Below are 121,896 nucleotides of genomic sequence, written 5' to 3'. Positions count from 1 at the left end.
TATTGCGGGGCCAGCCCTCCAGCTCACGGGGAAGGGGAAGGAGCTCCAGCCGGACCCTGCTCGCCATGGTACGTCTGTGCAGCACGTGCTGCAGGGCTCTTGATTTATGAAGCCCACAGATTCAGACTCTTCCAAAGCCAAGGAGGTTTCCGTAGGAGGATGAGGTCCCACCTCTGCATTTGAGGCACAGTGGTTGTCTTCTCCGTTGGCCTGCCAGTTAAGCGCGAATGCTGGTTCTGCTCCGGCGCCCCGTCACGCTCGCGCGGAGCTTCAGAAGCGGCGCTCGGGCGGGACTCCTCCTCGCCACACGCTGCCTCTGCCGGGGCCCAATTTGGCCATGATCAGCGAGAGGATTTTCCTCTTCATGTGCGGGAATACATCTGTACAATGAAAAGCGTCTCCTGCTGAGAGGCCTGAGTCAGAACCGCTTTTCAAGTCCTTCCTGCGGCTGAGGGCTTTCATGTGCTCCAGCTCCAGTCAGCGCTGAACCGAGCGGGCTGCGCTCATGTGTTTCCAATAGTGCGCGCGGCCAGGGAGACCACACGCAAGAGCAGGGCTGCCGAGTCGGACCCTCAGCATGGACCCACGGACAGCTTAAAAGCAGCACAGCTTTCCTCTCCGTGCTGCCTGGGGAAGGTTATTTCATTGAAGAGAAATAGTAATGATGGGAATGGAAAACGGAGCTCTGCCCATGTCCCAGCTGATGCTGTTCAATGTAGCTGCCGGCTGTGTCAGTGGATGCGCTGTCGTGTGATACGTACATTTCTGAACCTGAAATCTGTTTCATCCTTTTGTAAGGCAAAGTTTGAAAAAAAAAGTATTGGTTTCTCTCATCAGAGCTGTGGCAGGAGGAGGGGGAAACTTTTTTTTTGTGGCAGGGAAACTTTTTTTTAAACTTTATTGTTCCCAATTCCTGTCCTCCAATAAAAGAAATTCTGCTGCGCTTGTGTCCCCGGCGCTGCACAAGTCCCCCAGCTTTGCTGCTCGCTCTGCTGTGGGCCGTGCAGCTCTGGTGCTTTGGCTGGCTGAAGCGGTGGTTTCCCAGGTCATGGAGGCGCAGGGCCGGCAGCGCCGCTGGGCCCGCAAGGAGGTCCGCAAGGTGCAACCCACGCGGGTCAGAGCCCCTGGACCCACCGCTCCGCCCAGGGGCCCTCTGGAAAAGCGGGAGCACCGAGAGGGGATTTTTTCCATAGACTAAAGATCTATCTGCTTTTCCGGGGGGTTTCTGAGGCAGTGGAATTGAGCTGCCAGGCTCCCCCAGGGAAGGATATTGTGTATTGTTAGAAGAAATGGAAACCAAACAACAACCCAACCCAGTTCCCTGAACATAACGGCAAAGGCCTTTTTTTTGCTGTGAATGGTTTGTATCCGTGGTGGGTTGGCTGGGCCCGTTGTCTTTCTCCAGCCTAGCGGAAATGCGAGCTCACCCGCGCTCCAGTGCCGGCCGATGCTTCCTCTGGAACGCCCTGGTGTTCCCTGACCGTTCCGGGGCTCCGAGTCAGCACCGTGCAGCATCGCAACTGGAGGTTCGGCGCCAGGCCACGAAGCATCCCCATTGTCACTGATCTGCATGACTTAGGCCATGAACATGGCATTTAATAGCTCTTCTAAAAATGACAGCATCCATTCTTATTTTTCTTTCTGCTTTTTTTATCTAAATAATTTCGAGATTTGCCAAGATTTTGTCTTCTCTGGTGTTCTTTGACAATACTTTCCCCAGTCTGATTGCACAGTAAGCAGATGGAAAACCCATATTAAATGCCTGTTGGAATTTGCCACTATTTCTTTTTAATTATGATTATTTTTTGCTAATGTCATGAGCTTCCATTCCGTCCATCTGTTGTCTCTGCAATGTTTATTCTGTATATTTTTATCTTCTTCATTTGCTACTGGGGACAAAATCCCCGTGTTTTTTTCAGCTCTTGCGGTTTCTCTGCCCTTCCCTAGCTCCCTGTCCTGCACCACGCATTGAGGACGCAGCCCATGAGCACGTGCGTCGCCGCGGGCTCGTGTCCCTCAGTGGGCACTGGTGTCCGTTTAGAGCCGGCTCTGCGGCTCGAGCGGAATGGATGCTGCATGGAGTCCTCACGCATTTCTGTGCTTTTTGAGGCTGGAATGGAACTCTTTGCATGTTCTGGTTGCACACAGCCATTCCCGTACTGCGGTGCTGGATGTGAATGTTCCTTATGAGGAGATACCTGAGGGATTGCACAGCAGGTTCTGCAGCACTGCACGCTGAAAGGTGAAGGGCAGATCCTCCCGACTTGGGTGCTCTTGGACTTGCTTGCTGAAATAACTGCAGGGAATCTGGTTTTCGCTTGAGCCCCAGCTATTTGGCGTTAAATTGTGGAGGTATTTTAAAGCGGAGCTGCAAAGTTATGTAACTGTGCAGGGAGTGGTTTCTAGAGCCGACTCCAGATCTAAATTCTCTTGCTGTGTTTCTCCAATTTAGCAATTTGTTTGTTCTATATCCATGACTACGTGGCTGTGAGGAGCACGCTTTCTTCATCCCGTCTGGCTCCTGTGAGGCACTTGCAGCCTTCCCAGGAATTCCAAGTCTGTTGTGATGCAGGACTGTCCGTGCGGGTCTTCCAGGCTCTCCCGTCGGAGGAGCCCTCTGTGCGGGGCTGCGGTCGCGGCGGTCGGTGCTGCCCCGCGCTGCCCCGTGCCCGGCCGCGCTGCCGCAGAGCCCGGCCTGGGGCTCGGGAGGTGCCGAACGCCGGATCATCAAACCCATTTCCTACCACCGGTTACCCTTCCGGCAACATGCTAGATCTTCAAACAGTTTCCTACCGCCAGAGTCACCCTTTCGGGCAACATGCTAGATCTTCAAACCCGTTTCCTACCACCAGTTACCCTTTCGGAGCAATGACCTCAATTTCCTGTTGACGCAGCTTGTTGGTGGGTTCATATCTATGATTCTGTGTGGGACAGGGATCACCCCACAACGTTATATCTATGCGTTTCTGTAGCTTTTGCTTTGCGCCTCGGTAGCCATAAAGCCTCTAGTGAAGCCTTTGGGCTTTGCAGGACTGGTGAGGTGCCGATGAAGAGGCCACATCCCTCTGTGATCGCCAAGTCTTTCCTTCCCAAACGCTGATACGGAAGGATCGACCTTGCAGCTCGTGCATTATTCATCCTCCCGTTAGGCCAGTTGTCACTGTTCTGTTGTCACTGCTGCCTGTCTGTGATCCTAGTAGAGCTCATTAATATCTCTAAGGCACTTTGGGATTTTTGGATGGCAGAAGTGCAGATGGTGGCAGAGATCTGTGTTTTAACAGCAAATGCTGAACCAGTTAACGGTGAGAATATTTCTTGTAATGATTGTAAGGTGATAAGCCAGTGAAAAATCACTGTCAGCAGCGGCAGGTAGCGATGCCTCCGAGAGCTGTGCGGGCTGCCCCGCTCCGTGCGGGGGACGCCCCTTCCCGCTCGGACGGGGCCGCGCTCCGAGTCCCGCGCTCGCCCGAGGACGTCCCTGCCGCGCGGCCCCGCAGCGCGACGTCCAGCCTGCCTGTACCTGAAAACAGGAACACATCAGAGAGTGGAAACAACTCCCACCAGCCATTGAACTGAACAAACAGTAAGCATTTCTTAACTTGATGTGCAGAGAGATGTTGCCAAGGGAAAAAGATCCCCTTCTGGTGGAAGTTAGTTGGTGGCGCGGGGATGTGAGCTGGTTTATGGTTACCCCCTCAACAGCTTTTAGGAAGCTGGATTTTCAGCGGTCAGGAGTCGTGCTGGCCTTGCAGCCTCCCTTGCTCGGGGATGCCGCCCCGCGCTCGCTCCGTGGCGCTGCCGCTATTTCTGTTGGCCTGGTTCTTTTTAATCAGGACACCTGTGAACTGGAGCGGTTTTGGGTGGGAAGTGGCAGCTGGGGAATGAGGATCTGCCACTATTCCTCACCCAGGGCCCTCAGCCCGAGCTGAGCCCAGCAGTCACTGCGGGATCAGTGGGGCCTCATCTGGCCCAGGCTGCTGGCGCAGAGGTGCCGCCGTGCTGCCGAGGGCTCTGCAAACTGGTGTTCCGGGAAGCAGTGCGCGAAGCCGGGATCCTGCACCGCGGTGTTCCCGGGAGCGGTGCGCGAAGCCGGGATCCTGCACCGCGGTGTTCCCGGGAGCGGTGCGCGAAGCCGGGATCCTGCAGCGCGGTGTTCCCAGGAGCGGTGCGCGAAGCCGGGATCCTGCAGCGCGGTGTTCCCAGGAGCGGTACGCGAAGCCGGGATCCTGCACTGCGGTGTTCCCAGGAGCAGTGCGCGTAGCCGGGATCCTGCACCGCGGTGTTCCCAGGAGCGGTGCGCGAAGCCGGGATCCTGCAGCGCGGTGTTCCCGTGTGCGGCGCTCCCTGCGGTGCCGGCTCCGCACTGTGTCCTGCCCGGCCCGCGTTGCGGAGCCTCGAGGCGGCTCCGCTGCCCTCTGCTCTGCCGGGGCGGGATGCCAGCGCTGGCAGCGGAGCAGCAGCAAGAAGGACCTGGAGCGGGAGCGGAAGGGGACATGGGAAGGGCGCCAGGGCCCAAGGAAACGGGTAGAGCAGCTGTGACAGGGACTGTGTCTCCCGGCACTGTTTTCCTTAGCCTGGCAGAAAGGAGAGGAGCTGCTAAAGCCAGATACAGCTCTGTCCTTTTCTGGAACGCAGGACTGAAAAACACAGGCACTAAAACTCCCCAGTGATTGGGAGAGTTTTCTAGTATTTTTTTTACCTGGTAGCTTTTCTCCTACCGTGTTCAGCTTACTGCTTTGCAACGAAATACCTTTTGTCCCCTTTCTCTTTTCCTGCCTGAGTGTTGCTGCGGCTTCTAGCAATGTGCGACGGTGGAGCACGGAGCACCAGGGCCAGCGGCGCGGCCGCCCTTCCCCGGCCTCTCCCGCTCCTGCCGGGAGGTGCCGGCCATGAGAGGGCCACAGCCACCAAGAGGGGCTCGAGGGGCCCCTGCAGCCCGGTACGTTGTTGTCCCACGGCCGCAGGCGGCAGCGGGTCTGCAGTGCCCCAGGGCCGCAGCGGGGAGCGGCGCTGGGTCCGCACGGAAGCGCGGCCGACGCGGGCAGGGGCTGCCGCGGCCCTCGCTGCAGCGCCCGTCAGGACGCCCGGCAGCCTGTCAGCTGAACAGGGAGCGTCGCGTAGGCCGGGGGTGCGTCCTGTTGTACCAACAACAACAAAAATAGAAGAGGAAGAAGAAGCACGACATGTTAGAGCGTTTCTTTGAGCGCAGTCGGACTCCCGGTTTGAAGGTTTGCTCTATGGAATGAGCCTGGGAATGCTGTCTGCTTTCCCATGTCCTCTCTTCCTGAGCCGCTCTGCTGTCTGCATCAGCTGCAGAGAAAGCGGTAGGAAAAACTGCTTTTTATTTATAGGATGCATAGTCACCAGCAGTGCTAATCTGCAAGGTGTAGAGCCAGCCGTGATGTAAATGGATCAGGAAATAGCTGCATCTTTCATGTGATAAATATGGGCTGCCTTGTACAAAAGAAAATTGCTATCATATAACCTGCAGATGGGAGCTGCAAACATACAGCTCTTTGTATGATAGGCTTAATATCTGCGGGATCTGGCCTCGTATCTGCAGCCATTGATAGTGCTGGATCTGATTGATTGTTCATAAACAGTAACTCAGGGAGGATAAAAAGACGTTGTTAAAAGAGCAGCGAGCTCCTCCTCTAGTGCAAGTTCTTTTTTTGGTCTGTTGCTACAGCAACTCGGCGCTAAGAACAAAGATGACAGCCAGATATTAAATTCTGCACAACTCAATTGACTCTTGATTTGCCTCCTTTTTCCCTTCAGTAGCTGAATCCTGCTCCACTAATTGCATTAGATTTTAGATAGCAATAATGCCTTTCTGTGGCAGGAATTCCTGTGCTGCTTTTCCCCCTTCACCTTAGAACTGAATTAAATCATAATAACGTACTTAAATTCAGAGGGTGATTAAAAACATTGGATTTCTTGATTTCTTTCTTTTAAATGCTGACATTGTATATATTAACCCACAACTGGTTCTGCAGCAAAACCCCCAAAGCCTTAGTATTCTTTAGAAAAGAAACAAACAGTTTTTGGCAAGTTTATTTTCGGCAAAGTTCAGCTCATGCCAATGGCATAAATCAACATGTATAATCAGAAGTGCTGTCGCAGAGGTCGTCTGAACCTCTGAATGTCAACAGTGTTTCTTAAAGGAGTGCTGCCTTCTGGTGCTGTTCTCCCCGCAGTCCTGAATTCCCGCAGAGCGGGCACCGGCTTGGAGCGGAACGGCGCTTGGGGACGTCCCCGCGGCCTGGCCGGGGCTGCCCGGGGCTGCCCGGGGCCGGGGTGACGCTGCAGCCGCGCGGCCGCCGTGCCCGGCGCCCAGAGCCCCCCGTGGCCGCGAGCGGCTCGCGAGGCTCCCGGGCGCCCGCTCGTCCCTGCGGCGGGCGCTGCGCGGGGCCGGGGCCGCGGGAAGGCCCGGGCGCTCCGGGGGAGGCCGGGGCGGCGCGGGCGCTGCCGGGCGCGTGGAGCGGAGCGAGCGGCGCCGCGCGGGCCGGCACCACGCGCTGCCGCGGGAAGGCGGCGGGACGGCCCAGGAACGGCCCCTCTCGCTGCCCGAGGCCCTGGCAGCGGGCAGGGAAGCGGCGCGGGGAGGACTCCGGCCGGCCCTGTGGATAGCGGCCGGGTACCGCTGTATTCCAGGTGCGCGCCTGGCAGCTCGCTGTGCAGACAGCAGCGCTATGCAGAGGCGCATCCTTCCCGAGGGGCCTGGAAAAGAGACCCTTTCCATTTTTAAGGGCAGCTCTGAATATTCCGCGCAGCGAGGGGCGGTGCTGCGGGTCCCCATGCGGAGGAACGTTGGCTCCTGTCACCCCGCGCCTCCGTGCTCGGTGCAGTCCACATGGCGCTGCTGCCTGCGTTCCTCTGAAGGACAAACTACGAGGCGCAAAGCGAAGCTGCAGATCACAGCGCAAACCAAAGTCTACCTTTGATCGCAGGGCCTTGTAATCTCCTTAAGGAAATAAGATGTAACAGATCTTTAACAGGAAGCTGTTAGCAAGAGACATTTCACAAGGGCTTAAGCAACACGCGGTGCAACATTGGCCTTGCATAGTAAGGCGAAATTTGAATAGATTGTGACCCACATACCTTTTACAGGAGACTTAGAGCTGCTGGAAAGAATTGCAATTACCACTTTGTTTACCAAGTGCCTCATGTTTTTAGTATAAAATAAAAATTATTCCTTACTTGTAGGGACTTGATTTATTGGCCAATGTGATGCTAAATTCCACCCATTACTCTACAAAGGCCTGCAAATGATCTCAGTGAAAAGTACTCAGGTGAACTCGCATTTTTATACGTGTGCTTTTCTTCCCTGAATGTTAATGTTTTCAAAGATGCTACTCGTATTTTTGAAGATATTATTCTCCTTTCGGTTGGGCTGTTGGAAACACAAAGAAGGAAGACCACATTTGGGCTGCTTCACGCCAAGAACCCCTTGCCGGCTCCCACCCTACGTCCTCCGAAGCGAGCTGCGAGGCGAGGGAGCCTTCCCAAGGAGCTGCCAGCAAGAAGAGGCCTTTTGCCGGCTGACATTAGTGAAGGCAGAACACGAGGAACTGGAGAAGAGATGGTGGGAGCTTTCATGGCGCGCTGGTTATTGCCGGAGTGCCGCTTTGCGCAGGACTCCCGGAGCGCTGCGGTGCCGGCTCCAGGCCGCCCCTGCAGGGCTGCGGAGCGCCGGGAGGCTGCGGCCCTGCCGGCTCCCTGCGCTGCCCGGCCCGAGCGCTGCTCCCAGCTCCGCGTGACGGCGACGACTGCTCGGGCTGCCCCTTGCTGCCATAGCCCTCCTGCGCAGGGCTCGGAGCGCGGCCGGGAGCCACGTGGGAGCCGCGCGGGGCCGCTCCGACCCTGCAGGGGCGGCAGGCAGGGCTCGGGGCCGGACCTCGGCAGCCGCGCAGGCCCCGGAGCAGCCGCGGGGCTCGCGCTGCCCGCTCTGCTGCCCGGCACCGGGGCCACGCGGAGCGCTCGGAGCCAGCGTCCCTCCCGCGCCCGAGAGCCGAGCGCCTCGCGGCCCAGAGCTTTCACAGGGAGTTTAAGGCACAAAGGAATGGAGAACGTGTCGGAATGGAAGCACTTAGGGGCGAAGCTGCAGACAAAGAGCGCGAGGCAGCTTCTGCCTCAAGGATTTTCCTGGATGGAGGAATTGCTCCGAGCAAACATTACCACTGCCTGCCGAGCACACACAGCGCCGCTGCCCTGGAAATAATCTGCATTAGCCCTCCGGAGTGACCACGTTGCCATGGCTACTGCCGGCTTCTCCGCGGCGGCTCCGGCTCGGAGCGCTGCTGTGCCAGGTGCCAGCGCCCGCCGCGCTGCAGCCCTGTGCGCCGAGCGCGGCACGCGGGGCACAACCCCGGCAACCGCCGCTTCGCGGAGAAATTCCGCCCGCGCTCTCAGGCTCCGACAGTTAGCAAAGATCATTCATTTGTCATGGGATTATTCCCCTTCAGGCATTGCTGCTTCTTTATTTTCAGTGATATCTGAGTAGCAGAAGATCTTGATATCATTATACCGTTAATTTCTTGTTTCCTTTTTCCCTCTCTCGCCATTGCAGCATAGACTGTTTTGATCACAGACATTTTACACCTTCAGGCACTGAACTCTGTCCTCAGAGGGACCTGTGGGTGTTTGAGCTGATCCAGCAAGAAAATCCAGGCCTGTCTGGTGGCACAGGCTGTTATCAGAGGATTTGGTACTTTCCCTCCTAATGCCCTTGAGTGCTGAAAGGAAAAGTGCCCGGCCCTGGGACACGGCTCCTCTCTCAGTTACGCTGCACACGCGCCCAGAGGACGCCCAAAGGAGCCTGCGCTGCGCCGTGATCTTTCACTTCCCAAGGGCGCCAGCAGATCCCTGCGGGGGAATTGGTCGACCCCCCCAGGCTCCCTTGGCTCCAGTGCTGACTGTACCGTGGCCGCCCGCAGCCCCGTGCGGGACCTGAGCCGACCGCAGCCGGGCGGCTCCTGCAGCGCTCCCCGCGCTGCCCGCGCTCCGTGTCCTCCAGAGCCGCGAGCCCAGCCCGTCGCCGCTGCTGCTGCCCGCTGCTCCAGGTGCACCGAGTCCAGACGGGCACCCTCGCTGTGAGAACGCCTGGAGGCGGCACAGCGTCAGGATAGCAGCGAGCGGTCACGTCGCAGCGCGGGGAGGCTGCTGCTCGCGCTGCTGGGCCAGACGATGGACCGGACAGCCGGGGGGCACGGACAGACCCTGCTGCTGCCCCATCCGCCCGTAGCAGCAGCTTGTCCCGTCTCCCGCACATCAGCCCTTCCTCCAGGCCGTCTCTGCTGTCCCCAGTCTTGCCCTTGCCAGCACGGGCAGCGGGCGCTGCCACCGCGATGCCGCCGCGCCTGAGCCCACGGAGCCGCTCAGGCCTGCCCGAACCCGCGCCCGGACCGCAGCCACGAGCGGTGCCAGCTGCCCCTGCGCCGCTGCCCGTGAGCCGGGACAGCAGAGCCCGGCACGAGGAGCGGGCCTCGAGTGGGGCGCACCGGGGGCGGCAGCGCTGCCCGGGAAGGGCGGCCCGCGCGGCTGGCGGCGCCGTGCCCCGCCGTTTGCAATCGGCGTTTCCGCGGAGCAGAACCGTTCGGCACGCGGGCAGCGGAGCGGAGCGGAGCGGCCGGGAGCGGCCGGGGGAGCCCCGCGATGGCGGCGCCGCCATCCCCCGCAACGGCGCCACCGGGGAGGGGCCCCGCCCCTGCAAGCCCCGCCCACTCACACAAGCCCCGCCCATAACCTGAAGGCCACGCCCCTGGTGGCGCGGCAGCCCCGCAGCCAGTCAGGCAGGGGCGGCAGCGGGAGGGGCGGGGCGATGCGAGCCGTGGCCCCGCCCCGCCAGCCCCGCCCCGCCCCTGGCCCCGCCCCGCCTGTCGGCTGAGGCGGGCGCGGCGGCCGCGCGCTCCGCTCCGCTCCGCTCCGTTCCGTTCCGTGCCGTTCCGTTCCGCTCCGCTCCGCCCCGCCCGGCGCCGCTGCCGGCCGCCCCGCTCGCCTCGTCCGCGCCGCCCGCCGCGGAGGCGGCGCAGGGGCCAGGGCGCGGCCGGCGGGCCTGGCCCACGCGCGGCGCCGCCGAAGATGTCCTCGCAGGCGCGCTTCAAGAAGGACAAGGAGATCATCGCCGAGTACGAGACGCAGGTGAAGGGTGAGTGCAGCGCCGCGCCCAGCCGAGCCGAGCCGCGCCAGACCGAGCCGCCCCTTTGTGCGCCCCGCCGGCCGGGCGGCCGAGCCCCGCGCCGCGGAGCCCCCCGAGCGCCCCGCGGGGCTGCGCGGGGCCGGGCCCGGCGCGGGCCGCGCCGCGGGCGGAGCCGCCGGTGCGCGCAGGGGCTGGGCGGCCCCGGCAGGCGCCGTTAGAGCCGCCCCGTTTAGCGGCTCCCGCGCCCCCAGCCCCCCGGCCCTGCCCGCCGCTCCCGGCCCTGCCGCGGCGCCGCCGCCCGCTCGCCCCTCCGCGCCCGCCGCGCTGCCCTGCGAACAAACCCGGCGGCTGCCCCGGCCGAGCGCGGGAGGAGCCGCTGCCGCCGTGTCGGCTCCGCGCGCGGAGGCTCCGCGGGAAGGACGGGGCGGCCCGGGGCGCCCTGGGGCGGGTGTCGCCGCTCCGGTGCCGCTGCGGGCGTCCCCGCTCCGCTCTCCCTTAGAGAAACGGTGCAGCAGTCGCAGCGCGCGGCGCTCGGTGCCCGTGACCCCCTTCCCGGGTGTAATGGGGGCAGATGGATGCTATTGCACCCAGCGGGTGGGTGGGCAGCGGAGAGGCTGCCCGAGCGGTAGCGCTGCGCTGCGGGGGAAGGTTTTGCTGCAGGCGTCTCCCGTGTCTGTCGTTGCTGTTTGTGCCTGTTTGGAGGTGCCAGCCCCAGCAGCGCGCGGGGCGCAGGCGGCTCCGTGCCCAGCAGGGGCGGTGGCACCGTGCGCTGCAGGGGGCTCCTCGCAGGGATGAGCTCCCATCGGGATGTCCCGTCAGGGCGTCGCTCCCGTCGGGATGCGGCTCCGGGGCAGCGGGGGAGCTGGGCAGGGGTGCTCGGCGGTGCCTTTGGCCGGTTCCTGTAGCCCAGGAGGGGCCGTGGGATGCGGGACGAGCTGTGCTCCTGCCTCGGTGGTCACTCGCGCACAGGCCCCGCGTGGTGGCCTTGGCATGAGCGGCACATGGGGACGACGCGCGGGGACGACGCACGGGGACAACGCATGGCCCCACGAGGCGGCAGCGGCCATGCAGGGCCCCGCTCCGCTCGTGCTCTCCTTGTGCAGCACCTGGTTTCTCCCGTCTCGAGCCGGGCGCCTCGCGCAGCCCCTGCCTCGAGCCGTGCCCTCCTTGGGAGCTGCGCTCTGCTTCTGCTCTGATCTGAACCTGTGCCGCGCCAGGGAGGAGTTTGGATCCCCTGATCTCTGAGAGTGGCTAAAATGGGAAAGAAACAGAGAGAGAGGACGGGGGAGCCAAGCAAAGGAGCCTAATGGAGAGGAGCGGATGGAGATGGTGAAAGACGAAAATGCAAAGGAAAATGCAAAGGAAAATGCAAAGGAGTAACGTGGGTGTGGAGCAGCGTCCACGGGCTCGAGGGAGCGTCGCTGCATTGTGACCAGCATCGGAAACAAAACCCACTTATTTCCACAACAAAGCGTGTGATTTTGGATAGATCCCCTTGAATGGAGGCATCTTCCAAAGAAGTCTCTGTTTCACTGTTTTTTTTTTTTAAAAAAAAAAAAACAAAAGCAGCAATTAGCTGGGAAAGGATAAAGGAGTCAGTGTGAAAATCCTGAAAGTACCTTGGTGGGTTGGATATGGTATTGCTCCAATATGAGCGCTAGGAGAAGTAACGTGAGAATATTTCCTGTGCAAAGGAAGCCCGCGCTAGCTGAAGAGGAGCGGCAGGAGGAGGAAAGCGAAATGGAGCCGGGGCCTCCGAGCGTCACCCCGAGCTGCTCGCTTGTGTTGCGAGTTCCTGGGGGTTTCCTGCGGGATCCTGCCCGGGCTGCCGTGCGCGGGAAGCTGCAGAAGGGCTCGGAACACGCGTGCGCAAGGGAGGCTGTGGCGACGATGGGCTGGAGCGGGGCAGGGAGGCGCAGGAGCGGCCGTGCCGGAGGGGCCCTGCAGCGAGCGCCCGCGCGCCCTTGGCCGGGGCAGCGCTGCTGGTGCAGGCGGCGTCGAGCAGGGTGACCCCGTCGCGGGGAGGCTCCTCGGCCCGGGCCTCCTGGCCTCCGCGCCGCTGCCGCCTCGTGTGCAGGGGCAGAAGCGCCTCCTCGTTGCCGCCCGCGGTGGCTGCTGGCCCTCCTCGCCGCCCGCGGCGCCTCGCTGCCCTCCCGCTGCTCCCGCGCAGCCCCCGGCCGCAGCCCCGGGCGCCAGGACCGCGGTACCCGGCGCGGTGCCGGGCAGCAGCGACGCCGCGAAGGGCAAAGTCGCGCCCGGGCGGCTGCTGCCCTGCGGCTACCGGCAGCGCGCGGGGTCCCTGCACGCCCAGGTTAGAGCCGTGCTCTGCAGGCACCCAGTCTTAATTGGGGTTTGGCCAGGTTGGCAGATAAATCTTCTCTTCCTCATTACTGCCCCGCGCATGATTTGTTGTTTTCAACGCAGCAAAACCAGCCAGTTCCAATTATGCAGATGCAGCCATTTGTGAGCGTTATAAATCTCAGAGAAAATTGGCCGTCCCGCTGCGTGGCTGCCGGCTCTGCTGGAGCTGCGGGGGCCGCTGCAGCCGCGCTGGGCTCGGTCCCGCGCGCGGCGGGTGAGAGGCCCCGGTGCCGCGGTGCCGAGGAGCCGCCGGGAAGGCTGCGGCCCTGCAGGCTGCAGAGCCGCTTCCCGATTTCCGTGGGGATCAGGTTGACTCCGTGGCGGTTGTCCTGCCGCGCTCCCTGCAGGGTTTGCTCTCCTCTCCGGCTGCTCCTTCTCCGTGTGCGTTTGCTCGCTGAGGCCTCGGAGCCCGGCCCTGCGGGCGGTCGCGCTGCGCAGGGACAGCCGCACGCGGGGCCGCGGCACGCGCCAAGGAGGGCCGCACGGGGAGGGCATGGGGACATGAACCGGTGCTCCCTGATGGGGACGGACCGAGCCCACGGAGACGCTTCCTGCAGCGGCACCGCGTGCCCGCCGCTGCCGGTGGGTCCTCACCGCGTGCCTCGCTGCTGGGATGGGGATCCTGAGGGAATGGGGCCTCCCGGGATCTGCCTCTGCACCCGCCTCCTTCGCCGCCTTCTCCTGGAGCCCTGGGCCTGGGCACAAACCTGCGCATGGCTTCAGGCTCCTGGAGGTGCTGCGGGCCGGCCGGGAGCGGCAGCGCTGGGTGGGTGCCGAAGGCCGCAGTCTGTCTGAGTGCACGGCCGGGCTCCAAGAACCGCGCGGCGAGCGGGGCCGCGTGCCGCCCCCCGGCAGAACGGCCGGCGCTCTGGGGACGGAGGCAGCCGGCCCCGTTCCGGCGTCTCTTCCTCGCCGCGCACGTCTCGGTGCTGGCTGTGTGAAGGTCACCGATACCACAGCGCGGAGGTGTCGCTCGTGGTGCGAAACATGAGTTACTTCCGTTTTAGCGAGGGAGAAATGGCCAAAAGAGGGTGGCTGAGTGACGGTGAACCCTGTGCAGCGCCTGTTCCCGTGGGGCCTGCGCGCTCGGCCCCGCTTCCTCTGCCGGCGCTTGCGGCTGCGTCGCGGCACTTCATCCGCGCCGGGGCCCTGCAGGTCACAGAGTCACAGAATAACCGGTTAAGGGTCGTGTCCTCGCCGTGCGGGGACGGGGGAACCGAAACGTCGACCATGGGGTCGTTCGTGCTGCGGGGCTGGTCGGTGGGACGGTCGGCGGCCGCGTGTGCAGCTCTGCTGCGCTGCAAGCCTCGGCGTGGGGCAGGGAAGGGCCGTTCTGACCTTCGCGGGGCGGCTGCGCTCGGGTTAGCGGCTCTCGCGCCCCGGGGCCCTGGGCCCTGCTCCTCAGTCCAGCCGCCTTGCCGAGGCCTCCGGCCCGGCTTATCCGTGGGCTGCAGCTGGTCGCGGTTCGCGCTGTGAGAGCAGGGCCGGCCACGCTGCTGGCGTTGGGCTGCCGCGTCGGCCTCCCCGCGCGCTGCCCACGTGGGCTCCCCGCGCGCTGCTCGTGTCGGGCTCCCCGCGCGCTGCCCGCCTCGGGCTCCCCGCGCGCTGCTCGCGTCGGGCTCCCCGGCCTCCGTGAGCAGGATCCAGCCTCCCGCAGCGCCACGCGCCCCAGTCCCCGGCGCGGCCCGTGAGCTGCGGTGGGCGACGCGTGTCCTGCTCAGGACCGCGCACCGCGGCCCTGCTCGGCCTCGTGTCCCTCCTGGCCTGGTCCTTGCCCATGGGCATAAAGAAACTTCCCCTTTCTTGCAGCCTGCGGGGTTATTTAATCCCGAGCTTCGGTGTAATCCCCGAAGGCTCATGGTGAGCTGCCTGCGCATCTTCTGGTGTAAAAGAAAGAGTGTTTCTGACTAGTAAGTGCTGTGTCGTTGGCCCCACCTCTGTGTGTTTCCTTGGGATGTGGCAGAGCAGCGAGGAGGGCTGTGAGGCCGTGGCCAGCGCGTGGGGCTGCGCGGGAGCAGCGGCAGCAGCGGCCCTGCCGCGGGCAGCCCTGGGGCCGGCGCTCGCCGGGGGTCCGGGCTCTGCAGGGCCGGGCAGGTCCGCTCCTTCCCGTGTCACGAAACACACCGAACCTCCGAGGTTTGCGGCAATTCCCTTCAGCCAGCGGGATCTCCCCGCTGCCCTTGGCACGTGGAGCTTTGTGCCATTGAGATCTAGTGCCGCACAGCCTGGCGCGCACGGAGCGCTGCGCAGCCTCCGTCGTGGTTGGACGGCGGTTGCACTGAGGCCTCGATGCTGCTTTTTGTGCTGCGACGTCTCCTCGGGTGAGCAGTGGGGCCGTGGGGCCGCAGCAGACCCGGCGAAGGGCCCTTGCTTTGCTCCTCGGAGGTGCCACTGTCCCTGGTGCCGCTGGCGCCGCCGTCCCTGACGGCGCTGGGCGAGCAGCCGGTGCCGCTGCCCGCGGGGGAGCTGCGCTGCTCGCAGGGTGACGCTGCCCCCCGCGCGGCTCGCGGGCCCCGCCGCGTTCTCCCGGTCGCGTTGCCAGCGGCTGCTGCCCGCGGAGGCGGACGTGGCTCTCAGAAGCGCTGAGCGCTCTTGGAGCGGGTCCCCGTGCAGACAAATGCGCCGAGGTCAGCAGAATCGCATACCGTGCTTCAGGATGCAGCGCGATTGCCAGGGAGGGCAGAGAGACTTTCTGCCTCACGTGGAGGTTACAGAACCGGCCGCAGGCGCTGCGGCTTCCCCTGCAGCCCCAGGGCAGTGCCCTGAGCGGGGACCCTGCGTCGGACACGCGCGTTTCTGCCATCGCCCACGTAAGGGCTCCCAAGGCTTAAGGGGTCAGTGCCTTTCCCTGCGCTCGCGGGCGGGAGCGTCCCCGCCGTGCCGCTCGGGGACGGGCGCTGGGCAGGAGCTCGAGCGGGTGCCGCGCTGCAGCCGCGTGGGGAAGCGGCTGGTGCCGCGCTCGGCCCCGCTGCGTGTTCGGGGAGGCGCCGCCGCGGGTCGGCCGCACTCGGGGCCGGGCGATGTTAGCCTGGATTTTCCTCTGGCCGCTCTCTATGTCATTCTCTGCCAAGCACTGCCGGCCTTTTGCAGGGACTCGCACGCTCTCCTCTTCCTTCCATTAAAGTGAATGGAGCTTCTGCTCTTGTACTGAACGCAACTGGAATCAAAATTCCCACTCTAATTTTATTATGGGGCTGGTTTAGGAAAACCAGAGGAGGTTTGGCAAAAACTGCACAAAGGGCAAAGAGCAGGCACGAAGCAATTGGAACTTGCAGTGTTATGGTGCAGCATTTCCCCGGGGGCTGTCGGCAGCAGCCTTTTACAAAGCATTTTTTGTTTCTTTTGGAACTTCTTATTTGATGGCACTGAGTGATTCCTGTCTCCCAGAGCTGTTTTTTTTGCACAGTGCTTCTGTGTTCTTGACCTACTCTTGCTAAAATCCCCAAAGAAACAATAAGCAAACAGACTGTAAGTGAAAATGTCATATTATAAACTCCTGAAAGCGAAACCATAACAAAAAGAGCACTTAAGTAGCCATCGCTCTTGTGGGATGGCAGTTTGGGATACGCTGTTGGAATAACAACCATCTGTCTCGCTGAGAGGCCGCTTGCGACGCAGGGGCTGGGGGGAAGGAGCAGGCGGGGGTAGCGCTGCGGGTCGCGGAACCGGGGGTAGCTGCGGTAGCGCTGAAGCCTTTTCTTTGGTAGCGCCGGGCACCTCTTAGCCGTTACCCCGCTCCGTTGCGTACACAGGGCCTGGTCTGCAGTTTATCCAGGCTTGACCGTGCGCCCGGTTGCGTCCGGAGACGCAGTCCAGGCACTCGAGCAGGGCTGTGACAAACCCGGCGCTCTGAACCTGGCCGTTCCCAGGCTGCCGGGCTCCCGGACGGGCCGGGAGGCGCGCGGAGCGGGCGGGCAGGACGTGCCCCGGGCACTGGAGAGCGCCGTGGCGCCCGTGCCCGCCCCGACGCGCGTGCTGGCCCCGCAGTGCCCGGCGCCTGCCGGGTCCCGTGGCCCTGGGGCGGTGCTGGCCACCGCTCGCGGTGCCGGTCTGGGCGCTGCGCCCGCAGAGCGTCGCGCTCGCAGCGTGCCGTTGAGAGGAGCGCGTCTGCGGGGAGCTCTTCAGGGCCTTTGGGGGCTCATCGTCCTCAGCGTGTGCAGAGCTCCTGCAAAGCGCGGCTCCCAGGGGCGTCTGCGCGTGAGCCTCGCGGATCTCCGCGTAGCCTCGTTATTCCGTGCCGCTCGGCATGCAAGCGCGGTGTGGTGCGGCGCAGTGCAGCGGAGCGGCGCGGTGCAGTGGTGCAGTGCAGTGGTGCGGCGCGGTGCAGTGGTGCGGTGCGGTGCAGCATGGTGCAGTGGTGCAGCACCATGCAGTGGTGCAATGGTGCAGCACAGTGCAGTGGCGCAGCACGGTGCAGTGGTGCGGTGCAGTGGTGCAGTGCGATGCAGTGGTGCGATGCAGTGGCGCAGCGTGGTGCGGTGGCGCAGCTCGGTGCTAGTGGTGCAGCGCGGTGCAGTGGTGCGACGTGGTGCAGTGGCGCAGCACGATGCAGTGGTGCAGTGCAGTGGCGCCGCGCGGTGCAGTGGCGCAGCGCGGTGCAGTGACGCAGTGGCGCGACGTGGCGCAGCGCGGTGCAGTGACGCAGTGGCGCGACGTGGTGCAGCTCGGTGCAGTGGTGCAGCGCGGTGCAGTGGTGCAGCGGTGCAGTGGTGCAGCACTGTGCAGTGGTGCAGTGCGGTGGTGCAGTGCGGTGCAGTGGTGCAGTGCGGTGCAGTGGTGCAGCTCGGTGCAGTGGTGCAGTGGCGCAGCGCGGTGCAGTGGTGCAGCTCGGTGCAGTGGCGCAGCACAGTGGTACAGCACAGTGGTGCAGCTCGGTGCAGTGGTGCAGTGGTGCAGTGGTGCAGCTCGGTGCAGTGGTGCAGCGCGGTGCAGTGGTGCAGCACGGTGCAGTGGCGCAGCGCACCTGGCTGTGCCCGCAGCACCCGCAGCGCAGGACGTTCCCTCAGCTCCTGCCGGGCGCAGCGGGCGCCGGCAGCGGCGGAGCTGCCGTGTCTTGGGGTCGCTCCTGCGCTGCTCCTGGGTGTTCTGTTTTTCCCCCTTCAGCTCGATGGGTCTTCGGGTCCATCTCAAAACGAAACCGCCTGTGTGTCCCTGGCAGCACTTCCACTGCTCCCTTCTGCTTTCGGCCTTTGGCCTCCTCCAGAGCTGCTCGTTGGGGAAGCTCTGTTCCCTTTTAATTGTTGTTTGCCACCGTGGGAATTGCTTGTTCTAAAACCAATTATAACCTGACAAAACTGATCTGCCTTATTTACAAATAGATCCATCTGGTGGTGGACGGCCTGGTGTCCCTGCCAGAACAGCGTTGGGCCGTTGTTCCTGCGCCGAGCCGCTGCGGCGCCTGCGCGGGCGCCGTGCGGAGCAACGCGGGCTGCCCGGGTGCCCCGCGTGGGGAGGAGGCTGCCGACTGCCCTGACTCGTTTTCAAGTAACGAGGTCGATGTCGAACCAAAAGGAGAGCGGGGGGTTTGCTTTGATTACTGAGTTCTGAGGAGCGTTTTAGGTAGCTGGGAGGGGGTCGACTCCTGCGTGGAAGCCGCAGTCTCCTGGCAAGTTTAATGCAGAAAATAGGCGAGAGTAGGAGGCAAATGTGTGAGGAGCAAAGCTCCTATTTCTGTGTGTGCTCCTGGGAATTGGGTTTGTAAAGACTCAAGAAAGGAGGGAGGAGGAAAAATGGATGAGCAGTGTCAGGACACTGGGACTTAAAAACCGTCACAATCGGTTGCTAAAACTGTTTCAGACTGAAATAGTCTCGAGTTCCCGTGTGGGTGTTGAGCTGCAGTCGAGCACGGTCTGGGGCGCTGTGGATGCGGTGGGCTTCGCCCTCGGGGCCGCGGGTCCGGGTGCGAGCGTGGGCAGCAGCCGAGCGATGACCAGGGCGACCGCGGTGCCCCGGGGAGACGCAGCACGTGGAGCGCAACCCGGCTTGCCGCGGGGCTCGCTGCCCGAGCCCCCGCTTCGCTGTGGCCACTGGCCCCACGTGGACCTGGCCCCATGCGTGCCCCTCTCAGCGCCGCCCGCCTCCAAGCAGGACAGAAACGCAGTCAAAATATTATATCCAAATGAGCCCCAACTGTATATTGGTTTTGGCATCGGAGATTGAGTTGGTTCACTAGTTTTGAGTCTGCATGGGAAATGCTCCTTGCCTGGTGCTGATCCTCCAAGGAAAGATAATCCCGTCTGTGATCCGGCCGCCGCGCCGCAGCCAGCGAACCCGGGCTGGAGGCAGCACGGCATCCGGGCCGTGCGAGGAGGGGAGGGTAGTGAGGAAATGTCCATTAGCACCTGCAGTGAGGCTGCGGGGGGAAAAACCCTGCGCTTAAAAAGCTTCCCGTATAACTGCTAGTAAAATCTGTGGTTAAATTTACTTTTACGATTGCGTATCACCTTGGACAACAAAGAAGGACCAAGTGATTCCCCACCCTGGTTTCTGATTGAATCGCAGGATTCGATTCGAAGGCTGCTGCAGGTGCAGGGAGATGTTTTCATGGAATTGAGGCATTTGGAGCGGGCACCGAGTCAGATGCAGTTGCGTAGCATTTCGATTTCCGTTATTTCCAGGAAGTGTGAATATCTAACCTTTCGCTGGAATAATGACAATGTTCTTATTCATGATCTCCTTTTTGCAGAGCTTTCCCGCGAGGCGCGCGCCGCTGTTGATGCCGTCCCCGCGGACGGGGCCGTTCGCAGCCTCCCGGGGTTTCCTCCCCGCTGCTGCCGGGGCCGGTGGCTCCCGCAGGCCCCTCTGTCCCTGCGGCCAGGGCTGCGGCCAGCGCGGGAGGACAAAGGGGAGGCCCCGCTGCAGCTCCGCATTAGCATGTGAAAGGGAGGCCGCTGCGGCCTCCTTCCCGGGGCCTCCCCAGCGGCCCTGCGCCTTTCCCACCAGGATCTGCCGCTTCAGAGCGCGGCCCCGGGAGGGCTCCGGCAGCCGGGCCAGGTAGCCCCGTGACCAGATGCTTTTATTTTATTACTTTCTTTTTAATCCCCCTCTAGACTGGCGTTTTAGCAGTTGCCTTAATAAACTGTGTGTTATTTCCCCCGCGAACCGTCTCTGCCCTCCGTGCTCCGGCCTTGCTGACAGCTTAGCCGTCCCTGGCAGATGTTCCCCTAATCCGTCACGGGAAGCTGCGGCGCTGCCGCGCGGCCGCGCTCGGCGCGTTCCCTGCTCCCGGTGGGGCTGCTCTCCTCGGCGCTGCCGCTGCCCCTGCCCCTGGCCCTGTCCCGCTCGCGCTCCGGAGCGGGCGGCCGAGCCCGTGTTCACAGGCCCAGGCCAGCGGCAAACGGGAATTTCGCTCTGCTCTGCTGCTGGCCGCCCTGCCTCGCCGAGCCTCCATCTACAGCGTGCCTAGGCAAGCGGATGTGCATAGAAAGCACAAATCGAGAATGGGGTTGGGTTTGGTTTGTTTTTAAAAACATGAAAGAAAGGCAGGGGAGCGATAGTCTTTTGGTTCATTGCATGTTGAACGTTTTAAAAGTGCAGTAATAAAATAAGGACGGGCTGGACTCCAGCTGAACCAAAAGGCTTCCTGCAATTCGCTAATGCCTCTGCTGTCCTGGTGCCAGGATCAGAGCGCCGGCCGCGGCTTTGGGGCGGGAGCAGATGCAGCTTGCAGAGGGTTTTCTCAGTCTCTTTCTGTGTTTAGCGCACAGACCTGGCGGCTGCTCTGAGTGGGATCCCGCCGTTGCCAGCGGAGCCCCTGGACGTTTCTGGCTGTGCCCGGCCGCGTGCAGAGACGCGGGCAGCTCCTTCCTTCCCTCCTGCTTCCCTTAGCAGCACCTCCTCCCTCCTTTTATGCAGGTTTTCTTCCTCCTCTCCGTGGTATCCTCTTCCCCTGGGCAGGGCCACGTGTTTGGAACGTGTCTGTTTGTCAGGAGGCCCTCGTGGTGCCCGCCGGCCGCCCCGCGCGTCGCCCACCTGCGCGCGGCCCCTGTCCTCGTCCCTCGCGGAGCCGCCGCTGTCCTCGGGGCTCCGCTGCACCGGGGCGGCCGTCGCGCACAGGGCCTAGCATGGCAGTGAAACCTAGCACTGTGTCCCATTTGCATTTATTAGCATGCGGTAATTATTCCTAGAGATAATTACCCTTTACCAATTCGCATTAATTTAGATTTCTTTGAAAAGCAATCAAGAGGAGCAGGGAGCGATAATACATCAAAGTGAATAACGATATGTCACCAGAGGAATAGGATGCGTTTCCGTGTAACAAACCATGTCAGGCAGCAGCCGGCCCCTTCCTTCACCCTCCAATTACGTGAACGCAGTTTGATTGCTGGTGCTAACGGCCATCAGTCACACGTGTCCCCCGTCCAGGTCCAATTCACACTCTTCGCTTCAGGTGCAGCAAGGGAAAAAGTCTCTTGCGAGGTGACAATAGGAGAAGGCACGAAACCCAGTAGATAACAGTGTAGTAACGGTCATTCTGCCGTTGAAAGGCTCCTGCCAGCCCCTGAACAGGTAGGTTTAATTGCTTTTATTTTCAGGGAGCATCTGAAACTCATGAAAGATGAGAGGGTCTCGGAAAGCACAAAAGTATTGGGTGAGTGATCCCTAGGAGAGGGAAGGCTGTTCCAAGGGGCGCAGGGAGCGCGGGGAGCAGTGAGCTCCGGGGGCCACGCGCGCGTTGGAGCAGAACCAACCCGGGGACGTGGCTCCGTGCGAGGCTGCGGCTGCGAGCCCCGCTCTGCAGGCCAGCGAGGACAAGCCCCTGGTTTCCAGGGAGGATCCAAGCTCCGTGCAGGGTCCCTGGGAGCAGCTGCGCAGACTGTGTGACACCCCTCAATATGCTGGAGCCCCTGTGTGACACCCCTCAATATCCGCTGCTCCTGGAGCAAGGACCTCCGACTGCACCTGGCACGAGGAAGGGTTCTTGCTCCAACGGCAGCGTATCCCGCTGCAGCACTTGCAGTTCCTGGATTTTTCGCTGACAAACTCTGTCCCCGCTCTCCCTTCTCTGTCCCCGCGCTCCAGCTCTGTCCCCGCGCTCCGGCTCTGTCCCCACGCTGTGGCTCTGTCCCCGCGCTCCAGCTCTGTCCCCGCGCTCCCGCTGCGCGCGGCAGCTCCCTGCAGCTGCCCAGCGCCCCAGGAGAGCCGCTGCTCATCTGCCACCGTGGCCTCGGCTAAAAGGAAATCGATGGTTATTGAGTGGTTATGGACTGCCGTTTAGTGCGAGCCCTGAGCGCAGGATAGAGCTGTAGAAACATCCGCTTACGTGAGCAACAGTCAGTGCATCTCGTTGCCAGTGTATAAAATCTTACGTTTAAAACGATGTGCGTTAGGCATAAGGCAATGAGAAATTCAGGTATCTACCAAAGGCGCTTCCAATTTGAACTTGGTTTTGAAACGATTTGGTTAAGGGGGAACGTGAACATTCGGCCAGCGCAGGTGGCTGCGGAGAGCCCGGCGCGCAGAGCCCCGGGACGGTGGCCCGGGCGCCTCGGAGCCGCCGGAGCCGCGGCCGGCCCCGCTCCCGAGCCCGGCACGGGGCTCCGCAGCGAGGAAGGGACGGCCGGCGGAGCCGGTCCCGCTCGGACCTGCTGCCCGCGGTGCTGCCCGCGGCGCCGCCCGCGCGACGCGGACCCCACGGAACCGGGCGCGCAGGAGCTGCGCCACGACGATCCTCGGGAGAAGGCAAACAGCGGTTTTCTCGCTAAGCTCCAGCTGGCGGAACCGTGACGGTCACTCTGCTGCTTGTTTGGACAACCGTGAGGTACTTGTTTAACAGCTTTGTACTTCATAAAAAAAATTACTGTAGAAGAAAACGCTGCGCCAGATCTGTGCCAAGCGCTCAGTGGGGTTTTGCACATGCAGGAGCATTGGATAAACACTCCCAATGTCATTTTTCACTCGCGCTGGCAAATGTGGAGAAGCTGCTCCCTCCTGCCACGCCGCCCAGCCAGAGAGGTTAATTCTCCTGGGGACTCCAAACGTGCTCTGCTGTTAAACGGAGCGAGAGCCTCCACTGGAGTCAGTGCTGTGAGTGGATGGGCAGATGTTTTAGTTTAGTTTCTGTTATTATTTCTATGATTTTCTGTTATTTTTGGTATTTGTCGATGGGGTGGCTGGTCTACGTGCGGAAAGTCCCGTCCTACCTGTCTTCACACCGCGTTTCCGGTGATGATTCCTCCCTGATCCTCTCTGACCCGCTGGCACTGGCAGTGTTAGCGTGACTGGCTAAGCGCCCAGGAGAGCAGGCAGGTCCGCGCGGAGAGGGCTGGCAAGGAGCTAAAGCCCCAGCAGCAGCTCAGCTCGGCGGGGAGGGTTTGCGTCCGTGCCGACAGCCCCGGCTCAGCCCCGCGGCTGCTCCCTGCCCCAGCGGTGCCCGAACCCCCGGGGCAGCGCGGGAGAGCGGGAGCTTGTGGCTCTTCTGTATCAGCTGTGGAAGGATGGAGTGTTAGAACTGCCGGTTTGGTATTTGCAAAAGCAAATGCAGTTGAACAGTTTCTAAACAGGCAAGGGGTGGCAGTGACTCAGCAGAGTGGGAGGATGCAAGTCTGGAGCTGGTGTGCACGGGAGATCCTGGGATGCGCTGGGCGGTCTGCAGGATATTTTGAAAAGTTGCCACTAAAAAAGCCCTGGAAATCACAAGGTGCTCTCAAGGTGCGTGTTGCTGCGTGCAGAAAGGCTGGTCCTGGAGCAGGGAGCGGGCAGGGAGGGCTGGCGGCAGCGCGGCAGCGGAGCGCGGGTCCTCCGGGCTCGGGTGTGCGTTGGCACCAGGAGGAGCACGAGGAGGGAACGGGTCTCCCGAAAGGTAGAGAGGGAAACGGGAAGTGTCTGGAGCCTGCGATGGAGGAGGAAAGGGAGGAATCGGCAGAGCTCGGACGCGAGCGTGGCCCGAGCGGAGCGGCCGGGAGAGGCCGTGGAGCAGAGGGTCACGGGGGAGCTGACGCCGTCACCACCACAGCCGGCGGCTTGGAAGGACGCTGGAAAACCACGAGGTTGGCCTTGGGAGACTGCCTGGATCCCTGGAACCTGGTGCCCGAGGTGTGTGTCTGCAGGGGGATGACTGAGCCCAGGGCGCCCCGCGCTGCCGGGGTGACGGCTGCCGCAGGGGCCGGCCCGGCACGGGGAGCCGCGCTGCACGGGGCCGGCCGGGCATCCGACTGCTCCCGCTGCCGGCCCGCACGGGCGCGCGGAGCAGGCGACGCGTCCTGGCCCTGGGCGGGATCCTGGCCCCTGTGCGCGATCCCGGTCCCGTGCGGGATCCCGGCCCGGTGCGGAGCGGCTCCCTGCACTCCATGGCCCCGTGATCCCCACGGGGGTTCTATCTGAGCCGAGGCGGGTGCCCTCCCTGGGCGCCAGGGCTGCTCGTGCTCTTGTCTTCCCTGCGTTTCGTTGGTGCCCGAGTTTCGACGGGGGCAGCTGATCGGTCCTTCTGCAGCGTCGGTGCGGGCTGCGCTCGCAGCTGGTTTTAGGAGAGCGGAATCGAGGTGCAATTGGCAATGCAGGGGCCGTTCCGCGCCGTGCGGCACGCGGGGCGGCCCCGGAGCCTGCGGGCGGCCCCGTGCGGACACCGGCTCCCGCGCTGCCGGGCCGGGAGCGGTCGTGGCAGCCGGTACCGAGCGCCAGGCCCTGCCGGGGCCGTCGCGTCCCAGCTGTGAGGTGCAGGTACGCGGGGCTGGGCAGCAGAAACCAGCCGTGCCCAGGGATCCGGGTGCTCAGGGGGAGTTCAGCACCCCCTTCCCAGGGGGGATGCTCGGGTAGAGGTGTCCCTTTTAATAACTCATCGGATACCCCCGAGCAATCGCGTCCTTGTAAGGAAAGGAAGCGCAGCCCCATCTGTCTTTCCCCTCTTTTTTCATGCTATTTTCACTTTCTTGTTTTTCTCTGTCACATATGGGAGCTGTGATGGCTGCTGCACGCAGAAGTGAAAGAGTCTGTTGGGAAAAGAAAATGTCAGTGAGCACTGAAGTACAGCAGAAGCCGCGCTGCTCCCTATGAGAGGAAACAGCGCTGCCCCGGCCTCCACGCGCCACCCTGGCACAGAAACAGCCGCCGGTGCTGCAGCCCGGCGCGCCGCGGCCCTCCCGCGTGCCGTGGCCGCGCTTTGCGCGGGGAAGCAGCCCTGTGCGCAGGCCACGCTGCAGCGCGCCGGGCCCGGAGCGCCGGAGCATCGTGCCCAGCCGCAGCGGGAGCAGCGCGGTCCTGCCGCGCAGCCGAGGGCGCACGCGGGGGCTGCGCGGCCCCGTGGCCCTGCCCGACGCCCTCCCCCGGGAGCTCCCACCTTGCTCCGATTTTAGGAACACAAATCAGCAGCTCTCGGGAATTGGGATCTGCTGCTGCTGGCGGCGGCAGCTTCTGTGAGCTCCTGCGTGTGCGTCTGCTGCTTCGCCGGGTGCTGCAGCTGGCAGCGGCGCTGCCCTCCCCGCTGCCAGGACGGGCGCTCCCCGGGCACAGGGCACACACAGCACGGGCAGGGGCGAGCGGAGCCTTGGCGCAGCGCGGGCGCTTCCGTGGCCTTGTGCGGATCCTGCCCGTTCCCAGGGCTCTGCGGGGTTACGCCGCTGCCGTCCGGAGGGTGCCTGAGGATGCAGGATGAGAGGCTCTTTGAAGAATTACTGTGTGTGTGTGTGTGTGTGTAATGTCAGATGCACCCAGTGGTCAATGCATGTAAAGCACCAGCCCGGACGGAGCTGTTGTGTGTTCATAGACACACGTATTTCCAAAGGCAGAAGGCGCTACTGGAGGATCTGACTTCAGGCCGTGGTATTTTACCCTGTTTGTCTTTTCTACAGAAGTCCCATAGCTCGTATTTATGTGGTAGTAACCTGAGTCTAAAGCTCCGCTCTTTTTAATGGTGTGTAAAGTCTTTCCACGTCCAGATTAAGGAACGCAAGGTGCTTGAATGAACCATTTAATGATGTGCTTCTTTATTCCGTTCTGGTGACTCGGTGCGATTCACATTCTTGTACAGGGCTCTCTCTTTCTCCAAGTTTCAATAAACTCTGTTTTGCATTTTAATAGCCCAAAGCACAAAGCTCCGTGACGTCACCCAGGAGCATTCAGAGCGTGAAAGGCTCCCGCAGCCCCGGGACACAAAGCCGGGCTGGATGCGCGGGCGCCCCGGGCCGCCCGTCTCGGGGCCGCGCCATCTGTGTCCGTGCGCCTCCCCCTCGTTGTGCTGAGTCCCAACGAGCGCAGCCGCCAAGCTGCGGCCTCTATGTGCGTAACCCAGCACCGGGATCTCCTGCTGCTTTGTATTCCCGACCAGGGAACGCGGAGGGCAGTGGAAGCGGAACAAAGGCAGCTTTTCCATCCTCTCCTTTCCCCATGGGGCCTGGGCTTTCCTTGCGCGAGGAAAGCCCTTGATTTGGGAGTGTGGCATTTTCTGTGCACCAAACTAAGGAACAGCCCTCTAGAAATCAGAGGGTCTCTGGATTATGTTTTTCCTTCCATCAGTTCCCGCGAGTATTGCACGCGGCTGCCATGCCGGGCGGAGGGCTGGGCGCTCTGTGCAGGCGCTTCTCCCCTCCTGCCCCGGCGCCGGTCGCTCTGCGCCGCTTTAACTCGCCCCTGTCCCGGCCCTGAGCGGGTGGTCAGAGAAGCTCTTCCCTTGGCTCCTGTGGCCCGGTCTGAACCGATGCCGGAAACATTCCAGCGTTCCTGTGGCCACCTCCTGCGCTCTCTTTACTAGGTGTTTCCACACACCTTTTTTTTTTTTGTGCACATTTCATTCCGCTTGTGCTGATCTGTGCTGTGCTTGTGCTGGTGCTGTTCCTACGTCAGCACATATGAAACACAGGGGCACACCAGGAGAGGAGTTCCTGGAAGCTTGCACTGCCTGCAGCGGCTCCCCCGGAATGGATCTCGCTATGGAAAATGTAGGGTTCATTAATCCCGGTGGAATTCCTATCCTCGGTGTGCAAGGTGCTGGTGTGGGCTGGAATGCCCCCAAACAAATGGCCAATACGAGACTTTCCAGGAAATGAAGTAAAAGCAGGAGGTGCAGGAGCCCCGAGCGGGGCTGGCGGCGCCTGGCTGTGAGCGCCGAGCTGCTCCCGCCGCGGAGCTCCCGGCTGCTCCCGCCGCGCTCGGCTCCGGCACCGCTGCCTCCGCCTGCTCTCCGGGGGCTCCGCTGTGAAATGGAGGGCAGCGGGATAAGGGAGCGTGTTCAGCGCTGTGCGAGGCCGGTCTGGGAAGAGAGAGCGGGGGAGACGCCCTGAGCAGCACCCGGGCGTTCTCGGAGTCCAGCCTTTGAGGAGGGAGGGCCTCAGCGTGCCCAGAACGCACCCCTTGTAACTTACCCCCAGAAAAATAACCTCCTGCCCTTAGTTTGCCTGCTCGCTTTGCTGCTCTGGCGAAGCTGGAAGAGAAGGCCCCAGGTTGCAGCACAGCAGAGCTTGAGGCACTTCAGTTTTCCAAACGCCAGTTTGAGCCTGGGGAAATGTCTGCGCTGGAATGCAGGGGTGGAAGCCTGGATCTGCCACGACACCGACCTGGGGACGCAGTGCAGCCACGCAGGGGAATGTGCCGGGTGGTAAAACTGCGTACAGGAGAACACAGTGCTTTACATCTGCCCTGTGGACCAGATCCTGCAATTCTGCAAGCACTCAAAAGAAATTTCTTGCCTTGGAAAAGCAGGCAGCGAGGGTTTTGGCTCTCGGTCTGGTGACAGCTTTTTACACCGACAGGAGTGCCCAGCGGGGAAGTCAATAGCAAATAAAACGTGATCGCGCTTGCTTTGGGCGCGCGGTGCTGCGCTTGTTTGGGGCGCTCTGCTTGGTGCTGTGTTTGCTCGAGGCGCTCGGTGCTGTGCTTGTTTGGGGCGCTCGGCGCTGCGTTTGCGTGGGGCGCTCTGCTCAGTGCTGCGCCTGCTTGGGGCGCTCTGCCCATCGCTGCGCTTGCTCGGGGTGCTCGGCGCTGCGCTTGCTCAGGGCACTCAGCGCGGCGCTTGCCGCGGTGCCGCTGCTCTCCCGCATGCTCCGTCTCCTGCAGCCCGTGCTGGGAGCCGCCGGCAGCCGCTCCCCTCGTGCCGTCCCTCGGTGCCGCGGCGCAGGGGCACCCGGTTGCGCTGCGGCCGCGCGGCAGGCGGGGACGGGCCCGGCGGGCACCGCGCGGCCCCTCCAGCACCGCAGCCCTCCCTGGTTTAGCTCGCGGCCTTCCAGGGCCTGGGAGCCGCCAGAGACCTGCGAGAGGGTGGGAACATCCCTGGCCGGGTGCTGCTCGCTCGGGATGGTGGCCGCTCCAATGCGCTTCCCCTTGCGCTCGCCTCCCGCTCTCCTAGGAGCGCTTACCCTGCGCTTACCCTGCTTCTGCCTTGCCCTGTTTCTGGCCGTTTCCCCTGCAAAACGCAGGGGAAGTCAGGAAAATATGTCTTTCTGCTGCCTAAATTTAGCCCCCACAAGCTTGTCTGGTGCCAGCAGCATCTCCTGTGGTAAACCACAGTTTGCAACTAAGGGCCAGCCACATCTTCCAAATGTCTCCGAGAGACGTGAGTAAATCCCCACTGAAGGGACTCTGGTTGAGCTTCTTCCTCCCTGTCAAAAAGCCGAGGTTAATTTGTTGTGTTTTTGTGGGCACGGGCCGCAGGGAGCAGGCGCTGCAGCGAGCGCGAGGCCGAGGCCGAGCTTTCCTCGGGGCTGCCCGTGAGCAAACCGAAGCCGAGGCCACCAGCGAGCAGCACGGAGAGCTCAGGGCTCTGCCGAACACTGAAACGGGTTGTGTTTGTCGGCCGGTTTGGGCTCTGCGGACGCGGATCCGCTCTGAACTCGGAGCAGGGCTGGCCCCGGCGCTGCTGGAGCTGCCCAGGGTTCCGCTCTCCAGAGAGCCCAAATCCTCCCGAGATTCCCTGTGTTTTCTGAGCTTTTGCATGTCAGCCTGGACTCGACTGTTCGTCTGTTTTCCTTGTGTCCATCTCCATGGAACACTCGCGCGGTGCTGAGGGGCGCCCCGTGCTCCTCCTCCGGCCCTGGAGAGCGCGGGGTGCCTCGGTGCTCGCAGGTTACATGTTGAAACGGCGCCTTTCCCCGAGAGGAGGCCTGGGGCGAGCGCGAGCAGCGTGCGCGGAGCGGGCTGCGGCGGTGGGCTCGAGGGAACGGTGCGGGTCAAGGGTTCTGTGCTGGGGTCAAGGGTTCTGTGTTGGGGTCAAGGGTTCTGTGTTGGGGTCAAGGGTTCTGTGCTGGGATCAAGGGTTCTGTGTTGGGGTCAAGGGTTCTGTGCTGGGATCAAGGGTTCTGTGTTGGGGTCAAGGGTTCTGTGCTGGGATCAAGGGTGCTGTGTTGGGGTCAAGGGTTCTGTGTTGGGGTCAAGGGTTCTGTGTTGGGGTCAAGGGTTCTGTGCTGGGATCAAGGGTGCTGTGTTGGGGTCAAGGGTTCTGTGTTGGGGTCAAGGGTTCTGTGCTGGGATCAAGGGTTCTGTGTTGGGGTCAAGGGTTCTGTGCTGGGATCAAGGGTGCTGTGTTGGGGTCAAGGGTTCTGTGTTGGGGTCAAGGGTTCTGTGTTGGGGTCAAGGGTTCTGTGCTGGGATCAAGGGTGCTGTGTTGGGGTCAAGGGTTCTGTGTTGGGATCAAGGGTTCTGTGTTGGGATCAAGGGTTCTGTGTTGGGATCAAGGGTGCTGTGCTTGGGTGAAGGGTACTGTGTTGGGGTTAAGGGTTCTATGTTGGGGTTAAGGGTGCTGTGTTGTGATCAAGGGTTCTGTGCTTGGGTTAAGGGTGCTGTGTTGGGGTTAAGGGTTCTATGTTGGGGTTAAGGGTGCTGTGTTGGGATCAAGGGTGCTGTGCTTGGGTTAAGGGTGCTGTGTTGGGGTTAAGGCTATTATACTGCACTGCTCCCAGTGGCAGTGTGTGCCCGGCTGAGGAGACTCGGGGCATTCAGTTACTTCCGATGTTGTCTTGTGGTTTTACTCTCATTTCTATTTCCAAATCCCCTTCCGCCAAGACTGGTATTTATGGTGTGGTGAAGTTTGTTGTTTGTGCCGGGTGTTCTCCTTGCTCCGGGTGTGCGCTGCGGCTGCCTCACCGCTGTCACCGTCGCTGCGCTCCGCGTCCCGCGCGTCTCGGAGCAGGCAGGCGCTGTCGGCCCTGCGGCCCCTGGACGGGCAGCGTTTGGGCAGCAGGGTCCGGCCGCGCTCTGCCCTCCTTGGCCGCCCGCGCGGCTCCTCCTGGGCCCCTGCTTGTGCGCGTTGTCCGTGTGCTCTGCGCGCCGCGTCGCGAGGGGCAGAGCGCGTGCGCCGCGCTCCCCGCGCCTGCTCCCCGCCTTGCGGCTGCCTCCCACATTGCTGGGCCAGAGCTTTCTGCTGCAAGATCCTGAGTAACTTCTGGTGGAAATGGCAGCGAGGGGTAAGCGAGGGCCTGCCTCCAAAAGGGAGGGAAGTTACTCTGGTTGTGTAGTTGAGATCCTGACCTCCATTTTAAGGTGGCGTGTGGTGAACCTCTCCGTACTCTTCACGAAACCTTTGGCTGAGGACACTTAGAAGGATGCCACAATTGAAGAAGACACTTTTTAATGGTGGAGAGAAATTCATAAAGATTTCAAGTGCTCCATTGCTGAGGTTTGGTCTCCTGAGAGTTGCTCTGCAGTGGATCCATGACACAGAGGCTCCGCTCTCAGCCCCGCTCGCAGGAGCCTGGATGTGGTGCAGTTGGGATGTGCCGAGGAGGCCTCCGAGATGAGGACCCGTCCGCCTCCCCTTCCACCTGCAGCACCGAGGAGGCCTCGGGCTGGGGAAGCGGTGGCCGTGGTGGCGTCGCCGCTGCCCTGGGCGCTGCGCGAGCGGGGCCACGCGAGAGGGTCCCTGGCGGGACGAGCGCGGGCCCCAGCCGAGCGGGAAACAGCCCTGCAACAACCTCCTCAAATCAGAGCTGCGGCTTTCGAGTAGCCGCAGGAAACCGGAGACCTAATTTCTATGGATGGAAACGCAGTGTCAGAACACATTGTCGTTTTTGGTAATCTCAGCGTAACAACTCGGATTTGCGGCTGGAAGAGCAGTATTCCCAGCCAGCTGCTTCTCCGGGTGGGTCAGGCCCCGCTGGACGAGCGGTGGGTTTGGGCGCACGACGAGTCGCTCGCGTGAGAAGTTTACGTGTTTCGGAACGTGATTAATGGACACGTTAATGAAAACCTGCCTGTCGAGTCAGGGAATGAGCAATGAACACAGCTCTGTCCGAAGGGCTCCGGAGGGAGGAGAGCGGCAGCCCCGGCCTGCCGGGCCCGCACGAGGACGTGCTCACGCCGGAGCTGGAGCCCTCCTGGCCGTCCCCACGACGGCCGCGCTGCGGGGACCAAGGGACGGGGAGAGGCTTCGTCCTTGAGGCCCTGGTGAGCCCGGAGCATCCAGCGCGTGTCTCAGAACGGCTCCAAACGCTCCTGGTAGGAAGTTTGGATCCAAGCGTGCGGGCCTGGTCCCGTTCACATCAGGGCTCCCTATGTGCCGCCTTCGTTTCGTAGCTCAGCAGCCCAGACACGTGCAGGTTATTAAAGAAAGAATATGAAATGACTAAATCCTGCTTTGTTTTTCCCCCTTAGCTAGGAGGGCTGAAGCTGTTGCCAGGTTCTGCAGGGAGCCGCGCAGCCGTCAGCGTCCCGGGGGCGGCTGACGCCCTGGGAGGGTCTGCAGGGCGCTCGCCCGGGGACCCGCTTCGCCTCTGCCATTAGCAGGGTGGTTCTTGTCTGTTCCTCCATTTGCTTTTCTTATTAAGAAAATGTATTTGGGCTCTGGACTTCAGGGTTGTTGGGGACTGATCTTTTAAAATTCATTTCCTTTTGTTCATTTTCAGTCCCTCGCCCCCACCCCAGCCTCCTGCAACACGGCCAAGTTTCCAGCCCTGTTTGGAGCAGACAGCCGCAGGCAGCAGTTAGATTTTTCTCCTGGAGCCGGTTTGTTTCCCCTGCCCCTGGGAGGGAGGGACGGCAGAGCGCCCCGCAGTGACGTGTTGGATCCTGGCGGGAGCCGGGATATGGGATGTGTCTGTGGGCTCCGTTTGTGCTGGATCCTCCATTGGTTGTCTCGGGTGGCAGGTTTGGCCTTTCCATCTGGCAGGAGTGTGTGCGTGGTTTGAAATCCTGTTTCTGTTGTTAAATTTAGCATAATTGCAACACAGCATTATGTTTGTTGTCAGACAGCCTTCATCCGGGGAAAGTTTGTCTTGAGACTAGGCCGGAGTCAAGAATAACCCCTGTGTTTCACTGCCTTTGCTGGCCGAGGAGAGCGGGTCATGCTCCATGCTGGGATGCCGGGCGAACGGGAGCACCGGGGAAACGGGAGCACCGGGGAAACGGGAGCACCGGGGAAACGGGAGCCGGGCGCGCTGCTCCGCTGGCCGCGTCCCTGCCGGAGCAGGCCCGGTTGCCTCCGGAGGGGAGTCCTCCTGTTCCGCAGGGAAGCGCTGCCGTGCTGCGGGTCACCCTTGCAGGTTTGGTGGCAGAAGATGCGGACAACCCTCCTGTGCTCCAAGTGCCGCCGCCGTTGGCATCGTGCCCAAGCACAGCAAAACGGAGCATTAAGGAACAAAGGGCAAACCCCCTGCTTGAGCGAGCAGCAGAGCTGCCGCGGGCCCGGCGGCTGCTGCAGGAGGCCGGCGGGACGGCCGCGGAGCGGGGCGCGGAACGGGCGGACACCGGGGCAGGGGGCGGAGGGGAGGCGCCAGGCAGCCTCTCCCGGCCCCACGGCCCGTGGATTCACTCGCAGTCCAGCGTGCTCCTTCCCCCGGCGCAGCAAACCCTGCGCCTCCTGGAGCCTGCGGGGCCTCGGGGACGGCGGGGCTGTTTGGAGAGGATCCCTCGGCACCGAACGCTTTCATGTGCTCTGAGCCGGCTGGGGAGGAACCCGCTTGTCCCCTGTCTGCAGGGATAAAAGGCAGGACAACAAGTGAGGCCGGCGCCGCCTCCTCCCCGCAGCGGGTGCCTCAGCGCATGGCGGCCTGGCTGATTAGTTTGGTGAAAGGCTCCGTTAGGAGTCCTGCTGAAGGCCGTTGGTGAGGAACGCCTGTTCCGTGGGATTTCGGAGGTCTCCGGCAGGGAGAGGCGGGTTGTGGGAGGCCAGAAGCTGCCGCCAGAGCGGGTCCCTCGTGCCGGGGAGAGGCCCCTGCGCGGCCGTGCGCCGAGCAGGTCCCCGCGGGCAGGGCCTCGAGCGTCCGGCCTCCACAAAACCGCGTCTGGGGAACGGGGTTGTCTCAGCGCCGTCGCTGCCGGGGGCCGGAGCACGAGCTCCGCTCGCGTGAGCGCTGCGCTGCGGCCGCGCGCGCTGCGCTCGTCCTGCCCTCCCCGCTGCCGCGTGCTGCTTCCAGAGCGGACGTGCCGGCTGGCCGCGGTGTCCCAGGGCGCGGTGCGCTTCCCAGAGCGCCGCATCATCCGGAGGAGAGTCCGCCTGGAAGGAGCGCGGAGGCGGCGCCGATGACCGCGCGGCCGGAGGGAGCTGTGACGCGCGCGGCCGGCCGCGCTGCCAGACCAGCCTCGGGAGCCGCCGCGTGCAGGCGCCTCCCAAGCTTCGCTTCCATTGGCACACCCGGGAGTGTGGGCTCCCGGCTCCCTCGGGATGACAGCCCGGCCTCTCCGTGCCCGTCCCGTGGGCTGCGGTCGTTCTGGTGCGTGTTTTTGGTTGCTCAGGTCAGGTTATGTGTAACATCCACATGACCCGCCGGCTCCGCGGCCTGCAGGACACTCAGGACCACGCGCAGGCCCAGATCCAGCCCCAGGCACTGTGTCCTCTTCCCCTTCCTGCTGCTTTTCACCCCGTCCTACTGCTGACCCAATGTCTTGGGGATTTTCTGCTTTCTCCCCCAGGCGCCTGGTTTGTGTCCATTTATCCTAGCGAATACTCTTTCTTTAGCTTTAACAGCTTCTTTCTTGGGGCTGTTTAGCTTTAACGGCTCCTTTCTCGGGGCTGTTTCTCCTCCCGTTGGATCTGTAAACAGCAGTTGTATCTCATTTCTGCTCTCATTTCCTTGAATTAGCTCCTGAATAGCTGTGCTGAGATTTCCTTTCCAGGTTCCTCGCACGATTCCCTTGCGGGGCTGCCCAAGCGGCAGCCTCCTCGCGGCTCTGCTGGCTGAGCAGGGTCCCCAGCCCTTCCCCGCGCGCGGCTCGCGCCGTTGGCGCCGCGTTCGTGTGCCGGGCTCCCCGTCCTGCCCCGCGGCTCCCTGCGCTCCATGTACCAGGATCCCTGTCCTGCCCCACGGCTCCCTGCCCCGCGGCTCCCTGCGCTCCATGTACCAGGATCCCTGCCCTGCCCCGCGGCTCCCTGCCCCGTGGCTCTGCTCTCCGCTCCGCTATCCCACCCCGCAGCCCTGCGCCCTTGGGCAGGGGTCTCGGCGGGGGAGGCTCTGCCGTCGCGGCAGCGGGGCCAGCGCAGGACGTGCGGGGGCGAAGGCGACCGCGGTGCCCGCGGGAGCTCAGCTCCGGCAGGGAATGAGGGGAGGCAGGAACGGGAAGGACTCGGGAGGATATCGCTGTTCCCTGCGTTTCGGAGCACTGTGCCTGTTGCCAAGGACTGTTCTAGAAAACTCCTCGGGCTGTAATCTGCTGCAAGGAGAGAGCTGGAGATCAAATTTGTGTTAAAAAATCTATTTCCAGCTTGCTCCGCAAAGCGGAGAGCTGCAGAGCAGGTCCCGTGTTGGCACCAGCAGGAACGGGAATGTAAAATCCATCTGGGATGTGGCGCCGTTTCCACGGCCCCTGTGTGGGCAGGAAGCGGCCGGCAGCAGGGGAGCGGGAAGGCTCCAAGAGGGGCTGTCGGGAAGCGGCACCGCTGCGTCCCGTCCCGCGGGCGGCCACGGGGCTTGGGAGGAGGCGGAGGGACGGCCCCGCTGCGCTACCTGCCCCACTGGGGTACCTGCCCCACTGGGGTACCTGCCCCACTGGGGTACCTGCCCCACTGCAGGGCCAGCCCCATTGCGGTCCCTGCCCCGCTGCGGTCCCTGCCCCACTGCAGGGCCAGCCCCGCTCTGCTACCAGCCCCACCGCGGTACGAGCCCCGCTCCGGTACCAGCCCCGCTCTGGTATCAGCCCTCTGGTGAAGGGGAGACCCGATTTACCAATTAACCCAGGGGTGTCTGGGGACGTGAGCGGGACAGAAGCGGCATTTGTCATGGTCTTGGGTTCGCTATGGCTTCTCCAGCAGGTCTTCATGCTTGTTCGTGAGCGCTGCCCTGGGTCTGCGTGCGGCGCGCGGTGTTCCAGGAGACACCAGGTAATGGCAGCGCTGCGTTGCCGCTGCGAGAAAGCGAGTGCCGAGCCCTGGGGTCCTTTCTGTGCACTCATGCAACTGTTCCTTTTGACCAGGACCAAGTGTTTCAGACGCGACCAGTGAATGAAATTCTTTGGCACTCATTTGGAAAAACGCTTCCGTTGACTCGAAGAGTCCTGGAAGGCAAGTGGGTGCCCCGTGGCGGCGGCGCTCACGCTCTGTCCCTCTCTCCCTGTGTGCACGCAGAGATCCGCAGCCAGCTCGTGGAGCAGTTCAAATGCCTGGAGCAGCAGTCGGAGTCGCGGCTGCAGCTGCTGCAGGACCTGCAGGAATTCTTCCGCCGGAAAGCCGAGATCGAGCTGGAGTACTCGCGGAGCCTGGAGAAGCTGGCGGAGCGCTTCTCCTCCAAGATCCGCAGCTCCAGGGAGCACCAGTTCAAGTAAGCGCCGTCCCGCGCCAAACGGGGCCTTTCCGGCTCCTCGCTGGAGCTTTTATCCTTCTCTTTCCTCTCTGCCCTCTCTTCCCTGCTCCTCACTGCCCCTTCTCTAGCCCCTCGCGCCTGTTTTGCCATTCTGTCGGCAAAGGCAGCGATTCCTGCTGCTGCTGCGTTACTAAATCCTATTTATTCCCATTTAATCTGTTTACTCGGGCTCTGCAGCGAGGCCGGGTTTGCTGTGGCCTCACGCAGGAGTCCCCTCGAAGGCATCGCCGTCGGTGCTGTTTGTTCTCCCCGCAGCTGAGGGCTGCTTTCTGCTGCCTTGGTTGCCCTGTCTCCACGATGAGGGTCCTGGGGCAGGGGTTGGAGATCCCGGGGCCAGGGAAGTGCCCGCCCGCGCGCTGGGAGCCCCGCGGGCTGTGCCAGGGCGCTCGGGCTCTCCTCGCCGTGGCCGTGGGACCCGCGGGGAGCTCTGCGCCTGGCAGCGCCGCGGGGCTGGGTCCAACACCCCGTGCCCAGGGCTCCGAGTGGCACTGACGCCGCGGATGGTGATGGCACCCGCCTCGCTGCGCCCTCCCCGTCCCGCTCCGCGGGAGCCGCCTCTCCAGAGGCCTCGTGCCCGCGCTGCCACGGGCTCCGGCGCGCTGCGCTCCCCGGCTGCCTTGGGAATGCCCGTGCTGTGGCATGCGCTTCTCATTGCCCTTTCTCATGGAAATTGCCCTCAAAAGGCGGTTTTTCTGAGTCCCTCTGCCGTCAGCGTTCCGGGTGTTGCAGTCCAAGTGGGCGAGCGTGGCCAGGCCCCCTCTCTGGTGACACGGGGGCTCCGGGGGCTTCTCCCGCGGCCTGGGCAGCCCTGCGCCGCGGTCCCCGTGTCTGCCCGTGCGTTGGGTGGAGAGCCCAGAACACGTGAGGATGCTCATGTTGGGCCCAGGCTTTGCGTGTCAGCGCTGGGAACAGCCGAGGCGCTTCAGCAGGCAGATTGCTTCCCGTGCAGCTCAGTGGACAAAACGCAGCATTGCAGCTTGCGCGGCCGCGGGCTCTTTGCCAAAAGCCAAGCGCAGCCACGTTGATAGAACAGAGCGAGGAGAAAAGGAGGGCAAAAAGCCAGTGCCGAGCTGCAGGGACCCGCAGCGATGGAAGGCGTTCCTTGCTTCCCTGGCCTAGCCTAGGGGACCCTCTCGACCTTTTAGCCCCTTCTGGTCACAGTTTTGCTGCGTTGCCGTTCTCGTGTGCGGTCGGTGGGAGCGCGGCGGTGCCCGCGGCGCCCGCTGCCGCGCCGCCTCCCCGGGCTGCGGCGGGGCCCGGGATGCTCCATCAGCACTGAGCTTCCAAACACCTCCATCAGTTTTTAAATGGATGTGATAGATCATTATGTTATATTGATTGCAATAATATATTATTAAATATGAGGAATCCGCAGAGAGAGTGGAAAATGGACGTAACCAAATCAAGCTGTTTTCTTTACGTGCTGTCTGTCTGGTTTGCTGTTGCTTCTTCCCGTGCCGTCCTGATTCTCCGTCTCATCCCGGGGAAGGGCCCGTTCCCTGCTCTCCCTGCGCCGGCTCCGGGGGAGGCCGCGGGCCTGGGCAGCCCCCGGCGCTGCAGAGCTCGGGCTGCCCTTCCCGCAGCTCCTGCTCTCCCGGTGGCTGCTGCCGATCGCTCCCTGTTTTGTCTCCCAACTGTGACACAGATGCCAGCGCCAGAAGCAGTTCACTGCTGAGCTCCTCCTGTTTTTCTGTATTAGCCTTTCATGTTACATCCTAAAACTCTAACTTCTGGGACTGTAAATCTGCTTTAACTGAGCGAGTCCAACAAAGCATCTGAGGCCCTGGAGGCCAGAAGCTCATACGAACATGTGCTGTACGAATTGGGAAAAAATGCCCTCTTTTCCTCCAGGAGAATGTGCTCGTGTCTCCTTGCCCTACAGGGATGGAGATTTTGTTGTTTCATAAAAGCAGGTCTCGGTGCAACACGGGAGGAGATGGAGCTTAAAGAAAAGCAGGTTGTTCCCCCACAGCAGCACTGGAGAGTGCGGCTCGAAGGGGCCAGCGCAGCTGGGACGCGCTGGCCGTGCCGCCCCGTTCAGGATAGATCATTCCTGGTCTGGGTAAGCACAGTGCCCGTTACGTGTTTGCTGTGCCGTGGCCAGCACATTCGACCCCGAACCCGCTGCAGACCCCATCCGGGTCGCGAGGAACCGAATTCCCTGCGTCTGCTGCGAGCGGCTGTGCAAACCCGTCCCGTGAGCCCGAGGGCAGCCGTGCTGCAGTGCAGAGAGCTGTGCAATGCCCCGGTCCGCTTCCTCAGTGGTTCACGGGGCCTTTTGGACTTTTCTTCCCGTTTCCGCAGGAAGGACCAGCACCTGCTTTCCCCCGTGAACTGCTGGTACCTGGTCCTGACGCAGACCCGGCGGGAGAGCAGGGATCACGCCACGCTCAACGACATCTTCATGAACAATGTCATCGTGCGGCTCTCGCAGATCAGCGAGGATGTCATCAGGCTCTTTAAAAAGGTAATGAATGGGCTTCTGCTCAGCCAGGCCCCGTCCGTAGGGTTTCCTCAAAACCCGGGAATTTCCTGTGCCTTTCCGCACAAAGCGGAGGCTGTTTGAGGGTGGAAGTGCCTACCGGGCACTTAGAGCCCTGGCACTGAGCTTAGCCATGTTGTTGTTGTGGGAGTGTGCAGGGGTTATAAAACAATATCTGAAGTGTCTTCGTGCAAATGCAGACCCCAAACGCGGCGGGGAGGAGCAGGGCCTGGTGACGCCGGTGCGGGGAGGCGGCTGGCGACGGCAGCGGAGCCGACGCTGCGCCCGGACCGCGGCGCGAGCCCTGGCCGGGGTCCCTGCCGCGCAGCGCGAGGGCGCAGGGCCGGCGCGGCCGAGCGGCTCCCCGGCCTCTCGGGATGGAGCTCGTCGTGCCCGTGAGCAGCTCCAGCTCCGGGAAGGGAAAATGTCCAAACCTGGAACAGTTAGACCCGGGGAGGTTTTCAGGGACAACTCACTAAAAGCATGAAAGCAAGCAAAAACTGCCCAAAATACCAGGAAAGAAAGTGGGCGTGGAATGAGAAGGGGACTGAGGGACAAAAAAGGAATGAGATGTGATGGCAAATATCTGAATTGTTTATCCCAGCATTTGTTATGGAAAAGCTTGGGCTGGAGATTTGCTTTTGGGGGGAGCCGGCCTGGAGAATCTGCTCCAGCTGAGTTGTCAGTAGCTGTTTTGGAGCAGATCCGTGCTCACATTGCCGTTTATCTTGCCTTCCAGATAATACTGACACAGCAGTGTTCAAGAAACTGAGATAGAAAATGGTCAAATGACTGGCCATGATGCGTAACGTAGTGCTTAAATTGCCGTGGGTGCCGGAGAAATGGAAGGTGGAAAGTGCGGTGCCTTTTTTTAAAGACTCCTGAAGGGCTTTTCAGAGCTCTGATCAGCACATCTGACTTAAAAACAGGCTGTTAGGGCAGGCTTTAGTAAGAGCAGAACTAGCAGACGTTCAGGCAGCTAAAGGGAAGAATCAGTGGAGCTTTCTGAAGAGAAAAATCCTGCCTGGGAAATCTAATGGCTTTTTCAGAGGAGTCAGCGATCAGGGGGGTGAGTGGCCATGATATCTTCAATGACTTAAAGCCTTTGGAAAAGGGACTTCCCTAAAGTTCTTAAAGCAAAGAAACTGTTGAGCAATGAGTAGTTATGGGGATTAATGACTGGCTGAAGGACAGGAAGCAAAGCAAAGGGAGTAGCAGAGCAGTTCTTAATGGGTCATTTGGAAGAGAGATGAGTAGTGAGCTGACAGAGTCCGCATGATGCAGAGTTATTCGGGGTTCCTGAGGCTGGGAATGGCATCGGAGCCTCGCGGGGACCCCGCAGTCCCCGGGGAGGTGGGTCCTGCAGCCGGGCAGGCTGCAGCTCTGCAGAGCAGCTCCAAAGGGTCACGAGCAGTTTAGAAGCCAGGACTCCAGTTTTGCTGATACAGTGTAAGCTGTGGATGTCAGCAGGCACCAGACTGAAAGAAAAGGTAAAAAGGAATTCTTTCTTGCATCATTAGTATTACATACACATTGTATTATAGCAGAGCACGGTGGATGGCCGGGTTTTGTCCCAGGATGATTTTGAATGCCAAGTGTGTAGCTCGGGTCTTGAAGCAGTTGGACAAAGGTCCTGTGGAAGGAGTTACCTTCCCACAGCCGCTCACGGCTGCAGGTTGGAGCTGGGAATCCCTGGAAGCCCCAACCTGCCCAGGGACGGGTCACTTGTCCTTGTCCCTCCCTCCTCTCCTAGGCACCTGCTCACGGTGGCCCTGGTGACACTGCCCGGGCTGGATGGGCCTTTTCTCTGTCTCTGTCCTTCTTGGATCTATTGCTATTGCTATAGTTCATTTTCTGAATAGTAGAAATGTGCAAAAAACAGTTAATATCTTAAAGTTTTAGTTAACTAGAGAGCAAACTTAATGTGATAGTTTCATGGGCAGAGCCTCTATGGATTTGACCTAGAAATTAAACCTTAAGAGGAGATTTGGGCTGCTGATCTGATATGGGATAGTGTCCCTTTCCCCTTCCCTGTGGCCTCCAGAAATTGGGCAGGTTGAGATTTATTGGTTAAGTCTGTTCTAATTCAGTGTCAGTGTCTCCCTGCTAGGTGCATTTTTCTGTGGAACCTGTGTTGAGCTGCACAGTGAGGCTCTCTGCATGCCTCTCCTGAGACCCTGCGTGGTATATGTCACTTTAAACTCCAGTAGGACACATCCAATTCAGGGCATTCGGGCAAGGGCATAAATACAACATTTCAGGAATTTTCCCCGTAAGTCAGTCCACCAAGACAAGATGATGGAAGATTTCTTGCATTCAGTGGGCTTATTTCTTTGTGTTTGCTTCCTCCCCCTTCCTTTCTGAATTCGAGTTTAGCTTTAAGACAAGATGCTTTTATTTTATGGAGATCCCCCTCCTCGCTCCTGCCTCCCCGGGAGCCGCCCGTGACGCGGAGGCCGCTGCGGCCGCCCGGGGCAGCCCCTGCCTCTCCTCGGAAGGGGCTGCTCGGATGGGCTGCGCGGATCCGCGGTTTCCCTGCGCCCGTCCCCGGAGGTTGGCATTGTGGCACGACTCACGTGGTGTTCATGGAAATAATGATCAGCTAAATCACTGCTAAGGCTTGTTTTGTGCCATCCTTGCCCTAATGCGGCTAGGGAGGCCGACGCTCCTGGGGACAGGCAGGTCGTTGCTTTATCCTCTTGTGCGCGGATCTGCAGCGGCTCTTCCCGTTTCCCTGCAGTGTTTTGGCAGTGTTTGGGTTCAGGCCCGTGCAGGGCACAGAGGCATCGCGGTGCAGGGCTCCCGTCCCGCTCCACTCCGGCCCCGCGCCGCTCGGTCCCTGCTCGGGGGACGCGTCCTGCCGTGTCCCCCTGCCTGGCGTCGCGCGGAGCGGACGGGCTGCGCTCCCGGCCGCGGTGCTGCCGCGCGAGCAGCCGGCGGCGCGAGGGTTAAGGGCGTCTGCAGTTGGGGTTCAGCTGTTTGGTTTTGCTGTAGATTGCTCTTTGATGGCAAATTAGAGTAACATTTTTTTCCAGAGATGTCACTTTTAATTCCTCCCATCCCGAATTTATTAATGGGCTGTGACATGCTGTGGGCGCACAGAGGAACTGGAAGGTTTTGTGCTTTGCACTTTCATTATGTAAATGCAAACAATTGCAGCAAAGAAAAGGCCGTGCAGGATCTGGGGTACCGGGATGTGCATAATTGAGAATCGATTGATCCGAAGGGTGGTAATTTGCCAACAAAGATGCCGAGGGCCGAGCCGCCTCTCCGCTCGCCTTCCCTGGAAGCGCTCGCACCACGGTGGGTCATTCATCAGCAGATTGGGGCTTGGCATTTTGTTCATCTCCACTGAAGTGTTTTGCCCTGCCCGTGACCTGCGGCATATGGGCTGCTCCGCTCCGGGTGCCGAGCCGGCCGCTGGGGCGCTCGCTGCCGCGGGGCCCTGGAGAGCCCCTCGGCTTGGAGAAACACGAGGCTCTGAACGGCTGCCGTTGGGTTGGAGCGATCTGTGTCGCAGAGGTTTAACGGAGCCCACTGCGGGTGTGATCCTGCGAGGGCGGCGCGATGGCCTGCGGCGTCACCAGGGTATGACCAGGGTATGACCAAGGTCTGACCAGGGGGTAGCCCAGCACGGCCAAGGTGTGACACGGGTTATCGGGTGGAAGGGGCCGCGGCCGGGTTGCGTTTCCAAGGCCCCGGCACACTTGGCTTTGGCAGCCCTCGGCACGGGCTGCGTGGGAAGGGGACGTCTGCGGCGGCCGCGGGGCGGGAGAGCCCTCGGACACAGCGGGGCGACAACAAGATCCTCAAGCACAGGTGTGTTACGGGAGAAAAAGAAGGGCTATTGGGAGGGTGGTCCTGGCAAGTGCAAACAGCTGCGAGTCCCAGGAGGGGGGAAACCAGAACATGTAGGAAAAAAGCGACTGAAAATGAAAATGAAAGCCTAGGCCTGAAGGCTGAGTTGGAAAAAAGCAGCACAGCCAAGAAAGGAAATGTGTGAAGCTTGCAGTGAAAGCTGAAGAGCCGATGGAGATCAAACTGCTAAAATTGGCAGGTAGAGGAATTGGATGCAGACAACAAATTTTCCACGGGCAGCGTGGATGTGTGCGGATCGCAGGGGCGCGTGCCCTGCATGACTGCGTGTTGGACGCGCGTCTGTGTCTGCGCTGCTGAGTGGCCCTGCGGGTAGTAAGACAAAGCAGAGTCAAGTGCAGAGAGGTGTCAAGTGCTGCACGTGAGGGAAAATAACTGCGTGCGTGGGCGCGCGCGGCTGGAGCGCCGCGTCGGCTCCCTGCGGTGAAGGGGAAGCTGTGGGGCAGGTCAGCCCCGTGCTCGCCAGCAGGACAACAAGGAAGCAGGAATTGGGAACTGCTGAGCACAGAGCAGAACACAGTTAATCCCCCGCAGGGCTATGGCTTGCCTGCATTGCAAATCCTGTTTGATTTTCTTTCTTGATTAGGTGGCACAGAGTCAGGGAGACATGGAAAAGGGGCACCTGCTCCTCAAGGACTAAAGCTTTTCGCTTGAAAAGCCCCCTGACCGATAAAAGGTTAGAAAATGCAAAAATTAATGCACATCTGGCTACTGCAAGGTGCAGCACGGAGGGGTGGGTGGCCCTTAGCTCTCCCACACCACGCACAGGAGCTGCGGCCGCTCGTCCCTTCGGTGGCGGCTCTGGTGGTGGCCGTGGGTGCGGGAGGCAGCATCGGAGCGGGGCTGTCCGGGAACAGGAGCCGCTTTTCGCTGGGAGCCTCTGCGCGCGCTTGGCTGTGAATGCGGCGCTGCCGCTGCCGGGGGCACCGCCAAGGCCCCGGCGCTCGGAGAGCCCCGCAGCGGGGACCCTGCCGCCTGCACGGGCTGCGCACGCGGTCGCGGTGTCCTTGGTGCACAGCACAGGGATAAACGTCTCTTACTGACGCACCGGCCTTTGAGGGCCTTTTAGGTGTTTTTGAAATCCATCCAAGCATGTCCCTGTTGTTACTGTGAAAGCTTTTCCCTCTAGGGTATCTGGAGACAGGGCTCAGCGAGCGCAGCAGCTCGTCCGCGCGCGGTCCCGGCAGGCGCGTGTCGCTGCTCCTGCAGGACGCGGCTGTGCGCGGGCCGGGGCGCTCCGTGTCCTTCCCCTGCCCCGCGGCGCTGTCCCGCGGGGAGGCCGGGGCTCCGCGGGGCCTGGGCTCGGGCAGCCTCCGGGCCCGCGTCGTGCCCGGCTGCAGGGCCGCGGTGCCGCATCCGCATCTCGTCCCGGCGGCTGCACGGGCCGCGCGTCTCCCTGCTGCCCGAAACGCGTCGCAATGCGGTGTGTCCCCTGCTGCTGCCCGCGGCAGGGCCAGCCCCGCGGGGACGCTGCGGGGCACAGCAGGGACGTGCTGGGTTCTCCGGGCCCTGCTCCCTGCAGTCTGCCGCCAGCTTTCCCAGCCGCGTTCGCTGCGGTCCGGAGAGCTGCACTGGTTACAGCAGGCCTGGGCCGCCGCTGCTCACTGCTGCAGTGCAGGAGAGCCCTGGGGGCTGTTAAACGTGCGAGGAGCCCTGGCAACGCTCCCCTTGTTCCCGTGCCAAGGGCAGGTGTCCGTGCGGGCCCTGTCCCGGCTCTGCCGCGCGGGTCGGCAGGTTCCTCGCAGGGGTTTCACGCGGAGCGCGATGGCAGCCGCACGCCGGGAGCGGCTCCGCCGGGCTCCAGGTGCTGCCCGACACCGCGGCGCGGGGCGGGATAAGGGCTGGGGCTGCCGGCCCTCCCGGAGCAGCCCCGGGGCCCGTGCGGGGACGGCGCCGGGGCACCCGCTGCGGCTCCCGGGCGCTGCCGCGCGGCCTCCATGGCCCAGACGGGGCTCCCGGGGCTCCCGCGGCCTCTGCGGCTCCCGGGGCCCCGCCGGAACCGGCGCCGCTGCCGGGCGGAGGGCAGGGAGAGGCCGGCAGCGCCGCGGCGGCTCCGGGCTGGTCCCGGCACAGCGAGTCCCCAGGCCGCGGCGCATCCCGGGGCGCATCCCGGTTCCGCACCAGGGACGAGGGGGCTCCTCCCGGCAGCGCCGGCTCCTTCCCGCCTCCTGTGGGGGCCGGACCCGGCTCCTCGGTGCTTTTCCAAGTGCAGAACGGTGAGTTTGAGGCCCAGCAGCGCCGCGCCTGCAGTGACTGCACCGCGTTGTTCCCTGCCTGGGATTTAATTATGAGCCGTGGCACTGAATTTAATTATGTCCCGTATTGCAGTGCCCTGGGTGGAGGCGTGATGAAGGAGTCGGTCTAGAAGGAAGGGTTTTTTGGTTGAAAAAACAAGAGGTTCTTTGTCAGTGGCCTGCGTGCTGCTTTCCCTTGCTGTGTCCACAACAGCAAGAATTTCAATAAAACCTGCTGCCTAAATGAGGCTGGAAAACTGTGGCTTCGTTGCCCTCCCTTTGGGGCAGCAGCAATGGGGGCAGATTCCGGCTCCGCTGTTCCCTTTGGGAAAGGCCGGGTGCTGGCCTTGGTGTGAATGGAGGCCAGGCAGGGTTCGGGGTGGGACAGCATCGTTTTTGGTCAAAGCCCGGATCCCTCTGGGGCGGGATGTCCTCCTGCCTTGGGGCGCGTGCCGAGTGCCGCATCCCGGCCGGGTCGCGCTTCCCGGTGCCCGTCCGGCTGCTGGGTGCCTCCCGGTGACCGGCATCTCCCCGGCCTCTCGCGGGACAGCGGCGACGGAACGGGGACAGGCTCTGTGCGTGCACTCGGAATGGATCCGCTCCGTGCAGCCGCGCGCTTCCGTTCCTCACATTCCCTGCTTAGCGCCTTGCGTTAAACTCCAACTTGTCATAACCTTTAATGAGCTTTAATGAGAAGGTGTCTCGGTGTTTGGGCATCTTAGTCAGCCAGGAGCCCCCGGGACGTGGTTTTCCGCATGCAGTTCTGTGGGAATCTCGAGGTGGCTGCCCAGGCTCCTCGGGGTGGAGGGGATGAATGCAGAGCCGGGCTCGGATCCCGCGCCGGCCGGGGCAGGAGCGGCTCCGTCGCAGCCGCCCCGCGCTCCGCGGCTCCCTGCGGAGCGGCCGCTCTCGCGATCCCTCCGGCTCCGGCTGCAGGGCTGGAGCTGTGCGGGAAAACGGGAGCGGGGTGAACGGGAAGGGTGCCGGGAGCTGTGCGTTCACAGCGGGCTTTGCCAACCCTGCCTGTGGTGAAACTGGAAACTCCATTAAATAATGGGTGCTGTTATTTGGTTATGTGCTGATATATGTCCCTTCTGAGAGAGATTCGGGTTTGCTCAGGTCAAAATAGTGAGCGTGGGCTCCTGAAGGCCCAGGGAACGGGGGAGATGGGTCGTGGTCGGGGTGAGAGCAAAAGCTGCGACGCTCAGGAGCGTTTCAGGAAGCCCCGACAATCTTCACTGAGAAGCACCAGAGCAGCGTTGAAATTGCAAGTGTGTCAGCCACGGTCTTGGGTGAATCTGTCGGGCTGGATGTGAGGCCGCGGGGCTGGGAAGGGCGAGCGTGGGCCGCGCGCAGCCCGGGCGCGCGCTGGGTGCAGGCTGGGCGTGCGGGGCAGCGCTGCCGCCCGCGGCTCCCAGGGGAAGGAGCAGCCCGTACCTGCCTGCAGCAGCGCAGCCTTGGCGGAAAAACACCGGGAACGGAGCTGGAAGAACCCGCAGCAGGTTCTCCAAACGCAGCTGGAAAACACGCTCACACGCACATGGAATATTCGATGTTCCCGCAGTTTAACTGTCCTCCTTGCGGACGTGTTCCCCTGCTAACAGTGGGTCTCACCTGGCTCTCTTTGCCTTGCAGAGCAAGGAGATCGGGCTGCAGATGCACGAGGAGCTGCTGAAGGTCACCAACGAGCTGTACACGGTGAGTAGAGCCGGTGGCTCCCGCCTCGCACCGCTCCGCGCGCAGCCCCTTCTTCCCTCGGTGCTCGGAAGCGCCTCCCTCTCCCGGGGCGGCCCGTGGGAGGATCCCCGGCTCCCGGGCTGCGCCTTGGCAGCGCGTCGAGCGCGGCGGTTCTGCTCGGGAGCGAAGGGGCTCGTTCGGGAGCGACAGCGCGGAGCTGGTGTCCTGGTGCCGGAACCTGCCGGCTCCCGCGCTGCTGCTTCGGGCCCCCAGCTCCCCCGCTGGCACGTCCAGCCCGTGCCCATGCCCTGGGCCTGGCCCTGCGAGCCGGCCGAGACCCTCTGCAGGGGCTGCTGAATCCTGCATCCTGCCGACCTCCCCCTGCGCCCGGCGGGCGCTGCTGCACATGGCTTAGCCCGAGCCGCGCAGCGGGGCTCCGTGCGCTGCGTCTGCCCCTCGGGGTTGTGCTCAGTTAGTTATTGGGGTGTGGGATCCGTGGAGCCGCGCCAAGGCTGTCCTGGGTAGGAAGAGTCAGACGCTACATTTGCTGTCCTCAGTTGTGTCTGTTGCCTGTACATAAATTGTACTGCAGTAGGTTTATTCCTAAGCACTCCTTTTATTCCATGGCCTTGAAATAGTAGGCCTAAATAACAGGCTGTGAATGGCATTATTTGAAATACCTACCATAAATCTTCCCACACCGGCTTGTTTCCATGGGGGCTGCTGGGCGGACCCAGCCTGGCCGAGGTGCTCGGGAGCCCGCGGAGATTCGGGACTGCCCTGCTGAGCGGCGGCAATCCCCGCTGCCCTGCTGGTAACGAGCAGTTCATGTTAATTACAGCAGCAGCACAGTACACACAAAGTATACACAGCAAACAGAGAGTAACAAGAGCCGGGCTCTCCCTAAATCCTGTCTGCTCAAACTCAAACCCAGGGCAGAAATGTCGGGGGAAGGCCCCAGTCCAGTCCTGGGTGTGAGAAGGGCGCCAAGGTCTGAAGCATTTGCAGTCCTCCGAGGAGGACGTGGAGGGTGATCCTGGTCCCAGCAGAGCTGCTCTGTGCGGGATCCGGCCGTTCGCTCCTTCGCTGCCGCGCACGGTGCAGGTTTGACCGGGTAAACAGATGGGAGCTGTTGGAGCAGCTTGGATTTGCTTTGAGCTGCCCTAGCAGTTAACAGACTGGTCATGCCAACCTGCTGGCAACGGATGTCCGGAAGGGACAGGCTTATTTCAGAAACTGCAGTAAAACGTGGAGAAAAAGCAGCCTTCCCGGGCAAGCGAGGTCGCTGTAAATGTATTCAGTAGCGAGCAGCCCTGCTGCAGCGCACAGCGTCCTGCTCCGGAGCGCTCCGGCGCAACGGGCCGGGCTGCGCGCGTGGCTGCAGCGGGGCCTGCGCGCTCGCTGCCGCGTCGGGGACTCCGGCAGCGCCGTCGGGGACATCTCCGTTCCGCTGGCAAAACTCCTGCAGGAAGGGACCGCTGGCTCCGAGGACCCTGCCCGTCCTGCAGCGACACCGTCCTCAGCACCCCAGGGACCCATTTACCCACACGCGTGTCCCTGCACCTTGCAGCCCTGCTCAGTTTTGAGAGGGGAGTGAATCCCATGGAGCGTGCAGGGAAAAATAGATTTTTTACTGCCAGACTTCTCAGACACTTGCTGGCACAATCTTAAGTCAAAGTGAGTGGATTTTAATTCAGCCATGTTGCTGTTTTGGTGCAGGGCCCTCTGCCTGTGGACTCAGTCAATGTGGTAAGAAACAAACCTGTGGAAACTTGCCTGGGCTTTAATTAAAAGAAGCAGTAGATGCTTTCTGAAGTAAGAGCTCTCACGGAGAGTTCTGCACAGAATTAAAATCAGTTGTGAATTAAAGTCCGTTTCATTATATTGTTTCCTGGCTGGCGATTGCAGCAGACGCTGTCGGGTTTGAGCCCGTGGCGGTTCCAGGTTCTCCCCCCGTTGCTCGCGGGGCAGTTTCTTGCTGTTAGCACGTGTGTGTGTGGAGGCCAGGCTGAGGGATGCGGGACACGCCGCCCCGCGGTGCCGCTCGCGTGTGCGGTGTCGGCCGCCCGCGGCGACGGCGGCTCCACCGCGGCGCTCGCGGCGCTAACCCGGGCGAGCCTCGTGCGGGGCGTCGTGAGCGAGGACCGCGGAGCGTGGAGGGAATCGAAGCAGCTCGAATGGTTCCTCATCCTCCGTCAGGCGGGTTAAGGGCGGTAACAGCCACCAGCCCGGCCAGCGGAGCAGCGTGTCCAGAGGGACCGGCCGCGCTCCCTGCCCCGGGGCCTCCCGCCCCGCGGGGCGCAGGAACGGACCCCTCTCAGGGCAGGTGGCCCGTGGCCAGGCCTGGGGTGGCCCCGTGGCCAGGCCTGGGGCGGCCCTTGGGCTCCTCGGAGCTGCAGGGCTCCCGTAGCCGAAGGCAGCAAACAGTGTCACCAACGGGCAGCTCCTCGGAAGGGGCCTTTGTCCAAAGCATGTTATTAATATTGGAAAACACAACTTGTGTTTTTAAATAATGAACATTGGAACACATTTGTCTCCCTCCGCTGCAGCTAATTAACTTGTTTGCAGCCGAGGCCGGGACACAGCTGTGGCACTTGTCTCCATGGCACGGCCGCGTCAGGCGGCTGCGACTGTACCGGGACGTGAGGGGGTTGCAGATCGCGGCTGCCGGCTGCAGCCGGAGCCGGGGCAGAGCCGCAGGGCGCGCGGCGCCGCGAGGCTCCCCGCGCTGCGCCCGGGCCTGGGCTTGCAGCGAGCGCCGGGGCCTGGTGCGCGCCTCGGATCCCGAGCGTGTCCGCGCGGGAGCTCGGGGCCTGCTGCCTCTGCTCCCTTCTCAGCGGTGAAACACGGAGGAGGCGAAGGCTTTGGTTAGGGAAAGCTGCCCTCGTCGTTAGCGAATAGGTCGGTGACATCTGCGCAGAGGTCCCAGATGGTGTGGGATTTGGCAGTGCTTGTGCGCTGCGGAGCCTTGGCGTTTCTTCTGCCTTCTCCCAGAACAACATTTTTCATGCGGGAAACGGCTGTGCTCACCAGAGAGCGCGCCGGGCTGCGCAGCGCGGTGCTGCGCGGTGCTGCATGGTGCTGCGCGGTGCTGCATGGTGCTCCGCAGTGCTGCGTGCTGCTGCACGACGCTGTGTGGTGCGGTGCTGCATGGTGCAGTGTAGTGCTGTGTGGTTCCGTGCTGGGCGGTGCTGTGCTGCACGGTGCGGTGCTGTGCGTTGTGGTGCTGCACGGTGCGGTGCGGTGCTGTGCGGTGATGCATGGTGCTGTGCTGCGCGGTGCTGTGTGCTGCTGTGCAGTGCTGTGCGGTGCAGTGCTGTGCGGTGCGGTGCTGTGCGGTGCTGTGCGGTGCAGTGCTGTACTGTGCAGTGCTGGGCGGTGCTGTGCGGTGCTGTGCTGTGCAGTGCTGTGCTGTACTGTGCAGTGCGGTGCAGTGCTGTGCGGTGCTGTGCAGTGCTGTGCAGTGCTGGGCGGTGCTGTGCAGTGCGGTGCAGTGCGGAGCCGGGCGGGAAGGGCTGCAGCGCCTCCCGCAGAGCCTGGCACGCGGCAGGGCCCGCCGCGGCCCCACGGGCTCGTGCCCTGCGTAGCTCCCGTCCGCAGCGTCCCCGGCGTGTCGGGGCGATGTGCAGCAAGGCATCCGCGTCCCCAGGGCGCTGATGAGAGGGGACAGCGTGACTAAAGGCATAAAGCGAGAGGAGCAGATGTGTCCTCCTCGCCAGCGCTGCTCCCGTGATCACAGCGTGCCCTCGGGGCTTTTGTTTTTCCAGGCGAGCGCCGTGGTTGGGTTTGTGGCGCGAGGAGCTGTCCTTGCAGCCGGGCAGCGTCCGCCGCCCCGCGTGCTGTGCTCTCCTCTGCAGCGGGGCCGTCCGTGCCGGCTGCAGCGAAACCGGCGTTCGGTGCTCGCAGGAACCGGCTCCCTCCGTGCTGGGCGGCTGCAGCTCTTCCGTCCTCGGGAATGTCCATGGTGATAGGGCAGGAATGACCCCGCTGGCGCAGCGGCTGAGCAGGCTCGTGTACAGCAAGAGAAGGGTTGGGTCAGAAGTGGCTTGAGACAGAGCTGGGGCTCCGTGGTCCAGCCCTGCAGCAGGTCCCCCGTGCCCGCTGTCCACAGCTCATGCCACCCCGCTCCGAGGCCGCACACAGCTCGTGTCACCCTGCTCTGAGGCCGCACACAGCTCGTGTCACCCCGCTCCGAGGCTGGTGTCGGCAGGGCCTCACGCGCGGCTCCTCCCGCAGGTGATGAAGACCTACCACATGTACCATGCGGAAAGCATCAGCGCGGAGAGCAAGCTGAAGGAGGCCGAGAAGCAGGAGGAGAAGCAGTTCAACAAGGCGGGGGACATCAGCGTGAACCTGCTGCGGCACGAGGACAGGCCGCAGCGGCGCAGCTCCGTCAAGAAGATCGAGAAGATGAAGGAGAAGGTGGGTGAGCGGGGAGGCGGGCGGCGTGGAGGCCGGCCCGGACCGACGCTCCCCTGGGGCGTCCGCTGACTTTTGTCTTGAAATTGGGCATCTGCCTGGCCAGGGGATGCTTCTCATGGACCAAACTTGTTGTCCCGCCTGTTACTGCCAAGAACGGCACTGGGACAAGGGACACCAGCTGTCCCGGGAGTCGGTTGGTCGCAGCCTTGGCGGTGGGGGGTTGTATGAAACCCCACGCAGAGCCGCAACGCGCCCCGCTCCCCTGGCGGGCCGGGCGCCAAGCGCGGCGCTCGCCTGCTCCCCTGGCCGGAACGCTTAGCTCCGTCCCGGCTTCAGCCATCCCCCAGCTCTCAGCAGCTCCAGAATTTGACTCGTTTGTTCATCTTTTTCTTCTGTTAATTTCTGAGACAACGACCAGGTCCCCAAGACAAGGTTTGTGTGTGTGAGCGTCCACGCAGCCTGTGAAGGGTTGACCTTCCGCATCGAGCCCTTGAGCCAGGAACCGTCCTGCGCCAGCCCCAGCTCCTGGCCTGGGGACCGTCCTGCACCAAGACCTGGCTCCGGGGCTGGGGACCGTCCTGCACCGGCCCCAGCTCTTGGGACCGTCCTGCACCAGCCCCGGCTTCCAGCACACGGGCTTTGGTGCCGCTGGTTCTGGGGCCGGCCCTGCTGTTTGCAGAGCCCGTGGGCCTGGGAGGAGGTTGGCCGCGGGCTCCCCGTGCGTGCGGGTGGCTGAGCAGCCCTTGCAGCCCTTGCAGCCCTTGCAGCCCTCGCGCTCGGCACGGCCCGCGCGGCTCCTCACAGGCCTCTCCCGCGTCCTGCCGGGGGCTCCTGCTTTTGCCCCTTGCACCACCTTGGACGTGTCGCTCCCGGTTCTCCGGGCTCTGCAGCAGGAGCAGCTGCGTGCGGAGCATCCGTCTGTGCTCTGACACCCCTTCTGCTTTTCCAGAGACAGGCCAAATACTCAGAAAACAAGCTGAAGTGCACCAAGGCCAGGAACGACTACCTGCTCAACCTGGCAGCCACCAACGCCGCTGTCAGCAAGTACTACATCCACGACGTCTCCGACCTCATCGACGTAAGTGCTGCGCCGTGCCGCGCGTCCCGGCGCACGCGGGCGATGCTCGGGCCTGGTTTGGTCCTTTGGAGCGCTCAGGCACGGTAGGGGGATTGGGATGGTGACGCAGGGGCTTTGCTGGGACTTCAGAGTGCTGAGCCAGGCTTGGCAGTGCCGCTGCAGGCGATGCAGCCGCGCGGGCACCTGTGCAGGGCAGTCTGATCCGCACCCAGCTCCGCGCCTGGCGCGTCAGGACGGCTCATATAAATTTACAAAAGAGAAATTACTTGAATGTCTTCTGCTTCTTCCATGTCATTTCATAAACATGTTAATATTTTGTTGCCAATGCATATTGGTTCCGGCTGCAGAGCCATGTAGAAATGACATTTTCCTTCATCTTAAAGTGCTGGCTTCATCTTACCACAGCTGCAACATGATTTCCTGCAGCTGCAGCTTTTCAAAGACCACAGCGCTTTGCACAGAGTTTGCCTTGGGGCAAGCCAGGTGATCCTAGCGTTGCCTCCCATCCCATCCATTAGTCTTTATTGGACAGAGATAAACTCTCTGGAGGATCAGGCGCATCCTCGTTTTTGTGCCTGGAAGCAGGGAATGTTGCAGCGGGCAGTTCCATCCCCTCCAGGCAGTGCTTCCCTGCACACACGTGGAAGTGCTTTCCTGCCTCTTGCTGCTTTTAATCCTACATGTTCGCTGCACTAAATTGCCTGGGGGCAGTCGCTGCTGGAAGCAGCTGCTGCAGCGCTGGCAGGAATTGAGCCCGTGCGGGTATCAGTGACTGCAACGAGCTGCTTTTAAATGATGCAGGAGATGGGATTTGCCTCCCTTCTTTTAAGCAGTGTCTCCACAGGGTTATGGATTGCACCGCGCAGAATTTCTTTGTGCTCAAGTTGCTTCAATGACCACATAAATAACTCTGATCTCTTAAGTGCCAAGGTTTTGTTCTGGCTTCATCATTACCTGAATGCCTAATTTTAAAATGTACTTTGTTGTTTATCTCTATTAACCTACTAACGTATATTTATTGATCCAAGTTTTAATGAAAGTAAGTTAGATGCAAAACCCTTAAGGATGTCAGGGTTTTGAGATTGAATAAAATAAATATTTAGAATGTCCTTTCTGTTCTCTGCTATTTAAGATATGCTTGGCCTTGTTTAAAATGAATACACAATAGTTTGAAAATGGAACTGCTTGAGCAGAAAGGTATGGTTGCATCTTCCTGTCTTGCCCCTGGGGCTTCTGGTTTGATTTGTGTTTTCTGGAGGGTTTTTGGTTGCTTTATTTTGTTTTAAGAGGAATGACCTTTGTTTTCTTGGGACACTGTGAGTGATTTCCCAGGGAGCTGCCGAGTCCCCGCTGGCTCCGGCCGCTCGCGTTGTTCTCCCGGCTCTCTCCATGCGGACGCTGGCGCTGCAGTCAGCAGAGGGCTTTCCTCTCGCTCCAGAAATCCCTGCAGGGCCCTTGAACTGCAGCATCCTGAGCTCCGTGCAGCTGCCCTTCCCCAACTCCACATCCCGGCGCGTGGCAAGCAAGGTGCTGCTGCAGGCCGCTGCGTGCGAGCCGCGCCGGCGGCGCTGCCCTTGGGATCCGGGGCTGCCCGGCAGCTCCCGCTGCTTCTCCCAGAGCCTGGGGAAACGGCCTCAAGGTCCTTCAGAAGATGCATTTACTGATTAATCATCTTCAAAGGAGAAAACAAGTAAAAAAAAACCCACACATCTGCACTCAAGTACCCCAACACACACAGAAGCCCTAGGAAAACACGCACAGGTAGGGAGTGCTCCAGAGAGACTCTGGGGCAAAGTAAAATGTGGCTAAAAATCCTCCACGAAAACCTACTCCAGGGACCAGAGAGTTAATTAACTGGAGCTGCATTTTGGAAAGGACGAGGCAATTTTAGGCTTGGCAATATTTGTAGTTAAGCAGCCTTTGATGAGACGTAATCAAATCCCCTCCTGCGGGGCGAGCTGACTGCTGCAAGGTCAGGAAAGATCCTTCCCCTCCCTGGCTCCCCGCCGTTCGCGCACGCCGTTCTGTGTTTGGCTAAAAATAAGTCCTTTCAGCTTTTTCTCCCCTTGGATTTGTTTTGCTCCGCAGTTTCTGTCTCGGTGCAGTCGTGTCCCCTGTGCAGCGCGGGGACGTTCGGGTGCCCGCGCTCCCGAGCGCGGCCGTCGCGGCCCCGTCCGCGGCCCCGTGGCCGGAGGCTCCGGTGCGGAGGCGGCCGCTCCTCCCGCTCGCGCGCGGGCACGGACGGTGAGGTGGAAGGGGCCTCTCCACATCATCGTGGCACTGCGGCACGAGAACCCTGGGCAGCCCCGGCCGCCCCGTGCTCTGCCTCACGGGAGATGCTGTATCCAGGGGCTTCAAAGATGCTAGTTTGGTTTTCTGCATTTTGAGTATATGGTGAATGAATGTTCGCCATGAAAAACATCAGTGTGAACAGCAGCAGTTCCTCTTCTGCCTCAGCATTCCTCCAGTGATCTGAAGACAGCGTCAGGTCTGAGCTGAGGCACTTAGGTCGTGCCCAGCATTGCAGTGGCCAAGCACAGATATTATCTTGATTAAGCACTACTTCATGCTCTGCAATGGGCAAGTTAAGTATTTTTAATTATTTAACAGATGAAAGAATTGCGATAGGTGAATCTGTACTTTAGAAAGCGTTTCATTTTCTCCTAAGGGTTTAATGCACACATGGCTGCCGGGTGACTCGTGTGCTCTCCGGAGCTAACGCAGCCCTTCTCGGGTATTGCAGTGCTGCGACCTGGGGTTCCACGCCAGCCTCGCGCGGACCTTCCGGACGTACCTGTCGGCTGAGTATAACCTGGAAACCTCGCGGCACGAGGGCCTGGACATCATCGAGAACGCCGTGGACAACCTGGACGCGCGCAGCGACAAGCACACCGTCATGGACATGTGCAACCAGGTCTTCTGCCCGCCACTGAAGTTCGAGTTCCAGCCCCACATGGGGGACGAGGTACTGCGCTCGGCACGGCTGCGGGCCCTCCCCAGAGCCAGCCCTCGCCTGGCTGCTCCTCATCCTCACCGCGGTCACTGCGTTGTTTCTGCTTCCAAATCCCTCTGCTCTGTCTTCCCATGCTGCTGTTCATGTGTCCTTTCTTAATGAGACTTGGCTCATTAAGGCTCCCCCTTTTAGTCTGCCTCTTACTCGCTATCTGTCTCAATTAGAAAAACCATAATTTGACCTTGCTGAACTGCCTTGCAGATTTGTAGAAGTGAAACTTTGATTTATCTTTGATTTAATTGAGAAGCTTCAGCTTTAAAATGCTGTGGGAAGTGCTTTGTGCCCAGACATGGGGCACGGCTGGCCAGAAGGGGCCACCTGCCTCTCCAGAGCGCGCGAGGAGCGCGGGTGCTGCAGGAGTCACCAGGGTTTGTAGCTGTGCGCGCCGGTCGGTGGCTGATGGGCTGCGTCCCGCCTGTCCCCTGCCCAGGTGTGCCAAGTGAGCGCCCAGCAGCCTGTGCAGACCGAGCTGCTCATGCGGTACCACCAGCTGCAGTCGCGACTCGCCACGCTCAAGATCGAGAACGAGGAGGTAGGAGAGCGGCGGGCGCAGCCGGCCCCGCGCGCCCCGCGCCGCGCTGCCGCTCACGCTGCCTCCGCACGCGCCGCTTCGCCGGCTGCTCCCAACCCGGCTCTCCTCCCTTTCTGATAGGTGCGGAAAACTCTGGACGCGACGATGCAGACCTTGCAGGACATGCTGACAGTGGAAGATTTTGATGTTTCAGATGCCTTCCAGCATAGTCGCTCCACTGAGTCGGTCAAATCCGCTGCCTCGGAGACCTACATGAGTAAAATCAACATTGCCAAGAGGAGAGCCAACCAACAGGAAACTGAAATGTTCTACTTCACAGTGAGTCTCGTCTTGTGCAGTATGGGACACAGGGCATTAATTGCTAGGGCCCTGTCCCGATTTCCTGCTCATTAGTGAAGAGTTTCGCTTTGTCTCCTGTTTGCTTCGGATTTGGAATGCGTTTCCCAGTGGCACGGCAATGCATGGGGACTGGCAAGCTTTTTTACTCCTATTTCAGAAGGAACAACTGTAGAACCCAGTTGTGACCCCAACCTTACAGAGTCGCTGGGGTAGCTCCCAGCTGGGCTTGCAGGGTGTCACTGTTTGGTGGCGGTTCCTGGGCTGCTGTGTGTCCCTGCGGCTGGTGCTTGACCTCTGTGCAGAGCTTTACACTTTCTGGTGAAGTACTTGTAGCACAAGCCATAGGACATCAGTTCAGCAGCACTGCCCCTCGTTTAAGCATAGTTGATGCTAAGGTTAGTAGCATGTTGTGGTATTTATATATGCATAGAAAGGTTTCTAATTTCTTTATAACAGTGCTGTTATTCCAATTTGGGGAGAAAAAAAAGGGGGTGAAAAACCATAGCAGTTTTGGTTTTGCATTGTGTTGGTTTTTTAGATGCTTCTTGCAGGCATTTGCGATCTTTCTGATTCTCTGGCTTCCGTTTTCCTCTGTCTTCGCTGCTCCTCCTGCCTGCACAGTTGTTTGCTCCTGAGTGTCAGGGAGCCGTGTGGGGATGACGGGGGGGTGACGCCGCGCGTCGCCGTCGCTCAGCGCGAGCAGCAGCCCCAGCCCCGGGCACTGGCACCTCTGCCCGTTCCCTTGCCCGAGGGCCGCGTGCCGGAGCTGCAGGGAGCAGCCCTGGCCCTGCGGCGGCCGCGTGAGCAGCAGCTCTGCCAGCAGCCCTGACTGCAGTTTTATTGTTCACTGCAGAAATTCAAGGAGTATCTGAACGGCAGCAACCTGATCACCAAACTGCAGGCCAAGCATGACTTGCTGAAGCAGACCCTGGGAGAAGGTGAGTCGTGGGGTTGGCTCCGGAGAGGAACTGGAGAGATTTAGAAGCCTCATTCTCCAACAGAAGAGAATATATTTAATTTCACGTACCTTTGTCTATATATCAAAGATAAACAGCCCATGGTCTTGTTGTGCAAGAGCAGCCATGAATATCTTCACGTGGAAACTTGCAGAATTTTCCTGCAGGTCGGGGATCAACCTGCTGCGCAGACACTCAGCAGGATTTAGCCCAGAAATGGCTGGTTCAGCAGGAGCTGATTCTCATTAGAGTGACGTCTGGATTTACAAAACACTTGCTGAGGAATTCTTTGCTTTTTTAGCGAGGAGTTGGCTGCAAACTTGGTTTCTGTAGGTGCCAAGGGAGAGCAGGAAGGAGGAATGTGTGGCCAAGTGGTTCTTTTTTATGCGTCTTGGAAAAAAAAAGAATAAATCAGCTTTTCTGGCCTTGGGAGAAAGGCACAAACAGCATGCACAATTAGTTCACTTTTTTTTTTTTTTTCAGTGGATTGACAAGTACTGTAAAATGTGAAGAGATCTCATCATTGGTGACTTCCTGCCTTTTATATAACACCAGGCAGTAAAAATTACACAAAGGGGATGAGAACATTGACAGGCAGAAGCGAGGCCGCCGGGCCGCGCTGAGCGGGTGCCGTCTCGCCCCGCCGTGCTCCGATGCGTTAGCTCCTCCGCGAGGCGCCGCGTCGCTCCCCGGGGCCCTGGTCCTGGTCCGGCCGCCCCTTCCCGGTGTGTGCGTGGCCGGTGCCCGCGGCTGCGCTGGGCGCTGCGTGCGGGGACGCTGCGGCCGCAGGACGGGCTGCACATGGGCCCCTGGTGGCAGTGGGAATCAGAGACGTCTGCAGCTCCGCAGGGCCTTGGAGCCCCAGGACGTCTTTGGGGCGGGGGGTCTGTGTGTGTGAGTGCTGGGGGGGTCTGTGTGTTCCATAAGCCCTTTTCTGGTGACCGGTGGGGAGATGTGATTGAACCTCGGATGTTTTTTCTTCCTAGGTGAAAGAGCTGAATGCGGAACAACCAGGTGAGACAGTTCGGTTTCCTCTGCTTGGGGGAGCGTCTCTGCTCCCTTGGGCAAGGAGGGGCTGTGGGAAGGGCCCCTTGCTGTGCGCTGACGCGGCTGGGGCAGGGCAGGGCTTCACGGTGCCGGGAAGCTGGGGGCCAGCCCAGGATCACGTTGCTCTGCACGGATCGGTCAGGGTGGGGACAAGGGGGCTCCGCTTTCCTGCCGCGCGGTTCCCTGGCTGGCAGCCCTGCGGCACCGCTGCGCCCAGCGCCCGCTGCCTGCGTCCGGCCCGCGCAGGGACCCCCGCGTGCCGCCTCCGGGCGCTCCTGGCACCGAGGGCGCTGCAGCCTCCGAGCCGCTGGAGCCGGGAGGAGTTGGATCTGCTCCAAGGGCGTCTGCACGGGCACTGGTGACTGGCTGCAGTTGTGGTGGTCTCAGACACGGGCTGGTAGGACTCTAGACACATCCCCAGAACTCGCAGAAGCTCCGTGTTGTCTTTCCAGCCCATTTTAGCTCTTGGCAGGTCTGCAGTCGTGGCCAGTAGCCCCTTCCCTGCGGGAGCCGCCGCGCGGATGGCGCTGCCCGGGCTGCCTTTCCGGGCAGGAGGGGAGGTGGTGCCCGGCGCCGCGCGGTGCCCGGGCTGCTGCCGCCCGGCCCCAGGCCCCGCGCGGGGCCGCAGCCACCGGCCCTGCGAGCGCTGCGCGCGGCGCCCCCGGGCAGCTCTGCGGGCAGCTCCTGCGCCCGGTCGCCCCTTTCCCGGCCGGGCTGGCGTGGAAAGCAGCCGAGGGCAGCCCCGGCGCCTCTGCCCTGCCGCCCGCTCCGGAGGTGGGCGCGGAGTCAAACTGGCCCTTCTAGCTAAAGGCACTTCATTAAGGTACCCGTGGATCACAGTTGCCACCTTTGCATCGTTGCCTTCTGGAAGATGCCCATGTCCGTTCAGCTCCTGTGTGAGGACTTGTGCACTAAGTGGCCTTTATGGCCTCGAGTGGCCCCAGGGAAGGCTCAGGTTAGACATCAGGAAGGATTTCTACACGGAAAGAGTAGTCAAGCGCTGGAACAGGCTGCCCAGGGAAGTGCTGGAGTCCCCGTCCCTGACGCTGTTCAGGAAACGTGCGGATGAGGCACTTAGGGAAAGGTTTAGCAGGTTATGGTGATTAAGGGTTCGTGGTTGGACTCGATGAGCTTAAAGGTCTTTTCCAACCATAATGATTCCATGATTCCCTGAAGGCTCCTAGTGATGGCTCTGTCTGTGGCCGTGATCCCCCCTCCTCCACCAGCACCGCTGGAGGCAGAGGGCAGAGCTGTGCAGTTCACTGTTTGTGCTCGCTTGCTCTCTCGTGTGGATCCTGCTGCTTTGTCTTACATCTGTAACTGTCAGCAGAGGAGGCCAAGGTGTGGGCAGTGTTAGTGACGAGCGGCCTTGCAAACTCCCACCCGCTGCACGAACATCAGGCGCCCGTTTCCGTGGCCTGGTTTGCAGGAGCAGGGGGCACCCGTGGCCCTCGCTGCGCCCCGTGGGGTCTGCAGGACCCCGTGCCCCCCGGCGAGGCCCTCGGTGCCAGCCCAGCAGCCTGGGGGCGGTCGGGCGCTCCCGGGCTTTGCTGGGGATGACTGCGGTTCTGCCAGGAGCCGGGTGCAGGTTCCAGCTGGTCTCAGCACTAGCCCAGGGCGGCAGCGCGCTCAGCGGGCGCGAGCGACGCCGCGCCGAGCACCAGCGCCATCGTCTGCCTTCCGCGACGCGCTGGGCGCCGCGGCAGCGCGGCCTGGGGACCCGCGGACCGTGGGGCGCCGCGGGGACCGGCGCCTTTGCCGAACGGCAAGGGGGACGCAGCCGCCCGCGCTGCTCCTCGCAGCCCCGTCTCCGCTAAGCGCCCGCCCTGTCGTCGCATTTCCGTTGGTGTCCTGTTGATTTCTTTTGTTCCGTTTTCTCCCAGGCCCCCATGTCTTCCCCCTAAGCCACAGAAAATGCGGAGACCTAGGCCTCTCTCAGTGTATAATCATAAGCTCTTTAACGGCAATATGGAAACGTTCATTAAGGTACTTGCTCACTAACAGCAGGAGTCGATGGACGCTACAAACGCGATGGCAGCCAGTCTCGCCGCGCGCGGGCCGGCCGGCTCCGGGCCTCAGTGCAGACGTGTCCCCACGGCCAGCGCGGAGCGCCCCGGGCCGGCGTCGGGTGCTCCCGCTGGTGCTGGCATTGGGATGCTCGTCCCCAGCTCGCTGCTGCAGACCCCGCTGGCCCCGTTCAGTGTCCCGGTGGTGACCAGCCTGCTGCTCCTCCCGTCGTAGAGGAGCGGAGCTGCTGGGGGAAGAAGTGTCCGAACCTCTCAGTCCCTGCTGCTCCGGGCTCCCGCGTTGAGGCGGTGCCAGCAGTCGGCAGCGGTCCCGGGCGGATGCCCCGGGATGCCCGGCGCTGCCACCCAGGAGGTCGGCTCCCAGCAGCTCCCGTGCAGACGGAGGGGCGTCCGTGCCCGCCGCGGCGTGGGGCGATGCGGGGACAGTAGCTCCGGGAGAGGCAGCCGAGGCCGAAGGCAGCAGCGTGTCCTCCCCCCACAACACACATCGCCTCGTGCTTAGCTCCAGTCCTGTGCTCAGGCATCTGCATGCCCTGAAGAAAACTCTAGTGAAAATGCTGTAAGAAAAAGCAGCGAGAAAGTGCTGGATGCGCTCAGGCCTCGGCAGGGCCCAGCCCTGATCTACTCCCTTTAGCTCTTCTGGTGCTACCGTGAGCTGGGAAGTGGTGTTTGCCACCGGGCACCGTCACAAGTATCAAACAAGCTGATGGACGATGCTGCTCTTTAATGCTTGTAATTATTCCTTAGTTAAAGTGATTTTTAAAAAAAGAATGTTCATTAAAGCGCAGCCTGATGCCGTCGTTGAGGAGGAAGGATCTGTGCTGGAAACCCCGGGGCAGCAGCGCAGGGACCACCGGGGCTCTCCCCGTCTGTCACTGAGGCTCCGAGGCGGCAGCCGCGCCGGGAGGGAGGGACGTGGGGACACGGGGACGGGGCGGCCGTGTGGCCGAGCTGCCACCGCGTTTGAGCGTCCATGGCCTCCGACAGAGCCGCGTCTCTCACTGAACTCACCCCTGCTTACTCTTCTTTCTCTCCCGCTCTGCCGCTTTCCTTGCTCTCAGAGGAAGGAGGAATGCGCGAACGAGAAACCAGGTATTTACTGGAGCCCGTCCCTGGGACGGAGAAAGGAGCCCGGGAGGCGTCTGGCCCTGCAAAGCCCCTAAGGAGCAGGGCGGCCTCGCAGGGAGCCCAACGGGCCCGCGGGTCTTTCCCAGCTCCGTCCGCGGGGCCGGGCGCAGCCTCCGGCCGGGCCGGCAGCGCCGGAGCCGCCCGCGCGCCGGGACGGAGCTTCCCAGCACCATTAACAACTAACGACGCGGGTGGCGCGGGCAGCCCCGCAGCGCCTCTGCGTAGCGCCTCCTCTCCTGCCTGTCCTCTCGCTCCACTCAAAGCCTTTGCCTTTCCGCTCCGGGTGTTTGCAACCTGTTGTATGTTTGCAGTGTGTTGTCCTCAGGAACCGGGAAGATCTCACTGTCTTTTTCTCTTTCCTGAAGGACTCGGGCCAGGCCATCCCGCTCGTGGTGGAAAGCTGCATTCGCTACATCAATTTGTACGGTGAGTGGGGCGCCGCCGGCACAGACTCCCTGCGCAGGGGACGGCGCGTGGGCAGCGGCGGGAGCTGCGCGGCCCAGCCTGGAGGTACCGTAGGAGAAGGAGAGAGGCCCCATTCGATAGGACCTGCTGGTGCCTATAGCCCCGTCTGCACAGGACCTACCGGTGCCTACAGCCAGCAGCTGCCCTGAGCCCTGCAGCTTGTGGCACCCCATCCAGTGCCTTCTGCTCCGCTGCAGAAATCCGGTGTTTGGGACGCTTTGCAGGAGCCCTGGGGTGCATTCCTGTACTCGTGCACTGGGCAGTGTGGAAAATCAGGATAGGGCTTTGATCCATAAGTAACTGCTGTCTGAGCACCTAACTGCTCGTGAAGCACAGCTCTGTGGAGCACGAGCAATTGGTTCTCTGAGCCTTCAGGTTGAGGTGCAGCTGCTTACAGTTCCCACTGTTCTCTGCCCAAAAGTCACACCCAGAATCTCTTCAGATTTCCGTAAAACTGAGCTGTTGACTTATTAAGGTTTGAAGTTATTTCCATCACCGTTTTTCAAATCTTTAAACAAACAAGCAAACAAACAAACATGTGCTCTTTTCCAGGCCTTCAGCAACAGGGTATTTTTAGAGTTCCTGGCTCCCAGGTGGAAGTCAATGACATCAAGAACTCGTTTGAGAGAGGTGCGTGGCCATGCGCGGCGGTTCCTGACCCGCTCCCCCTGCTCGCGGGGAGCAGAGGTTCTTGCTGGACTTGTGGTGTGTGCGGGCTGCTGGTTGGGTTCATTAGCTGTTTGGGTATCCCATGCCAGCCCTATCCGTGAGGAGGAACTAGGAGGTTTTCTCCACTTCTGGTATCCTAGTGTTGTGCCCTCAGCAACAGCCAAGAACAGTCACTTAAGGAAAGAATACCCTAAGAGTGATAGATACAGAGATCTGTTCTGCAACCACTAATTGCCAGCATGAAAGCCTCAGCTATGAGAGCCATCCAGTAGTCTGCAATCCATTCTCAAGGAGCTTTTACCAATTCTCAGGACAGTGAGTGAGTGGTAGGAAAGGTTGGAAGGTTATTTCTGTGAAGAGGGGATTAATGACGTCTTCATCCTCAGGACAGGTTTAAAATCTCCATAATAAGCTGTGTGCCCATGGTCTCAGCATGATGCTGTGTGGCAGAGCACCTTATTGAACGGCTCTCCTGCCAGGAAAATGCACAGCATTGCCGTTCTGCACGGGGGAGGCTTTCCGAGCTGTGGAAGATGCTGGTTTTACACCATGAGGTTGGGGACGAACTCCCTGTGTGCGTCTGACTTGGCAGTGATGCTGGAAACAAACCTCTTTCTGGGCAGGTGAAGATCCCCTTGCTGATGATCAAAACGAACGTGACATTAACTCAGTGGCCGGAGTCTTGAAGCTCTATTTCCGAGGACTGGAAAACCCACTCTTTCCTAAGGAAAGGTTTCAAGATTTGGTATCTACTATAAGTAAGTACAAGTGATGGGTCTTGTTGGAGAAAAGGGTGGGTCAAGAAAAGCATTAAGTAAGGTGCAAATAAAGCTGGGTTTGCAGACAGTGGTTTAGGCGGTAGGGGATGTTGGGCTGCAATGGAAGTTGTTGCATGGGGATGCAAAGAGTCAGGGTAGGAGGCTGGAGCTGCAGGCAGAGGCTGGGGCTCTTTAACCACAAGAAGTCCGGGCTGCTCCTGGGGAGGCTCTGGCTGCTGCCTGCCCTGTTCCCACTTCTCCTTCCAGCTCTGCTGCGCCCTGGGCAAGGGAAGCAGCAGCTGTCCCAGCTGGGGCTCGTTCCTGCTCTGCCTTGGATGCCCTGCAGATGGGGATGGTTTATTTGAGGAACGAGGCACCCTGGGCTTCCAGGGCTGTCTGTGTGTGAGAGCAGATACTGCGCTTCGGGGAGCCTCTCGTTGCAAACAGCAGCTGCTGGTTTTATGGATGGTTTTCTCTCCCCTCCTTCAGCGTTTTTACGTGCAGCCAGAACCTTCTTCTTCCTCACTTTCCTTTCTGCTGCTCTTGGTCTCTTTGAAGTAAGGACAGATTTTCAGGGAACCGGGTGCCCGCTTCCCATTGGAACCTGCCCTGGAACGGCTCCCGTCACGGGCCGGGGCACGAGGAGGGGTCTCCATCCGCCCGCCGCAGGGCGAGCGCAGGGGAGCAGCGCCCAGAGCCCCTGCACGATAGGTGGGTAGGGAAAGGGCCCTGGGTTTGCAGGGGCTCCCTTGGGCTGGGCCTGCGCTGCAGTGATCCATGATCACTCCATTAATTCCTCGGAACTGCAGCCAGCTGAGACATTTTGCTAAGTTAACAACCATAAGCGTGCCGAGACAACTTGTTCCTCTGGGTTTTGGACAGATATCTATTTATGTTGCAATCTTTCTTTATCCACTTCTTATTTACCTGACTCTTTTACAAATTTCCTTCTTAAGTTGGAAAGAAATTTCCTCCTTAAGGTTGAACTAAGCAGAAAAGCTGGAGAACCCAATGAGCAGTAACAGGATAGATATGTTCCTCAAAAGGAAAAATCTGCGAAATCAAAGTAAAGAGAAAAAATGTGCATTGTTGGACTGCAGGCAGGTTTTGCTCAGCGTTTTGGAGCTGGGAGAGCCTCCACGGTCAAACGGGCGCCCGGGGCCGAGCCGTCGTGCAGCGCGTGGAGCAGCCCCGCGCCCTGTTTGCTCCTGCAGGAACGGGGTGGTGTTGATCCTGGGCCTGGGCTTCGTGCGCTGCTGCGGAAAGTGGTAAATCCTGGGTGCTGACTCCGAGCTGTGGGAATGTAGGAGCATTCCCAGCAGGAGGACGGGGAGGACCTGAGGGTTAGGAGTAATGTTGATGGAAACCTTGTTGTGAGATCTGCCCAGGCCAAGCAGCGCTGCGTTCACCAGCGGCAGTGTTGACTGCGGCTTTGGAGAAATAGTGCAGCTGTTGAGGAATGAGCTAAATAATGCATGAACTGTTATTTTACACATAAACCAATGGAAACCTCTCTGTTTTTGCGGAATCTGAACGTCCTCGTGGCTTTGGCCATGGCAGAGGCCCGTGCCCGTCGCCAGGGCTGCTCCCGGGCCGCGAGGATGGCTCTGGCCCAGCAAGGGCTCCCCTTGGAGTCCCTGGGCTCTGTCCCGGCGCTGGGTAAACGTTTGCTCTGTCCTGGTGTTGCAGAAATCGAGAGCCCCCTGGAGAGAGTGCACCAGATCCAGCAAATCATCGTCACGCTGCCCCGCGCCGTCATCGTGGTCATGAGATACCTCTTTGCTTTCCTCAACCAGTGAGTCCCTTTGCTCTCTGGCCGCGTTCCTTCGCGCTGCCCTACCCGGGCTTCCCTGCACCCGTCGCACGAGTCGCTGCGGGTGCTGCCGTGGTCAGGGGCACGCGCTGGCCCCGGGGGTGCTGCTGGCCCCGCGCTGCCCGCGGCGGCTCTAACGCCTCTGCCTGCAGCTTGTCGCAGTACAGCGACGAGAACATGATGGATCCCTACAACCTGGCCATCTGCTTCGGCCCCACGCTGATGCACATCCCCGACGGACAGGACCCCGTGTCCTGCCAGGCGCACGTCAACGAGGTCATCAAAACCATCATCGTCCACCACGAGGGCATCTTCCCCAGTCACAGGGAGCTGGAAGGACCCGTCTACGAGAAGTGCATGACGGGCGGCGAGGAGTACTGGTGAGCGCTGGCTGCAGGGCTGGCATTGCCCTCGTAGCCACGGAACACGGGAAATCTCTGAAAAGACAAAACAAAAAACCCACAGCCTCAGATTAGCGCTAAGTGCTAATACGTATTTATCTTGAGGATGCTGGAATTCTACCTGGCATTCCCATCTAGGTTTTAACAAGCCAGGATTTATAATAGGCTTGACCTGGTTTATGTGGAAGCTTTATACATCTGTGGGACCTGAGATTCACTGATATGGGTCACACGTCACCATCATTACTGGTGCAAAAAGAAGAGAAAATGTCAAAATTCATTGTGAATGAGTGGAAGAAAATTTGGTATCGTTTTATAGTTGTTTTGCCAAATCTGAGTAAGACACGTGAGCACCAGAACGTACAGTTCTGGGCCTGAAGATCAGGGTGTTTCAGAGTGTTTCCAGCTCTCAAAGCAAGTGCCATGATTGAAAAAGGCACAAAGGGTCCTGTCTCAGCCCTGTGGAGAGGGAAAGCATAGCTCCTTCCAGCACCACGGAGCCAGATTTCCCCCCGGCAAATTATTTTTACCCAGGAGCTGGGGATCAGAACCCCGTTCCTGAATTGTCCTGAAGCGCCCGCACTCTCTTCCAGCGACAGCCCGCACAGCGAGCCGGGCACCATCGACGAGGTGGACCACGACAACGGCACGGAGCCGCACACCAGCGACGACGGTGAGCACGGGCTGTGGAAACGGGCCCCGTGCCGCAGGAGCCGCGTGTGCGCCAAAGCAAGGCGCGCTCTGCTCCGCGCCCAACGGCGCCGGGCTGCACTGGGGCTTCACGGGGGGATGTCGCTGTGTTTGGTGTGTGTGTGAGGATAAACATTCCCTAGACGTTTCTATCATCGGATGTGCACAGATCTCACTGCAGTCTCCTTTCATGCAGGATCCATAGGGATTTTGTGTTTGTTCCCCAAGATCCCGTTTTCCTTCCCTCTGCTCTCCCTGCCTGTGCCCCCGTGCAGCCCGGGGATGGCTCCTGCCGTGTGGAACATCTCCCTCCTCCCCAGCCTTTATTCCCGCTGCTCCTGGCCCTACGGAGATGCCGGGTGCTGCGGCGCTCCGGGGTGGCGTGAGGGGCTGGTGCCGCCTGGCCCCGGCGGCGGCCGCGGCTCCGCACGAGGCACCGTCCCCGTCCCCGTTCCCAGCGCCGCGGGGGGCAGCGCGGGACGCCCAGGCCGAGCGAGCGCCGCTCAGCCAATTTAACGCCCGGGCGGTCACATTAATGGTGTGATTGGAGTTTCCGGGTGATTAACGGCAGCGCGGAGGAGCAGCGGGGCCTCGTGAATGCGCTCGTCCTTGTCCCCGTCCCCTCGCCCCGCGTTCCTCGCGTGTGAGGAGCTCTCCTCGCCCCTCCTGCCGCGTTTGCCACAAGAGCAGCCGGCCACCGCGTTGGCCACGTTCGTGCCCACGTGTGTTTTAAGCTGGCGTGCTTGGGGGGTGTCGTCATCAGCAATAACTTGGGCCAAAGCATCTCCAGGACAAGGAAGGGAATCGGGGAGGTTAGCGGGGCTTTGATTGCGGGATCTGACACAGCTCCATGAGTCTGGAAACAAATGGGGTCTGTCTCCAAAGAAGTCCCATTAGAATGCAGGTAGGAGGCTGTCCGTGCGGGAGAAGATGCCGTGGGCGCGCGGGACGTTCCCCTCTCCCTGCCTGGCGTTTCTGGTAGCTCACGTGAGTGTCAGCGGCTCCGGGGGTCCCGTCAAACCCTGCTCGCCCGGAGCCCGGCTGCGCCTCCCCGTGCGCGCGCTGAGCTCCCCCTTTGTGCCCTCCCCTGCAGAAGTGGAGCAGATCGAGGCCATCGCCAAGTTTGACTACGCCGGGCGCTCCCCGCGGGAGCTCTCCTTCAAGAAAGGGGCCTCGCTGCTCCTCTACCACCGGGCGTCGGAGGACTGGTGGGAAGGGAGACACAACGGCGTGGACGGCCTCATCCCGCACCAGTACATCGTGGTGCAGGACATGTGAGTACGGCCAGGGCCTGCGCAGCCGCCCTGGCTTGCCCAGGGTTTGGTAACATTGCCGGTAATTCCTGGCCTGATCCCTTGTGCTCCCGGTTCTTGGCAGATTGTTTCCTGCTCAGGCTTTCAAAGCCAAACTCTAAGGACTAAGGATTCCCTGGGATGGCAGTGTCAGCCCGGGGATGCGCTGCCCCCATCGGTGCTTCCCCAGCTCCGGGGGTGTCCGGAGCCTGGTCTGGCCCTGGAGCGGCAGCGTTTGCAGCGGGCTCTGCTCGGATCCCAGTCCCCGCTTCGTTCCGCCTGACGCGGGTCCCGTTTTCCGCAGGGACGATGCGTTCTCCGACAGCCTCAGTCAGAAGGCGGACAGCGAGGCGAGCAGCGGGCCGCTGCTGGACGACAAAGCCTCCTCCAAGAACGACATCCAGTCCCCGACGGATCATATCCCAGACTACGGATTTGGGGGCGTGATGGGCCGGTAGGGAAACCCTCTCGTTTTCCTGTGAACACAGAGGCGGTTGCTGCCGGGTTCAGGGTCGCATGCCGCGTCGGGCAGGGTGACACAGAGCGCCAGGAAGTGCTGCAGGGGGGTGTGACGTGCGGACCGCTCAACGTAGCTCCTAACGCCCAGGGAATGCCGTGCTCTCCCTTCCTCGGTCCTCCCTAAAACGTGCATCTCCCCTCGTAGCCTGGTCCTCGGGAGCCGAAGGGCTGGCCCGGGCTTTGGTGAGCGTTTCCGAGCTGACATTGTCTTGCAGCATGCAACCCGGGGCTTGCGATGTGTCGGGCCGTGACCTGGTCTTGTGATGGATTCTTTGCAGAGTGAGATTGAGGTCTGACGGCGCAGCTATCCCTCGCCGTCGGAGCGGGGGGGACACGCACAGCCCGCCCCGAGGGCTGGCCCCGGGCATGGACACTCCTCCGCGAGCGGCCGCCTGTCCTAGCAGCCCCCACAAAATGCCACTTAACAGAGGCAGGATTGAGAGCCCCGAAAAGCGCAGGATGGCGACATTCGGCAGTGCAGGCAGCATCAATTACCCAGACAGGAAGGCCTTGGCTGATGGCCACCCGCTGAGATCGACCTGTGGATCGACTAGACACAGTAGTCTTGGAGATCAGAAATCCCTAGAAGCAGAAGCGCTTGCTGAGGTAAGAGGGTTGTGAAGTGGCTCCTGGTGCTCAGGGATGGAGAGGCTGAAGTAAAACGCACTTGGATGACAGCACAGAGCCTCCTTCATCTCCGAGCACGGCCGAATCGTAGCACTGCTCTTGTAGCTACGATGGTCTGAGAATAAAGATGAAAAGCCGAAGATTTGCCTGCTTCTCCAACCATAGTGCTGGTCTAATGAAAGATACTGCCTCCTTCTGCAAGCCTTGTTCCTTCAAAATAATAGGCAGAAATGTTTGATCCCCACTGAAGTGCAGCTGGCAGTTCGTAGCTCTTGCAGGAAGAGAAGTATGTTATTTTCCTTTGAAACTCTGTATGAAACTTAGGAGGAAACTGTGTTTGCCAAATTCAGATTTGCTCAACTAGTGTTTGGAGAAAAGGGCTTCAGGTTTGTTAACGGCTGGTTGTATCTAGGACCTCAAAATGTAAGTGTAAGCAGCATATGGTGCCAGCAGTCATGCCATGTCATCATTGTCACCGCGGCCATCGCTTCCATGGCTCCCCCCGCGTTCCCCCTGCCTGCAGCAGAGCCCCTGCTCCCTGCTGCAGACCCGGTCACGCCGCTCACCCTGCGGAATTCCGGCCCCGCGTCCCGGGCTGCAGGACGGCCCCGCGTCGTGGGTGGCGGCCGGGGGACGGTGGCGGCGGCGCAGAGCCCCTGCGAGCGCCTCAGCCCTGGCCCTGCAGCGAGGGCAGTCTGCGGTGCGGAGGAGCCGCGCGGCTGGGGGCAGCGTGGCCGCCTTGGAGCTGCCGTTTCGTTGAGCTGGATTCGCCTTCAGGGTGTCGCGCGGGGTCCGCGGGCGCCCGCCTGGCTGGCCGGTTCCCTCGCGCACGGGGCCTCGTCTCGTTGCTGCCGTCCAGTGCTCACCCTAGAGCTTCCTCTGCACGACCAGCCCTGCACGTGCCGCTCCCTGCATGCACGGGAGGAGTCACGTACGCGGCGCTGCTTCAGAGCCCGCGCTGCGCCGCGTGGCGGCGGGGACGGGGACGGGGGTTGCCGCGAGGGGCAGAGTCGTCGTGCGGTGAGGAGAGCGGGGCTGGCGGCCGGCGTGCGCCCGCGGCCTGGAATCGGGGACGGCCCCGGCCGCGCTGGGGCTGCGGCTTCGCGCGGAGGCCCCGGCCTGGAGGCACCGTCTGGGGGCAGAGACATGCAGTGCATGCACACACGTGCACACCTGTGCATGCACACACACACACGCGCATGCACGCGCACACACGCGCTGGGGTCCAGAGCAGGAACCGGGAAGCAGGTTCTTGTGTCGCGGCGCTGGGGCATCGCTGCGGGGACGCGGGGCATTGCTGCTGGCACGGCAGGGACGCGGCAGCGGGCATTGCTGCTGGCACAGCCAGGCACTGCAGACGGGGACACGGCAAGGGGGCCTTGCTGCCAGCACAGCGAGAGCATTGCAGCGGGGACATTGCAGCGGGGACATTGCAGCGGGGACATTGCAGCGGGGACATTGCTGCTGGCACAGCAGGGACATTGCAGCGGGGACATGGCTGCCAGCAAGGTGGGGATAGTGCAGTGCAGGCATCACCGCTTGTGTGACAAGTGCATTTAACAGGGTTTAACATGGGGCATTGCAGCGGGCATTGCTGCTGGTTAAACAGGACATTGCTGCTGGTCTAATGGGGGCACTGCTGTGGGCACTGCTGCTGGTCTAGTGGGCATTGCAGTGGGCATTGCTGGTCTGACGGGCATTGCAGTGGGCATTGCTGCTGGTCTGGCAGGGGCACTGCTGTGAACATCGCTGCAGGTTTTAACGGGGCATTGCTGCTGGTCTGACGGGCATTGCAGCTGCATTGCTGCAGGTTTAACGGGGCATTGCTGCAGGTTTGATGGGCATTGCAGCTGCATTGCTGCTGGTCTGACGGGGCGTTGCAGCCAGCACAGGGAGGGGAGCGGCCCGGGCAGCGCGGCGCGGTTTGCTGACCCTCTTGTCGGTGGCGTTGGCAGGACATCGAGAAGACCATGAGCACGGCGCTGAACGAGCTGCGCGAGCTGGAGCGGCAGAACACGGCCAAGCAGGCGCCCGACGTGGTGCTGGACACGCTGGAGCCCATGAAGACGCCGCCGGCGGGCGCCGCGAGCTCGGAGCCGGCCAGCCCGCTGCACACCATCCTCATCCGCGACCCCGACGCCGCCATGCGCCGCAGCAGCAGCTCCACCGCCGAGATGCTGACGACGTTCAAGCCGGCGCTGTCGGCGCGGCTGGCCGGGGCGCAGCTGCGCCCGCCGCCCATGCGCGCGGCGCGCGCCCGGCCGTGCAGCACCGCTCGAGCAGCAGCTCCAGCTCCGGCGTGGGCAGCCCCGCCGTCACCCCCCACCGAGAAGCTCTTCCCCGGCGCCGCCGACAAGTCGGGCACCATGTAGGCCGGGCTCGGGCGGCCCCTCCGCCCTGTACATACCCAGGTGGCCGCGGCCGTTCTGCGTCTTGTCACTGGAGAACACGCGTTACATGTAGGAGTCTCGCAAACATAGTGTACAGAGTTCAGTAACTTTTTTTTTTCTCCAAGTAGATTTACCTCAGAAACTGGCTCTGAAACATCCTCTCTAGCGAAGTCTGGGTCTGGTGCTTGTGTGTCCCGGGGTCCCGTGTGTGTGTGCGGAGGTGCAAGGAGCAGCCGTCCGGGGCAGGGCAGGCCTGGCGCTCCTGGTCTGCGCCGCGGCCGTGGAGATGCCCGTGGAGATGCCCGGGCGCAGGGCGGCCGCGCGGGCCCTGCTCGCCGCGCGCTCCCATCCGCGGGCGCTGCCGGCCCCTTCCAGCGCCAGCGCTGAGCTCCTGCGCCCGTCCCCGCTGCCCGGGCTCGCGTCCCTGCCTTCCCCGCGGGGCCGTGCGGGGCCGGGCAGGGCCGTGCGGGGCCTCCTGCCCCTTCCCCGGCTCCGCGGCCGGCGCTGGGGGCCCAGGAGGGGCCTGTGCGCACGGCAGGGCGGGAGGGTCTCGGGTCAGGTCGTGTCTTCTTGCATGAAAAGCATGAGCCATATTTGACCATATCAGATGCATACCTGATCTGATGGGGCGATACTTTGCACTTTCTGTACTGTACTATATACTGCAACAGTTTGAGTTTATGCAAAAGAAAAACCCTTTTGTTTTTCCTCTGAACATTTAACCCAGAGAACAAAACGCGCAGCCAGACCCGGGGCTGCGGTGCCCGTCCTGGGTGAGCGACCCCCGTGCGGCCGCGGAGCCGGGCGCTCCGGCCTCTCTCTCCGCGTCCCGCGGCGGCACCGAGGCCATGGCCACGGCCCCGCCGGCCCTGCTTGCCCGCCCCGCGCTGCCCCTTCCCCTCCTCGGGCGCCCCGTGGCCCCGGCACGAGCAGGGGGAGGCCGGGACCACGCGCCAACCCTTGCACTTAGTAGATAGCTCAGTGTTAAAAGAAAGAGAAAAAAAAGACAAAAAAAAAGGAAAAAAAAAAAAGAGAAACCCCCCAAAAGCCCGCGGGGCCGCCCCGGGGTCGGCCGCCGGCTCCCGCCCTGCTCCTTCCCCTCGCGTCTCCCCTCCGCAGGCACCGGCTGGCAGCTCCCCAGGCCCGTGCTCACCAGCTGGTTTTGCTTTTTATTTTCCCCCCTTCCTACGTTTAAAGATGCGGTACGAATTCCGATGTCTTTCTGTTAAATTATTGCCTTTCGTTTCTCTTTGTTTTGTTCCGTTGGGGTTTTAATGCAGTTATTTTCTTATCTTTAAGTGCCTTTTTGAGCACCAGAACAAATGCTTGGAGTTACCGTGCCAGGAGCCGCGCGCTGCAGGCGCCCGCGCCGCTGTGCTCTGCCGCAGCCGTTGCTCTTAAAGTCCCTTTTAGTTTTTTTAAATGAAATAAAACCTGGATGTTTTGTTGAAGAGTAAACTAGCCCTTTTTAATATGGAACTCCAATTGTAGTTTTAACTACTGTAAATTTAAGGGCAAAAAATGTATTTTTCTGTAATTTAACTTGACACAGAATTTAACCACTTATGTTGTAGGAGTGCTGTAACTGGAAGCTGCTCATGCTTTGTGAGTAACGTTGTCCTGATCGCTGATACCTCCTTCGAGACCTGGGCCATAGCTCCAGGGGGTTCACAGAAGTGTTCGCTTAGACTGTGAAAATTTACAATTTAGCAGTTGGTTTAAGAGAGTGCTGGGAGCACCCGTCCTGCCAGGTCATCCTGCTGTGTCCACCGGAGCCCGGGAGCAGCTCTGCCCTCACGGACGTGTCCTGGCGGTGGAGGTGGTGGCCACGTGGCTCTGTCCAGCCCCATCGTCATGGACCCGTCCATGGCGGTGGAGGTTGTGGTCCACGTGCCCCCGTCCTCCTGGACGTGTCCGTGTTGGTGGCGCTGTGCCCGCGGGGTCCGGTCTCGCCGTCCCGGGTGGGAGCTGCGCACGCGGGGCTGCTCCCGGCGCTGCTGCTCCCGGCGCTGCTGCTCCCAGGGTCCCTCTGGCCCGCGGCTCTCCCGGCGCCGCGGAGCGGCGCGCTCGGCCGGCAGCGCTCGGTGCTGCTGACTCAAGCCCCGCACCCGCGTGCAGCCTCGAGCGTGGGTCCCTGCACGCGCGCGGCCCCCAGAGCTGCTGCTGGTGCCTCCCGCGCTGCAGTTCCCCGCGTGCCATCGCGGTGCGCGGCGCGATGGGCCGCCCTCCCTGGCCTTGTCCCCCCCGGTGTCGTCTCTGTCCCGCTCCGTAACTGCCGCTCGGCCGGCGGCTCCGAGCGGCGCTCGTGTTTGCTGGTGATGCCGTGTACTGACCCACCGGGTGGATGTGGACTCATCCCCTTGAATAAAACAGCTTAACTTTTCTCAAAAACGCTTGTCCGGTTGGTCACGTTTCAGCGCGGGGCCTGGGGGCCGTGTGGGTCCCGTCCCTGTGTGTTCTGCCCCTCTCCATGGCCTGGGGCCGTGGTCAGTGGTGACGCGGGGGGCTGGGATGGGGACGGGGGGACATGGGGAGGAAGGGGTGACACAAGGGCGCCCTGGGGCCGGGCAGCAGAGCGGCCAGGGGGCTGGAGCCTGCGCACTGCCTGCACCGCTCCGTGCACCCCATCCGCTCATCCTGCCTGCGCGTGCAGCTGTGGCCAGCCCCGGGTGTGCAGTGGCCGCGGGTTGTGGTCCCAGCCCCAGGACGGGGCTGCTCCGCGCGGCCCTGCGCGTGCTGAGCGCAGCCGCTGCCGCCGCGGCGCCTGCCCGAGGGTCCCGGCTCCCGGGCACCCCCATGCTGGGACCCCCGTGACACCCGGGCACGGGCAGCCCCACGCAGGCCGCAGGCACCGCCGCAGCGCCCGTCGCGCTGCCCCCAGCACCGTCCTGAGCCCCCTGAACCGCAGCCCGCAGCGCCGCGCGAGCCCCAGCGCAGCCGGTGTCCCCGGTGCGGCACTGCGGCCGAGCCCGGCGCAGCCTCCTGGCGCTCCCGGCACCGCTGGCCCCTCCGCTCTGCGGCCCGTGGGGGGCAACAGCCCCGCGGCGCCAGCGGCCTGCGGGGACGGGAGCCCGGGCTGCGCCGCGCGGCGATCCCTGTGCAGCCCTTCGGAGCAATCCCTGCGGATCCCAGCGGGAGGCGCAGCCCGGCACAGCGATCCCTGCGGATTCCAGCGGGATGGTGCAGCCCTTCGGAGCAATCCCTGCGGATCGCAGCGGGATGGCGCTGGCTGCCCGGGTGCTGCCTCTGGACGGGGAGCCCTGCAGCGACTCCCGGATGCTCCCGGGCCCGGCGGTGCCGCGTCCCCACGTCCCCGCGCCCTCGCTCACACCGAGCGCCCCGTGTCACTCGCAGCCCGCTGCAGCCTTGGCCGCTTACGCACTGGAAGTCTTTGGGTGCTGGAAGTTTCAGTTACAATCCAGCTCGATCCCGACCTGCTGCCGCTCGTGGCCGCGGCAGGGTCCCGTCTCCGCCTGCCGGGGTGGGTGCCAGGGCGGCTGGAGCTCCCGGCCCCACGGGCTCTGCCTCCCGCGCAGCAGCGCGTGCCGGGCAGTGCAAACGCGGGTGCCGACGCGCTTGCGGCAGGGCCAGGGGCTGCTCTGGGCTGCCCGCGCGCTGCGGGCACACACGGAGCCGCACGGAGCCGCACGGAGCCGCACGGAGCCGCACGGAGCCGCAGCAGCACAGCCCACGGGGGCGGCTCCAAGCGCAGGGGTTTCCGCGGGCCCGGTGCCAGGCAGCAGTGCTGCCCATCGGGGCGCGAGCTGCCGCCCACGGAGTCGCTGTTTAAACGGGGTTTGCAGCAGCAGACGCAGCCGTCGAGGGCCCCAGCGCCTCTCCCGCAGAGCTGGCTCTGGCCCTGGCTCTGGCTCCGGCTCCGGCTCCAGCTCTGGTTCTGGCTCTGGCTCCGGCTCCAGCTCCAGCTCCGGTTCTGGCTCCGGCTCCGGTTCCGGTTCCAGCTGTGCGCTGGGCGCAGGCAGGGCTCCCCGCAGCTCAGAGCGGGGAGTGGGAGCTGCTCCGATCCCCTCTCCTGTGTCCCCTGGGTCCTGGCGAGGCTGCCCCGGGCAGGAGGCCACACACGCGCCGCTTCCATCCGGGTGGACGTCCCCAGGCAACCCCCTGCTGCCCGGAGCCCCTCGAGGAGCCGGGCACAGATCCCGAGGAGCCGGGCACGGCCCCGTATGGAGCTGGGCACAGCCCCATATGGATCTGGGCACAGCCCCGTATGGAGCCGGGCGCAGCCCCGTATGGAGCCGGGCGCAGCCCCGCGGCCGCCCCCGCTGCAGCACGACGGCCCCGTGACGCCTGTGGGCCCTTGGCCAAGGTGAGGGACACGGAGAACCTTTAATCAGCGGCCTGAACTATTTTGTGGAGAGGCTCCTAACTGCGGGTAACACAGTCTCCTCACAAGCCTCCCGTGACCTCCGCAGGGCCCGTGTGCCTGCCTGGAAAATGAGGAGGAGGGAGAACCGATGCTGCTGCTGGCTCCATGCTGCCTGACCAAGGCTATAACGACCCATTTCAAAGAAAAACGGCAGCAAAGCAGAAAGGATTTTTCACTTTCCTGCTTCTGTTAACTCTTTCTGCTCAAAAAAGCCAAGTCTGGCGGACGTTCTAGACACCTGCTCAGCACGAGGGACTGAGGGACTGGGACGAGGCCGCGTTCCCGTCCGCGCAGCGGGAGCTGCTGCCGTGCGGCGACGCGGGGGCTCCGGCCGCGCTGGCCGCGCGTCCCCGGGCGGCGCGCGCTGGGCTTTGGTTTTTCCCATCATGGCCAAATTCAGGCCAAACTGCCATTCAGAAATCAATAAATCACTGCCAGCTTTAGCACGAGGGCAGCGCGAGGTCAATGCTAAATGTTTCTGAGAATCTAACTCCTGGTATCCGGGCTCTTATCCTCTCTAGTTGGGACTGACATGAGGAGAAACTTTCCATGGCTTTAAATGTTAAGGAATCTCTGGGAGTATTTAGAAACACACAACAAAATGTTCTATGGTTTGGGGGATTTTTTTTTTGTGAAGTACAGCCTGTTCTTCTACAGATTTCCATCCAATCTCCGTGTTTTTGCCCCAAAAACTTATTTCCATGGCACATTTGTATTCCTAAGAGGAGGGTTGTCAAGCGACACATCCATACGACAGGCAAGTCCTGCTGGAATATTGCATTTTAAGAGCTGTCTGTTAAAGGCAGCTGAGCACAAGCTGTTGGCCCATCCGAGCACCGAGAAAAACGAGTTGAGCCAGAAGCGCCGCAGCCGGGACGTGATGGAAAACGAGTGCTCTGGAAATAACTGTTGTGCCTGCGCAGCCTGGCGCTCTATAAAGCTACGCTTACATGTTGTTTTGTCTCAAAGGGCACATGAAAACAAGCAGTTTTTGAAGAGTTGCTCTGTGTCAACCTTCCCTGTCCGTCACAAAGCGCCCCCGAAAATCCCCCTGCTAACAGCCCCGGGCAAGGAGCCTACAGGAGCGCAGGCTGGAACCTGCTGGTGTTCAGTTTAGTCACCACGCTGGAGGGCTGGGAAGCGGCTTCTCCCACGGGCTACGTGGGACCGCAGCGAGCGCGGCCGGGCCGGGCAGGAGCAGAACCGGGAAGAGGCCCGGAAGAATCCACGGCATTCCCAGCTCAGAGAGCGCGGGGGGAATGGGGTCCCGAAGGTGTGAGGAACGGGCACTTAAACCACAATGAAATTATCCTGTAGATCCAATGTATTTTTAGCTATTCTCAGGGAGTATTTAGTTCCATTCAGATATATAAATTCAGAGATTCATAATGCCCAAGGCCAGCAGAGACGATTATGATAATTTGTTCTGACCGCCCCCATCATGCACACAGTAATAAATAGAATTAATGAGTGCCAGTTCATGGAGCGTGACTTTATGTTACCTAAGCCAGACCGGCGTCAACCAGGAAGGGGCCCGCTGAAGGCGCAGGTACGATGAGAAGCTGCAGTTCCTCCTCTGAACTCTGCCCTGCTTTGCAGATGTGTATTAGGAGCAGCAAGGACATGGCAGCCCTTCCAGGGCCCTTCTCGTAACACTGCAAATACTTGAGAGTGGCTGTTTCCAAGATAAAGTCATTCCTTTCATCAAGCCATATTTAGTGTAACCTGCTACCGAAATGTCAGTGTGTTTCCATGCTAACTGAAAGGAGATGATAAACACTAATGATTAGACACTGCGGGAGGACAGCGGGACGGTGGCACAGGCCCAAGCAAGTGTGTTGAAGCAGAAGTTTTCTGTGCAAAAAAAACCATTTTGACATAATTGCTATGTACAGGAGAAATGCAGACTCTGGCAGCAAACGCGTACATTTTCCAACACAGCTATTAATCAAACCAGCAATGGCATCACATTGAGATATACATCAAAACTCCCATCAAATCTCATTTTAAGTTCAAGAGGAAGTAGAGCCGAGGAAGCACAGATACTGCTGTGCTGTGTTGTCAATTTTATCACATTTTTAATTTGTTACTCTATGGAGAGCACTCTCCAGAGCTCCAAATGTCCGAGGAATTGGAGCCCTAGACATGCTGAGGTGTTTTACTCTCTGCTGCTCAGGGCAATGCCCAAAGGTCCCCAGCCTCTGGACAAGTTTCAGCCCTTGCACGCACATCAGCAGCGCTCAGCCGTGCCTGCCCTTTGCTGCTTGTTTTCCAGCCACGCGGCGGCTTTGAGCACTTTTAGCCAGGCCTTTGCGGTGCCACTTTGCGGATGCTGCTCTTGGCCTTTGTGGGTGACAGGAGCGATGGTGATGGTGCATATTGCCATGGCTACCCGTCACCGCGCTAGCAGACTGCTGTTCCCATGGCAGATGTTGACGTACCCCTCCACGGGGACACGCGAGCGAGGTGACACCCCAAGCCTGGGGACATGGTGCTCGGCTGTTTTTTTAAATGAACCAATTCTGATGATTCAGCTGAAGACTGGATAACTGCACCACATCCACCCGCTACGTGAGTCCAACGCAAAGCACAAACAGTGCTGCGAAGGGGACGGTGTGACAGTTTCCCTGCTGAAGAACGTTTCTTAACGTGCTACGTTTTCCAACACGTCCCTGTGTGTTTCTGGCACGTTCCTTGGGCTCCGCACCCTGCTGTCCGCACAGCCCTGCCCAGGGCGCCGCGCACCGGGCACGCACGAGCACCTGATCTCATGGCCACTGTGTGCCCAGCCTTCATTGCCACAGCGCGGCCGCGCACGTTACTCTCGGCCCCCTGCCCGCCGCGAGCCGGCGCGGTGGCGACGGAAGAGAGGCGCTCACAGCAAGCGGACACTATGGTGGCTCTGCCCCAGTGTCACTGCGGAGCAAAGATGACGGATTTAGCTGTGCCAGGGTGGGAAGGGCACGGAAACCAGCGGGAAATGGGACAGGACCGCGAGCGGCGACACTAGACACGCGCGCAGAGCGCGGGGCGCCTCGCGCCGCTCTCCACACGCGGGCGGCGGCCAACGGCCCGCGCGCCACTGCGCCTGCGCGGCGGCGGAGCGGGGACTACAGCTCCCAGCAGCCCGCGCGGCGGCCGGCCGTGCCGCGGCCCGCCCCGTCCCCGCGGACTACAGCTCCCAGCAGCCCCCGCGGCGGCGGAAGCGCGCGGGCGCCCCGGGGCGCGGAGCGGCGCGCGGGGGATTTGGAGTGGCCGGAGCGGGCCGGGCCGAGCGGGCCTCGCCGCCATGGCCGCCGGGGCGCTGCCGCTGCCCGAGCCGCCGTGGCCGCCCGGCCTGGCTCCTCTGAAGGTGCGTGGGCGCGTGCGGGGGGCGGCATGGCGGCGGCGCGGGGGCAGCCCAAACGTCCGGGGGGCGCGGAGGGGCGCCCGGGCCCGGCCTCAGCCGCTCTGTGCCCCGCAGGCCGTGGAGGACCTGCTGCGCTGTGGCATCTGCTTCGACTACTTCCACATCGCCATGATCATCCCGCAGTGCTCGCACAACTGTGAGTAGCGGCTCGGCGGGTGCCGGCGTGGCCTGCGCCGCTCCCGCTGCTCCCCCGTGTCCCTCCCTGTCGTGTTTCCCCGCTGTTGTTTCCCTTCCTTTGTGAAGCTCTATCCCCCGCGGTTAACGTGGTGTCTGGGTGAACCCATAAAACATCCGTATTGACACAGCTGGTTGCAAGAAAGTCTTAATAAAAATCAGACTTTTGAATGGCCGTAGACCAGGAGGGCGGGCAGTCAATTGTGAGAAGTTGCCAACGGATAATGAATTCATTTTTCACACTATCCAGTGGCTTTGTGGAGTTTATAATTAAGGTTGTACCTCATTTAGTTTCCCTCATCCCACTTACTCCAAGGGGTATGGGGGTGTCAGGGCTAGTAGTGAATCTTGGCCTTATGACTCATTCAGTTAACAGATGATGGCAAAAAAGGAGGGCCGAAGGCACGTACAGTGTATTGAATGCACAGATCTGTCCTCGGGGCCCTTTCCCAAGAGACCCAGCGCTGGAGAACGGCCTCTGTCACCTTATCTGTGTGAGGATGCCTTTGTCAATCTTCACCTTAGGTTTCATAGACAAGTCATAACATGGCTGTTTATTATTTGCTGGAGTGTAACGCAGAGGCTGTTGGTCCTTCCCTTGCAAACGGCTCGGCCGCGCGGCGAGCAGAACGTCCCGGCTGCGCGAGCCGCGGCCGAGGGCAGCGCGGCTGCCGCCTCTGCTCGCCGCACGATACGAGCACGTGTCAGCTGGAGTAACTTTAACGTGTTGCCAATGCACAATGTAACGTGTGTCCTGTAATAATTTGCATAGATCATAGAAAGAGAAAATACACTAACGTGTTGTGTTGAGGTGCATTTGGAAGAAAGCCTTTGGAAAATTATGTCTTTCGTTCTTCCAGATTGTTCCCTTTGTATACGCAAGTTTTTGTCCTACAAAACTCAGTGCCCAACATGTTGTGTGGTAAGTGTTCTGTTCCATGATGGTTTGTTCTTTATTTCTAATGTATCTCAGGAGTTTTTTCTTTTGCACTCTGCTAAATAATTAATTTTTCATCACACCTTAACACCTTTCCTTTCAGTGGGGGGAACAATGTCTGTTTGCACCAAGGGTGATGCTCTTACAATTGAAATTCTCCTCTCTGTTCCCGTAGGCAGAGGAAGTAGATGGAGAATCAAAATTTCAAGGTTTTTTGCTTAGCTTCTTCTAATAACTTCTAACAACTTAAGTGCATTCGAGCCTATTAGCATTAGCTTTGCTGATCTCCATCTTTCAGGGAATCTTTAGCAGTGTCTGGAGACTATTGAGTACATAGGAGCTATAGAGCTCGCTGGCTATAGAGAAGTAGGTCACACAGCAGGGGAACGAAGGGTTTGCTGTAAAAATTAGGTTAAGCATATTCCTTTTGGACCAGACTAGTGGCAGGTTTGACCTGCTCTGCACTGGGTGGTTACTATGATGTGACCCAAAGGCCTTTTCTGACTAAGGAGTGTAGAAAGCTGCTTGTCCTGGGCTCTTACCTAGCTTTCTATGGTAAACAGGTTGGTTTTGATTGAAATCCTGAAAATGGTAGGCTCTAGAAAAACAATGCATGTTACTTCAGAGTAATGGCAAAATAGAACTGATTTTCGTCCCTATTTCTAAAGCATGAATCAGAATAGTTTTTTAAAAACTAGAAAACAGATCTGTTTGTCTGAATGTTTAAAACTAGAGGCTTCTCAAAATGTAATCTCCAGAAATGTACTCTATTATTGCCTTCTCAGAAAGTCCAGGGATTGATGAAGTAAGAATGGAGCAAGAGTAATAAAAGCTTTGGAGTGACAAAGGAAGAATAAAGATAATCACTGAGAAAGAAACCCATCAGGAATGCTGTAAACAGAATGAATTGGAGCTATGTTATGGTTCATCATCTCTTTATTCCATGACCATTCGAAAGATAACACTTCCCTTCAGGGGTTTTCATTTCTTGTTGCTTAAAGTTCTTGCCAAGTTCATAGTATTCTTGTTTTGACTTTCAAAATGGTTTGCAGTGGGCTACAAAAAAAGCTGTGTTAGAGAGAAAGAATATTGGATTGTGTAGCTTCAGCTTTATGCATTATCTGTTGCCTAAGAGTCAGCAAGCAGATGTTTTAGTTTGACATATTTTTTAAGGAAAAAATGCTTAAACTTTATGCATCTTCCTTCAGCTGTCAGCTCAAGGTGCTGGAGGTTGAAGTATACATGCAGGAAACAAACATCTTCTGTTTACTGATTTGCTGTGGTTGACCTTTTTTTTTTTTTTTTTTTCTTTTCTTTTTTTCTGTATAGGCCGTCTCAGAGTCTGACCTGAAAAATAACCGGACATTAGATGAACTCGTGAAAAGCTTTAATTCTGCAAGGTATCTTGTGCTTTTATGAACACGATATCTGGTTTGACAGTGAGAAAGGAGGGTGTGATGTAACTTGTATTAATTTGTATTTTGTGCATTATTTAGTGTTTTTGGTTTTTGCTAAAAATTTAGACTCAGTGTTAGTGAAGACAAAAATATTGATTCTGTTAACATCTGTATTTTAATAGTAAATTATTTGATGAAGACAGTGTACTTGCCAAAGCCTAAATGTCACAAGCGTGTGCTAACTGTAGGATGTATGGAATATTGTATCATATATAATGTATGAAAAAATATAAGTCATTTGTTGACTTCGTAGGAAGAGCAAATTGCCAAATCTGTTGCAGCAACAGTTTCTTGTAGAAGTGCTTTTGATAGTCTAGTTTGTTTCACTAGGCGCTACACAAGGGAAAGGATGAACGTTTACACTCATATTGAAAACATGACAGTTTTCAGCAGAAGGTTCCTGTCCTTTAAGGTGACATGTAGAGTTTATGCAGCCTGATCTTATCTCGCAGGACAGTGAGCTGCTTCTGGTTAGTTACACTGTTAGTTACAGTCCCTGTCAACAGCTGGGAAGTCAAGCAGATGTCGGGTATTACCTTCTACAGGGTGTTAATAAAGGTGCTCCTCCAAGATCCTTCCTGTGTATGCAGAGGAAATTGTCTGACCACAATATTTTGTCCAGTGATAATGGTCAACTTGCAAGGGAATTCTCTTGGGAAACTCATTGCATGGCAAAAAAAAATGTAGCTATTGAAGGACCAGTAATAGGGTATTGTGCTTCCACCTGGTTTTCTTTTTTTCACTTTTTGTTTTTGGTTTTGATTCATTTCTCAGTCTTTTCATCCTTTTAAAGGTAGGAATAATAAAATAAGCATAACTTGATAAATGCTTACGGCAGTAGTTATAAGAGATTTCTTGTATTAATGGTTTGCTTGCTTTTGATTAGAAGCAGCTCTGTGATTTGCTAGCTTTTTATGGTTGTGGGAGACAAATACACTATTATCATTTTTTTCTGAAATGAGCTTGGTGCCTGAAATCAATGAAATTCTTGGCTTCCTAACTGATAGGAAGACTAGTTCGTTTTATGGCTTTGTTTTTTGACAGCGTGTCTCTGTGATGAAGATCACAGCCTACTATGTAAGCCTACTGCTAGATTTAATTGATTTTATTTGAAGAATTGAAATCCTGCAATTCCAATATTTTAGCTTGCACTGTCTTTGTTGTCTAACGTTCTAGGTTACAAGTACTGCTAACTTGGATCCATTATGATACTGAATCCTGAAATTATTATATTTTTGACTGCTTTAATGGATCAGTGTAAATCTTACTAGTAGTTTAATCATTCCTCTTGTGACTTGGAGATCAGTCAATTTCTCAACATAGATCTAGATCAATAAACCTAAAGCTGTAATGTCCTATGTTAACTTGGTAAATGTTTGAGCAGCTTTTGGAAATGTATTTGTGACTTAGGTATGCCCTGAGGGCAAAAAACAACCCCCGGAAGGCTCCTCAGTTGGAGAAAGTAATACAAAGTGCAGCAGCCGTGGGATCCCTATATCCGATGCTGTTGGTGTCTGCTCAGTGAGTTCCTCACATTCCCTGTGGTTTTCAGACTCATTTTCTGGTTTCTTACAGAATACAGTGTGCAAAGGGACTTCTGGAAGGCTTTTAATTGAGAAGAGGCAGGTAGATAGACAGAGGATATCCCTAAAGCTCCAGGCAGGTGTCTGGCGATCGGGGCGTCAAGGCAGGGCGGCCGCGGGCAGGGCTGGCAGCGCTCGGGCCCGCAGGCGCTGGGCTTGGGGCCGCTAGATGTCATCGCGGGGCCGAGGGACCCGCGGGACCCGCGCGCCCGGCTGCCCTCCCTTCCCAACCGGCAGCAGCAGCTTCCGCGCTGGCCCACAGAGAGGCAGGAACGGCTTTAACGTGTGCGCGTGCCGTGGCAAGCGGGTTAACGTGGCCGCGTCCTAGAGACCTGTTTCAAAATCAAATCTCTGTGGAAAGCCTCTTCTCAAATCTCTGTCCTCCAATGTGAGAAATAACTCCTATCTTATTGAGATAATTTTCTAAATGCAAAATTCAGTATTTCCTCTGCCTTATTTGTCCAAACGTTACCTAGTTGTATTTGAAGTGGGCTGATCGTCGGGAGGTCTAGCCTCGGCAGGACCTTGCCCTTTGCTGCAGGGCTGGATGTTGCCTGAGCGTTTTGGGAATGAAAGGCAGCACCTGATTTGCTGCAGAGCCTCCCTGCGCAGCGCAGGCGCGCGGGCTGTGGTGGCCCTGGCACAACCCGTGTTCTGCGGCGGTGACACCGGTTCCGCTCGGCGCCTGCCGTGCCGCGCGCGGGGCGATGCTGGCTGCGGAGGGGACCCCGTGCGAACAGCGCACGCAGCGGGACGTGTCTGCAGAAAAGCACCGCTCCTGTTCCCAGTCCACTGGCTCCTTAATGTCCCACGGAGCGGGTCCTGTGACAACAGTAGCCAGGCTCTGTTTGTGTCCATCGTGGGATTAACCTCCTTGAAAACTTCCAGTCCTTATCTAGGCATGAGCAGGCAAGAACACATAGTTTTCCTGCCACACTTAATTGTGGTTGTTTGTACTGTAGAAATTCAGAGCGTCCTGGGACTAATATAACTTGCTACTGACAAATACCAGTTTCTTCCTGTAATGCAGTAAAATGAAACTCTAACCCAGGCTGCTGAATCTGCTCGAGTACAGCCGCAGCACAGTGTGGAGTGTGCTGCGCCAGCCCTTGTGTTTGTTCACCGAGGACCCCTTGTAAACTAGTGCGATTGTCAGGGCACACGGGGACATACCTGCCTCTTAAAAGCACATAAATATATACAGAAAGTTCTTAATTAGGAATGTTTCTTCCAGATGTGACAAATCTTAAAAGACATACAGGTTTTCTAAGTAGTCATCCCCTCCCGGCCGGTCTTTAATTGTAAGTCTTAGAGCACAGCTACACCTCACACGTCCTGCTTTGGGCACCGTGCGTGCTCTGCAGCTGCGTTGCCCACGGATGGTTTCCAGCGGCGTTTCCTCTTTCCGAGCACCGTGCCGCGCGTTCCGGCGCTCTCCCGTCGCCGCGGCTGCCCCCGGCTCCTCAGCCCCGCTGCTCTCCCCGTGGGACGGCCCGGGGAAGGGGCTGCAGGCCCCGGCCACCACTGCGCGGGTGTCGCACGCTCCAACGCGCCAGCTGAGCCGCGCTGTCCTCAGCTCACTGCGTTGTGGGTACGGTGATGCCTCAAAACAGGGGACCCATGCTCTGATGGGGGGTCTCGTGCTGTGCTGGACGCGTAGTCGAGCAGGGAGGTCAGGTCGTGTTGTCATGCATTAAAAAGCCATAAGGTTTGGGGCTCAAAGGAAGGAGGGGCAGCACTGGAGCAAACGCCCGGCTGCTCCATGGGCTTTCCCTGCACAGATGGAGGGAACGGCAGCGCCATCAAAGCAGTAAAGTCTCAGGGCATTAAGAAGTCTGCACTTACTAAAGCAGGGCAGTAAAACACTATTGAAGATACCCAGCGCTTGAGAAAGCTGACATATTAGAGATTGGAAGCACAGGGGTTTTGCAGCATTAGCAGATTAGTGGGTGTTCCTGAGATGTCCAACATCTCGTGTGGCTGCAAGCAGAGGTGCGAGGAGGAGCCTTCCCTCTCGGGCTGGCACCACCTTTTGGCTCTCTGCTTTGGGTGCTGGACTCGGTGCTGCTGCTGCAGGACTCGCAGGGTGACGCCGGCCAGCGAGGGGCTGTGGGCCGGAACGTGTGTCCTGGCGTGGAGGCGCTCGGGTCTCCAGCGTCCTCGAAAGCCGTCCCTGTCCCTGCTTTAATTGCAGCGGGCTTGCAGTTTGCTGTGTGGAAATCTGCCTGGAGTCTAAGAACATCTGCTGTCAGGTGTGTTATCGATGCCTGTCGAAGAGCAGCTGGTCACCAGTGAATCATGTAACACACACAAACCTCAGGAGCTGGCAAACATTCAGTTACTGCTTTAGAGGGATTCTTTGCTGGGTGGGCAGTGAGCAGCTGTTCCAGGGAGACCAGCAGTAAAAGAGGACAGAGAGAATATGGAAATATCTTCTGTGGAATTCTGTTTCGGGGAGAGTCCATCACAGCATAGACCTTGCTGGAAGTATTCTGTCTGGAAGCTGTTGTCTATGGTACAAGGTGAAAACTCCTGTACCTTACTGTGTGCCGGGGGTAGAACTTGTTTTATTGCAGTTGCACAGTGTAATTTGTGCAGCGGGGAGGAAGCATTGCAGCAAAGCTGTTCCCTGCAGTTTCCTCCCCTCGGAGCTGCTGCATGGCTGTTGTGTGGCTAACTGCGTGTTGCCCTCCGCATCCTCCAGGCAGCAGCTGCTCCAGCTGGTCGTGGATGCTCCAGTGATTTCTTCTCCGCTGGCCTGTAGCAGACGAGCAACGGGCAAAAGCCACGTTAGGAGCCCTGGGGCTTGGCCAGCTAAAACTGCCCGAAAAGAGGAGCTACCGGTGATTGAGAGTTTCTTGATCAAGGAAAACGTGCTCACCCCGACAGCTGGACCTGCAGGAGCACATGGGGAGGTCTGCAAAGCCGAGAACCACCACGACCTTCCTAGCAGCTCTCCCGAGGCCTGTGGCAAAGACGATGAAGTGGGATCAGGGAAGAGTCCTGAATGTGCCAAAAACCACGAAGAGCCTTCTACATCTGTGGGCAAATCAGTTGAGAAAGGTGAGATGCCTCGTTTTGGCTTTTGCCCTGCTCCTTGAGTCCTTGCTAGTGGTTTGCAGTGGATATTGGAGAACCATCAGCATATGGAATTGGCCTCCTTTCCGCAGCACACCGACGTGTGCGGGTGTATCCTGCTGAACCGGACTGCGCGTCAGTCCGACGGTTAAAAACCCTGTGACAGCGTGGGTGTGTGGGGCTGTGCGACGAGCATCGTCTTGATGGCTGATGCCAAGCAAATAAGTGAAGGTCAACTCTTAAAGATTCCTTTGTTTTTAGTAACAGCTTTAAAAAAAGAAAAAAAACCACAACCGATTAGCTCAGTAGAACATGAAGTCATTTACTCTTCTCCTTTCCTTTAATGACCAGACAGACATCATCATTCATTCTGCTCTCGTGTTCTCCAGTAATCAGAAGCAAGTTATTTTATAGTGCTTTTTTATTATTATTTTGGGATATATACACAAAATCATGGTGGCTTCAGCTTTGGTAATATTCTTGTTCATACACTCTCTAGAAGAAAGTATTCTGCTTTATTCTTCCATAATTCTACAGTGTTAAGATCAGTTTTAATGGACCTTCTCATGTTTCAGAATTAATTATCTATAAGAAAACGACACAACCGTCTTTTGACATCATCCTACTGAGTCTATTAAAAACCTAAATTAATATAAAATAGAGGACCTCGTAGGAGTAAAACATTGATTGTTACTAGTTCATATTTATCTATTCTTTAAAATTTTATTTAGCAACTTGGGAGACTAGAACTCTGAAGTTCATATCTGTTCAGTAGCTGGGAAAATACTGCTTAAAGCAGGAAAGAGAGGCAGGAAAGCAGCCCTGTGAAACCAGCACGAGCTGAGCCAAGAGGGCTGTTCCCTAGTTCTGTGCACATGTGCTCACGGTCCTAACTTAAAACTTATCAATATGAAAACTGATCAAATATGAAATTTGCTTTTGAGCACTTGATCACCATTTTATGACCTTATTACATTCTCTAGCATAAATTACATTGAGATTATTTCAATAAATGAAAGTTAGTCAAACAACGTAAGCCAGAGGCAGTGCTGAAGGCTTTTCTATTAAGTGTTAGATATATGCTGTTGCATTACATATTGAAGCATAAACCTCAAATGCAGCAATAGACAGACACTGCAGAGCTGTGTCTATTAATATTGTTGCTCAGTTATTACTATTTTTTTAACTTCCTGCTGCAATATGATGTTTTGGGAGTCAGGAATTCCAAATCAGTGTCTTGAGAGTAAATTAGTTTCTCAAATTCTCACATTTCACTCTTTAATTATTATTAAAACAGACTTCATATTAATATAGAAGGTGCAGCTTAAATGATCTTAATCTGCTGTTTGTTTAAAGTTAGACTTCTAGTTTTGTCAGAATGTAATTGCAAAAACAAGCATTTTAAAACTTTTTTTGGCGGTCTTTGCACTGTGGTGTTATACTGGCTTCTTGAAAATGCGATGCAGGAAGAACTTTGGTTTGACTGAGGCTGGGGCGTTCGGATCCTCGGAGCCCAAGGCACCCAAGTCACCCAGTCTAGCTGGCTTTCCTAAAAGGGGAGCGTGGGGCATGGCTGGGTCACCGCGTTCCTGCTCCTACGGCCGGGCATGGAGAGCCATAACCCGGGAACGCCGTTAACGTGACGTCCCCTTAGGGTAAAGCACCTTCCTTTGTTTAGGAGTGAAATCCTGTGCAAGTGAGAAGCTGTCACAGAAATATACTTATTTCTATTTTTTTATTAATCCTTAGCTTTCCATGTAGTATGTACGTTATTCTACCTTTGTGTTAGAAACTTCTTTTTATCCAACTGTGCACAGAAGACAAGACGTATTCTCATATATAAAGGAGAATAAATGTTCTGGAGTAAAAAATGACTGATAAGAGCAAAGACTCCGTTTGGATGTGCCAGACGTTTCAAAAAGGAATCTGGAGATCTTTTTGGTGTTTCTTCGGCCAACAACAGTCGTTTTCCCCAGCAAGGCCTGCCCTTGCTGTGGCCCGTGTGTCAGTGCAGTGGCTGTCGTGTCCTTGCAGTGGGTGCAGTGGCTGTCGTGTCCTTGCAGTGGGGGCAGTGGCTGTCGTGTCCTTGCAGCGGGGGGCAGTGGCTGTCGTGTCCTTGCAGTGGGGGCAGTGGCTGTCGTGTCCTTGCAGTGGGGGCAGTGGCTGTCGTGTCCTTGCAGCGGGGGGCAGTGGCTGTCGTGTCCTTGCAGCGGGGGGCAGTGGCTGTCGTGTCCTTGCAGTGGGGGCAGTGGCTGTCGTGTCCTTGCAGTGGGGGCAGTGGCTGTCGTGTCCTTGCAGTGGGGGGCAGTGGCTGTCGTGTCCTTGCAGTGGGGGGCAGTGGCTGTCGTGTCCTTGCAGTGGGGGCAGTGGCTGTCGTGTCCTTGCAGCGGGGGGCAGTGACTGTCGTGTCCTTGCAGTGGAGTGCCCCGTGTGCGGGGTGCCGGTTCCGGAGCCCTACGTGAACAAGCACCTGGACGGCTGCCTGGCGAGGGAGGAGAAGAAGGACAGTCTGCGCAGGTGAGCGCCCGCGCGCGGCACGCTGCCCCGCGGTCACAGCGCGGCGTGGCCTTTGTGCAGGCACGCTTGCAGGGAAACATCTAAGTTAAGGGATGTTCAAGATGAATACGGAAGCCCCGTGCTATGTTTTAATCTTCACTGGGGTTTTTCTTAGTGTTTCCTCAGTTCTTAATGAGTAGAATGAAAGGAAGTTTTGTCTTCGTTCTCATGTAGTAGTAGAATTGCAAAGCTTGCTCGCTGAGCTGGGCTCCTGAGCAGTACCTTGGCAAACGCCTCTCCCGAGGGCCCGTGGCGGCGGCTCCGCGCTCTGCCGGTGCCGGCTGCGGTGCATCGCAGCCCACCCGCAGCTCTGCGCTGAGCGCCGCGGTGCAGCCTGCGGTGCAGCCCACCCGCAGCTCTGCGCTGAGCGCCGCGGTGCAGCCCGCGGTGCAGCCCACCCGCAGCTCTGCGCTGAGCGCTGCGGTGCAGCCCGCGGTGCAGCCCACCCGCAGCTCTGTGCTGAGCGCTGCAGTGCAGCCCGCGGTGCAGCCCACCCGCAGCTCTGCGCTGAGCGCCGCGGTGCAGCCCACCCGCAGCTCTGCGCTGAGCGCCGCGGTGCAGCTCTGCGCTGAGCGCTGCAGTGCAGCCCACCTGCAGCTCCGCGCTGAGCGCTGCAGTGCAGCCCACCTGCAGCTCCGCGCTGAGCGCTGCAGTGCAGCCCACCCGCAGCTCTGCGCTGAGCGCTGCAGTGCAGCCCACCCGCAGCTCCGCGCTGAGCGCCGCGGTGCAGCCCACGGTGCAGCCCACCCGCAGCTCTGCGCTGAGCGCCGCGGTGCAGCCCGCGGTGCAGCCCACCCGCAGCTCTGCGCTGAGCGCTGCGGTGCAGCCCGCGGTGCAGCCCACCCGCAGCTCTGCGCTGAGCGCTGCAGTGCAGCCCGCGGTGCAGCCCACCCGCAGCTCTGCGCTGAGCGCTGCGGTGCAGCCCACGGTGCAGCCCACCTGCAGCTCTGCGCTGAGCGCCGCGGTGCAGCCCGCGGTGCAGCCCACCCGCAGCTCTGTGCTGAGCGCTGCAGTGCAGCCCGCGGTGCAGCCCGCGGTGCAGCCCACCCGCAGCTCTGCGCTGAGCGCCGCGGTGCAGCCCGCGGTGCAGCCCACCCGCAGCTCTGCGCTGAGCGCCGCGGTGCAGCCCGCGGTGCAGCCCACCCGCAGCTCCGCGCTGAGCGCCGCGGTGCAGCCCGCGGTGCAGCCCGCGGTGCAGCCCACCCGCAGCTCTGCGCTGAGCGCCGCGGTGCAGCCCACGGTGCAGCCCACCTGCAGCTCTGCGCTGAGCGCCGCGGTGCAGCCCGCGGTGCAGCCCACCCGCAGCTCTGTGCTGAGCGCTGCGGTGCAGCCCGCGGTGCAGCCCCGCGCGTGGCCCAGGAGGAGCCGCAGCGGGGAGCGCGTGTTTGCGTCGCCCCAGGATGCGCACAGGTAAGTGCAAAACTGCCGTGGGTGGTTTTGTGTATCCAGGTTGTGCTGCTGCTCAATTGCAATAAATGTAAAACTTCTTCAGGATTCCAAAAGGTTTAATTATCCAGTGAAATTTTTATATCTTCTCTAGATATGTGAGGGGAAAAAAAAAAAATTCCTAAAAAGAGTATTGTGGAAGAACATCTTTTTGGCCAGCTATGCGTACTGGAGCTATGTGGGAGTAAACCAACTGAAATAATGACTATTTTTCCTTAAGCCTTACTTTTTTAACTTTAGATTTATTTCCACCATGATAAGGTAAAAGTACTGAACACAGTTTTCATGTTTCTTGCCCTTGCAGGAGAAAGCTGTTAATGTCTTTGTAATTCAGAGCAGTGCTGCTTAATTTCATTTTGCTTCAGGAAGAAAAGTGTCTGTAACTGTGTGCTGCTCTTCTGTAACTAATAAGAGGTTATTTAATCTGAAGGGGAGCTAGAGAGTAGATGGACTTTAGTCGCTTAGTGACTACTTTGGTTATTTCATCAGGAGAGCCAGAAAAGGGCAAGATAAACCGCGCTGCTCGTGTCGGCCGGCGAAAGCAGGGGTTGGATTTTGGCGGCAGTGCCCTGTGTCCAGGCAGCCTTCCCGCCCGCGCCGGGAAGAGGCTGCTCCTGCCGCGCGGCCGCGACGTGCGGCCGTCAGCACCGCTCATCTCCTTGGGGATGTTTCTGCACTACCAAACCCTGTGGGATGGGAGCCACAAATGTGCAGTCAGGGCACGACTAGGACGCTCCTCTTCAGTTATTTGTCCGCAGAGCTGAAAAATTTTCTAATTAGCCTTCTGGGTTGCAGTTTAACAAATGTTGAAACCTCATTGACTAGTTGAGGTAAAGTTCAGCCAATACTTGGGTGGAAACCCCACTTCTTTTGGGCATCTGTGAGCTCGGCGCACTTGAATTCAGACCGAACAGAGGCCTGATGCTAATGAAGATCAGCTCTGGTTGCTGCTGTGCCTCTCGAGGCTGGAGGTGCTAAAAACCAAGACAGTCCTAATTCCATGAGAAGTAGTTTTCACAGCACGTTCTAAAGAATTCAGACTTAACCAATAATTTCTAAACATTTTAAATGTTCTTTGTTTTAGATGGGAAAAGTGCTCTAGAGCTGTTGCTGGTGCATGTGTCCTGCACTGTGTAACTTGTTGTGTTTCTATCATAATTGCTCTGATTACGTGAAGCATTTCTTATCCAAAATGGAAGAAATACCCTGTGAAAATAAAAGCGAGTGTTACTTGGTAAGAGCGTTAGTTAATGCCCTGTACGCCCACCGTAACGCGCTGTTTTCCCTCTTCCTTCCGCAGTTCCGGGAGCAGGAGGAAGCCGATGTCCAAGGTTGTGTACAACCTGCTGTCGGACCGGGAGCTGAGGAGGAGGCTGAGGGCGCAGGGGCTGTCGGCGCGGGGCAGCCGGCAGCAGCTGGTGCGGCGGCACCAGGACTTCGTGCACATGTACAACGCGCAGTGCGACGCGCTCAGCCCCAAGCCGGGTACGTTGCGCGCGGCGGCGCCGTCTGCGTGTGCTTCTCCCTTCCCGACTCCTTGCCTTGAATATCTGGGGTTGCTGCATAGGGAGGTTCCAGCTTCATAGCTATATAAATCATGATTAATGTGGAAAAGGAAATTTAAGGAAAGCCACAAGTTCTGCTGGACGCAGGAAGTATTCGGCAAAGGCAAACATATACATGGAAAAAAGTGGTTTTTTTTCCTTCTACTAACACGTTTCCTTCTCCACTGTATTAAAATACCTTCGGATTTATTAAGCCTATTCCAAAATGTGTGTTGTGGTTTGATTGTTGTTTTTTTTCCATTTTATTGCATAGCTCCAAATTAATCTACAATGCACATAGTTTTTTTTTTTTTTTTTTTTTTTAAAAAAAAAGAGAATACCTGAGGTTCTTACTAAGTAAATTTATTTTGTATTGGTCCTCCTGTACAATTACGTTTTTATATGTTGGATTTAATTTAAAAGTTAGGTTTTTGGGTTTTTTTAGAGCTGATAGTTAAATGCAAGATAAATTAATATTAAAACATTTTGCTGCATAGGCTTTTTATATCAATTTAGGTGTTTGGCAGCCATTTTTTTATAATTAAACTGTCACTCTAGCACTAAACAGTTTGTACTTGAAAAATGGCTCGTGTTTTAGTGTCTCCTGCGAGTGCAGTAGAAAGCCTGTTCAAAGGGGTGTCATTTTTGCCTGTGCTGAGGTTCAGCTCCTGGGAAATGGCCGCTGCTTGCTGAAGCCCCAAGCCCCAATGGGCTGTTGGTGCCGGGTGGACGCGCAGGCGCCGCAGCCGCGTGGGTGGCCGGGGAGGGCAGCCCCGCTCGTGGGTCCCGCTCACTCCATGCAGCTGAGCGTGCGTCTGGTCGCAGCCGCGTGCCACCTCCCAGCGCGGCTCTGCCGGCAGCACGAGTGACGGGAATGCCCGGTGCGCAGGAGCGCGTGTCTGGGAGAGCGCTCCCCAGTGCAAACACGGCACCGGCCAGCGCGCCAGTCGATAAATGCTTCTGAAACAGGGCACTGCTGGAGAACCTTAAAGGGAATGTCGAAGGTCGGATGCTAAATCCATGCTTATGTGGTCTGTGTGATCGATGTTTGCAAGCGCTGAACGTCCGCAGCTGCTGCTGTTAGAACAATAAGGAAGCTGAGCACCAAAAATTGGCCAAATGGGTCAACCAACCAGGTGCAGTGCTCTTCTAAAGATCAGCTCAGGAATATAAATATGAATTTAGCAGTCGGGCTTCAGGCTCCTGATTTTTCAAGTCTTGACCCTGCCAGCCCTGCGGTTCACCTGTGGCCTGAGTGATAAGAAAAGCAAGTTTGTCACCAACATTTTTTGCTTTTTCACTTTGCTTCCGCTGTGTGAACTTGAGCGGGAGCTGAGAGGGGTTTTGCCCCCAGGCGACTCGGGCAGCGAGCGCGGCCGCTCGGCCGGTGCCCACCCGGCGCTTGGGGACACGCGTGCCCCGGCGCTTGGGGACACGCACGCGCCCTGCCCTCGGCCCTGGCGAGGAGCGAGGGGACTCCCCCCCGGTGCCTGCAACCAAGGAGCACCCGGTCCCTGGTGGCAGGTCTGTGGGGTCTGTGGGGACGGGTGGGCTCACAGAGAGCCGTCTGCATCAGCGAGTGTCCCAGAAATGCTGCAAAACATCATTAAGCTCTGGCTCAACCTCTTCACAGAAGATGAGTTATTGGGCGAGGCCTAACGGTGCAGACATTCATCTCCCATGGTAGCAGGGAACCTGAGGAGACTGTAAATAAGAGCGGAGCTTCTGAAGAGGTTTAAGTGCCCAGTTCCTGGGTTTTGCTAGATCAGTCTTGGATAGGTTTCATTTCTTCACAGTCCAAGCTTTCCATGCTACCACCTTTCTGGTCACTGCACTCTATACTAAAACTGTAGGAAACTCTTGGTAACGGCACATAGCTACATAGTGCTTCTGGAAAAACGATCGATTAAGTTATTAGTAAGTAAACGGCAAAGTAAATCGAGCAGAGTCAAGTGCAGCTGCAGTTTTATTTAAAATGTTAACCAACCCGGTTGGGTCCGGGGTGTCCGACTTGCCCCTTGCAGTGGGTTGTAACTCATCGTGGGAGTAGGAGCGTTGCAGTAAGCGCGCAGGCAGCACGGCTCCGCCTTGGAGTGGCGTTCCTGGGCAGAAAAAGCGAGATAAACAGCGTGGTGGTGTTTTTATCTCCCGTATAATTACGTGTTGTGAAGCAGGAGCTTTTATAAAGCCGTGTGTGCAGGCCGCAGTGAGGTGCTGTGCTGGTGCAGGACGTGGAGGGAAGAGCGTGTTCAGGGCAGCCCGGGCGCCTGGAGCGTGTTCGCGCGCTGCCCCGCGCCGCACCGGGGAGCTCAGGCTGTTTGTCCCCGTGCGGTTTGGCCTCCCGGTGCTTTCATCCAGGGGTAACAGCTCCTGCCCTAGTCATCTGTCTCTTGTATTTCCAAACAGTTGCAGAGATTGTTAAAGAGCTGGAAAAGAACGAGAAGATTCGAGTTCAGCTTGAATTCAGCAAACCCAGTGAAAATGTGAGTCGATTCCCTTTGCTCCTGGAGTGAAGGGGAGAAACTGCAGAGCTGGCGCCGAGCGCGTTTACCTGCCCCTGTTACGGGCGTTCGTGGGTGCCCAGACCTCCTGCTGGAGCTGGACACCGTTCGTAATCCGCAGGCTTGGCTCGTACCGCGTGTTTGTCATGGCAGTTCCTGGCCTGCTGCTGATGTTTCTACATCAGAACTGTTTAAGCAGGAGCATTTTCTTGATTGTGGTGAGAAGTTTTGAGAAACGTTCCCCTTAGTCATGTTGAAATGGACCTAATATGGTACTGTGGGGAATATGTTGCTTCCTAGAATTGTCTAGGATTTATCTAGCAAGTTGCTTGCCTGGGTCCTAGCAGTAGCTCCCGTCCTTTTTCCATGGCACGTTCTGTGTCACTTGCTGCATGTTTGCACAGCACTGGGGCGTGCTTGATGTGCCCGGGAAGTGCCTGGGCTTGCTCTGATCTCCCGTGGGAGCAAAGCAAGGCTGCCTGTGTGTGTGCCCTAAACACGTGCTGCCCAAGGGAGAGATGTAGCGGGTGTGGAAAAACGGGCAACTGGTTCCGCTTCCAATTTTAAGTCTTTTGTTTTAGAATATGAAGCTTTATCATCTTTTCCCTCTATAACTGAACATTTTGTGTGGTCTCTGTAGAGCCTGACCTTCACCAAAGACCAGACAGAGGAAGAAATAGATGAGATCCATGCTGATTATCGTAAGTAACATACAAATGTTCACTTCATTTTCCTTATAAATTCACCTTCTCTTTATTTTGTACTAAAATACTTCATATTTTCGAGTGTTTATTTTTTCATTTAATAAATGAACGTGCATTTCTTGGCCTGAAACTTCCTCTTTGAAACGCAAGCTGTTAAGTACTGACTTTTCGCTAAAACACTGTCCGGGCTGGGTAAGATTGAAACGGAAGGTGATCGCTCCCTGAGTGCATCCTCGTTCATGCACGGGTCTCTCTAATGGGCCTGCAGTTTTACGGCTCCACCTGAAATCCCCCGGCAGAAGCAGGGAGCAGACGTCCCCGCAGGGACCCGCAGCTGGTGCGTTGCGGCCAGGCCGGCAGCGGTGCCGCTGGCCGCGCCGTCTCGTCCGCGGTCTCGTGCGCGGTCTCGTGCGCGGTCTCGTGCGCGGTCTCGTGCGCGGTCTCGTGCGCGGTCTCGCCGCAGCAGCGCCCGGGCCGCAGCGGAGGCTGCACCGGGGACGGGGACGTCCCCTCCGCCTTTGCCCCAGGCTTCCCGGTGCGCCCTCCGAGCGTCACCCGAGTCACCTGGAGAGCTTTATGTGAACTGATCATTTTGTCAGTTCTTCTTTCTTAAAATTCTGGACTGGCAGCCTGTGAGTATCTATATGAATTAAGTCACTCAGCTGATTACAAAAAAAAGAAGCCTCTTTCCTGCTGTTGTGTCCCTGTGAATAATGGCACGTACTTCAGTGGCGTTTTATGGCCTTAGAGCTTTTTCAGGTTCAGATTTTCTGCTGTTTTCTCTTGAGCTTTGGGGCAGTGTGGCTGCTGCTTGGCAGGCAGATGGTGGGGGCTGGAGAGCGACCGCGGCACCGGAGGAGAGACTGGGCCGGCCGAGGGGCCGGCGGGGACCGCAGGGTGCCGGGGGACCGGGTGACCGGGAGATGGTGTCGGCCGTTCACCGCCGCGTCCCTCCTCGCTCCCAACGGCCGGGCACGCGTTTCCTTTACGTTGCACTGACTCGTCCTGTGCTAGATGGGCTTGTACAAATTTCATTTTTCTTTCTCTTTTCCAGGCTTGCCTTATGGTGCAGTGATATTAGCTCATGATGATGCGTCCAGAATAGCTCGTATTTAACGTTGTTCTTCTAAAGCACTTCATGACTGCACCACTTGTGTGTTTTTTACATTTCTACAGTAGTTAGTGGCCCTTATTACTAAACATATATTTTAAATAGGCCAAAACACACTTTTTTTTCCCCCGTATGTTATTTGTCTGGTGGTTTCTCAGATCGTGCAGTGTTTCACAGCGCTCCTCTCGCTCCTTCTGTGCACACCAGCTTGTGGGTCTTGCTCTCCTTCCTGCATCCTCGTCCGCTTTCCCTTCGCGCCTGACTCAGTGAAGTGATCCTTTTAGGAGAGAATATTCAACTCGTTTTAGTGGTGTTTGTCCCCCATCCTGGGTAGGTAGTTGGGATTCCGTGAAAGAACTGTGTGATTTTTCTTTCCCCCCACCCTTTTTTTTTCCTCTTTTTGACTTATTTCTCTCATTTTTTAACCTCCATCCATGGATGGTGCTCTATCCTAGAGACCAGTGTCTGTGCTGGTTATCAAGCCTCCTCCTGCCGTTATGGAATAACAGTTAATGTTTGTAACCAGAATGAATGACTTGAGGGAGGGGGGAGAAGGAACAGGGAAAAAAGCCGCAGGGGGAGCTACGGTTTAACGACACAATTTTAATTTTACAGCATAGAACTGACACCTGCTTAATGTCACCCCTTGTAAACTTGTTAACTACTGCTAGCAAATTATCTGTGGGAAGCAATAGTGCAGACGTGGTAAATATGCAGAAAGGCTTGTGTGTTAAAATGGGAGGACTGTTAGGGGTTTAGAGAAGTTTATAACGGCCTCCTCAGCAGCGCAGAGGATCTTTGCCCGGGCTCCTTCCCTGCAGCAGGAGGTGCAGGACGCCCTGCACCAGCTCTGCTTTTTCTTTTTCCCCATGGTCAGACCCTCTAAATGAAATTTTAAAAAAATCTACAGGGAAAAATACATTTGTTTAAAAATGTTTTCTGCTTATAAGTATTTCAGTTTGCAATATGATCCAGGGACTTACTAATTCATCTCTTGTATTTTAAATATTTGTGTCTGCACTTGTTTTATTACTGAACTACCCATAACTCAAAAGAAAACAAAAAAAACCCAAAAGCTGGCAGTGTGTAGCCCCTGCACGGCCGTGTTTTACATCCTATACCCACAGGGCCTTGTTTTGCCAGGACATCTCTCTTTAACTTTAAAAGCTTTGTAGTTACACCATAAAACAAGACAACAAGAATAGTACTGCTGACACATGGGGAAAATGAAGCAGCGAAGGAGTTCTGTAAGACGCGTGCAGTGGTTCACATACAGGTATCTTGGGCAAGAATTTTCTGTTTGTTAAAGCTGTTGCCTTTGGTGCCCTTGTGCTCTGCTGTTTGAGGCCATCAGTTTTCAGGAGTACCTGGGAACGTGGCTGAGGGAAACCGGTGGTGGAGTGTTCTGGAGGAGTTTGGTTATGGCGTTACCCCTTGTGTATTCAGGCTGCAAATCCAGTGCTTTAGTTTTTCTAGCGGTGCTTTAGTGCTGCAATGAAGGCAGCTCTTCTGGGAGGTGAGCGTGGGCAGGTCGAGGGGGTTTTGCGCCCTTGGAGAGCGGCCGGGTGAGCAGGCAGCGGGACGGCTCCGGGCCACCCGCGGGCGTCCGCGCCGCTTCCCGGGAAGCGCTGCCCGGGGCCGGGAGCGACGCGCTGCTTCCCGAGCCGCTGCCCAGCGCTGCAGCCGCCCCACCGCGTTCCCCATCCTTCCTCCGCGCCGCCTGTGCCGGGCCGAGGGGCAGGAGTGTCCCAAGTTCTGTGCCCGTTGGACTCGGACGAGTGGCGCTGAGGAGAGGAGCTTGCTCTGATTGCTAGTGCTAGGCTGGCAGGACCAGCTCCTGGTTCCGGCAGGTTTCACGGTGGCGCCTCCTCCCAACGCGCTCGCGGCACCGCGGTCGCTCCAGGCGCCGTGCGGAGCCGGGCTCCCGCGTGCGGCTGTCCCGAGCCCTGGCTGCCTGCACGGCCCGCGCTCCCGCCGGGCGCGTTGCCCCCCGAGCCTCCCGCTCTGGGTTTCTTCCCCTGTAACAATTATTTAAAGTTCACATACTTCTAGGAGTCCAGTGACGTGAAGTTTAGTTTTTTTGTACAGTAATGCATCGTTATGTTTCAGGGAACAAACACAGAAGTGAATTTCAATTGTTAGTGGATCAAGTAAATAATCGGTGGAAGAAAAGTGGTAAGAGGAAAGCAGAAGATGGTCAAAAGAGGGAAGAAGCCGCTGCCGAAGAACCACCGACAGACCCAGGTTAGTAACGTTGCTTAATACCATCCCTGCACTGTAATACGTGGATGTCTCTAAGCAACGGCCTTTCCTCCCATCATTCTTCTACCATAGTCTTTAAGGGAAAATCCATAAAAATCATAGACCCTAAACAGATTGACTGACATTGATTTAACATGATATACAAGCACAAACAGGCGATTTGTTTGATTTTAATGGGAATCTCTTCTCTCAAGAATAAATGAGATAGGGAGTCAGTGTACTGGGATCTGCAGAGATGGTTGTGCAGATGGGGAGAAGTGTTTATTGTCCTGACACTTCAGCTCCTGGCATGTTTCTGCAGTACAGTACGATGCCACTGCTGGTTTAAATGGGCTCATCTTGAGTTTACATCTTTCAACACGGTGAAGGGGGAAACGTGCCAGGTGCCCGTTGGGTCAGGCAGATGGGGGAGCCAAATGCAGCACGCGTGGGGTGTCCTCGCAGCATCAGATCCCCCCGCGTGCCATGGACTTGTCCTTTCATTCCTTTATGCTCCCGGTGGCTGTGGAGTGGGAGCAGATCTTTGCACATCCCTCAGCCTTGTGTTTATGGAGCTCCAGTGGATGAAGGATGCTGCATTGTGGAGAGAAATCCATTGACCAGAACTGTCTGTTTGCTAGGGAATGCACTGGAGTTTAGTTTGCACCAGCTCTCGCAAATTCCTGCTTCATCTTTGGCCTGTGGTTGTCCCCAGAGCTGTCCTTTCTAGCAGAGCTCTCGAGTTCTTCATTTATTTAAAAATAAATGAACATACTGATATATTTCATGCAGACTTGGGCACAATGCATAATCCTTTTCATGTGTCTGGTGAAAACTTAGGAGTCTCAAGGACATAATTTATCTTGTTCGACTTGATTTGCAGGGATGTCCCCCTTGCACAGTGGAGATAGAAACAATAGATTATTAATTAATGGGATTGGAGACTTTGAAATATTAATTCCTAGGGGTGTTCTGTGGAAAGACTGGCTGCTGTGGATTACTGGGCTGGCCTCCCCTGTGCAGCCCTTCTCCTCACGTGCTGGACTTGGGAAGCTCTTTGGAGGGTGCAAAGCGGCGCCGTTTGTGCAGGCTGTGTCGTGTCCCCCGCTCGGCTGCACCACCCCAGCTCCTGCTGGAGGGATTTTGGTCACGTTAGCAGGAACGGCCACAACTTCTGACAGGCTTGCAAAATATTCATTGCACTTCTTGCACGCCGAGCTTCCCGTAATCTCTGAAGCTCCTGCGCCAAACAGCTGCACCTGATGGTCTGTTTGGTAACCTTCTAAAAAATATATAAAAGATTTATGGGTAGAGGGAACAAATGCCTAAAGCTTCTGCCTGTGTTCTTTATTAACAGCAATTAGTCTTTCACTAGACTGGAAATCAGAGTAGTTGCAAGGAAGAAAATGTGTGGGCTGGTGAGCTGCCATTTGAAAGCATCACTCCTGGGAAGAGAAGCAGCTTTATGTGCATTCCCTGCTGCCTTATTTGCCTTCCCACAGAAGTAGGTAGTGGAATTGCACAGAATTTAAACACACCTTTAAACCCTGCCTCTCTCGCAGAGCCTCCCACTGCAGTACTAGTTGATTTAACTTAAATCCCTTTCAAAATGGTGCTGGTTTTGATGGTGCTTTGAAGGTGATTAACTCTTGCTGCCTTAGGTGGTTTTGCTTTGCGCCTTTAAGCGTCTAACGTTCCCTTTAACTTCTTTAAAACAGAATTTTGCTTTGACCAAGAGGAAGCACTGTAAGAATTTGATAAATACTTGTGATACGTGTATTTTTGGTTGCATTTTTGCACGGAGCCTTTCCTTTTTTAAATCCGAGCGAGGAAGCGTTACACCAGCTGCACAACTGCCTTGCTATAATCCGCTCCGTGGTTACAGCTGCCACAAACTTGCTCCTGACAGCTAATTGTCTAGAAATTATTTTTCCTATAATTAAAAGTAAATAGAAACAAAAATCTGCTGGATTGACATTTTATTTTTCTTAGATTTGGAAATCTAGAAATCATTAAAACAAGCCCCTTAGCTTGAAAGTTTTACATATCAAGCTATCAAGCTGTCTCATCCAACGGATAAAGTGCCTTGGTATCAAGAACCGGATCTATGCACAGAGCTGTGCATAAACATTTGCTAATTTTTGGAACACAGTCACATCTTATGACTGGAGATCAACACCCTCTACTTTTTACTGCTCTCCCTGTCTGTGTTTGAAACGTAACAAGGGAGAGTTTTGGGGCAGTGTCTGGGGTTTTGTTTCTCTGTTTCATGATGGCAGGAAATGAAATCAAATCCTTTGAAATTGTGAGATCTTTGGAAAGCGAAGTGGGAATGAGGAGATGGTATTTAAATGCTTTTAAATTTTGTTTTTCTTAAAGTCTATCTCCAGGAAGCAAAAACTTCAACATTAATATTTTGCTTTGCCATTTTTGTTAATCTCTACCTTTCTTCTTGGAAGGAGAAGATACTCAAAAGCCTCGCGCAGACCCAGCCATTGGAGAAGAGCAGGTGCCCCAGGAAGATGTTCCTGATTGCAAAAGAAGTGGATGTGATTCCCTGGGGGAAGGCCAGAGATCCGTCTCGCCTGCTTCCTCGCAGTCATCTGGATCTACAAGCAGGTTAGTCCAGAAGAGGCTGTTTTCCCTTGGGTTGTGTTAAATTAGACTAAATATGGAAATATTAAAGTGACAGTAACCTTGGGCAGCACTTATCCAACCTCATTGGACGGGTCCTAAACTCTGATGCCTGATTATTTCTCCTCTGTGTTTTGGCTGTTCAGTTGCTTAAGAGTGGAGTTAAAATACATTTGGAATTTGCTTTATAGGGTTGAAATGATATAATTAGTTGCACTCAGTGGTAGAACATCACTGAACCTTACAGACCTGACGCCCATCCACTTTTCTTCCAACAAGCATTTAGTTATATTTCTTGAAACTCCTCTGCTTGCTGTCCTGAGATGAAGGATGAAGGAAAGCTTTACAAATAATGCAGCAAGGCTCTGTGCTTTTGATGGTGCAGTGATGATTTCACTGGAAAGACTCTGCTGCTTTGTTAATGGGAACTGGTTCTTCCTGATAAGACCTTTGCAGCTTTTGAAGATGGGTTTGTATCTGCTGAAGATACTTCATAGATTATAGCTTGCTGTCTGCTTACTGTATTCATCACAAAGATGAAGGTTGTGCTTAGGGAAACATCCTTTCGCAGCACTGACTCTGGTCCCAGTTTGTGGAAGAAAAGGGGGAAATTATCAAAACCAATTTGAACTGTTTTTTTCGTGTGTCTCTAAAAGAAAAAGAGCTGTTTCTGTTCTCTAGCTATGACAGTAACGTTGCTTTCATGTTGACAGCAGAAGTGAGAGCGAAGGCCTTTGCAGGTCTGTGTTACTATAAAGAAAAGTTCCCTGCGCCTGGAAGTGGAAGTTAATCCCAGGGAGCAGCTGAAGGTCAGGCAGGAGATTAACAACTGAGCTGGGAGCAACATTCCTGGATTTCCCATCCCTTGCACTGTAGGATGGGCCTTTCCCTCCTGCTTCTGCAGGTGTTGAATGTAATGCTCAGTTCATCACAGTTTAGTGAAAGAACAGTTTAGTTACCGAAAGAATCAACAGCAACACACTTTTCTGTGGTCATTTTTGCTCACAAAGAGCTTTTAAAAATCAGCATGGGGATTAAGGATATAGCCTTTTTCTAAAATAAATGTTGAAGAAACATTGTGAAAATGTTGAAATTCCAGGAAGTGCAGGAAAGAGGAGATGGCTTCAGAGAATTAGAGAGCAGAAAGGGGTGAATGTCTTAGTTTTACCGAGGAGTTTTTGCTGCCCGTTTGTGCCCATTTGCAATGGCAGGGCCGCGCTGGAGCGGGGGCAGCCTGTGACGTGCTCCAGGGCGCTCTCCTTTGGGCCCTTGAGCAGCGGGGCTGGGATCCCCTCCCGCCCGGAGCGGCAGGAAGCTCCCCAGGGATCCTGGAGGCTCTCGAAGGGGCTCCCGGGCGCTCGTGGGGAGGCGCCGCGCGGCCCCGGCCTGCGCTGCTCTGCCCTGTCCTACGTGATCTGTGTTCTCCACTGCAAGGTAACTTTCTGGCATGGAAGACCTTGGAAAATCTGAAGTATTAATCCTAAAGTGTGAAAAACTTTTTCTTGGGAGGTTGAAAGGGCTTGCATTATCTCTTCCAGGATTTCATGAAATTTTTGTTCCACTGCAATGCTGTGCATAGCAAAGCATTATAAATGACCCTGTCCGTTGCCCTTGACATTGACTTTAAACTTTCACTCCACTTCTTCTGCCTGCAGGCTTATGTTTATCAGCTTAATCTGGGTGAAGAGTGTCTAAGAGACCGTAAGGAAGTTTGCTCAAGGGTTTTAGCACATGTGGCTGTAGCTCGTAAATTGAATGCGCTTTCTTGAAACACATTGACAGATTTTTGGAAGAAGTGTGCATTTGAGTTATGTCTGCCTCAGGACAGTTGTTTATTCCTTCCTTTATGTATTCCCTCTCTTCAAATGAAATATTTCTGTACATTCCTTGAGGCGAGCAGAAGATCTCGTGGTTATAAAGACCAGTGGCCATGCATTACAGCCATTTGGACCTTCTTTAAAAAACAAAACAACACATTTAACAGCCTTCTGTGGTTTAGTCTTAAATCCAGCTCGTGTTGAATGAGGACAGAATGACTAAAGGCTTCAGAGGACTGATCATTTCCCAGACTCTCTCTGGGACTTTTCCTTCTCGGCAGTGCATGGATGCCCTGGTTTGCATGTGTGTTGTGGGTTTGATTTCTTTGCATTTGAATCCAGGGCACTTTGGGCAGCTTGCTTGACCCTGAGGAGCAGCTGGTGCCCTGAGGAAGGGGCTGACCCGCAGGTGCCCAGTGCGCAGGGCACGGAGCTGGGGGCTCCGCGCGCGCCGGGGCCGCTCCTGCACCCTGCCGCGAGCCGCCGCGGCGTCGCCGTCCGCTCCTGTCCTCGGGGTAAATCCCTGTGCAAAGGGCCCTGCCCTCTGCTCCTGTCCTCAGGGTAAATCCCCGTGCAAGGGGCCCTGCCCTCTGCTCCTGTCCTCAGGGTAAATCCCCGTGCAAGGGGCTCTGCCCTCTGCTCCTGTCCTCAGGGTAAATCCCCGTGCAAGGGGCCCTACCCTCTGCTCCTCCTGTCCTTGGGCTCCCTGCAGGCTCCCCGGCCCTCTGCTCTGCCCCAGCCGGTGGCATTTGCGGTTCCTGCAGCTCCCGCGTCCGCGGCGTTTGGAGGGGAAGGGGTCCCCGCACGGGGACGGCGGGCGGTGGAGCGCGGGGCCGGGCTGCACCCTGCGCCTGCTGCGCGTCCCCGGGGCCGCGGCGGCTGCAGTCCCACACGCGTGAGTACGGTCAATATTGGGTTTGTTTGAATGTTGAGGAATCAGATTAAGTATAAAAATACTAGGTGTATTTTGAACGTACATTCACAGAATGTCTTCAGATTTTGCGAGGGTGTAAAAGGTAGGTATAACTGCATAAACCGCGTGAAGAAATACGTTTTGCCCTTCTCTGGTTCCCGTGGGGTTAATGTTTTAAGTGTAGTGAAAAAAGTATAGCACCAATTAAAAACAACAAAAAAAAAGCTTTAGATTTTGGGGTTTGGGAAGCATTGTGCTATTGTACTAAGTCATGGTTTTTGGAGGCTTGCATTTTCTTTCTGATAATAAGAGGATATCCTTCAACAAGGGTGAACTTCTTGTCACATTGAAATGTCAAAACTTGAAATGTATTTGGGAGTCCAAATGCGCATGGCGTGCCTCTTGGGAGAGGGCTTCAAAACGTGCCCTCATGTTATGGATTAAAACGGAATTAGGGCTTTGAGCAGCATAGAGGAGGTGAAATGATCCCAAGTCAGAGAGTCGAAATGCTTGCTTTGTGAAATAATGCTGCAAGTAGCTTGGTAACTGTTACGTTCTCCCCTTCCCAAGAATTCCTGCGTTTTGTCACTGTGCTATGAGTATTTGAATTTCTGCCTTAAAAAAAAAGGTACAGTTAAAGGAACCATAAGCCAATTCTAGAAATTCATGTGTTGTGTAGTAATCTCTGACATGCTGAAGTGATGCATAAGTCAATACTTCAATTGAGAAATTGAGAACTTGGAGCTTGCTGGAGGCGGCGTGCGGGACTTGAATACGGACTGCATCACTGAGCCGGTTGTGTTCGGTCTCGTCATCAGCCCATGATGGCCCCACCAAGGGAACACAATGTAACACATCAGATAAACAGCAAAACAAAGTCGTGACTTTTAAAGGATAATTTTTCAAGCTATGAAGTCATATATAAAGCGCTCTCAGAACTTATGAGCTCCATATAAATAGTCCTACTGCATTCTTTTTTTTTTCTGGGATGGAAGCCAAGTTTTATGCAACTATTTGCACAATAGGAAAATTGGAAAAGAAACTAGGTGGGACAGTGATAAGCTACTTAATGAGCTATGTAGGGAAAATACTCTGTAAAAAATACAGATTTTGCAGAACGGTGACAATATTCACTCATTCAAGCGGTCCCCTGAGTTTTGGTGGTTGAAGATGATGTCCCTTCGTGGTGGCTTGCGCAGCCAGTTTGCAGGGTGCCCGGCTGTGCGTCCTGGGGCTGGGCTGCGGGGTGGAGGTGCCTCCTGGATCCCCAGAACCGGCTCGGGCCGTGCTGCGTCCCCGGGAGCGCGGGGGCGGCAGCGGCTCCCGCCGGCGCTGTTCCCGGCCACGGCACCATTCCCGGCCCACGGCAGGGGCCTCGTTTGCTCTCCATAGGTGTTTCTAGGCTTGAAGTTTTCAGCAGCTATTGACCAGAACCTGACATCTGGGTTTGGCTAGTCATTTCTACTGCATTTATGGGCTCTCTGTGGGATGGTGCCCACTGCTCGTGCCAGGGCCCATGCAGCCCGGCCAGGACAGCAAAGGGGCTGGTGGAGGGGACGGGCACTTCCCCGCAGAGCCAGAGGGAGCCTGAGCTGCCTTGCAATAAACATCGGAGACACTGGCCCTTTCAGCTGGAGAACAGGGCTCGTTACTCACACTTGCCTCAGATTTCTTCTATTTAGAGGTGGTTGCGGTGTTCTTTTGGAACGTGAGGTATGAGTTATGGTAGGGAGCAGCGCGCTGGGAGCTGCTTGGCCGAGAGCAGAGAGGGGTCCTGGCGCGCGGCGAGGACGGGCTCTGCTGTTGGGTCCAGCAGAGCTCTGCGTGCGGCCGTGGGGCTGCCGGGCAGGGCAGCTCGCGGCGTCGCGGCGGGCGCCAGCGGCGACGGCCGGTCCGGCTCCGCATCCGCACGGGTTGGTTTTGTCCACCACAGTTCCTCATAAATGGCAGTAACACTAAATCTTGCAACCAGTACATCATGTTCAGGGATTAAACCTGTTCTTTTTCTATTTTAGGTCGCTAAAAGTGCTAAAAATAGCCTCTTTTTTAATGGAACAGGAGCATCAGAATAAGATTTAGTGATATGATAATGATTCATTCCTTGGACTTGCAGTTTGTGGACAGGTTTTTAAAATTTAGACAGTAAAATATGCAAGACATCAAAACTTTCCATGCAACAGTGTATTTTTACACCATTTTAGGTGTCTTGCTTCATCACCAAGTCAAATATGAACCGCTGAAGCGAAGCCGAGCTGGGCAGCAGCGCCGGGCACGCGGCGCCGGGAGACGCTGCCGCGGGTCCGGATCCGGCTCCCGCAGCGAGGTGGAGCGGGGCACGTGCCCGCTCCCCTGGGGCCTGGGCGCCTCCGCGGGGTCCCTGCTGCGGACTGGCCTCACGCTTGCCCGACACGTGCAGCGAGGGCCGAGGACAGGGGGTTTCCCCGTGTCCCGGGGTTTCAGGCGCTCTCCCGGACGGGATTTGGGCTGGGTGCTGTTAGTGGTGGTGGCGCTAAGGCTGCTGCTGGGTGCTCAACCAGCAGTTGGTGAGGAAGCAGCAGCAGTAGCAGTGAGCAACCGGCTTGTGCAGTGAGACGGGATCGGTGCAGAGGTGTGTTGATATGGCTACACAGAAATCCTTAGCTTTTTGTTACCTCGTTTGCAGGGGGTTTTGAAGGATCCAGGACTGACCTAACCACATGGATGCTGTTACTGATAATGTTTTGATTCTTTTGAAAAACAACTGAGATGTCAATTATGTGAAGCCTGTGATCTGTGTGTCTGTTGCTTTGGCCGCAGCCGCTCGCTGCTTGCAGGCTGCTCTGCTGTCCTCGAGGCTGTTGCTGCAGCTGCGCTTGCTGAGCAGGAACCGCGCACTTATTTAATGCCCATCACTTATGTGCTCTATAAATCACATCGTTCCCTTCCCCAGAAGCCAGTCGCGCTTCAGCCGTGATTAGTTGCCCTGGGACAGTAGCCAGGAAGGACTAATTCTGCGCCCGAGTCGTACCTGCAGTTCCAAGACTCTCAGGCATGATAAATGTTTTCCCGATGTTCCTCTGCGCGGAGCGGGGGCCCCTCGGCCTTGGTTTGCACAGCAGGGCTGGCCGCGTGGGCCCGCGTGCACTGCAGCCCTGTGTGCGCTGCAGGGCTCCCTCCTCACCAGGCACTTTTTTCCAAGGAAAGAGCACAAAAGCAATCGGGGAGCGGTCCCGATCGTGCGTTCGGGTTCAGCGTTGGGAACGATCCGTGCTTGGCGCGCTCAGGGAGGCCTTGGTGCCAGCCTTCCCTTGGCAGGGCCAGCGGGAGCAGCGGCACCGCTGCCCGGTTCTGCCCCGCGGGGGGCACTGGAGCCTCCTGTGCAACAACCTCCGTCACACGACGTCCGCGCGGGCCCCCGTGTCCGGAGCCTCCCGCAGCGCTGCCGTCCCGTCGGTGATGGAGGAACCAAGCCAGCTACTTCTCATCTTCCCAGGGGGCCATTTAAGCCCTGTTCTGGAGAGTGTTAAATAGCTCTTGTCTGTTAGAAAAGCTTGATAAGTACATTTAGGTTTTACATAGGCCCAAGTGTTTGAAGCAATCAGATGAACCCTGAAGGTTTTACAAGTTTATGTGCCTGCTCTTGCGGAATTCTTCTGGGGTAACTTTCTCAGTTTTTATTAGTGACAGCTTGGAGAAGCGCTGAGCATTGACAGGAGTTGGTTGATCTCCTTTCCAGAGGCCTGGAGTAGTCAGGTTGGTGTCACAGTTACCTTGAGTCACCATCTTAGATGCTTCTATCACATATTTTGTTTTACTATGTTACATGAGAATGTAAACTGAAGAATGAAGATGAAAAATAAAATGATTTCTCCAAGCAGATAAAAAGATTGTGTTTAAGTTGTTCTTAAATATCACTAAACTGTGTGATTCGGTCTTCATTCATCTCAACTTGCAGCAAGGCTTTTTCCTTTGACTAATAAAAGCATCAAGTAAGCTTTAAATCAGTAACTTTGGTTATAAATTGTTTTATGAAATATGTCTTTGTGATCAGTGGAAAGGTTTTAGGTGTAATGAGCAAAACGCACCCAGAATTCGACGTTGGGGACGGATTCGGGCGGCTGCCGGGAACGGCTCCGCGGCTGCGCTGCCGATGCCCTCGTCTCTGCAGGCCCAAGTCTGTGCTTGAAGATCGGTTGGTCAAAGCAAAGCCCTGAGCAGCAGAGATGGGCAGGCTCTGCTCGTACGATGAGTTCCTGAGGGGGCTCGCAGGGCCCTTCAGTGTTTTGCTCTTATCTTGACGTGCTCTCAGGCTTTTTGTCGCTAACTAATCTTTACAGGTTTATAAATTTTATTTTTATTAAATAAAACTTTTTAGTGGTTAGAATGTAAGCTTATACCTAAAATCCTGAGTTCAGAGAGGAGAAGGCTTGAAAGGACCTTGATCTTGTTGTTCTTTACCCACTGAAGTACCTTACCTGGTGTGTGTGAATATAAAGATACGACACCAGCAAGCGGATCAGAATTTTCAGGCATGCTGAGCAATGAACACGAGCCCTGGTGGTGACTCTGGCCGTTACGTGAGGCAGAGGCCCAGCTCCTTGGCTGAGCTGCCGCTTGGAGATGATTTTTCCACCACCACACACAAGGATTTTTCCTTGTCTTCAAACTCTGCTCTCTTTGCTCCTAGGGTCCCGTTGTGGTACAGGTGTTGCTACAATGACTTGCTTATGTTTGATTTTTTTTTCTTACTTTTTTTTTCCAGCTCCAGTTCAGACATTTTGAGAGATGTGCAAGGGACTGAGATGTATTCAGAGTCATCTGATAAGTAAGTAAAATGCACGGGTGGAGAAGACAAGCCCTTGGGAGTAGGCCAGTAGCTTTCAGCCTTTTCCAGCATGTAGAACTCTACCCATTTTCTGCAGGAGTAGTAAATGCCTACAAAGTCAGAATCTTGCCACCTTCCACACACACACAAGACATAATAGGTTTGAAGTTTCTTTGGCCCATGGCTTTGGACTCTCGAAAAGTAACACCTGGGTGCACTGAGCATCTCCTGATGATAGCAGAAAATCGTTGTTTTAGCTGTACTTGAGTATAAACATATGAAAGAAAGGGTGAGGGAAATGATTTTTGTGGAAAAGTTAGTAGGATCTAATATTCTGTTGTATTTAAAGTAATATCATTGTCAGTGTCTCCTACATCTCTTTACCTAGTTGAACGTACTGAAATCTGGATATGGAAAACTTGTCAAAGATCAGAACGCGTTCAGTTGTGTCCTGGGTGTCCTGAAGTGCTTTCCACACCCTTTACAGATATTTCTGCTGTAAGACAATTCAAAGCAATTAGAGTTAAATGATCCTGCTCTTAGGTAGTTACAATTATTAAAATAGTTTATTTCCTTTTCCTTAGAACAGAGAACATGCCCCACCTTAATCAAAATAATCTTTAACCCTTAATTTCCTGGAGAATATATGAGGTAGCCCCATGTCACAGGGGTGCAGCGTTAACCACGCTCGTTTCGAGAGGCCGCCTGCCCTGAGCCTTGCTCGGAGGGAAGGAGTTTGCTCGAGCGCTGCCGGGCTCTGCACCAAGCGCCTGGGGCCCTTCCTGGTGCTGTAGTTAAGCATTGGGAAATATCTCTCTTGCTCTGGTTTTAGAATCTATCTCCTTGCTTCTCTTAGTGTTACTCGTGAAGAATAAGTTCTTTGCTTGAATTTCAAAGGCATCTTAAGCTTGATCACCATCCTCATGCATCTCGATTACGGTTAAAGCAGATGTCCTGGTGGTAACTGCAGGGCTGTGCAGTGCTCGGGTATCCCGGGAAGCGACCGGGTCCCCACGGGTCCCTGCGGGTCCCGGTGCTGCAGAGCTCGTGTCGCGGCCGCCGCCGGCTCCGCGTTGCGTAAGCAGCGATAATTCATGTGAGCCTCCCAGCTAGGACAAAGGGTGCAGGATTTGCAGGGTGGGTCTTTAGACTGATTTTAATCAGTTATTTCCTAGAATATGTTTCTGTGACCAGCATCTTTTCTGGCTTAGTGGTAGTTATAAAGCTTTAGATTACTAAAAGCTGTAATTACCTTTTCTCCCCTTTGGCAGTTTCTGGTTTTTTTTAATCTACATGGAAAATAATTGAATAGATTCCTTATTGCTGATGGTTAATTTTGTTTTCCCGTGTTTGAGTTCTATGGTAAACTTGGCAAAACAGAAACAGAAAATATTCAGAGACAGTCGCTTATTCAGTAAAGGCAGCGCTCGGCACAGCACCGCGTCCCCGCTCCGGCGAGCCGCGCTGCTGGGTGCGCGGTGCCGTCTCGTCTCTGCCCTCTCCTTGCTCGTAATACCCACCAGTGAGGAGGTGGTTAGTGCTGCTCGTTGCGAGAGGGCTGCTCAAGCTCTGAAGACCGTAATTTAGCATGTCTTCCATGGCAAGACCGATGTCTTACCAGGGCTGTGCTCGGAGCGTCTTCAGCAGCGCGTGGTGGAGTTGGGTTTGTCCTAGGGTCTGTGAGATGACAGTAATCTGAAACGCAGGCAGAGCTAGTGCAAAGGAAACAGAAAACAGTGCTGAGAGACTCTGAGCAAACGGCCAGTCAGCTGAGCTGAGCTTTCACACTGACAGCTCATCTCGTGCTAGGGAAGCTCAAACCCTGGCTAGCAGGCGGCGCAGCTCGGCCGCGCGTCCTGCCGCGTCCTCGGCACGCAGCAGCTCTTGGGGCTGCTGCTGCGCTCGCTGCTGGCCCTGGGACATGGGGAAACGTCGCTGGGACCCGCGGGAGGACGGGGAAGCAGAGGAAGACCCTGTGCTGAGGGAGCGGTTGGTCCTTGACCAGCCCCTGGGGAATGGGCTTCACCAGCGCCCTCCTTCGAGGACCCATGGGCTGATTCTCCTGCTCCGTTGGACACGTGCAGGCTTGAACGGAGGGGCAGTTCTCGCTGCAGAACACGGGTATGGCTGACACGAAGAGCCGGGTCCTAAATACCTCCCCGAGCTCTGCTTGCAAATACCTGCCCTGGAGCACGAGTGGAAAGGAAGGATCGTTTGCATCGGGGCATTCATGAAACGTGTGTGCATCCCTTCGTGCATCCCTTCATACCCTCGCCAGTGCAGTTTGGCTCTGTATGGGGCTGCCTGTGGCCCTGCATTACTGTAATGAGATATTTTATAAAACTCAGCCTTAGCATTTGCATTGAATTTAAATGAGGCAGATTTATGAACTGGAGCAGAGAAGGAAGTAGCACATTTATAAGGAGCTTCCGTTAACACCTCATTTCAGTGATCCCAGAGCGTCGGCCGCTTCTCAAGTGAGCGAGTGCGGGTGATTGAAGGCAGGGAAGGGGAGTAAAGCTGGGAGAGGAGGGCTGCGCTTGGGGCCTGATGACGCTGGAGATCCCTGGAGCCGGATGCGCGGCTCAGGCGGGAGGATCGCGCAGGGTTGTGCACGTGCAGGGCTCCCTCCTGAGCGCGGCGGCCCTGGGATCTGCCTGGGCTGCGTCGCCACGGGCGTCTCCGTGTGGCAGGACTGCTGAGGCTGGCTCGTTTTCGAGTAGATGTTTTCTGATAAAATGTCATGGTTTTGTCAATGGCAATTACTATTGTAGGACCCAAAATAGGCCTGGAAATTACTTAGTATATTACAGTCCGCTATTATATAATAGCGGTCATCTAATTACATAATTGTGTTAGGTAGCAGCAGACTCGACCGCCAGTGCCCAAGGAACAGGCTGTATGGCCGGGGTGTCTCTCCCCGTGCCCGTCCCTTGCAGTGCGGAGGCGCCCGTGGAGGCAGCAGGGACCGGCCCCGCTGTCCCCCTGCGCCGCGGCCGGGAGCTCTTGGGGACACCGCAACGCTCGGGGACAGGGCCAGGCGGCCGCTCTGCAGCCCGCCCTGCTGAGCGGCTGCGAGGGGCAGCGCTGGCCCCAAACGCTGCACAGCCGGGGCCAGGTAATGCCATGAGGAGACGGCTCCAGCTGGGAAAGCAAAAATGCCCTTTTTTTTCCTTTACTTTTTTTTTTTTTCCTTAATAAACATGAAATTCTACATTCTTTTTTCTGCTGTTTTCTTCCCTCTGGGACATGTTTGTAGTTACAGAGGGAGGTATCTATTTCATGTACCTATCAGAATTAGTGGAGAGAGTGTTCCAATAACTGCTATTTCCAGGAACTTATTTATACCTGTAGAGAGAAACGAGGTGTTAGATGATCTGTTTTTCCACAACTTTTCATGTCCAGGAAGCAGAGGAGAAAATGGAGCAATATTTCTTTTCATCCCCACCAGTAGCACAGGCGTGTTAAATGTGTTTTTGTGTGTGCCTGCGTAATTCTTACAGTGCTCGAGTAATGGCCACTCTTGGAGCGTGTTTCAGAACCCTCTTTTCCCTTTTGTTTTGCAGCAGTCTCCCGGAGCGGCGCGTTGGCAAGCGGAAGATACGCGGCTCCAGGAGCGGCGAGCCGGCGCCGCAGGGCAAGCGCAGGAAGAGCTAGCGCGGCCGGGCGCGGAGCCGGGCGCTCCTTCCCGCTGCTCCTCGTTCTGCGGTGTCCTCGAGCACTTAATAAAGCGCGGAGCTTCGCACCGTTGTGGCGCAGGCCGCCTTGGGCAGCGCGGTTAGAGCCGCTCGCGGTGTTCGCCGCGCTGACGGTAGGCTTGGCCGTGACCCCGCAGCAGCTGGAAGCGGCTCCGTTCCGTGCCCGTTCCGGCCCGGAGGGGCAGGCTGAGCCCTGTGAGCGCGGCGGGGCGAGCGCGCCCACGTAGGGCCCGTGGACCCCAGCCTGCGGCAGTCCCTGCTGCTTCCAAATGATAAACGTGACTGAGGAGTGGTAGATTGGCTTCACCCAGGTAATCTAACCTTTGCAAGTGAAATAAATGTACTTCCCTTCACTGAATTCTACAGAAATATGCATCAGTTTAATTGTTTTTTTTAAGCTTATTCATTAGTATGTGAAAGAGAATAAATCCCTGACTTTCATTTTTAGGTCTCTAGTGTGGTTCTCAGAAATTAGTACCAAACAGGATTATATTTTGTGCAGTTAGCCAGGGAATAAAAGTATTTGTGTCTGTAACAGTGGGTAAGTCTGAGTGTCATTGCGCGTAGGGCAGTGCTGAGCATCTTCCTTGGGATGCTTTTATTGCTGTGCTTTACCTTTCAGCTGGCAAGGCTTCATTTCCTTTAAAAAGTTAGCAATAGTCACTGTCATATGCAGAGAATAGCATGAGAAAGCTGCATATGTGGTATTAGATCTTAAAAAAGAGTTTTTCCCAGCTAAGTTTTGCTCAGTTGATCCGTCACCGGTTGTGCTTACGCGCAGCTCTGAGGCCGGGCCGCTTGCACAGCTCGGGTCAGGCACCCTGATCACTGGTTTTCAGCGCTGGTGCTCGGGGTGCAGGCGCTGCGGGAGCAGAGCTGCCCCTCTGCTTTGAAGGCGCCGTTGCCGCGGGGAGGCCGAGGGCCCCGGCGCAGCCGCTCCGGCTGCTGAGTCAGCAGGGAAAAGCAGGAGGCTGCAACTCCTAATTAACTGGGTGCTCTCTCTTTTTTTTTTTTTTTTTTTTTTTTTTTCTCAATTATTGCCAATGAGTGGCTTAGGAGTGTAACCGTATCAATCTTTTGCTTAGCTTGGGAACCAGATGCCACTCGCAAAGCTGAACCTGTAGTTAATGGCGAAAAATGCTGATGTCAGTGAGATGAAAATGTATTGCAATAGCCACTCAGGATAAATGGGCTAATGCATTAAGTAAGTATGGGCAAGGATGTACTTGGAAAAATCAATAGAGAAAGTGAATAAAAAAGGGTGCAAAATGTCAAGTGCTGAAGGGGCTGGTGCAGGGCCCGGTGACTTGGACCCCGTGAGCCGGGAGGCTGCTGCGCACGTTTGTCACTGCCATTGAGGGGCTGGGAGGGATGGCCAAGGATTAGAAGCAAAAGGTAATCGTGGGTTTTGTGGTTGAAAAGCAGAGATATGGGAAAATTGTAGTGGTGTTAGCTTGACATCGATTATTAAAAATAAATAAATAAATAAATGAAACCTCTTCCAGCACTTACCACGTGTTTGCAATCATCAGAGCAGGCCGGGGTGAGAACCGGCTGTGTGGATCCCACGAGGAGGAGGCAGGCGCAGGGACGAAGGGCCGAGACGCGTGAGCCCGGGAGGGCTGAGGGACGGGGGGAGCCCGAGCTGCCGGGGGAGCTCCCGGGATCCGTTTGCTTGGGCTCGGAAAGGAAGTAGCCACGTTGCGGTAAGGAGAGCTCGCCACGAGTAACAGGGTGTTGACTGAGATTTCACTTTTCCTTTAACCATTTTATCTACCAAGACACATTATTTATGAAGAAAGTGGTGGTACGATATACCTTTCCCTAACAAAATCCTTAACCGCAGAGCAGTCCTGCTCCCGTGTCCTGGGAATGCTGCATCTCCCGCCGCGCGCGAGGATGACTTGCACTCCTGGCACAGCGGCCGTGGTGCAGAGCAAAGGCCGTGTCCGGCCGCGCGCTGCTGCGTAAGCCTCCTGCTTGGAAGGGTTTCACCATTCTGCCCTTAAAAACAGGCGCGCGCCAGGAGCACTTGGAGGGATTTGGCACTCCGGTAAGTGCTTGGTGGGTTTGGGCAGCCTCTGCCTCAACGGTGTTATTGTAGTAACAGTTATGCAGGCACTGGATTTTCTGCTGATTTCTCTAAGGCAAGTGCGGCCTTGTGCAAGAATGATAGATGGGAGCTGAAAACTGCCTGCTTTTTGGGAGCAGGTTAAGAAGAGTTATGTACGCTTACTGCGCAGAAACGGGTGTGATTCCCCACAGGGTAAGCTCGGTTCTGTCTGCACGGGCAGAGCAGACCGTGCGAAACGTGGCTGCAGCAGCAGCTCCCCTTCGGGTGCTGTTTGCCCGATCCCAGAGTCTCGCTGGCACCCCAGGCCCGCGGCCCTGCCGTGGATCATCCACCGGCCGCGCGTGACGCCCCGGCTCTGCTGCGGAGCCACCTGGGCTCGCGGCGCCGGCGCCGTGCGCGGCTGGGCGCTCGTGGGGTGCTCAGCCAGTGAATATTGCAAATGCACAAGGATAAGGCCCGCAGCAGTATGTTCATGAACACACGTTTATAGAGACGAGACTTGTTTTTTTCTGTTGAAATTAACCCTCTACTTATCAATTCCCCAAAAAGGGTTGCCTAAATGAGGAAGAAAAGCTTGATTTTTTTTTTCTGGCAAAAGCATTGAAAATTCTCTGCTGCCAGAAATTTGTCAAATGAAAAGTAACAAGCCAAAGATTTGTCATTGCAAATTTTGAATGCCAGAATTTTATCAGCAATAACCTTAAAAGTTGAAGCTTGCAGCAAATAATAGTGTGTCAGTGGCAAAGACTGCTGAGAAGAAAAATCCTTTGCACAAAATGTTATGTACAGATGTGTGTAGAAAACTACAGCAAAAAGCATCAGCAGGAAGGCTTAAAGAAGTTAAAATCAATTTTCAGATAGTAGGACAAAATGTTAATTTTGTCAAATTGACACTTCTATGCCCCATTGCACCCCATGCTTGTCTAATGCCTTGTTATGTTCTTCTTGCCCCCCACGGATGCTCCTTCCTGCTCTTCTCTATCCCCCAGACTCTTCTGTGCCGCTTTGGGCCCCTTCCTGGCCTGGCAGAGCCCTCGTGCTCCTCGATGCTCTTCCTGCTCCTTCCCCTGATGCTGCGGGACGCTGCTCCGCAGCGCTCACGTCTCCGATCTAGGAGACGCAGCAGTTTGGGTCTTCATAAACACGGACTCGTTCTCATATCTGCTCATGAGATAATCCTCCGTGAATATTAGTTGTTTTTTCTCTGTACTGTTATTTTAGCCAATGGTGATATTTACAGATAAGACCAACCAAATTTAGCTGCAAGTATAACAAGATAACATTTTTCCTATTTCGTATTGAGAACATTTTATTAGTTATTTTGTTTTCTAAGACATCTCTGCTGTTTTCTTGCTCCATCTTGTCAGGATTAGAACAAAATTACTTCTGTGTTGGAGAACAAGGATGACAGAGGGGAAAGATTTCTGCACCCTTCTTGGGATGAAGCTGCTGTGATGGAGAAATGACCCAAAACGAGTATGAGACTCTTGGATGTCTGAGCTTTTTGCCTTGTGCCTTCTAGAGATAATTTATATTTGTCTGAGGTTGGAACAAACTAGCTGCAGGAATTGAAACACTTTTTGAAATGGAAATATGATCAAACCTTTGTTTTAAATATGGTGAAGAGTAAAAAAAAAAAAAAAAAACCAAAAAAAAAAAACCCAACATGTTCCCGGAAGATAAAGATCAGCCGTGAGCTAAATGGTAGTGTTTGAGGGAGTTTGCATCGTGGGCTCTCTGCTTTATTTGAGTCAAACACTTCAGAGTCACCAGAAGCCCCATACATCATCTGCCATATGCAATGTGTAGTGCCCAAAAGATAAACCCGCAGCACTGTCATGTCTCACTTGTATGTGCTGGTGCTTTTGAGGGGAAGAACCTCCGTATCAGGCTTCAGGAGGAAAGCCTCCATCAGGAAATAAGCCTTCCGTAATGTCTTTTTGAGCATTATTTCAGTATTTTGTGCAGCCAGGTGGAGATCACGTGTGCAGGGCAAACACGGCAGCGCGCGGGCGCTGCGGCCGTCGCATCCCGGGGAACACGGGGGTGCTGAGAGCAGCGGGCGGACACGTGTCCCTGCGGAGCAGAGGGTGCACCCGGGTCCCTGCAGAGCAGTGGGTGCTCCTGGGTCCCTGCAGAGCAGTGGGTGCTCCCGGGTCCCTGTGGAGCAGCGGGGCGGACACGAGTCCCTGGGGAGCAGCGCGGTGGATGCGTGTCCCTGGAGAGCAGTGGATGCACCCGGGTCCCTGGGGAGCAGCGGGGCGGACACGAGTCCCTGGGGAGCAGCGCGGCGGATGCGTGTCCCTGCCCAGCGCGGCGCTGGGAGCGCTCAAGGCTGCGGGATGCGTGCGTGGACCCCGGGTCCGGGCCACCGCTCTGCTCCGCGCTCCTCGTGCGCCCGCGCGTCCAGCCGCCTCCTGCCGCGCGCGAGGACAGGACGTGCCGTTCCTCTGCTCGGAGAGCTCTTTGGGGAACAAACGCCTGCTTTCCCACAGATCTGTGCAGAAAGCATTTGAGGAGTTCCTAGTGCGGCTGATGGGTCAAACCATGGAGAAGTTAACTGTTCTCTCATTCAATGTGTGCACAACTGGGAGTCATTTAGCCTGGTGATTTTCTTTCTTCAGCTCATTTTGTTGCTGAAAGCCTTGTTTTGTACAGGCTATAGTTTTGCTCTTGTCTTGTTTTTAAAGCAGTAGCAGATTGTCTATTTTGAGCCAGCAAAAAATCTTCTTGCTTGATTCATGAGAGAGCTGCCACCAGTGTGATTTAGGAGCTAAAGGAATCATTAGTCTGTTTTCCAGATTAACTAGATACTCTTGGTTTTGTAGCCCTTTAGAGCAAGGGAGGTGCCACAGAAGAGGGTATTTCATTGAGAAGAGGTGTCCCTGGAGATGCAGTGAGGGAGCTTCAGGATTTGTGCCCGTCCTCGGGGGTTTCCTGCTGCGGGCACGTGAAATGAACGAGAAGTCTCATCTCATGGCAGCTCGTGCTGGCTGTGCCCATTCTCCAACACTGAGAAATAACCGTGACGGGCTGCGCAGGACAGGGGTGTTTGGGATCCCGGGTCAGCCAAACACCCTGGTGACCTGGGTCTCTCTATTACCAGTTTCCCTTGGCAGCGTGGATCCTTTCGTGTGGTGCAGGATCACGGGACGGGAATAGGGACTCCGTCCTGCACGGCTTCTGGCCCCCTCCTCGCCGCTGGAGCCGGGAGCTCTCCCACTTAATCCATCTGTCTCCCTATATTCACTTAGAACCGAGTTTCTCCCTGTACAGGTGTTGCTGGAGAAGCACAAGCAGCAGAAGCAGTTGCGGGTTCTTGGAGCACGGCTGTGAGGGAGCTCGGCAGGAGGGATTTCTGTGCAAGGTTAAATTGCAATACGGTGACTGGGACTTGTGCAAGACGTAAGTCTGTATCAGAAGAACATAACAGAAATAAGGGGTTGCCCCACCGGAGACCTCGTGCTGGGCTATCGTGGAGGCTGTTTGACCCGTGTCCCTCGTGGCTGGCTCCCTCGGCCGTGCTCTGGGCATCCTCTGTGCTCTGGCCCTGGCTGGGCACGCGGAGGACGTGGCGCGGAGCGCGGCCCCGCGCGGGATGCGGACACTGATCCCTCGACGCCAGCGCCGGCCCCCAGCCTGCGCGCGGGGGAGATCAGCGAGTTGCTGCGTTGCTTGTTCTGGAGATGAGAGCCGCAGGAAGAGCTGGATCTGGGAATCAGGGCACGGCATCCGTGTGCTGGCAGAAGTGCATTGCCCCTGTTTAAAGTGCGTCCAGGCAGCATATCGCCCTGGTCGCTGGCTCCTGAACTGCGCCGCGTTGATAGCGCAGAGGAGCCCCAAGGAGCATGAAGTGACCCTGCACGCGCTGCCGCTGTCCGCGCACAGCGAACGCTGCGGCACCGAGGAGATCCCCGTTCCCTGCGGGGCAGCCCCCGCGCGCCCTGGGAAGGGGCTTCGTGAGCATCGACGCTGGCTTTAACCCCGTCCCGTGTCACCTTGCAGCGGGTCCCTCGCTCTGCCCGGTTTGCAGGGACTCGTCACCGTTTTCTGTTGCATCGTTCTCTCCAGCCCTGGCCTGCAGCAGGTGCTGAGGAGGCGGGTGGTGACGGACGGAGAGTCCTGAGAGCAGAACCCTCCCGTACGGCCAAAGGGAAGTGCAGAACGTGGGGCAACGGGAGACACTTCTGCTAGGGAATGTTCAGCTGGGTCACGGCTGGGGAACTGACGTGCTCTGCTTCTCTGGAAAACTCAGCGAGCTCTTCCATGTCTGTGATCAGGCTGTCATTACTGGGGGTAAAAAAAAGAAAAACGAGTTAAAAGCAATTACCCATTTAGAGAATGTGTACCCGTGATCAGCCACTGTACAGTTAAGGATTTAAAGTTAAACTCTCAACCATACACATGATTGAACACTCTAATTTTGCTTCTCATTTTAAAGCAAAATTTTAAATGAATATTTCCAGTGCTTCATCACAAGGCATTAAGCAGTGGCCATTAGTAATTTGTTGGCTAAGCAAAGCTTTAAATTAGTGAAATAGTATTTTGCTAATTTATAACATTTGCACTTCTTATACATCCACTTTAAATCCTGCTCTTGTCTGTGTCATGAAGTCTTGAGTATTACATTGGCTTCAGCAGGAGATGCTTTTGTACACATAAGCCAAAAATGTGCAATAGTCTTAAAAGAGAAGGTTATAGATGAGGGCCTTCACTTCATTGTGGTGCAACAAGTCAATCAGCAACGTCTCCACCAGGCTTATGGGCAGACACTTTAGAAATAAAAGAAAATATTTTGCTTTCCTAGAGGTTTTTATTCCTGGCATGCACTGCATGGGAAGTCCTCTGTATAATGGAGAGCGCTCCGTATAATGCAGTACTAAAGCTACTTCATTAAAAATAATGTTTCTCCTAAACAGTAGTGGGGGTGCTGTGGTCCTCCCTCTGCCTGGCTCCTGGAATCCCTTGATAAGTGGTAAAGCTTTACAAAGCCTTTCAAAGCTTGTTTAAATAATTGCGTTATTAAATACTTGGTGAACCTCCTGGCTGCTGGTGAGCAACTAATTCGCAATGAGTATTTTCTTTAGGGAGATTTAACCATGTTTTTTTTTTTTTTTTTAAAGAACCAAAAGCTCATTAGTAATTAGGAGTTAGTTGCTATTCATATTGCTTTGATGGATTTTTAAATTTTACATTAGTTTTTCTCTAATGATCAATCCTTCAACGGGTCCTTTCAGCTAATTTGCTGAGATGCTGCAGTCTGAGCTCTGCTTGTGGGCTCCAAGGGAGGCTCTAGCACTATCGGTAGAAAATGGGCAGGTCAGTTTTGGGGTGTTTGTTTACTCTGCATGCACGTTATTTGCTGTTATCCCTGCACAGGGCCCCGGCCGCAGCGCTGGGGACTGTCCCCTTCAGGTGCTCAGGCACCTCCGAGCCTTCGGCACGGCAGCTTCTCCGCTCCAGAGCCCCAGGACGGGCCGTAAATGGAAGCGAGATATCAAAGGGGTCACGAGCAGATTTCCACCCTCCAGCTGGGAAGAGCAAATGAGCCCTGGGAAGTGCAGGGTGGAGGTGAGGGCTGGTCCCGCTGCTGCCTCTTGCTGAATAGCATCTCACCTACTTGCTTTCAGCATTTCCATTGCTCCTGCCAAGAACTGCAGCTCTGTGACAACAGCCGTCCGGGGTAAGCAAAATAATCATGAATAGCAATCATTGCTCATCTTGATATCCAAAAAAAGAAAGGCTTAAATTTGACTTTGGGGTAAGCTTTTCGCGGGATATAAACCTGGTTTACAAAATATCACATAACGTGGTTTTTATCTTGTTGTGTCACTTGTGGGACGTATTTTTCAACGCTCTCGTTCTACTCCCCAGCCAAGGGAACCGCCGCCGTGGCCTGGCCCGGCTTGCCGGGGTCCGCGGGGAGGGAGGGCGCCGAGGGCACCGTCCTCGCTCCACGCGCCGTGTCCAGGCTGGGCTTTCGGCCGGGCCGTGGCGATGCCAGTGGCAGCGCTCGCTGCTTGGGGGCCGGCCCGGCGCGGGCCGCACACAGGTTTGTGCATGGGGAATTCCATCTTCATCTCTGCTCCCGGGGCCGTGACAGCTCAGCGCAGAGCCGGGCCGTTCTGGGGCTGACTCTTCTTTCTACAACCATAAGTAATAACTATGCTCTTTTCTGCCCTGAGCCCTGTCCTTGTTTCAAGTCTCTCGTTCTGCTGCTGGCTCAAGGTGGGAGGAAGGTGGGTCTGTAAAGGGCCTGACCCTTCAGCCAGCAGCGTGCTGTTTGGTCTAACACAACACAACTCTGCAGGGGGTCTCTCACTTTTGGGCAACGTGTTGTGACTTCTACTTGGCTGAAAAGAAATCCTTCATAAATGAATTCAGTTCTGAAGAAATATTCCTGGTATTGACTGTTTGCACGGGGAAGATTAGTCCTGGACATGTGAAAAACGCACTCTGGACAGTACAGCGGAGGTGTCTGGGGAATCTGCAGCCGTGGAGGAATGGGATTTATACTGGGATTTACAGAAGACCTAAAATGATGGGACTTGGTTGCTATTATTATGGTTTGTATTTAAAAGGGCCCTCATACAGTGAGACGGAAAGACACCGTCCCCGTGGCTGCCAGGACACCAGGCTGCAGGTTCCCCTGCTCGGAGGTGAGTATCTGCACTGCAGAGATGGAGCTGCTGAGAATGCTAAATTTTGGACCTCTGTTTGCTCCCAGTTTCAGCATATGAGGAACTTAACAGATATTTCTCTCTTTGCAGCTCTCTGGTGGCAGAGATGGCCAGCAATAACAGTCCCCTGGCAAAGTGATGCTATAACTTCTGTATGATGCTTCCAAAGACTCAGGGAAACCTCAGGACAGGTTTTGAGAGGGCCTGCAGTGGAGATGGATCTCAGCTGCCTTTGCAGAGATCTACTAAAAGGTACAACTGTATTTTACTTGCTAAAGCAATGTCTTACTGGAATAGCGAACACTAACTAGAAAATAGAGTGAATTCAGGTCTGCTGACAGAGACTGATTGTAAGAAACGGCCTGAAGATGAATCTCCTGCATACAGTGTCCTTGCAGGTGAGCGTGTCTCTTGCTTGTCTTGCAACTGTCCAACGGTTACCTCTGTCTTTTGGAAACTCTCCTTTTTGCTTCTACCCACACGGGTTCCCAGTCCCTGCCCCGATGCAACCCGTCCTCTCGTCCCCCTCCATCACACCAGCCCTTCCAGAAGTTTCTCCGTTCCTCGGGAGAGCGTCGCCTCTGCCGGGGAGCTGCAGCCAGGCCAGGCATGGTCCTTGCAGCGCCTGCAGCATGCGGAGCCACAGCTGCTGACTTGAATTGTCATTGATCTGGCTGCGCTGCGCTATTGATCCGGTGTGTGACTCACTTGGGAAGCTGTGCCGCAGAAGGCGGCTCATTCAGATCCTGACACCGCTTCTATTAGTCACCCCCTCAATGATAACCTAATCGGCTGTTCCACAGGCACAGTTCGAAGACCAGGGTTGGCCAAAGTCCAGGCTCTGCAGCTGGACTCAGAGATGTTGTCCATGGAGCTGCGGTGCCATTCCTGTGGCCCGGCCCATCTCTGCAGCTCGTGCTTAAATGTAAACTAAAAATGAGCAGGAGTGACCTTGCCACTGCAGTGGCACAGGGACCTCAGCTGTGGGAGGACTTGGGTCTTAAAGCTTCCTGGACCAATATATGGCATGAAGAGAGGAACTAAAGAGATTCAGTTTCATCAGCACCTTTTTGGAGCTTTCTAGAAGTTAAAGCAGTCTATTTTCTCTTGGGCCACATGAAGCAACTTCTGCAACTAGTTCCTTTCCCATGACCTTAATGAAAGAAACCTTTCCTTCCTCACACATCCCGAATGCTGCAGAGAAGATCTTTTCACGGGTTACTGCTCTGAAAATCCCTTCGTTGCGTCCCTTTCCCGGCTCCCTCCCTCGGTCAGCTCTGAGATCTATCTTGTGGCTCGTCCTCTCCTGCCCTGCCACCCTGCACCGGGGGCTGCCACAGTGACTCCAGCTGTGCCGGGTGGCCCCGGGCCACGTCCTCCCTGTGCATGAGCCCTGCTTTTGTGTCCCCAGCCCAGCTCAAGGGGCGCTCAGTCCTGATGCAGGTTTCTCTGTGACGTCCCCAAAAGAGCGTTTGATGCCGGCTGTGCGGCGGGTGAGCGGGGGCCATCGCCAACGGCCTGGGCAGCCTCGTCTCCCTGCTTGGTGTCCTCACTCGCTCCTCTCCTGCACTTGGATGGCTCCCTCCTTGCGGTGGTGCCCGTTTTGATTTATGTGCTCCTTCTCCCTTTTGGCTCTTTCCTTGCACAGGGTCTAGCATAGAAGCAGGGTTTATAGGTAGTGCCCGAAGTGCTACAGTAATTTAGATAAATAGTAATAACGGTAGCGAGGTTTAATATAATGGAGGTGTTGTTGCCGTGCCAGCACAGCACGAGAGGAGCCAACCTGCACGTCCCCATCGTGGCAGCAGCCGTCCCTGCGGCTCGCGGGGCCGCTGGCTCCGGGGCCGTTGCCCGGCTCGGCTCGGCTCGGCTCCTCTCCTCTCCTCGGAGCGCTCCTGGAGGCCTCGCGTGGCCCGGGACACCTGCCGAGCCTGGCACTGGCCCTGATTGAACAGCATCTCTGAGAGCTGAGATTAATTTCCTGAGCTTTGCTCTCCGTAACCCCTTTCACGCACTTCCGAGGACGCTGCCGTGCTCGCGCACAGGGCACAACAGCAGCACATCTAATAAACGATAGAGCAGCTCTTAAAAATACAAGCGAGGCAAGTAAGCAATGTAGTGATGGTGAAAATACTTGTATTACATGACGATTTGAGGTAGCAGAGCTGGCTGTCTTGCTTCACAGGGGGCAGTGAATGTCAATGCAGCAGCGAGCGCTAAAATCTTGTGCACGCCTGGGGCTATTGCGGTATAAACTTATTGAGTGTCTTCACAAGTGTGGTTTTCCCTGTCAAAAGCAAAAACTTCAGCAAGAATAGGGAATTACAGAGTGAGAGATAGGCCAGAAATCAAACACACCTAAAATGAAGCTCCCTAAACATCTGTGGCCAGGATGCAGGGGCTTAAATGAACGCAGGAAGCCGTGAAACCCGAGTATGCCACAGAAATGTCACCGGGGTGTTGTGGTGGCGACCCGCTCGGCGGCTCTTTAGGAACCGAGCCTCTTGCACCTGCTTCTACCCAACTGCGGCTGTTGTTGCCAGAAGTGGAGCAGAAACCTGGACA

General features: G+C 57.5%; 2 protein-coding genes across 2 annotated transcripts; both read left to right on the top strand.

Annotated features, from left to right (window-relative positions):
* The first annotated feature begins 9,993 nt into the window (after positions 1–9,993).
* SRGAP3 (SLIT-ROBO Rho GTPase activating protein 3) lies at positions 9,994–69,568 on the top strand. Its single transcript, XM_088534631.1, is given in 24 exon segments — positions 9,994–10,147; positions 34,917–35,109; positions 37,456–37,618; positions 45,379–45,441; positions 49,657–49,842; positions 50,792–50,920; positions 53,664–53,885; positions 54,364–54,465; positions 54,586–54,783; positions 55,658–55,742; positions 56,747–56,774; positions 58,691–58,793; positions 60,328–60,388; positions 60,980–61,057; positions 61,720–61,854; positions 63,544–63,649; positions 63,820–64,047; positions 64,662–64,741; positions 65,852–66,032; positions 66,355–66,504; positions 66,848–67,175; positions 69,152–69,445; positions 69,448–69,516; positions 69,518–69,568. Coding segments are annotated over 24 exon segments (3,300 nt in total). The 5' UTR covers positions 9,994–10,080.
* Positions 69,569–77,256: 7,688 nt separating this feature from the next.
* RAD18 (RAD18 E3 ubiquitin protein ligase) lies at positions 77,257–106,975 on the top strand. Its single transcript, XM_088534604.1, has 12 exons — positions 77,257–77,322; positions 77,434–77,515; positions 78,414–78,475; positions 79,820–79,890; positions 84,235–84,593; positions 87,026–87,125; positions 89,911–90,095; positions 92,561–92,637; positions 93,296–93,356; positions 96,580–96,714; positions 99,171–99,330; positions 106,817–106,975. Exons 1-12 carry the CDS (start codon positions 77,260–77,262, stop codon positions 106,881–106,883), a joined length of 1,422 nt encoding a protein of 473 aa, XP_088390730.1. The 5' UTR covers positions 77,257–77,259; the 3' UTR covers positions 106,884–106,975.
* The last annotated feature ends 14,921 nt before the right edge of the window (positions 106,976–121,896 follow it).

The sequence above is a fragment of the Tinamus guttatus genome, unplaced genomic scaffold (assembly GCF_059628265.1).
Source record: "Tinamus guttatus ecotype Peru unplaced genomic scaffold, ASM5962826v1 Tinamus_guttatus_pri_ptg000580l, whole genome shotgun sequence".
In the NCBI taxonomy this organism is placed as follows: domain Eukaryota; kingdom Metazoa; phylum Chordata; class Aves; order Tinamiformes; family Tinamidae; genus Tinamus; species Tinamus guttatus.
Note: the sequence above shows the minus strand (reverse complement) of the source record. Positions and strands in the feature narration are given on the sequence as shown.

Excerpts from the sequence above, each read along its gene's own strand:
- RAD18 (XM_088534604.1), top strand. The coding sequence starts at position 77,260 with ATGGCCGCCGGGGCGCTGCCGCTGCCCGAGCCGCCGTGGCCGCCCGGC. Across the intron at positions 79,891-84,234 it reads AAAAGCTTTAATTCTGCAAG|GCAGCAGCTGCTCCAGCTGG; the intron begins GTATCTTGTGCT and ends CGCATCCTCCAG. Across the intron at positions 92,638-93,295 it reads TCAGCAAACCCAGTGAAAAT|AGCCTGACCTTCACCAAAGA; the intron begins GTGAGTCGATTC and ends TGGTCTCTGTAG.